General features: G+C 42.1%; 1 protein-coding gene across 6 annotated transcripts; it reads left to right on the top strand.

Moving 5' to 3' along the window:
- The first annotated feature begins 32430 nt into the window (after positions 1 to 32430).
- Positions 32431 to 127461, top strand: AGPAT3 (1-acylglycerol-3-phosphate O-acyltransferase 3). Of its 6 annotated transcripts, XM_061453460.1 has the most exons (12): positions 32431 to 32928; positions 70681 to 70745; positions 74556 to 74672; positions 77448 to 77570; positions 110987 to 111214; positions 115607 to 115776; positions 115965 to 116126; positions 118491 to 118644; positions 119103 to 119205; positions 121395 to 121470; positions 123518 to 123716; positions 124425 to 127461. In XM_061453460.1, the coding sequence occupies exons 5-12, from the start codon at positions 111037 to 111039 to the stop codon at positions 124511 to 124513; spliced, it is 1131 nt and encodes a 376-aa protein (XP_061309444.1). In that variant the 5' UTR covers positions 32431 to 32928; positions 70681 to 70745; positions 74556 to 74672; positions 77448 to 77570; positions 110987 to 111036; the 3' UTR covers positions 124514 to 127461. The 6 variants fall into 6 exon arrangements, with proteins under 6 accessions (XP_061309444.1, XP_061309445.1, XP_061309440.1 ...); XM_061453461.1 differs by lacking the exon at positions 74556 to 74672; XM_061453456.1 differs by lacking the exons at positions 70681 to 70745; positions 74556 to 74672.
- The last annotated feature ends 16718 nt before the right edge of the window (positions 127462 to 144179 follow it).

The raw sequence follows: 144179 nt of genomic DNA, 5'->3' as shown, positions 1-144179 counted from the left end.
GGGCTGATCCAAGGGGAATGTGTGGGAGGAAGTGAAAATGGAAATGGGGAGGCAAGGAGATTTCTAGAGCAGCTGCCTTGGCATGGCTTCCCATCAGCTGCACTTGGCAGCCTTCACATGGACTTAGCTATGGACAGCAAGGGCTGGAGAGCAGGGTTGGGACCAAAACAAGTGGACAGATCTTCTCCTTTGCATTGCAGGTTTTGGACAATGCATCCTTTATCTCAGAAAAGTACTGGTATGAAATATACCTGCCACTAAAGAGGCCAAGCAAAACAAAAGATGCAGGATTTGTGACACTCTGTTTTGGCCAGCTTTCCTTCTTCAGGGTTTTGCTGCAGTATGAAGCCCATGGCAGAGCCTGTAACTGGTGCACTCTTGAAAACAGAGGTGCTAGAAATAGCCAGAGTTTGAAGTGGAGGGGATGTCGGAGTTGTTTGGGTTTTTTTTTAGTGCTACTTGAGGTGAACAGAATACTAATTAGTCTGGGGTAAACGATATTATTTGGTCAGATAGTTTGATAATTGCAGCATGCTGCTTTATTTTTTGTTTTCCTCTACAAGTCTCTTTTTCCCTCTTTTCCCTGATTCCAGCTTTGGAATCCAGTGTAGATTAGCTGCCTAGGCTTCCAGGTGGAGGAAGGTGTCTATTTTAATTGTTCCAGGTTTGTCTCCTTTGTCCTAAATGGAATGGACAGATCTTTGTGTGACATGGTGTAGTATGAGGTGTCCCTGCCCATGGCAGGGGGGTTGGAACTAGATGATCTTAAGGTCCTTTCCAGTCCAAGCCATTCCATGATTCTAAGATTCTATGCCCCCTTGTCTTTTCCCTTGTCTTTGTTCTGCGTGGAACAAGAGCTGTGTGGTGTTTGGGATGATTTTAATGAAGAAAAAAAAATAGAACTGAGAATTAATTTGTAGACTGACCACGTGCTCAGTGCCAGGTTTGCATGGTAAAGGACTTCATTAAACAACAGGAGATGGTTATATGGCATCTCACAGATAAACAGCTTGGTAGCCCACCTCTCCTCAGGCACATATGCTAGGTTACCTTGTACCTTGGTGCCGGCAGTGTTGACTCACCCAGCTATTAAAACATTTTTGTTTTGCACTCCCTCCACAAGCACACCTATCATACAAAGCTCTGAGATTTTAAAACGTATATACATTTTGGAGTTGTTTTTAATCAGCCTCCTGATTTTTGTATATCTCTGAAGGCTTGTAACATTTTTCCAGGCTTTCATAATTCCTTTGGGTGAAATGAAGCTTTGACCAGGCCTTGCCTTCTCTCTTTAACTCTTTTGTTTTTTATCCTTTTCCAAGCTTTGTGGTGTCTCCCATCTGTCATTGATGGAGTCCCAAAAGTGAATGTTGATAGCCATAAGGGTGCCTTAACCAGCTCATTCGGTGGCTGTAGAATGGCTTTGTTGACTTCTAGCCTGGCTTTTCTTGCCTCTGTTAGCACATTAATTGTGTTAGCCACTGGATTGCAGTTGATCTTTTTGCTATTGTATTAGAGTAATATAATAAAAGGGAAAAGGGAAATCAATAAGAAAGTCTTCACAACCCATCAGTAAATCAGATGAGCGTCTCAGCAAGGCAGTGAGTAAAGCATTTATCAGACTGTAAGCTTCATGTATTAAAAACTAATGAGAAATAATAACTGGAAGATTCTAAATTAGCTGTATAAAAAGGAAGATGCAGAGGAGTCTCTTTACAAGGCTTTTGGGAGGAGGATGATTTAGGAAGTGAAGTTAAATACCTTCCTACCATTAAACAACCCCTTCAGCACTGAACCTGGCAAAGCCCCTCTTTGGTGTTAAAATTTCACCATGGAGGAGAGGGCAGCCCAAAAGCCTGGATCACTTGCTGCTTCTCAAGGTCTCCAGAAGGTCCCTTAGCAGTTCCTTCTGTGCTGACAGAAAGATCCAGCCTGTACTTCCATACCTGAAACTGTGACTGTGCTGTGGCAACACAACTCCTGAAGAGCTCTGTGACAGGATCCTCCCAGAGAGTGCTTTTTCTTCACAGAGGTATTTCTATCATGGGATGGGTGGGATGAGAAGACATCAGCTAAGCTCCTTTATTTCTTCCTCCTCCTCCCTCTTCCTTCTCTGTCTTTTTTTACTCTATAGAAGACAGTAATTTTACAAGCTGTGGAGCTCACACAAGTGTCTGGGCCTGGAGGAGGAGTTGCTTCATTATGGGAGGGAAAAAAAGTGTTTGACTCTGCTTCTCTCTTCACAGAAAACTGTCTTATCGACACCTTCTGAAGTTTTTAATGGAATTTTTTGAGTCATGATACTTGCTGATAGACTTTATCTCATCTCAATGGTTTATAAAAACACATCCTTTCATGTGTTCCCTGCACCATACCTTTCTTCACAGTGAGGAATTGTTCCCAGCAAACACATCATGAATTTATTCTGTGAAGTCTCTTTTGCAAAAATTAACTTGGTAACAAGCGGATCGTTGGTCTACCAAGGTGACTGTCAGTCACGTTTGCCGACCTTCCCTCATAACTTCCTCTCTGTATGTCAAGCATGACCTGGCTGGAGAGTACATGTGTATTTGGCTGGGTGCAACGTAACCACAACAAGGCCAGTTGTGAGCAAGCTGCTACTGCTCCTACAGAACAGAGAAACCACAGCAGCGCTCATGTGGTCCAGCCACCCTGAGCACTCGATATGTTTCGCAGGGCCTTTTGCATCCCACGCTGAATTTGCTCAAGGCTAGCTAGCAAGCTAGAGAATTTAAAGACACTGACCCATAAAACATCCTGCACTCTACAGCTATCAAACTTCAGGGGGCCGAAGGGGCTAGCATTATCATTTTATGTTTAGACAGCCCCCATTGCAGCAGGCTTCTGGTCAGTGGGATGGTCATCGCTGCTGCTGTTACATGGAAGGTGAATAATGGTAACGCATTAATGATGGCTTGCAGCAGGCTGACACACAGGCAGAGATGCGACAGATGGTGCACAAAACTAGTTCCTGCTGCCGGAGCGAAAGTAATCTGTTAAAATCTGTAGGTTTTGTCATGTAAGGGTAAATTTATTTATTTATTTTATTTATTTTTCGGTGACCCAACTTCCAGGAGATTTTCTGACAGCAAACTGCGGCTTCTGTTCAGGATGATGACCTGTCAGACCATCAGCTCTCTGGCTCATTTGTGTTCCTGTAATGCAGCTGCAGGTTTTCTTAGGCTCTGCTGCTGGGGGCCAAGACATTAGGGATATGTCTATACTTTGTTAGGTGTTTTTCATAGTAGTTTATTTTGAGGATTTTAAAAGCTATCCTGCTTGGTCTGCTTCTTGATGTGGCTGATTATGCCCAGTTCTGTGCTACCAATTAATAAGTAATTGCACAATACTGTAACAGTTCATGCTGCAGGAGCCAGGGACTGGCAGAGTGCTCTCCAGCTTTTTTTAGACATCAGTGAACAAACATCCTGTAGCTCTCTCAATTTACTTGAAGATCTTTCCTGACCATATACAGTGCTCAACTGAATCCCTACTTGTAAAAAATAACAATAGCAACAAAAAAAGATAAAGCTGAAGCTGATTAATTTAAGGAGGCAGACAGCAAGGAGCAGTCATGAATTAAAATAAGCAAACCTTGATCATCAAAGCCAAGAACAGATATGTGCTGGCTCTTCTATAAAAGCTGGAAGTCTGAAATTTAAATGGGTAGAGTCTAAAAATGAAATTGGGTGGAGTTTTAAATGATGATATTGATGCAATGGACATACTAGAAACTCAGAAAATAAGCTGAGCAATTGGATAGCATAGTTATGGGCTGTGCCATATAAAGGAATTGCAGATTATGTTGTCCTACTCTGAGTTTAAAAAGAGCTTGGAGTCAAACCAGGTAAATAAGTCATCTGTGGCATACAGGTAACAGAGAATCCCTGTGGTCTGAAATACTGTGCCTAAAAGGGAAGAATATTGAACAGAGGGATGCTTTCAGCCACCTGACCAGGCTGGTGACCTTGACTGAGAAATGGGAAGAGTAATGAGAAAGCATGAAATGGCAGAAAACGAAGGAGATTGGAAGTCTGGGTGATGTCCTGCAGCCTGGGTAAATGTTATGAGAAAGTATGAGGCAGAGATTGTTTGCAGATGCCATAAATAACTCTGCTACAGCAGCTAGGCAGAGAACACAACTGGGAAAAGACAGAGCCTGCCTTTGACTTGAGCCATGAGAATACAATTGCTGTGGCTGGAAGTATCACCCAAGCATTTTAGTACAGTGACCACAGCATGCTCAAATTCAGCAAAGCCACAGGAACAAAAAACCTGCAGTGTAGACCTTCAGAAAGGACAAAAATGTACAAATGAGAAAACTTCTTAAAAATTAATCACAGTTAAAAAAGTGCTTGTAGATGTCATGGACACATTTAAAGATACGTTGAAAATTCAGAGTAGGGTATATTATGTGTCAAAAAAAGACTTTCAAAGTTGGCACAGGTAAAGAGCAAAGTAAAGGAAGAAGAGTATATCTTGCAGAATAGAGGGCAAGGTACAAATGAGAAAGATAAAGGAAAGTACACATTCTGGGAGGAAATGTAAACCCATAACAATAGGTAATAAGAAGGTTCTTGGTAGCAGCACACTAAAGGCATGTAACTAATAATAAGAAAATTTTCAAATATGTCAGAAACAGAAGGTCGCTGGCAGAAACTCGATATAGCTGATAAATGTTCAAAGTATAAAAGAAAGGTAAAGCAATAGCAGGAAAGCCAAACAGATTATTTGCATTGGTGTTCACTACAGTGTAGGAGTTTAGCAGAGTTGTCATACTGAAAACTTTAATTGGGCAAGTCTGTTGAAAGGTCTCAAACTGAATGACATTAAAAGCCTTTTTAAAACAAACCAATGAAACAGACCAACAGGACCAGATGGCACTCATGCAGGAGTTTCAGAGAAGCTCTGATATGAAATTGCCAAACTATTAACTGTGGCAAATAACCCACCTCTTAGATTAGTTTTGCTTAAATTAGGTTCAAGGCTAGAGGAAGTGAGACATGTGATGCCCATTTCTGAAAAGGTTCCTAGAAGAGCTCAAGGAACTACATAGTCAAAAATCTGATTTTCATTCGAGGGGCATTTGTGAGAAGCATTATGAAGAAAAGAATGAGCAGACATATGGAGAAATATAAAATAATGGAGAAGAGTCAGCACAGCTTGTAAACCATGGCTCATAAATCTGTTGTTAGGCTTTTTTTTTTGCAAGAATCAGCATGCACATAGATGAATCTGATCCAGTAGACACAGTGTACTTCCTCAAAGCTTCTGGTAAAGTCTCTTCCTTAAATAAACCAAGTTGTCATAAGGGTGAAGGTTGTCTTACAGATTAGGAACTAGTTTAAAGACAAGAAATGAAGGGCAGGAATATCTGTCAATGTGTATGGCAGGGTAGGGTCCCCACTCAAGGTCATACAGGGATGTGTGGCCACAGGGCAGCTCAATACACTCATGAGGTGGCAAAATTTGCCCACGACATGCAGTGACTTGAAACAATCAAAATCAGAACTGGTTGTGAAGAGTTACAGAAAGATCTTGAGGTTCTAAATAGCTTAAGAGTAAAATAGCGGATGACAGTCAATGATATCAGGTGCGGAGAAGTAGACTTAATTTTAGTGCACATAACTTTACATGCATAGTGGTGGGACCTGAAGAATTACCACTGAGGAAAACTATCTATCTTGGTGTTCAAGAAAGTTTCAGCTAAACCCACAGCAGTTGTTGAAAACATAAATGGGTAATTAAAAGACAGCAGGAAAGAAAAGAGGGAATAAAGTGGGTTGCTTTGCCATTCTGTAGAACCATGGTGTGCTGTCATCTTGAAAGGTTCATGTTGCTCTGCTCATGTCATCACAGGAAAGATGTAGGAAGAACCTGGAAAGACAGAGAAAAAGGTGGCAAAGCTGGCAGGAGTTGTGGAGCAATTGCTAGATGAGTAGAAATGAAAAAGACAGAGACAGTTCAGTCTGATAGAGACAGCTAGTGAGAGAAGATATGACAGGGGTATGTAAAATCAAACACACCACAGAGGAAGTGAATAAGGAGTAATTACTTGCTCTAATCATATTCAGCAGCTGCCAAATCACTCAGATGCTGCTGGCCCTTCACAGAGACATAAGAGGTTGAGACACAGCCTTGTTCAAGACCACACAGTGCAACTGTGGCAGAAACAGCCACTTAATCTGTCTGTATGTCATTTCCCACATCCCTAAATTAGGAATTTTGTGTGAAGTACTGAGACTTTTGAGATAATATTGTGACATGCATGCAGATTGTTCAGGAATCCTGAATGATGGTGAGGTTGGACTGGCTTGCAAGTTGGATGAGGAGAAGAGCAATAATCAAAGTGCCTCTTACGCCTCGGCCAGAGTCAAATGCAGTTCTGTATCCTGAATTCAGGGATTGAGTTCTTCCTCTTGCCACTGAATCTGTAGGAAAAATTTTGAATTTGAACTGGCAATTTTGATCTGAAGCTAAACTTTGTGCTTCTCTGATTGCGTGGACATGCACAAATTCAAAACTGCGCAGAAGCAAATGGGTCAGGGGTCATATGCTGCAGAGGGAACCATACTGAACAGGTGACTAAGATGCTTATCAACTTTGTAACAACATTTATTCATAACACTTTTGCTTTGTTACATACATACATAACAAAACTGTTGCTTTAAGTATTTTAGAGTGGATGTTCCAGCTGATGCTGGGAGCCCTGTGCTTACAAAGTCTGTTCCTCTGCAAAGGACTGTGTGTTGTGTGTCACTTCTCATTGATAGTTCACAGAAAGGGACAGAGAGAGAAAAAAAGAGAAGAAAATAAGGTTCAACTAGTGAGTCTTCACTTCCCACTGCAGTGTCATTTTTGCTGTTTACATTCGACATCATGCTAGCTTAGGGGTTGTGTACTGAAGGAAATCTTGTATTTCCTGTCAGAAAGAAGTACCTGCAAGGAGTGTGATAGACTTAAGGTATATGGATAACTATTCAACTGTATGAAAATCAGTGATGGGAGGGTATCATCAGTATTGAAGTATGATTGATCAAACAGTACTGGAAGAGAAAGGCCTCTGACATCCATACACTCTATGTCCTTTTCTCTCTTACTCTAAAAAAAGCACTTTGCTCTTCAGTACTCTGCTCATTTCAGCATGACTCTGTGAGGAGTGAGACACTCTTCAGCTCATGGAAAGGCGGACTTGAGCCATTCAGTACTGAAAGCATCATTCCTTTGATATGTCCAGGTCCAAACATAAGTTTTCAGGCATTGACTGGTGCTCATGCTTCCTAATGAGGGTAATCTTGGGCATGTAACATGCCAGCATGATGAGAGGAGTAAAGAACAGTCAGAAACAAGAAATCAGTTCCCAAGCTACACTGCAGGTTGTAATTTTAACCAAGTTTGGTTTGAATTCCTACATTTCAGTGCTGCCTCTTAAGAGGTCTGTGACTCCCAGTGTTTCCAGGGTGAAGTTGGCTGTTGAAGTGTGCTTAAAAACTTAATTTGAGAGTGGGCTTTGAAAGATTTGCATCTTTCATTTCATAACAATGCAGAGTTTGGCTCTGAGCAAATAGGGAAAGATGTCTGGGAGAAGGCTAAGGTCATAAGAAGAGGATAACAGCCCCAGGATAGTCATTAAGAGTAAACATACAGCCTATAGCAAGACTGATGGCTTCAGATTAATACAATGCAGAAAGAATAAAAATTGCCAAGAATCAAGCTGGGATAAATGTTGCAAAGGATATTAAAAGAAATTGTAAAAAAACCTAAACAACCAAAACCCATCAAAAACAATGTAAAAAACGTCAGATATCAGGAAAGAAGTGGGACTGTCACATGGTGAGGGCAGGATGGAAATTTATACAGTCAGTTTGTCACCAAAATGAAATGGATATTTTCTTTCGTTCTCAGCAAAACCAGTGAGGAATACAAATAAGGAAAAAGCAGAGTGACTAGTGGGAATGGGAGCAGAAGACTATCATTTCTCAGATGAAAGCTGATTAGAAGCTGCTCAGCATGCGTGTTTGCACAAAACGTTGGGAACAGTGGTGTCTGAGGCTGGTGAAGAAATGGCACACAAACTCTGAACATCCTGCCTTAGGGCAAAGGCAAAACAAAAAGAAAGGACCCATTGAGCTGATCTTACAGTGCACAAGACTTTAGATGGTTTGTTTTGTTGTAATGGTAAGTATGATGAGAGATATAACAGTATTATAGCAAAGCTAAACTCTCCATCACATTTACATGATAGCACACTATCCTGACAGCTGTCTTGGGAAGATGGCTGTTTTCCCCAGCCAAGAGAAATACCCAATTGGAGTGCTGCAGAGTATGATACTGTATTAGATGGAAAACTGTACCTTTGGAGCTGAGTGAGAGTTGCCAGGGCAGCCAGTGACCAGCTGGGAGGAGGAAATGGGCTGGATTGAAAGGGGAACAGGGATGCTTTCCTCATTCCTAGTAATTCCTAGGTGTCCATCCTAAGAATACCAACAAATCTACCCAGGACTGATCTCTGTGATGTTGGTACACACAGAAAAGAGAGAAGTGCTGTGCCTTGCAAGTGAACAAAAGCAAGATGGGACTGTGGAAGTCAAGTCCTGCAGTCACAGGTGACTCCCACATTTAGGCACCTAAGTCTCACCAGCATCTCATTCACATGGTTTTGTTCTTGGACTCTTAGCTGAGGGTTGGCAGAATTTCCATTCAAGGATATTTTAAATCTGCCTTTCTTCCTTTTTCCCATAGAAGTGATTTTAGAAGGCTTTCTTCCAAGTGATAGGTTTTGAGGGCATTGTTCTTCAGGAATCCCTTAAGCAAGAGTCTTAAAACTTTGCAGAAACATTTTACCATTGTTTCACCTTTGACTTCTTTTCATCAGTTTTGAGACAGCTTTGAAGAATAAATAGCTGTCAGAACAGAGTGCACACCACAAAGGCCATCAACAATCCGTAAGAACACTTATAGTGTGGAGCTCTATGGTTTTCATTCACATGTTGGCAAATGTGCTAATACAGTATTTTTCCTTTCCAGAAGGGAGGAAAGCAGTCCTTGCGTTTCGCCCACCTGAATATATAGGACAGCAGAGTGGTTGATCCTGCTGGATCTGAAAGTTCCTGTCTGGTTGTCTCTGTTGCTCAACATTATGCTGCTCAGCAGGATCATGAGGCTTGCAGAAATAGCTCTGGTTTTCCATCATAGGCAGCAATATCGTATAAGATTTGCCTCTGCTCTGTTGTGGTTTTGTGTTTGGTTTTGTGGTTTCTTTTAATCTAAATGATAAGACTAGTCTCCCTGCCCCATGACAAAGATACTTATTTTCTAGGCTTTAATTAATTCCTGATGCAGTTTAAAGACAAAATTATCTTTAATGGAGAAAACACTCTGAGATTATATAATGATTCTGTTCTTTATTTTTCTTACCTGACAACACACTTATCTTCTCTGTGGAGAATATAATTATGCAAAGAATAATTATTTTTCTCTGTTAAGAGAAGACTGAGGTGCCAGTTCTACTGATCACAAATGGAACCCATCTGGTCTAAGGGAAAGTCTCCTGTCTATTGATGGGAGCTGGGGCAGCCAAGTATTTGTTTTCTTCAGAGAAGTGTGAGAGGTCTTGCAGAGATTCTTTCTGGGCAATATTCTAATGTCTTAATGTCCAAACTGTGAACTGGCCAAACTGTATAAGCCAGTGGCTTCAGACCAGCCCACTGGTTGGTCTTAAAACGTGTCAGAGTGGTACAAAAAATAATTGAAAGGGTTGAGTTAAACTAAAATAAACCATGCACACATGAATGCGTTCTAGTAAAAATGGGGAAAAGAGAAATAGGTGCATTTTGGTTTTGCTGGAAATGAAAGTCCTTGTAGTAGTGATCCTGTGCAGGTGCTTGCTGGTTTTGGCTTTTCTTCCCAAAGAGGGAAGAAGTCTATTAATTAAAAAATACTGAGCAACACTGCTATGAGTGTCCAATGAGAAAAAATATATGGGTTGCAAAGTTTTGTGGCACAGCCTGTTGTTTGTTGAAGCACATTCATTTTCTGATTCTTCCAAGTCCCTTACCCTCTGCTACATATATTTGCTGTGGACCAGCTGTGATTCCTACAACAGCAAAGCTATCAGCAACTCAGGTGCAGAAAACACTCTGTCCAGACCTCTCCCATTTAGCATCCAAATGTTACTCAGTAGTTAAAAAAATGAAATGGCAATCCTTCACACATAGAAGACATGTCTCTCGCTGTATCAGCAAGCCTACATCATTTCTCTGATATTTTGAATAAGCAACTTCCTCTTGCATGGGTTTGCTACCACATGGTGTAAAGCAGTTGCAAGAAATAATATATCCATCCTATTATTCCAGAATGAGACTGCTGAAAAGATGTTTCTGTCTTTTGTGGCTCAGGAGTTCTCACCTTCTGAAAATCATTGGGGAAGTGCATAGTTATTTTTTTCCTTCCATATAGCATGAATAATATGGGAGGGAGAAAGATCTCAATTTAGCCAGAAGTACAATAGCTACCACAGATGACTGTGTGGTCCAGAGTGCTAATATGGATAATGAGAACTCAGTAACACTACTGCATAGCTGAACTACTCCATAATTTCACAAGCTCAGATAAAAGTAGGTAGAACTGCCTTCAGCTTGTGAAAGCATTAGCTTTAATGCCTTGGCCAAGCTGAGCCCTGGCTGTACTTCTATTTGATATGTATCAACATTTTCGTCTGAGGTGATGCACCATCATGCATACATAAATATTTAAGATGAATTGTGAAATTTGCCATTCCTTCTGGAAGGCCTATCATTATTCTGATAAAAATACTCCACTTTTACTGAGCAGAGAAAGCGATTTTCAAAGCCAGAACTTGTTTCTACAAATGCCCTGGCAAGTAGAACCATAAAGCAATTCTTCTTGCTGACTACTGGGAGCCATAAGTTTGCATTTACACAGCCTGTTCCTTAACCAGACTGCTCACATTTCTGCAAGCCCATGCTGGTTGCAAACCAAGTAGCACGGGTATTATTTGTCTCTTCTTGCCAGTAGGTAAAGGGAGCAGTGATGGGTTCAAATATACACAGTCACAAAGCAAGTCTTGGAAGAAGGTGGGTTCAAATGGGGAGGCTTTTCACCTGCTACAAGAAGCTGCAGCAGAGATATAAAGCTTAAAATCCCCCAGCAGGCATACAAATAAGGATTAACGTGGGTCATTTTCTGCTTAGAATTTGGCTCAGCTTCTTGCTATAGTACTCCACTGGGCAGCAAGAAAAACCTTTAGCTTAGGTTTACAGGTAAGAGGGCAGGAAACCGTGCAGGGTCTCAAGATGGTTGTGGAGGTCTTCAAAAGGACCAGGAGGAATGGGGAGTCAGTGCACTTCTCTCAACAACAGGAGAGAGGTGGTTAATCCTGGATCACACTAAGGGAGGAAGGGAGAAGCCCTGGAGATCCTGCGTAGCTCTGGGTCACTCTGGTGAGCAGCTGGGCACAGTACGGTAGGTCCTCCATGGGGAGATCTACCGCTTTGTCTCATTCAATGAGCTCAGCTAAATGCCTTTTTCCTGCTCCAGTTCTGACATGTCTCTGCTTTAACTGCTTTGTCATAAAAGCCCTTTCATGCCTCACATTAAAAGATGGGAAGATGCCCAACAAGATGGTAGTTGCTCTCGAATTACCCTGAATCTCAACTTCCAAAAGAACAGGGAAGAGCCATTGAATCTAGGATTACTCTGTACCTCAAGTGGAGAAAAATGACTGATAACACAAGAAATGGGGTTTGTGTCTTGTATATAACTATCATGCGATATTGGAAATTATATTAAGCATTAGGAAGACCTAAGTCAAAACAGAGGAGGCACCGAGCATAAGAGGAGACTCTGCAGGAAGTATCTGTTCCAAAGGACAATTAAAAGATTTCAGAGGGGTTTGGCAGGTCACAGCCTGATGCTTCAGTCATCTTGATGGAAATCTGGCTTCTTGCAGCTCTGTTTTTGCTGCTGTCATCAGATGAAGGCAGAAATGGGAAATGCCTAGGAGAAAAGGATCATTTATCTTGTTGCTGTGACAGTTCCCAAACACAGTGGTCTACAGATGAGATCAGGGTGGGAGAATCAGGATCAGGGGACACAGCCCAGCCCTTCCATTAAAGCAGCAGAAGGAAGAAAAGACCTGGGAAATGGAAGAGATGGACTTGGAAAGCTGTCAACTTTTAAATCCTTTTCATTGCTTCAGATACTCCAGATATAGATATAAATACAGAAATAGATATAGATAAGTGCTAATATAAAAATCAGCTGATAGGTGTAATCATTTAGGAGAGTATAAAGCTATGAGTGAGGGGACTAGCTGGTGAATAGATTGGGTCTCAAGAGTTGTGAACCATTTTATTTGTCTTTATGCTTTCCTTCATGTAGGAAACCAATGCAGCAGAACGCAAAGTGAGGTCTTAGAGAAATGTAAGGGATTTTATATTAAGCAAAACTGATTTCATTCACACTCATTTTTGGCCAGATTTCACCCTCTATGCTCATACCCTGTTACAGTCATGCACAGTGAGGTAGATGTGCATGCGTGCTCAAGTGGTCTGGCTGAGGACCACATGTATGAAATGTGGAGAACAAGAAACACAGGCTTGCAGACCTGGTTCATTAGTGACGCCAAATTGGGTTTGGACAGGCCTTTATACCCATTAGGAGTCAACTGAATCACCCTTTTGCCTCAGAATTTTGCTTACTTCATCTTTCATGAACATTAGCAAAATCTGCTGTGCTTTGCCTGTGCTTCCACTATTGGGGTATCTGAGAAGTACCACCAGGAAGAATGGCCTCTGCAATATCCTGTAGTTTTGTTGCCTTCCTCCTGTGGGATCTGCTGTTGACAAACGGAATCACCTGTAGTTGTGCCTGAGCACAGGCCTTCTGGTGTTGGCATAAACACCTTCACTAGTGCATCATTGCTGTCAGTCTGTCCTTGAGTACTAGCAGAGGCTGTTTTTTAAACCCTAGTTTTGGTGGTTTTGGGTTGTTTTTTTGTTTTTTTTTCTGGTGTTTTCACATACATATTTCCATTTATGCTTCATTCAAATTAGACATCCACAGATGAGTAACTTTTGCTTGGTGGTGGACATGCTGTGTACATTTGGCTTCCCTATCACCTCCTAGTAGATGTTTTAAGAAGTCCCTGGGCTTTTTGTGGGTTTTTTTTGTGGGTTTATTGATTGATTTTTTTCACCTGGTTGAGGATAATCACCTCAGTTTTAAGCAGTGATTGCAGTGGCTCTGTAAGTCAGGTTCTCAATTCTGACTGTGTCTATGTGGTTGTTTTGCTGGCTTATATAAGGTGAGTTTGTTTATACTCTGACCTCAGCAATAAGCCTTAAGGTTAAACTCAGTTTCTCAGTTAGGCTTACTTATGTTGGGTGTAACACAATGATGATGAAGGCTCTGCAGCATCTTGTTGTTTGTTTGCCTGTGTACAAAGCGCTGAGTGGAAACAGCCTTTGAAAACAGGCAGGCATGCAGCTGCTTTTCTTTTTCCCTAAGGGATAGTACAGGGTTTGCATTAGGGCCGCTAATGTGCTGAGTTGTCATGTCTTTTCAGTCACTGGGATAAGTTGTTGTTCCTTTGCCTTTGTTAAAGAGAGCTTTGCTATCGTTGCATGTGGAGGGGGCAGATGAGGTATGCCAGCTGCTTCTTGCAGCTAAGGGACTTGTAGGAGTACGGGGATGCCTGCAGCTCAGGGACACTTTCATTATCCTGTCTTATTTGGAGCAAATGACCAATGCCAGTATTTGGTTGGCTTTTACCTCCCTGATCTTGAGGACTGGGCCCCTGCATTTGGGGCATATTTAATAAATGGCTCCATAGCAGTGGGGCTGGCTGCTTAAGTGATTACTGCCACATACTCTGTTGCTCTTGGGCCACTTATGCCTACCCCATTTTGCCTTTCTTTTTAACTTTTTTCTGCAGTCAGATCAGATTCCAGGTTTGGTTCCTCACAGGACTGCACAGACAACTTCTGTCAGCCCTGCCTGAGGGGCTATTACAGGAGGACTGGATTGGTGTTGCCAAAATTCCTATTTGCAAGCTTCTCAGTGATTTAAGCTACATGTTCCGAGGAGAAACACTCCTGTTTAGGGGCTGCAGGGAAGGTTAAGCAAAGTAGGCAGCTGGGTTCTGCTCCCTTTGCTTGTGGGCTGGGACTGTCCAGCAGTAGCCAGAGAAAAGTTGGTTCCACTTGTCAAAGCTCTGCTGAGATACAAGATGGTAAAGGTGGTACGACCATTTTTATATTCAGAGCAGGGGGTGTGAAGCAGGAGGATTTGTCACTCCCCAGGTATCAAATAGCTGTCTGGGATGGCTAATGGTGTTGATGGGCTCTTCTCCAGGTGGTCTACTGGACTTGGAGGGCTGTTACCAGCCTCCTGCCCCCTTTCCCTCTACAGACAACGAACTTTCTCTCAAAGCTCCTCTTGCATAAAGCCACCAGCCTCTACCAAGCCTTGTCCTGGTGATCAGTGCACAGTGTGGTTTCTGAGGGCTGCCCAGGAGTTCTGTTTTTAGGCTGCTTGCTTAGTTGCCAGTTATGGCAACTGCCCCAGTGGGCTGCTGCTCAGCCTGGCATCCAAGTGCATTTGTGCCTGCACCACTGGCTTGGCTCCTGCTATGGTTCTGCCTTGGTTCCCTGGCCTCCCCCTGACACTGCCCACTTCATAGCCCTGTGGCTTTGGCTTCTGACTCACACTGACTCCACTTTTATTCACCCACCATGCATGCATAACCTCTTGGCATTATTCTGCTTGGCTTCTGGTCTGCTTTGTACCTTGTCAAGCTCCTTGACGTCCTGCTCGTTGTTGACTGTAAGCTCCTGGTCTAGTTGCCCTCTTCCTGGGTAGGAAAACCTCTTGAAAGAGTTTTCTAACCACGGTTAACTGTTTACTCCATCAAAGGTCTATATGCGTGGGGGAGTGAGGGCTAGTGCATGTGGAAGGCTTGTAAAGAAGGTGGGAAGAGAGTGAGGGAGTGCAAGTGGGAAGCAGAGGGGCATGGTGTGTGTATCTTTGGAGCTTGTGCCGCCTTCTTGGGGTTTTTTGATGCAAGATTTTTTTTTATTTTATTTTTTAATTAACAAAGTCAAGGGCAGTTTTCATGCTCGATAGCTTACAAGCCTCCTTCTTAACATAGCAGTGTGACAGATACCAGATGAGCTTGTGGGAAGAGTCCACTGGTTTTAGAAGTAGGTCCACATGTACATTAAACAAAACTCAGACTTGTGACCTTCAAGTGAAAGACCAAAAGCCAAGCAAAGGTTTGTTTAAGATTTTGTTCAGTGTGGGATTTGTTGAAATAGTATCTCTGGAAAAGAGGATGCACAAACAATATCGTGCCACTGGATTGCTTTCCCTCCACTCAGCCCCACAGGGTCAGCAGAGGATTATTACAGACTGCTGCGAGGTTGAGGTTTCATGTGGGAAATTTATCCAACTGGTAAGCTCTCTGCAGTAACTAGTAACCCTTAATAAAAAGATACATTCTCTGCCCTTTTTAGAACGTGTATTTTAAAGGTACTTTACGAAGGAGAAAACCAGTGTGCAGCTGTAGCAAAATGGAAGAAAAAATACTCCCAGAAGTGACAACAGTTACATTTTCCAGATTCATTTTCCCTTTTCTCTTGTGTCTGTATTTAAAACACAAAGCAGGGAAATTCTCTGAGGAACCTTGAATAATAGCCAATTTTAATGCAGAATCCTCCATGTGGATCTACTGGGTTGTAGACAGTGCAACCCCTATTATCCTCAGAGGAAATATCAGACCAGCTTCATAGCTGTCTAGCCCTCCAAATTAAGCCCTCTGCAAGAGTATGCATAAGCAGCCTTACACTAGGAATGTTAAATGGTAGTATGTGACTCTGCAATCCAACAACAGACTTACATTAATATTATGAAATTATTGTTTACATTGCAGTAATTCCCAGATACTCCCGTTGAGAGCAGAGCCCCTGTAGTGCAGCTCAGTTGTAAATTAAAGTTCAATTTAGGCCCTGGGAAGCATACTTGCTAAAGCAAAAGAAAAGGGTCCCTGCTGGTGTATAGAAGAAAGTTTAATTGCCTTCTGCATGGATGTGCTGCATTACCTCAGCTGAGGGTACAACCCAAAGGAGCTGAGACAGAAGGGGCAGAAATGCCAAGGGCTTGGGCTGGTTGCACACACAAGCAGTGTGTGCTTTGCCCTCCCTCTTTATATGTCACAGCTAACGTCATCCCACCTCATCCACCATTTCCTTTGAACTTCTCTTCTCCAGCTATCCCACGTAAGTTCATTGATTGGCCTTTCTTTCTCTTGATGCATATGCTCAGCTCCCAAAGGAATGCTTCCCTACCAATGACTTCTCCAAACAAGACTGTCCTTTGCCCACAGTGGGAACCCTCTTCAGCTGACCCCTTTCCCACCAGAGCTCCTTCCAGCAGGGATTTTGTGGCAGCCAGGGTGGGGGTTCCCATATTTGACACACTTGAGAGGTGGGCCAGTGCCAGCCTCCTAAAGCTCAACAAAGAGGAGTGCAAGGTCCTACATGTGGGTTGGGACAATCCCAGGCACAGTTACAGGTTGGGCAGAGAAGGACTTGGGGGTGTTGGCTGATGAGAAACTGAACATGAGCTGGCTTCAGTGTGTGCTTGCAGCCCAGAAAGCCAAATGAATCCTGGGCTGCATCAAGAGGAGCGTGACCAGCAGGGTGAAGAAGGTGATCCTGCCCCTCTGCTCTGCTCTCGTGAGACCTCACCTGGAGTATTGTGTGCAGTTCTGGTGTCCTCAACATAAAAAGGACATGGAACTGTTGGAACAAGTCCAGAGGAGGGCCACAAGGATGATCAGGGGACTGGAGCACCTCCTGTATGAAGACAGGCTGAGAAAGTTGGGGCTGTTCAGCCTGGAGAAGAGAAGGCTGCGTGGAGACCTCCTAGCAGCCTTCCAGTATCTGAAGGGGGACTACAGGGATGCTGGGGAGGGACTCTTCATTAGAGACTGTAGTGATAGGACAAGGGGTAACAGGTTAAAACTTAAACAGGGGAAGTTTAGATTGGATATAAGGAAGAAGTTCTTTACTATAAGGGTGGTGAGGCACTGGAATGGGTTGCCCAGGGAGGTTGTGAATGCTCCATCCCTGGCACTGTTCAAGGCCTTGGGCAGTATGGTCTAGGGTGAGCTGTTCCTGCTCATGGCAGGGGTGTTGGAACTAAATGATCTTAAGATCCTTTCTAACAGAAACCATTCTGTGATTCTATATCCCCAGGGAAGTACTGCTCTGAGCCTAACACCAGCATGCTTTAAGGGCTCAGGACCCACGCTCTGCCCCAAGAGACAGGGTTGCTGCTTGGAGAAAGGTTTTGGGCAGTGAGCAGGGAGGAACTCACCCACACCACCACGGATTGCTGCAAATCTTCTATTAATTATGCTGAATGAAAAGCAAATACAATGAAGTATTGTTCAGCAGGCTCTCACCCTGCGAATCATAGCCTTTCTCACTGAGACAGAATAAGGGAAATAAAAGGGGAGTCTGGCTTAATTTTTTTTCCCTATATTACAGAGAGCTCAGACATGACCGCTACACAAGCAGTACCCCACTGTTTAAATGACAAGTTAAAGCCCCAGGGTTCAGGAGCCATGCCTGCTTTAAAGTACCACAGTGCTTGATTTTGATTTATGTAAGTTTTGCAAACGGAGCTTGTAGAAATGTCTTATTCCCTTTTCTCTCTTTGGCTGCTGATATGTAATGCTGTAAGATGACTGGTTTCTCATAGTCCTATGAGGGGAGAAAAAAGATTAGTAAGAAAATATTCCAAAATATATCTGACTGTACTAGGGTGGAAATGTTCTTTCTCCGAGTCTGACTGCTATCACATTTTTTGTTGGAATTTGTAAAAAGTACATTATTTTTATCTTCCTAGGTGACACAACATCACCTTTGCTACCATCTCAGCAACCTAGCAAAATCCAAGCTATGTTTTTAGCTCTGCTTCTTACATGCTGTTACTCACGAGAGCTGTTCCACTGCTATTCTTCATTATCAAAGCTAAAAGTAGGTCCCTCTAAAGAAAAAAGATGCTGTCAGATAGGAATTTTTATTAAGCAACGGGAGTTTGGGGTTTTTTGTTTGTTTGCTTGGTTTTATTGTTTAGGAGACTCAGGAACGCAGCTGCTTCTTTTGCACACAGTTTTCCTGGGAGCAGATCACTGCATTTAATTTAGTTTTGAACCTTGCTGCACAATTAATACTGCCTCAAGACTAGAAGCAAATCCCATGGAAAATCAGGATCCCTAAAATTCAAATGTGAAATCCCTTTCCCCAAAAATACTGCTTTTGACCAAATCCATATTAAAAAGAGGGCTGTACATGTTTGTTAGAAGAGGCTAAACTCTGGTACTGTTCTGAAAAGCTGCAATAATAAGGTGTAGAAATAACCTACGGAGTGCACTCCATGTGTTGGTAGTCCTGTGAGGTAGTCTGTTCTCATGTGGATGTACACTTCTTCTGCCAGTGATGATCGTGCCTGTTTGCCCAAATCCTTGGGCTCTAGACTCTAGCAATGTGTTTCCACATTCTCTTTTTATTGGGTCTTTGCCCTGATTTTTTACAAATCAAGGCAGACCCCAGACACATTTGCACTTTGCAAGTCTGGGTAGTGCTATTATTTCATCTTACCTTGTGACATCATCATTTGCATTACTCACTGCAGGAGGCTAAGGATGCATTCACTTATATTGGGATAAGCTACTGGCCAGTCTCTACTAGAATGCTGCTTCTTTTTCTAAGCACCAGTTGCCAGGTTTTCAGCCCTCCTTTTACCCTTTGTCCAATTTCATCTATTCTCTCCTTATATTATGATCTGTTTTAGCCCAGCCTATTTGTGACAGGTGGGAATTTGGGTGCAATTTTTGGTTAAACTACCAGGTTTACATCTATAGATTTGATGATGTGACAGTTAATTTCAACTACAGACCTCCCGTTTGTCTTCTGAATTATTTACGTTTCTTTCTGTTTAGATATATGTGAGAAAAATCTCTACAGAACATTGTAATTTTACCAGTGATCGTCTGCATATTTCAGTGTCTCTCACACATTTGTGATTTCAAAGAGACCTGTATTTAATGATGATGCCTCAGTAAGGGGCTGCCAATATTTTGACAAGCAGTTCCCACAAACATTTACCCCTTTAACCTGTGACAGATCCTGCAAAGCACCTTGAGCAGATGAGTTAGCACAAAAAAGGGATTTGCAGATTACAAACTGCATGGCGTTTTGATTAATGATGGGTAAGCATCTCTACAATACAATCTGTCTTCCCAAAACTCTTGCTAGAATCATGCCTGTTGGGTGAAAAGCCACTCAAAAAAAAAAAACCAAAACCAAACCAAACACAAAACCCCAACACAGCTTTTGTGTTTTGTTTTTGGTTTTTGGGGTTTTAATTTTAAGATTGTCAGAAGTAGGAAATCTACCATTACTATTGCTACAGCAATATTTCTAACAGCCAGAAATGGGAAATCCAACATTAGGAAGCTTGGTAGTGGTTATCTATCCTCACATTTCAGATTTCACTTGTCATTTGTAGTCTGTATTTATAGCTTCAGCTAATCAATTGGACTTTTTGTCTGGTGGATGGAAAAGCCCTCATTTACCAGATTTCTGTTCCTGTGTAAATAGGTATTTAGAGCCTATGATCTAATTACCATTCCCTCCTTATTAAGCTAAACAGGCTGAGCTACTTGAGAAATCCCAAATCTTATTTCTTGCCCAGTCATCAAGAGCTGATGTATAGCACACTAAAGACATTCTTCCTGTCATGTCTTTGATGCCTTGATTAAATTCGTATTCCAGCATGATTTTGTGCTAAACCAATGTTTATTTGGTGGTTCTTCTTTCCCATTACTTGTTACCATGTTGCTCTCTTGAATAATTCAGCCAAGTTTACTTTCTTTGAGGATAGGTTCTCATTCTGCTGCAATAAGGCAACCCTGAATGTACAGGTTTCTGTGTACATAGAAGTTGGAGCATAAAAACTGAATCCCTCAGTCCGCATCACACTTGCTAGCTGTGTGGTGCTTCCAGAGCCATTGGCTGTCCACCCTCCTTCTAGTAATTCAAAAATTGGTTTCATTCAGTAGCCTCCAAATTCCCAAAAAGTCCTAACATTTCTTCAGTGTCATGTGAGGCTGTGATCCTGATGCTGGTGTGCACCATTACAAATGAAAGGCCTGTTAAGTTTGGAAGGCTCTAGGACCTGGGTTACTCCATGACGCTCAGCCCCAGAAGAGGAAGAGCACTACTTCTGGTCTCTGCGTATGCCTTGGGCAGGATACTGGTTTCCTTTTCTTAGAACGAACTTCCCAACAGGCATCACCTCTCTTTCATGGGTAGTCAGATCACTGTTTTGAAAGCGGACTTGACTATTCCTTAGTTTCTGTTGGGCAATCACCAACAATTTTACCCCATACCACTCTCCACTGTCTTTGACCAAGTGTCTCATCAGTTATTATTTGCTTCCTAATGACTTCTAGCTGTGCAGAGCTCCCCAGACCATCTTCCTGCAGCCTGTGGGTCTCTGTTCACCCCCCACCACACAAAATACTGCCTTGTCAAAATACATGGCTGGCAAGTTTCACTTAATTCTGTTTCTTGATTTAGGGGAAGAGAAAAAAACATGAACATGACATTCGCTTATTCTTTCTGACAAGGCAATTAGACTGAATTAATCTTTCTTAAGACCTGTCTTAACTGTTTCTGGTTTGCTGCAGTACATTTGTCCGTATTGCTGGATTTGTTTTGTTATTTGGTTTGGTTCTTTTTCTCTGAAAGAAGTTGCCCTTAAACTCCTGACTTAATAATTTCAGACTACTTTGAATGGCAGCTTTTCTAAAACAACAGCTATAAAATTTAATGCTGTAAGGGAACAGTTAGGTATACTATATATTATGATCATAGTAAGCATATATTCTTCAGATAGTGAACACAGAAAACTTTTAATTCAAGACTGTAGATATTTCCTCTTATCTCCATGACATTTCAAAGCATAACTTAAGCAAAACTCCTCTCTTCTGTGTTATCCCATGCTGATGGCCAGAATCTCCCAACACAGGTACAGCACTTGATAGTCCAGCAGTGCTGGTGAAGCTTTGAAAACTTATTAACAACCCAAACCCAAGCAGCCCAAACCTGCTGCACCTCCTAATAACGGTCAATGCAAAGGTTCCTATTGTTTTAATAGGTGATGAATTGAGCTCACAGGAGCAAGTTTGAGTTAAGGAAACAGCAAGGTAAAAAACATCTCTACAGACATCCACTGTGAGAAGGTGTCTGTATCCCCACTACCCAATAAGCAAGGACTGTCTATATGGGCCAGCAAGTGGGCCAGGGCGATGGAGCACTGCTTGGTGAGACAAGCCAGTCACCAGCAGCTAGAAACACAGCAGGGAAGGGTAGGCTCACGACATCAACAATCCTTGAGTGAATCTACGATTGCACCTCCATTTAACTAGTGAGAGTGCTGCACAGGGGAGGCTTGGGAGAATTTCCTTAGAAGCAGTCAAATGGCAGAGGAGGCATTTTTCAGGCACAGGTATCCCACTTTACTTTATAATCAAATAATTAACACCCACTAAAAACTAGGAAGACCATTCCAATTTAGAGGTAGGTAAATAAACATTGAGATGTTGGTGTGCAACATCCACTGATTTAATAACTGCTATCACAGCAGAACCAAGGAGCAGTTAAACCCAAAGAAAAATTATAGAAAGAAGAGTAGATTTATTTTTAAAGTCTCCAAAGAGTAACTGAAAGCATCCCCTTTGTTAAATATGTCTTAAATTTAAAGCAAGGAAAATAATCCATGCTAGTAACAAACTACCTTGGGATCTTTTTGCCTTATTGTTTCTCCCTCCTGGCAGAATTTGAGCTGATCTCATGCCTTTTAATGAGCCGTCTCTCAGTTGGAAATGACAATTTCTACTGTTTTTCAAAAAAACCCCATGTTCAGACTGTGTAATGAAAGTCTAATCATCAGTACTTGCTCAGTAAACTGCATGGTGGAATATATTGGAAGGAAGTAATGCCTTGTTGATCAGAGAAAAAAAAAATCGGAATACACTCTACCTTCTTTGTACTTTCAACTGGAAAGCTGGTCTGTACACATGTGAAATAAAAACAGGTTGATATAACCTGTTAGGACAACAATTTGTTTTGTTTCAGGACCCAAACCAGAAGGTTTGTTTCTAGAGCATATTTTATTGCCACTTGGGTAAGTTGTGAGAAACCAACGGCATGCCAGCACTGGACTTCTAAGATGACCTTGCAGTGTGCTCCTGGCACACTGCACAGAGAACATTGCTCTGCTTTACTTCAGATTTCTCATCCAGGTGGAAGGCAGAAGAGGTTGTGATCGATGGCTTGTTTTGACTGACTTCTCTCTTGCTTTGTCACCCCTCTTTTTTGCAGGTGTATGGTGCAAACCCAACCACAGCAGGCAGTCCTGGGTGAGACCATGGCTCTGTGCAGCCTGGGCTGCCTGTGAGGTGGGAGATGCAGTTTGCTCATCCCCAGCCTACGTAAGTTTTCTGTCTCGAAGAGTAACTGGGGAGCGGGGAGCCAGGAAAATGTATCTGCATATGTTCAGGTACGTGTGTATGCGCAACCTTTAGCATTTCAACAGTTAGCATTTTAAAAGCTTTGCTGCAAGAAATACTGCCGTGTCAAATTCTGTATGAGGGAAAATCCCATTTTTGTAGGTAAAAGTTTTTCATAGGTTAGAAGTTCTGCTACACAATAATTCTAATTTTGATTCCATAGTAATTTCAATCATGATTTAAGGCATCGTTTGATGTTCACTGATTTGTATAATCAATCTTAAGCTTTTTTTGTCCTTCATCTTTACGCTATTTTCATTTTTCATTTGGAAAATTTATTATTGCATTAAAACCATTAGAATAGGTAATTTTGCAATCATATATAGTCTTACAGCACTTCATACTTCTTCCTTGCAAGCAGAATCTGTATATATACTTACTAAAATAATTAACTACTTTAACATACATTTATCCAAATGCTTTTTTTCTGCATTCCTAACGTACTGATTAATACGTCAGTAAGAAAAAGAAAATTAATGTGAACTAATTTGTGCCAAGCACTTTTTAATGAGTTCCACTCTTCCTTAAAAATGGGATAAGTCAGTATTTTATATTTGTGATGTATGTGCTGTAGAACCTTCTCTGGTACCTGTCTGCATTTAAATTATTAAACAAAGGAAGGACTACCCGCTCCTTTCCTCTAACTTAGAAACTTCAGAAAGTATTTTTCTTAAGTAATTGGACTTCTTCACATTTTAAGAATCTGCCAAGAGCTTGTTCAGTCACTGATAAAAAGAATGTTTCAATTACACATATTCCAGTACTGAACAGCTGCTGATGTCAGTATCTTGCATGTATTCCTTTTTTTTTTGTTTCATGTTTTGAGGATACTGTCTTTTTATGAAATTCTGTTGAGATGGCAATGCAATAGCAGCAAAGCCAGAGCATGCTGCTGCTTTTATTCTTTAAGGGTCAGGTAGTCAGTGAGACCAGTTTGGAGATTTTGGCTCTTGGTATCACTGAAGGCAGCAAATTCTAAAGATGCTTTGTTAGAGACTTCTATGCTTTTAGGCTAGGTTTAAATATGATGAATTTCTTGTTAGTTGTTTATCAGTAATTAATGTTCAGGGCTGGAAGGGACCTTTCAAAGATCATCTAGTTCCAATCCCCCTGCCATGGGCAGGGACACCTCACCCTAGACCATGTCTAGGGTCAAATTATCAAGTGATAATTTGATGAATCCTGATTTATAAGTAGGGCTATACAAAAAAGCGCTCTGTTCTTAGACCTTTGTGTGCCCTGTGGGTGTGTTATGGAAGAGAAATATCATTTGCTTCTTGCAGTGCCTTTATTGTTCTTACCTGGCAAATGCCAAATGCCATGTCACATCTACAGCTTCCAGCTTCTCTTCTGGAGTGTTAACAAGGAGAGATCTTCTGGAAGATCTGCAAATATCCACTCATCCTTTTTATTAGGTTTACTCTGTAATGTCGAGCTGTTTCCTGGGATGGTTTCAGCTGGCCTTCTGTTCTCTTCTGCTTGTCCTCTTTCTCTCACAGTGATTCACATGGTGTTAGCAGTGAAGTCAACTCTTGGCCATAGTTCTACTCTACCCAAAAATTTTTGGCCCGTATATTGCTTTGGATTTTATTGTTTTGAGCTCTGCAAGGTATTTACCACCAGATTATAGATAACAATCATATTAGAAACAAATTATCTGAATGTTGTTGTGGTTTGGTTTTTTTTTTTCCATCTCAACAGGGTAGTTCCCCAAAATCAGACTTTAGTTTACAACAGGAAGTGCTTCTTCCATTAAGCCTGTTATATGATTTCATAGAGGTAGAAGTCTTACTGTGAAGTCAGTCATGGTTCTTGCATTTGGATTAATAGATATCCTATTTTTAATCAGAAAATGTTTGCATCAAGGAGTGCTTTCTAGTCTAGTCTCCAGATTCAGTCCCATGCTTATTTTGGTACAATGACATCTTAATTCTCAGTGTATATATGGGAGCAAGCACAATCATAATGGGCTTTTGCAGCTCCAGTGTCCCCACTGAAAGTTGGGAAGTACCTGTTGTCCATTTTCTTTGCAGATTTTCTTCTCTGACATTTGATTACTGTACATTACACTTAGCTGGCACTTCATGAATCCCTGGTTCTTTCAAGCACATTTTGTTTTTTTTCATCTGACAGCAGAGACAGTCTGCTTCATATGATGATCCACTTGGATCTGTCTCAGAGGCTCCATATCAGTCATTGCTGCTTTCCTGTTCTGACACAAATGCATCCAAACATTTCTTCCCATCTGCATATATGCTAAAGCACTGCTGATAACGCTGGATCTGCTCTACTTTACTCTCGTTTCCATTTCTGGCAAATCCATTCTGTAACATGCCTGAGGAACTGGTGTTTCTCAGAACTTCTGGTTTTTGAATGTAGGTTTTGAAGCAACCATGCACGAGCCATGGGATTTCTAAGACTGTGTGAATTATAAATGCCCTTATGCTCTCAGAGGGAGGAGAGGGATGTTCACTGGCTTCTTTCTCTTCTCTATTTAGCTTCAGAAATGTGACAATTACATTGAAATCTGCAATAAAAAATTTTATGTATTTGTCCTGGTTTCAGCAGTAGCAGTCATATTTCTCCTTCGTGGTAGCTGGTGCAGCGCTGTGTTTTGACTTCCAGCCTGGGAACAGTGCTGGTGATACCGATGTTTTCGGTTGTTGCTAAGTGATGTTTACCCTGACCAAGGACTTTGTGAGGCTCATGCTTTGCCAGGGAGGAGGGGAAGCCGGGAGGAAGCAGAGACGGGGCGCCTGACCCAGGCTAGCCAAGGAGGTATTCCATACCACAGCACGTCATGCCCGGGGTGGGGGGTAACTGGGAGTTACCCGGAAGGACACGGGCTTCCGGGTGGGACTCGTTTCTTGGCCGGTGGTATCGTATTCTCTTCCCTTGTTATTTTCTCTTATCATTGTTGTAGTTGGTGGTAGCGGTGGTGACTTGTGTTGTACATTGGTTGCTGGACTGTTCTTGTCTCAACCCGTGGGAGTTGCACTCTTTTGATCCTCCTCCCTGTTCCTCTGGGAGCGGGGAAGGGGGGAGCCCCGGGGGGGGGGGGGGGGGGGGGGCTCTATTGCTCTCAGCCCGGCACCACTCACTGGGAGTGAGTGAACAAGCTGTCTGGCTAGGGTTTAAACCAGGACAGTATTCTATGCTGCACAACAATTCACCAGTATTATGTAAACCAGAGCGTCAGTAACAGATGTACAGACCAAACAGATACTGTGACATTTAATTTAATTTTGGTGATGTCTCGGGAAAATTACTCATGTGGAAAGATTAACACATACAGAAAGACTACAAAACCATGCAAATAAGCTTAATGGAAACGTTTCCACAACCTTGCATAGTAGTTCCCACCTGGGTTTGTGGGCTTAATTATATCCTTAGCCTATGGCATTAATTAATGGCACAAATGGGGTTTTATTTTCCTCTTGGATATATTGTTGTAATGCCAGTCTGACCCCACTTGTGTCACCAAACCACACCTGAGAAACCAAGGAGTCACACCTATAGAGCAGAGATTGTATATGATGATGACAGATAATATTGGACAATCTCCTGTGGCTTCATTCATACATTAAAAAATCAACAGAGATTTATTTTATGATACATAGAGTGGTACCACTAAATCTTTGTCCTTTTAGATACATGTTTATTTGTTTCAGGATGGCAAACCCGCAGATTACTCCAGAATAGCATTTTGAAGTATATCGAAATCATAGTGGGAAAGCATTTCCCCTTCCATAGAGCAGCAGCTTACTGAATTGTAAATGCTTTGAAAACCAGGAAAAGCAGGAAAAAGCAACTTCTTCCACACAGAGGTAGGATATCAAGTTTTCATCCGTATTAGTGATCTGGCACATTGCAGTCTTTTATCTTTTTGTGTTTTACATGTTTATATGTAACAGGGCAACTTGCCAGCTGCTCCAGCCAAAACCAGCAGCAATGGCTTAGTTCCGAGTGGGCAGGTTTTTACTGGAGCAGCTCACAAAATAGGTACATTGGTCTGTCAATTTTGGTTCTGAATACTGAGGCACTGCATACAGTGCTGACCGCCACTGGAAACAACAAAACTGAGCGGTATGCCAGTGCCACTAGAGCTAGAAAGCCAGGTACTGCAGTTGACAGAAGCAATCCTAATGCAGGGCCAAAGCTGAGGAATCTCATTTGCCTTCACATTTTGGTCCTCATCCACCATTCTGGCAATGCAAAGGAAAATCAACTGACTAAGCTTCCAGAATTTCTTTAAAAACTCATATAATACCAAATCTGTTTCCTACGTCTATGGCAAAAATCAGAAAATTCAGAATTAAGAAACTCAGCTCTGTCTCCTTGATCCTATGTGTTTAGTAGGGTTTCATTTCCCAATCCTATTTCTTTGTACAGGAGTCTTTTTCACACTGTAGTCTGGGAGCCATGCACAATTCATAACCTTTCAGAAGGTGGAATGGGCCTCTAAAACTCAGTATCAGATATACTTGCATCTTTGTATACATGCAAGCAAGAAAATATGCAAGCTCATTAAAGGAAAGCTAATACTTTCTCTTTGTAAATGAAAACCAGAGTGGGTGCATTACAAGGTCCTTTAGTTTTAAGTGAGGTGGCTATGTAGCCCTTGGACCAGATAAAAAAGCACCAGGGTAGGTGATGTCCAGCCAACACTTATGCAGCCACACAACACAGCATGTGCTGGATTCATTTCACCTGACACTCACGATGTTCACACTGAGCTGGACTCCCTGCATTAGCAGTGGGCAACAGGCCTTGCTAGGAGACCAAGGCTTGCTCAGGCTTTTGAGGTTGAAAATACATCACTAAGAGAGAGATTAAGTATATGCTGCTAAGAGGTGTTAACTCGAAGTAGTGTTTATCTAACACTTCCTCAGATTCAGTTACATGTATGACTGTGATCCTGCTTTTCTTGTACAGAAAAATTGGTATTTTTTCCTTAAGCAGATGTACAAGATACAGCTCTCAGATTACAGGAAAAAGTATGCAATTTCAGTGTAAGTCAAGTTTGGTTCAGCTTTAAGTGCCTTGCAATAAGAAGAGAACTAAAATTCACCTCAAAGCATCCAAAGGTAACAAACGCATTTTCAAGAGAAAGTATAGAAATTTGTAGTTGCAGCAAAAAGTGTACTGTGTCATTGTGTTGTGCAAGGTTTTGGTCTTTGCTGAGCAGCATGACCTGTTTCCCAGCATCGTGATTTTTGCATTGGAAGACTCTTCTCTAAAGAAGTATAATTAATTTTCCAGTGGAAAAGATACAAATCTGATTTTCCTTAATTCTGCAAGATAAAATAGTATTATGTGGTATTTCTTTCCTTTTATTTATTTAAACTTCATAACCCTTTGAAAGATACGTATGTGTAAAGCATATGCACACACTTGTGTCTTGCTGGCAGTAGGTAGTTTCATTAAAGCTTTTATTCAAAAACAATGTACAAGGCATCAGGAAAATCCAAATTAAATTACACTTGGATCTAATATGATGTAAAATCCATCTCCCACCATAATGACAGTTAAGCAGTTAGGAGTCTAAAGTGCATGAAGGGAATTTAAGCTGCTTTCTACACCTCCCAAGTTGTGCCTAAGTTTTCTGCCTAGATTTTGCTTAGCTGCCTGACATGTTTTCAGCTAAGCACATGGAGATGGAAACCTAGGGGTGTCATCTCTGCCTGAAATGATCTGGCATCCCTGAAGTAGGAATTCCAGTGTCCCAGTCTCATAAGCAACCCTGTCTATTAGACTTCCTCAGTTCACTCCTAATGGCCAACACTAGAGCGGAGAGAAGAGAGAAAATAAAATAATCAAGCTGTACCGGAGACATCTGGAAGGGAACTGTTTACACAAACTCAACGACTTTTGAAAAGCTGGCCCCTTAAAGCATGCACAGTTAGGCACTCCAGATCAGCAGTCCCTTCTGAAATAACTGCTATATATGTATTTTTAGCTTGTGCTTCTTTATTTCTAGGCATATTTCTTCTAACGTACTGGAAGTATTTGTAATTATGGTGATAGAACTTTTTTTAATGCTTATGTAATTCAAAACTGACCAAATGAAAGCTGACTATGCTTTCTGAAAGGGGGGGAAAAATATATTTTATGCATCAGTAAATTTCAGCTCTAACAGTAAATAATTTTCAGGTAACTGTTAGAAAGCTGTGTTCATAGGACAGGTTCATTTGTCAGTATCAACAGCACAATCCTACCGAGAACACAACAAAACAGAGAATACGGTAGTAATGATTATAAAGGCAATGTTGAACATTTGGTAAGATAAGCGGATATTCAGTTAGGTTGGATTTAAAGTATTAACCTCTTCAGGAGATGAATTCTGCTTTTCTCTATCTTCTATATTCCATGCATGTTAATGCATTGTGTCGGCATGTGGTTTTGATTAAGACCTCAAGCTAATTAGAGCTTAAATTTAGGATAGTGTGTGTTAACACAAGCATATAAGTGTTGTTTCTATATCATGCTTTCACTTAGATAACCAATGCTCTGTATCTGCACTTGCCAGAGCACCCCTGAATTTTCAAGTACAGATGAGATTTTCAAGTTCAGGGTTATCTTCAAGTGTCTTTGACCTGCCAGTGGCTGGTGCAGTTCCTGCTGTACAAACCTGCAAACGGTTCCTTGGCTTCTGCTCACTTCAAAAGTTAATCAGGGCTTCACTGCAGCTGACGAGAAGTGAGGAGGAGCTGCCTTTGGACCAAGGTGTTGAACAGAACTCAGACACAGCTCAGTATTGAAAACTAATGTGGAAATGTCCTCTGGTGATTTCAAACTAATGGTTTGAGAAAACAGAATGAGATTTGGGGTGGGAGGGGCTACAGCAGGTACAAAAGGGATGATACATCTAAAAAACTAAGAGACTCTTCAGGTAGAGAGAAAATCTGCTTCTTCTACTTGTATTCATGTTTTCAGAAAAATTGACAAATGATGATCATTGTAAGATTCTTTCCAGCAGACCCTGCAGACCTGTTTGGGTGACTTGAAACAGCTGCTTCCTTGATGCTCTTACATACATTTCAACTGCGTTAATATGTTAAGTGGTTTTTGCTCAACAGAAAAGGCTAATAGTGCTTTATTTGAAATCTTGCTTCATGCACATGGCAAACACTGCTTCTGTGGAAGATTTCATTTTAAGCCTGGGGATGATAATGGATAAATACCAGGACAGCTGATCTCATTCACTCCAGACGTAATGGTCAGCATTTCACAGAGCTCCCTTAGCAGCTGAGAAAGGGAGAATGCAATTTGCCAGTAAGGTGTTAGAACACAGCTGGGCAGGAAAAGTGGAAATTAATTTCTTGGCAAATTTTACAGGTGTTACCTTTTGGGATTTCTTTTTTTCACACTGTTTCCATATTCACCACTTTTATTCCCAAACTTCACATGTATTTTCTCTTTTTCTTCTTTATCTGTCTCACGCTAAAATACCCTGTGCACGAATCATCCTTTCAGATTTTAGTTTTCATCATTTGGTTGTCATATGCATAACACTCTGAGCATTATAAGCACTGTGAAGCAGAACTACCAGTATATTAGAAAAATAGAAAAACCAGGTAATTTATACTTTGCTGTAGTTAAAATTCATGTAGAGCAGAGACACGCCAGGCAAGCTTAACTGTCTTCACATTAGTGATACAATCTGAAAAAACTTCTGACTTAAGATAGTATGTCTTCTCTGTTTCTGCAGTCAAACTGTCAGAAGCTATTTCTATTAGATAATTTCCTTGAAAGAATTATGTCTTATTTAGAAACAGACTTGTATGCTTAAAGTTCATACAGATAAAAAAACACAATTATTTGTGTATTACAGTGTGGAAAATGAAGACAAATGGGAGACACGGCACCAGGCCCCTTAGAGGGATGCCAGTTGCCTTTATTCTGTCACAGTTCTGAGCTACACAAGGGACTGAAATCACCTGTGATGTTCTCCAGGAAGCCACAGAGGCTCCTGTCATTTACAGCAGCCTACTACAAAGCTCTGCCAGCATAGGAAACCAGCCAAAGATTTTGTGATTGGCCAAATCAGTATGGGCTGAGCAGCACTAGATAAGGCTAGTCAGAACTGCTGGCAAGAGGCTGTGTGGAGGAGATAGAAGAAAAAACAGCATATGCACTTGACCTAAGGGCAGAATCTCTGCCTCATACTGGAACTTATGTAAAACTGGAAACCCGTAGTGAGTTCTGTGATGGCAGAAAAAGCCAGCAATTAAGGATTTTACACCACTTCAAGCAAACACAGAATATAAATATTTAGATATTACTTGTGTGTACTTTCCTAAAGCAGGTCAAGTTATGATGTTCTGAATGCTACATAACACAGGTGAAAGATGAGAACATTTAGAATCTAAATAACTAATAAAAACATTTTACAAGTCTTCCACAACTGCCAAGGGTAGTATTTGCTTTACTGTGATGATCCGGAGAGCACTTGTAACCATTGTCTTTTCATGTTATTGCCTAACAGTGGTCTCCTCGAGATCTCTGTTCTGGAACCGAATTAAACAGACTTTCAGAGGTAATGAACACATGCAGTCTTAAACAAAAAGATTCGAGAGTTGCAGGCACTCCCCATTGTGAAATGTAAGCCCAGTTACTTAGTGGCACCAGTAAGGTGTTTGAAAGATAACGCTAGATACCGGTATTTTAAAATGTTGCTCCAATTTTAAAGATTTTTTTTTTTCCTAATAAAAGATTTGTAACTTCCAAACTTTGGCATTCCCACATACTGCACCCAAGAAAGGAGCAGACCTTTCCACCCCTACTCATTATCACCTGTAAAAGCCTCACCAAGTTGGATTTCTCTGGCAAGAAAACGCAGTTGCAACAGCCTTGGCACTCAGTCCCGTCACACCCTGAGAACGAGCAAGATTCCAAACCAACCCCAATATACTTCAACACTTATTGTGAAAAACAGACTAAACTCGTACTCCTTTTGGTATGTTTTGACCTGCTTCTTTAGGATGCACACAACACAAGGATATTGACAGCTTTCTATTGGGTCGAAATCAAATAACCTCGGTGATATCCTGCTCCTTTTGTAAAGGACTTCCACCAGTACAGTCCTTGGCAGGGCACCCGATTTACCGCATGTGGAGCATCACCCCTACAGCTGAGGGCGCTCCCCGACTTTACCATTGCTCCTCACTCGGAGCCGGGATGGAGTCGTTATTTATTAACGCAGTTACACAGCGGTTTCCTGCCCTACTGTTATTGATTCCTCGCGGTGCCACCTTCGCGTTCCTTCCACACAGATCGCCCCGTTCCCCTGCGCGCGCCCGGAGCTCCGCTTGCACCACCCAGCTCCCAGCCCAGCGGGACAGCAGCGCCGGTCTCTACGTGGCAAGGGCAGGCCCCGCACATCCCTGCCGCTGCGGCAGCCGGACGGAGGAGAACACCCCTCTCCTTGAGGGCAGCCGGCGGGGAAAGCGAGCCATGGTTCCGGTGAGCGGCTGTGCACCAGCAAAGCGGCTCTCGCTCCGCATGGAGGGACCGGGAGCAGGCACCGCTCCTGAGATGGAGAGTGGGCTTTCACCGACGGGGCTCAGTGTTTCGGCACTCCCCTCCCCGAGCCTTGCGCTCGCCGCGCACCCTCCAGCGGGGAACACCGGCTCCGAGCCTCACACCCGCTCGCCGCCAACGGTGGCCGGAGGAGAGGGGCCTCGGTGAGGGGTTCCTCGAGCGGGAGCGGCGGCGCCTCCTGGCGGCCGCCCAGCAGTGGGGGGCGCTAGGGGCGGCTCCGCGGCATCGCGTCCCTCCGCGGTGCGGCCAGAGCGGTCGGCTGGGGTCCTGCTGCGCTGACCGGGGGTGGAGCAGGTCTGGCCCGTGCGGGAGGAACTGCAAGAGCGGCCCGCTGCTGCCAGCGGTATCTGACCCGACCTCCCGCCTCTTCTTCTCCTCCGCCCCACGGCTCCTGCCCCCAGCGGCCCGGGAGGAACTGAACCATCGCCGCACAGGAAGTAGCGGCTGCGGGGAGCAGCGGCGGCGACAGCTGGGGCTGCCGCACTCAATGAGCGAGGCTCCCGCAGCCGCCCGCCCTGCGCGCCCCTTCCCCGCCTCCCGAGGGCAGCGGCGCCGAGCGAGCCCGCCGCCGCCGCCGGGGGGGCACCGCGGGCAGCAGCAGGCGGAGGCGGCGCAAGGCCGCCCGCCCCGGGGCTGGAGGCTGAGGCGGGCAGAGGCAGCTCCGGCTGTTCCCGAGGAGGCGGCGGCGAGGACTGCAGGTTGGTGCCGCTCCGCCGAGGAGGCGCGGGTGCCGGGCTGCGGGCGGAAGGCGGGCGGCCGAGCCTGACCGTGCCGTGCCGGCCCCTCTGTGGCCGGGGTAGCGCCCCCCGCCTCGGCGCTCCCCTTTGCTGACGGCGGTGGCAGCTCCGCCGGGCATCCCCCTCAGAAGGCCCCAGAGCACCGTCCCCGCTGCGGCGGCACTGGAGGAGCTGGGCCCGGCTCGGCTCGGTCCGTTCCGTTGGCCGCGGTGCCGGTGCCACCGGCACTACAGCCCTTTGTGCGCCGGCTGGGCCCGGCGGCGGCGGGTACCGGGGTGGGGGGGGGCGTGAGGGGGGTGGTGGTGGTGGTGGCGGTGCTGGGATGGGCACAATGGTCCCGCCGGCGCGGCTGGGCCCCGGCTGGAATGTAGCCTACACTGCCGGGGGGAGATGGACAGCCTTCTCGGGGTGCGGAGGGACGGAGGCGCTGGCTGGCTGCTCGCCGCTGGGAGGATGGCAGCTTGGCTCTGCGCCGAGCGTGAGGGGAGGGTGGGAGGGAGGATAGGAGGAAAGTGGGAGAGTGGTTTGAAACGAAAAAGAAAGAAACAAAAATAATAGACGGAAAGCCTGTTTCCGAAGGGCCGGGCTGTACCCGCGTGCGCGGCTTGTGAGCGCAAAATGGAGAAGAGCGATTGATCGGAGAGCAGCAGCCGAGTAGGATGCTGTTGTGAGTGTATTCTGTTCAGATGATGCTGATGGGTTTAATAAGCTGCTAACCTAATGTGTAGGCATCTATATCGATGAACACATTGATTATCCTCTTATATTAAACAGACTGTATACTACGGGGAGTTTTGTGTTGAGACTGTTACTTTTTGATGGCATATATGTACGTGTTTCTTGCTCTTTGTGTTTTGCTCTTTGAATCTTCATCTGCCCCCCTCAATCAGGGAGAGAGCAGGTGTGAAACAGGAAAGCAGAGTTTGCAGTAATACTGCAGCTCCTTTTTCAAAGCAATAATAATCTCATTAGTTCATCATGTCATCAAACTCATTAATTTCAAGTCCAAAATAAACATCATGGCCTTTCCCCCACTTTCCTGCTCTAAGGGAGGTAGGCTGGAGTACAGTAATGCATGTTTGCCATTAGTGAATTGCTGATACGTACAAGCATGTTTGGGAGTGAAGTGGTGAACTCTCCACTTGTCTTGGCAGTGTTTCTTTTGTGGTGATGGTGTTCACTCAAGGCTCTTTGCTTGAACTGCTGCTCCTTTGAGTGAAGTTCAACATAATCACAGATAGGGACATTAATTTATTTTTTCCCTATGCAAACCCAGGTGGATCCCATTCATTTTTCTGTCAAGACCACAGAGTTGTTTTTTTTTCTGTTGTAACCTGCAGTGAACTTACTTTGCTGCGGTGAGTGTTGGACTGTTAGAGTTCCTTGTTCTGGCCCTTAGAGCTAAATGTAAATGTTCTCATCTTTTTTAACTTTCAGAACAGCCTTGGCTTTTGGTTCCCTTCTGTGTGCTCTGGTCTTCTTCCCCTTCACATCTGTTGTTACTGAATCTTTGCAATTAAAACTATGTGCATTACATTTCAGAATCTTTTAAGGACAGCCTTATGTACTCCAAGAAAGTCTCACTATCTCTTTCTCTCTTAATTCCCACCTTCACCTCTCCACTCTTACGCACACGCTTAATTGGAGAAAGCAGGGTAGAGAACAGTTGGTCTCCAAATATAGCTTGAATTCAACAAGCACAGGAGAAACACCTGACCAGCTTGTCTCTGTTGAGCATGATTGAAATGGCAGGACTGCTTATCAAAACTTTGTGCTGCAGTTCAACAACACGTAGCAGATAGCTCAGGTGAGGGTGCGTGCATTGTGCCTAACAAGGACTGAAATCAGAAGGGGCATGAGTTGAGTAATGCTGGGCAGAAGTAAGGATGCTGTTTCTTCTTCCCTGATTTATCGCTGCAGAGATGCATTAACAAACAGGACAAATTCCACTTTACAGGGAACTCTGTTCCAGCACAAGTGTATGTTTTTTTTCCCAGCCTGAGCCAAAGGTTTCTGCTCTGTGTTAATCTTCTTACAAAATGAAACTATTGCATAGCCCTGTGCTAGCTTCTTGGGCTGTTTTTTTTTCTGTTTTTTTTTTTTCTGCCTCTGTTTGCAGAAAGATGCATTGTTTTCAAATCCTAAATGGTGTTTTGTTTACTTAGAAAACTATTATGGAATAATTGGATTTGGGGCTTATGTTTTGTGGGTGACTGGTGTGAACAAAGTGTTGCTGCTTAATGTAGTAAGTTCATCTATACTAAATTTATGATAGCCATAAATTGTGGTAGGCTGCTTCTAGGCTTTCTGCAAATACAAAAAACCACAAGAATGTTTGCATTCGTAGAATCACGGAATGGTTTGGATTGGAAGGGACCTTAAAAATCATCTAGTTCCAGCCCCCTGCCATGGGCAGGGGCACCTTCCACGAAACCAGGTTGCTCAAAGTGCCATCCAGTTTGGCCTTGAAGACTTCCAGGGATGGGGCAGCAACAGCTTCTCTGGGCAACCTGTGCCAGTGCCTCTTAACCCTCACAGTAAAGAATTTCTTCATTGTATCTAACCTAAATCTGCCCTCCTGTCAGCTTGAAGCCATTCCCTCTTGTTCTGTCTCTACATGCCCTTGTAAAAAGTCCTTGTCTGGATTTCCTATAGGCCCCTTTTAGGTACTGGAAGCTGCTGTAAGATCTCCCTGGAGCCTTCTCTTCTCCAGGCTGAACAACCCCAGCTCTGTCAGCCTGTCTCCATAGCAGAGGTGCTCCAGCCCTCTGAGAATCTTTGTGGCGTTCTCTGGACTTGCTCCAACATATCCTTGTTGTGGGATATGTTGTGCTGGGAGTCCCAGAGCTGAATGCAGTATTGCAGGTGTGGTCTTGCAAAAGCAGAGTAGAGGGGCAGAATCACATCCTTTGACCTGCTGGTCACACTTCTTTTGAAGAAAGAAGTTGCCCAGCATCAGTCTTGCTCCTCTACCTTATGAGAACATAATTATTGATAGGAGTGGCCAAGATACTGACAAAGAAATGTAGCTGTCATCTGTAAAGGCTAAAAATGTTCTGTTCTTTCAGTTTTCTTTATTTTTAGTTTTAATACTGAGTGTTGGTGCATGCGTGTTACTCTGTTTGTAGTAAGCGTCCAAACAAAGAACAGGTGACTAGGTAATCACTATCTTGAGTATTGTGAGATATAGAACAGAAGAAATGACGAAAAGCAAAGTGAAACCAGAAAGTACCTGTATCTCGGACTGTTCCATTACCTTCTGGTGATGAGCCACTAGTAATAAAGAGTGTCTGTCTATGCTTGTGTTTCAGGCTAATACCAGGGAACTTTTGCTTGTGGGTAGCTCTTAAGAAGGAATTGATACCATCTTTGTAAGCAAGGCTGAATGGAAGGGAATAGAGAGGCATTAGAAGGCATTATCCAAAGTTTTTATTTACCTGTGATACTAACCAACATAAAACGAAAAAAAAAAAAGAAACACTAATCCCAAGGCCTCTGCTGTGTGCTTGGTGAAAATACTCTTAAATGTGTTAAATGTGTTATGTGAAAATCAGTTTGCCATCTGATGCATGATCATGTTAGGATTCGAGGAGCGAGTTACCACCTAAATTAGGGACCAGTTATCACTAGGACACAGGGTCTTACAGGTATAACCAATATATTCTAGGGAGTGTTTAATTTGCTGGAGCACCAAACTACTAATCTCTGTTTCCTGTTTTGTTTTATTGTAGGAGTCCAAATTTCAAATGGTTAAAAAGGAAGCAAACCCCTGCTTGCTTTTTTTTCTCTTTTTTTTAAATTTTTTTTTATTGATGCTGCTAAAATCAGTGGATGCTTACTGTTCATGTGTAAAGTTTCCTTGTGCCTCTGAGCTTTGGCACATTTAGGAGGGTGCAAGACATGATGGTGATGAGAAGCTGGGCATTTAGAACTATTACACACATGTCATAGCAAAAATGAAATAAATGCTTGTCTCTTTTGTAGAGATCAGTCTAGGAGTGTTACTTTTGGATCTGGTTCTTCACAACAATACCTCCTTCTGCTGTGTCTTTATCTGTGCCTGTCTAACCTTCCATGGAACAGACAGCACAACTGAAGTTTAGTAGATGGGACATCTGTCTTGGGAAGCAGGAGGCTTGGGTTCTTGTCCTCTGCCAAATAGGTATTCAGTATTGTAAAAAGGAACCAAGTACCACAGCAGCTTTTCTTTTGTCTGTAAACCCATGCATGCAAAACCAAACAGTTTTAGGAGGAGAGCGTGGTGATTGGCTGTGCCAGGGTACCCTCTTGCTTTACCAAGGAAGTCCTGGGTGGAGGTTATGATACCTGCCAGGGAAAAGACAAGGTAAGCTGTATAGAAACTATGCACAGGTCAAACTATGAGAGGATGCTGCCTGTCAGGCTAATGTTGAAGGGATTCAATCAGTCTTGCCTTTCTGCTTCATGCTGGTGTTTTATGAGGGGGTCGATATAGTCTTGGCATGTTGAACTTTCCCCTAAAGTTGTTGATCTCTGTGAGACATAAACTGAGGAAAAGCTGGGATCTATGGTACATCTTCTTGCTGTGTGCTATTGGCCAAATAGCCTAGGTGCTCATGTTGCTTTTTTGTGCCCCCCCCCCCTCCCCACTCCCTTTGCTTATTCTCAGGCATGCAACATGTTGTATTTTGTAGGGAGAGCAGGACCAAAATTTTGGGCTGCTGCTTCCCCTGGGATTTGGGGAACTTGGGACCTACTCTTTGTGAGGCATGGTACTGCTAAGCTGCATTTTTTGTGCACCCATTGGTTCTAGTTTCTTGGTGGAGACCTAGAGTGAAATAAAGAGAAGAAACTTCCTGTCATGTCTTGGGGAATAAAAGCTGGTGTACTGACTAGTCCTAGTGCTGTTGTTTATCTTGCAGTAGTATCAGTAATGTGGTGTTTGCTTTCCAAACAAAAATGTGGTTTGTGTCCCAAAGACTTTAAAGAGCCTTTGAAGCTTTGTGTAGGGGAAATGTTAGTTCTCTCAGCCAGATCCATCTTCACTCGGGGCATATCCTTGTTGCCTAATTGTGACTACTGCTGTAGTTTGAGACTGCTCAGAAAAAAAGAAAATGCTTATCCTTGGAGTAGATGTTGAGCTATTTATGTTTTATGAGAATGAAAAGGCATGTAGATGCCTTATACATTTGGAGTGAAGCGGTTGAAGTTTTCCTTTCAGAAGAGGTAGATCTGAGTGTATAGCAGAACTCCTAGAATCCAGCATCTCCTGTGTACTTGTATATTCATGGGGAAAAAGTAAAAGCAAACCTAATTAAAATCTTTACAATGTTTATGCATCAGTGTTAAGAGCTCTTTAATAGGCAGGCATAAGCAGTATGACATTGGCCTCTTTCTGTGTGTAGCACCTCTTCTCCATGCAGACAGACTTTCTCATTTGCTGTAAAGGAAATGGGATTTCAGTGAAATTTTAGTTGCTTTTTTTCCCCCCTGTTGTTGTTCTTGTGTGTTAGCATTACTTAGGTAATTACAGTGTGCTGGTTGGGAGCCCTGACAGCTTAAACTGAGTTCTTTGTCAAAAAGGCAATGTTTCCCATAATTAAGAGAGACTAGAAACAACACCTGAATCTATTAATTAAATAGTCAAAGTTGATGGCAATTTAGGATATATTAACAAGCAAAATAAAAGACTTTTCTGAATAAAGTGTTGCCCAGAGCAAATGAGCTATTGGGAGGCTTTTTTTGTGAGGGAAAATAATCTGTTGGTGCTGAAGCTGTCACACATGCACGGTTGTGCAGAATTCATGTGAGAGCCTTCCAAATTCTGTGGTACTCAGAATAACAGCCATTGTTTATTCTTCAAATTTCTTCGGAGATGTTAAATCATACTTGTGACAACCCTATGAAGTGGGTATTGTAATGTTTTACGGATGGCAAAACAATTATTCGGCATTATTTCCAGCTGTACTGTGAAAGCTGGATTTTCAAAGTACCTGCAGTGTGGCCCGCCGCTAGAACTCGGGGCTGTGTGAGTGAGCGGTGGGTGAGTGTGTCCTTCCACCTCTTCTGCTAGCTGTGGTTTGCTGATGAAAACATTTGGCAGATGCACTGGTTGTCACTATGTAAGTGAGTACATCAGGCTGGACCCTATGCATCCTCATAAAGGATGAACTTAGCTTGTTTGAATTGTTCTGCCCATGTTACAGGCATCCCTTCTTGGAGAAGAGAGATGCAGAGCTATTGGCTGTGCTGGTGTCTTCAAAGTCTGTCCACATGTGAAAGTTGGGTTGCTTACACTGACTTCAGAGCACAAGTTTGTTCATTTTTGGGATGAAGTCCTGGTCGAGCTCTTCCAGCTGAGCTCTTTCCCCGCTGGTCTTGCTCAGGGTTACAAGTTGCCTTGAGATTGGGCTCCTAACTCCCTTTGATCTGACAAATCTGCAGACCCAGCTGTTTCCTTCTAACATCAGCACTATCTGCAAGCTGAAGGAGGTCTGGATAACCAGGATGTAAGTTCCTGTTAGGGTCAGACCAGCATCACAGCTTTTCTGAGAAGCCTGGCTTGGGTTTCTGAGGTATGTGTGTCTCTTCTCCTCCACCAGCTCTGCTGGCTGCCCTTCCAGAAGTTATAAATGCCACAGCAGATGGCTTGGGGAGGCAGTGTCTGTAATTACTGTTGCAAGACTTGCCTAAGCTTGACTCTGTACAAAGAAAGCTTTTTTCCCCTAAAGATTTGAAGCTGTCGGTACTTCAAATGCAGATTTGGTCTTTTCAGGAGAATGTGATGGTGGAAATGTGTGCATTATGTACTGGTTCAAAATCAGCCTTTCTTTCCTTTTAACATAATTCATATGATGGTTTAGTGTTACCAGTTTTCAGTCTTCTGCTAGGCTGCTAAAGTAAAGGCTGGTAAAGGCTAGACTGCTTATGGACCCAGATTTTGAGAGCGGCTGCCACGCCATTAAATAACACAGCTATAATCAGCTTATTTGATAAAGGTGGGTTTTTAAATCCGTTAGTCTGACTGGTAGCCTTCCATCGGGTTTCAGTACGAACATTGTTTCTTCTCCCAACTGAGCAGAGATGTGCGGCTATATGGTTGATATATGCAAATTTAATGCCTAATGCAAGCAGTCATCTCCCAGATGCAGTTGTGATTGATTGATCCAATGTTATGTTGTACGCTGTATGCTTTTATGTGGGCATTCTTGCTCCAAATGCCTTGCTGCAGTCTTGGGTTCCCTACCAGTGTGTCTGAGCTAAACTTCTCTTGCCTTCCATTGATGCCTGTGGCCTTTGCGTTATTAATGATATAGCCAGCCTGTGCTTTAAGTTTGAGTTGTGAGAGGGCTGAAACCAAAGGGAAAAGAAGGTTTTCATTTCTTGAGGTCAGAGAAGATGCCATGACCCAAACCACCCAGGCCTGCTGAGCAGTGGGCTTCTGGTGGTCACAGCAGAGAGAGACACCTTCAAACAGCTTCCTGGGGTTGCTCAGAGGGTTGGAGCCCTTCTCTTCCCAGGCAGGATGAGTCTGCCGTCTGTATTTCAAGGCGCTATTTTTTTTCTAAATTAACTTTTCCTGTAATGTACCTTTAGTTAAAATTACAAGCAGCTGTGGGAATTTGGCCGAGATTCCAGATCCTTACTGATTACTGGCACTCCCTATTTTCAGTGAAATATTCCCATCACTTGGATCATAGGATTGAGTTGGTTCTCTGTATTTTGTGTTTTGAAGTTTTCATCTTGTCTTTTGCTTTACTGACCAACCCGTGGCAGTGGGACAGTGCCATGCCTTTCAGCAGCCTCTGCTCATAACTAACTCTCTGAAACTTGTAAATGTTTTTCATGTTGAGTTTGTGTGTGGTGTCACTGTTATCTGTGGAGAAGACAACTACTTGAATACAGATCTAGCACTGTGGCAAGGATAGTTACATGCCCTCTCTTAAGAATTGAGATGGACTAATCTGAAGTATGATGTACTTTGAGTAGTGCAATTTGCTTTTTGTCCTTTCAAGGTGTACTGGTTTTGATGGTGGAAACTAACCTGGCTAGCTTAACTCTCCAGTAGTGTTTTTTTCCCAGTATTTTTCTGTGATGATATGAGACCTATCACTGCTGAATGCTGCTTTATTCCTTTCAGGCTTTCCTGTCCAAATACTCACCAGAAAACACTCAACAAGCCCCCTCCCTCTGCCTGCTCTGAAAGGATTGAATTTGCATTCATTTTCTAACATTACGGCAGTGTGTCTTAAGCCGAACTCTAAAGATAGCTGTGCGTCTTGTACCTAGAGAAGTGCCTTGGCTGCAAATTACTAGACGCTGGGAGGTTAGGCACAGTACGCTTGGCCTGGTTCTCTGTTCTTCCCTGGCCATTGTCTCCTTGCTGCTGCCAGGGACGTGTAGTGAGATGGGGGTGGACCTCCTTTCTGACCTGGTACAGATGTGCTTGCTTGCAGCCTGGGTCCTGCTCAGCCCTGAAAAGGCATTCAGTGTTGCACTTGAAATGAAAACTGGTTACAAATGGCATTGCTTCAGCTTGCCTGTTGCAGCTGTAGCTGTGACTGGGAATTGAGGGCCATAGATTAACTAATGGGAAAGGCCTTTGCAGCATATATTCTTAGAATGAAGATGTGTCCATTAAACACATATGTATGCTTATGCTGTTAGATGTATACTGCTAGCAAGCTCTCCTGTGTGCATCTGTGCATATAGCAAAGCCCGCTTGATGATACTTTTCTATTTCTTAATTTATAAGCTTTTGCTAGCAACTTACCAATAAGGAAAACCTTTTCTGGCTGAAAACTTTCATTCCAATTTGTGTACTACAGGTTTTTTATGGTATACTCCGATACACTGCTGGAGTAGTATATTGGCTTTTCAGTAGCAATATCATACTAGAGAAAGAGAGCTGACCAAAGTAGTGGTGATATGAAGGGAATTTTATGTAATAGCTTGGAAAGCAGGTTTTGTAGCTTTCCAGGATCCAAAAGTATCATTAGCTTTACTGGCAAAAAAAGAAGGTTTTTGCTGTTTACCTGAAGAACTGCCATTGACAGTGTCATCTTGGTTATATTTCACAGTAAAAAACAGTCAGTGTTCATCATCACTCACCTGCCGCATGCAACCCACTATGAGCCTTACCTCATTCAGGTAATGTATTTTCTATACCTTTCTCTACAGCAAAAGAACGTAACATCCTTTTATTTCCTTTTCTTTGTGTGTTCAGGTTTCTTCCTGAACAGCGTGGGAATTAGTGGAATAGTGGAGTACTCCTCAGTGAGAGCATTTTGTCACAGGGCAGATAAAACTGGCTGCTTACCTCCTATCTAGTTGGCTCCTTGCTCCTCCCCAGTGCAATAGGAATACCAACACTGATAAATGTTGGCAGCATCTTTTCTAGTGGGACTGCAGTTTAGTCTGGAAGGGAGGAGTCTGCTTGCCGGTACTCTTAATCCCTCTCTTTGAGTAAGATTAACCAGATTTTACAGACCAGCCTCAGTTTTTGGTGGTATCATTGCCTACATTAATTTGTACCTCTGGATTTATGATGGAGTGTCTTCTTTAATACTACTCATTAGCACAGCTAGTTTGGCAAAACATCTAAAGGAAAAGTTAGCCTTAGGTTTGACTGTATTCCTGCCGAATACCTGTTTTGATAATAACCAAAAATGTAATGCTTCCACTCAGCAGTTTCCAGACTTCAATGTGAGTCAGTCTTAAGTGGTTGCAAAAAAAAAAAAAAACCCGAACCAACCAACCAAACTCCCCCAAAACCCCAACCCCAAACCTTTCTCCTCTCTGACCCCTAAAGTAAAAAGCAAGCTCACTAGGTGGGGATGCACGCACACTAGGCTGGGGTGCATACACACTCCTGCAGAATGGTTCTACTGGGCATGAGCTGGGCTATGGCATGCTACTGAAAGCATCACCTTTTCAGAAACACCTTTTTCTGGGGACAAATCTGTAAGAAAACTTGAGTGAAAAAATTCACATGTACGTCAAGAAAACATTACCAAAAGGAAGGTTTACAGAATGGAAGTTGGTTTACATAGAGGATACCTGAAAGCTTGCTGCAGGAGAAGGGAATCAACTGCTCTCTGTGCGGCTGTAGAGAGGACAAGAAGTTATGGATTTTAAGATGCAGAAGGAAGAGCTGGAAAGCTGGAAAAAGCTTTCTGTTGCCAAATGGGAGTTGTGAAATTTCTGTTGCTGGAAAGAATTCAAAAAGAAAAGATCCTGGCAGATGCATATGAGAAGGGTTGGGTTTTGGTGCTCCTGCACTGGGAACCAGAGTGCTGGGCTCCTGGTGGGAAATGCACCCTTACAAGATGTGGACAAGGGGCAGGGAGGGTCCAGAGAACAGAAGTTCTGGCTGTCCTGCTCATTCCTTCTGTTGCTGTGTAAAAACTGTGTAGGAAGTGGTTGCGGGGGCAAGTGGTCAAGATGAAAATAAGTTAAAGGTTTTGGAGAAGCTTGGCTGTCAAATGTTGGAGACAGCTGGGTTAGGTGTCCTCTTGAAACGCTCTTCAGCTGCACACACTGCAATTTTATTTTGGTAGAGACTCATGCTCCAAGCCTGCTCCGCTCTGGAAGCCTTGCGTGCTGTGAATTCGAGCACAGGGCAATGCCACTTAATCTGTGTGTCAGACTGACTCCAGCAAGGATATATTGGTATTTTTGCTTTTCTGACAAAGGGTCCTTTTATTTAGTGGCTGCTTCATATCTTCCTCTTTTAAGTGTGTGAAATAACTTGCTTGTGATGAATTCATTTCCATGTGCGTTCCATGCAGAAGGTGGAGCAAAGCCTTGAAGGTGTGTTTACCTTAGAGATCAGGCCCAAAACTGAAGCCTGAACCCAACAACCGGAAAGAGCATGGTGCCAATTTCCTTTGGTTTGCTATTTTTTCATCCATTTGGCTCTTGGTGAATTTCTGTGGCAGAGAACTAATTCCTGATGACGAGCCAAAGTACCTTAGAGTTGCCCTGGCCAGCAGCAGTAACTACCAGCAATGTGTGGAGGGCACTAAACAAAAGCTGAAAGGCTGGCTAAACCCCATTCAGAGGCTAGTTGATGTGTGCCCACAGAATTTAAATGCAAGTGCTGTTTCTTTCTCCAGCAGAGGACCGCTTGCCTTTTTGGTATTGCAGCCATTGCACGAAGCTGGTGGGTGCTGAAGTAGTTTTGCAGAATGATAAGGAATGAATTAAAATCTGAGTCAAGTTCCTGGCTCCCTGTACTGGCGAACACATCGCTAGCAAGTATTAGAGGCGAAGTACCAGAAAATTTACGGGCTGTGGTGGTCTGTCACTCTGTATGAACAGAAAAGAAATACCATTCAGCTTCCTGAAATGTTTTCTTTTGTGCGCAGTATGCCTAAAATGGTTTGGCAGGGCATACGGGTTTTGCATGTCGGTAAAGCACAGGCGATCTAGGATGCTCCACACAAGGAACTTCTTGTTCTTTGAGTTTTCCCCCCAGCAGTGGACAGTGAGTAAACTTGGCAGTGCTGAGCTGTCATTGTCTTTGTCTGAAAAACTCATCAAAAGTGTGAATAATATAAACGAGATGTAACTTGTTTCCATATGACCACAGGGAACTTTGGTCTTCCTCTTGCTGTGGTGCGTGTGCCTAGGTAGGAGAGACAGAGCTAAGATAACTTGAGCCTCTATTGAATGACTCAGTAGCTGTTGGTGGAATTTGTAATGCTCTGCTTTTTAAAATGCCATATGCTCTTATGAAAGGGGAGCCCTACCGCGTTTCTTCCTTAGTTCCAGAACAGTGTTAAAGTAGGATTCTTTGTGTTGAAATTATTTTGGATGCTATTGTTTGGTAAATGGCCCTCGTATCTTGGAAGACTCCATCTTTTGTAGTTAATGTGATGTCTGGAGTTCACAGATCTGGTGGAATTACATATACAACAGAGGGTATAAACAGCAGAAAGCCAGTACCTGCGCTTTCAATATGTGTTTGCTCTGGGTAGCCAGTGATTCCTCATGAGCTACGTGCTTCTAAACCAGAGAATAATTGTTATACAAATTAAAAACACACTGCAGTGATACAGATTCTCTCCGCAAGGGTGTCTGACAGCAGCTTTGTTTAACAAGTTCTAGTGGTGCCAAGCACATGCAACTTGGTTACAAAGCAGGAATTTTTTTTCTCCACCGTGTTTTTTGCGTTAAACTTCAGCTTGCGGATACTCTCTAGAACAGGGTGGATCTTCTCAGGCAGGTGAATTTGTGCGTCTCCAACTTAATCTTGATCTCTTGGTGCAATTTTCTTTTTCACATCCTCCTCCTCTTCCTCGTTTAATCCCACTCATCGTGTGGTTTGTCAGGGCTCTTTTTAAGCATTTGATTCAGTTGCCAAATTACAGTAACGAGCAGGTAAATTTAATGCTGCGTTGGATGAGAGATGAAGTAATTGTACTAGCAGCACTTAGTCTTCGTGTATTCCGTTTTTGTACTTCCAGTGTAATTAGATCAGGTTTTCTTTATTGTACATCTAACCTTTTTTTTTCTATACTAGATGTACTGGGGAAGGTAGGGGAAAGAGGGGAGGCATGAAGGGCATAAAAAGGGCCTTTAACTGTTCCTAGGTTTCCTTGGATTTACGTTTATGTAAGCACATCTGCCTTGGGTGGGGCCTGTGGGTCTTTACTCCTGAGTGCATTGTGTAGATAGCCAACAGACCTGAATGTAATTGGGTAGATGCTGACATTATTTCAGCTATAAACTAAGCCAGCAGTTTTTTGAAAGGGTTTGGGCTCAAATAGAGGAGTGTGGGGGTGTGCAGGTTCATCTCTTCAACCCACTGATTTTCAGACTCCCTGTTGCCTTCTTGCTCCAAATTCCTGCAGCACATCTCTGCTGGCCTTGCTTACTGCTTCCTGGGATCTGTCTTTCACGTCTTGAATATGCAGTTTGTCAAATTTCTTTATTTCTTCCACCATGATCTTGTGGGGTTATTTTTGCTGCTGACTTCCCCCCATACCCCACCAAGTCACTCTGTTGCTTTGTCAGAGGGTGAGAGGCTAGGACTGCTCTCTGGAGTGGTCTCTCAGGCATTTAAGAGCTGCTGCCCAATTTTTAGGAGGGTAACAGCTCTTCTTTTTCTCTGGAGTCCTAGTTTCCAGCTTCAGGTCTGGATGCAATCCTAAATTATGTAGGGATCCTATCTGCAGGCTTGTTCAGATGTTAACTCGGCACAGACAGCTTTGCAGTTCTTGAGATGGAAGTGATAGTTTCTGTGTGTGGAGGCAGCTGTGTAAGCTTGCTAAAGACCCTGGTTATATTGGGCAGTTCTTGATGCAGCCTTTCTAGCTGATGAGAGGTTGTTTTGGGAAGAAGAATGTAATCAGGTCAAAAGCCAAACTCTAGCCAAGGCTTATTTATTTTGTATTGAGTGTGTTTTGGTTGCTGGGCATCACTCAGTAGAAGTTGGAAGAATCGAAGTATTTAAACTACTTTACACTTGTGGTCTTTTCTGTTGGCAATGATTGGCTTTCCTGACATGGTTTTATTTCAGATTCCTGAATACTAAATTCTGTTTTGTATTAAATGTACTTTTGACTGTCTAACAGAAATACTGTGGTGAAAATAATAAAGGCCAATGGAGAACAATTTCCTTTTGGCTTAGTGTTTATTTCTGTAGATCAGCTGTGGCTATATTTTGGGTTGACCTATTTCATTCCTAATAATCTGAAATTTGAAGTACTGCCAGTGGGCAGAGTAGACTTAATAAACATTCAAATTCAGTAAGGTGGAGTACTTTTAGAGTCTTAATGCATGCTTACTTTACCTTTGTGCATGGTGTCATGGTGATCCCCATCAGTAATGGCAGCAGTCGTGGAGAAAAGGGTACTAGCTCTGTGCAGGTAGGAAACGCTTTCCAGAAGTGTGTGTATCAGGTAGTTAATGTATTTGATACCTAAAATCTTGGGTTTTGAGTTTGTAATGTGTGCTCTTCCGTACTGGGGCCTGACTTCGCTTTTTTTTTTATATTTTATTTTATAAATAAAGAAATTGCCATCACAGAGAGATAGTGGGACACAGCGATGTAAATTCCTTGATGCATTGTGGAGGCCTAGTCCTTTCATGCTGCTATCTTCTATCTGCCTTCTGTGCAGCTCAGTTTTTAGTATGCCTCCTTCTCTCATGGTCTCTAGTCCTAGAAGTTTCTTCAGTTATTTGTTGGACCAATACCATGCAAAGTATTCCAGATATTTACTCTGAGAAAGCCGCTTTCTTTTCTTCACATTGAAATCATGTGGCCATCCACCATATGAACTGGCTGGTAGGATGGAGGGACTAAGCTGGTACTAATCCCAGCTGTAGTCTTCTCTGCTTTAATTAAATGCTGTAGACTAGTGGGGCTACTCAGGTATCTGAACATCTAATGTCACTTTAGGCACCCTAGGGTATTTCTCTTAGTCTGGAGCCACCACTCTCAAAAGGTATAGATTTCCCAGTGTTCTGGTGTCAAATCTGTCAGTCCCATGTGGATTATGTGGATCTTAGAAGAGTTTAAAAATGATACTTGGCACCTGTGCTTAGAAACCTACATCTCTTCCTTAAGCCTTGGTAAGAATTTCAAGAACTTTTCTTTGCCTGTTAACCTAAAAACTTTCATAAGAGATAGACATTTCTTCAAACCTCAGTTGTCTTTTCAGCTCCCTGCCTCAGTGTTCGTCTTTGTGTTTGAAGTCTAAACCTTTAAGTGCTAATACAAAAATACACCCATAGGTCAGTGTTAATTCAGTTTGAGATTATTTGACTGTCATGCAGATGTTATTTCAGTGGTGTAAAGCTCTTTAAAATCTCTCTGAAATGAAGATCTTGGAATAATCTATAATTAAGGAATGTTCCATGAATTCAACACTCCAAAAATGCAGGTGTGCCAGTGTATGAGTAGTGTGCCTTCACAGATAGCTACTTATGGGGAGTAAGTGCTGTAAACCTTAATATTTTGTTAGTAGTGGTGATCAAGACTTTTATTATGTATTAAATAGTTTCTGAGCAAAGTAGTGTCTGATTGCTTGCTTTCTTCCCTATTCCTGACCTACACTGTCATATTCGGTTTAATGAAGTAGCATGCCTCTACTATGGTGAAGACAAAACTGTTAAGGTAGTGATTGGTCTGGTGAGAGTTTATTTTTTGTTTCCTTGGTTTCCCACTGGCCTTTAACACAGTACTTCCAAACTAATGAATGCATTGGAACACTATGTGGTAACTTTGTAATAAATTTGATGTTCTGAAGAGACAAAAGAAAACACCTCCAGAGGTTTCCAGCTTTGGAAAAATATTTGTCCTGTGAAGAGCAAAATCATTCCCTAGCAAAAATTACCTCTGTCTCAGTGCTTTCTAACCCTCTGTTATTCACTCAAACACTCAGATTTATGTGTAAGTCCTCTTGATTTCAAGATTCCCATGTGTGCTGAATGAAGCTGCTTTATTATTATCATCAATCATCATCATCGATCATCATCCATGAAGAGCATTTTGGACTTTCATAAAAGGACCATAGTTGCAGAACCGCCTCAGAAATAGTGCTGTGGAAAGAATGGTTAGTGTGGAAAAGAATGGTTAGTTAGGGAAAGTCCAGCCTCTGAAAAGAGTCACATCGATGGTGCAAAGTTGGGTATGATTCAAGGAGTCTCTGAATGTTGTTCTTGGTGTCTGAATGCCTATCAGAAATCTAAAGTGAAGCAAACTACTTGGTCAGTAAGCAGTCTTTAGTAAGACTTCTAGTATGTAGATGCCTGTAAAGGATCTATATACATTCAGCTGTTTAGTATTTGGGGTAAATATTTCATGTTGTAGGAGGAAAGGCATTCAATGAAAGGAGAAAAGGGTGGGGTGTTTTTAAGTGTATATTCCTTTTCTGTTGGTTTTGTGGGGTTTTTTGTTTGGTGGGGGTTTTTTTTGTTTTTTTGTTTTTCCATGTCCAAAAGAGAGACACGAGCATAGTTGGCTGTTTTTAAGAATCAAACAATTGGCAGAGCTTTAAGTCTAGTAATTAAGAGTTCCCTCCACCTCAGTAGCTCATGCCCATCTTTGTAGTAACTAGCATTTCAAGTCATGATCCAGGTTATTGCACTGCTGAGAGCAAACATCCTTTCCTTTGGAAGGCATCAAGTGCTGGTTGCAGTTATAGTTAATGCCTTTAATTTCAGAAAGTGTTAACAGTGTGCTTGGTTTTACCTATTTTTCTTTATCTAAAAATCAGCCAGTGCTTTGTATATGGGTGAAAATATATTCTATTCACCAGTATGTACACTGAAAAGCAAAACCTCTTTTGACAGCATGTTATAACATAATAATGGAATGGCTAAATACTACTATAATTCGTGTTTTCTAAATAGTTCAAATTGTGTTTGAGGATTGTAATCAAATGCTGCTTTATGATGTGACAAACCCCTGGCTGTGTTTGCAGGGGTGGATGTAGCTCGGGTAGGAGGCAAGCAGAGCCTACAGTGCTGTGGTTGGGGCTGGGCAGTGGGGCAGGACACTGGACTGAAAAGCCAAGCCTGGCAGCTGGGAAAAATGCCTCCTGAGAAATCGTAACCGTTCCTCCTGACTGTAAAAAGCACGCCAAAAGAGAAACCTGCTCATACTGACTTGTGCTGATTGGTAAAATTAGTTGAAGGCTCTGACAGTATTTCTCAGTGCCAGGGTAGGCCACAGAGATCCAGAGTGCATTTGTATGTTTGCTTTACCTGTGTACTTTACCCTGATTATGTGGCTTTTCCAAATGGTATTTATATTTTAAGCAACATGAGGTTGTGGCTCGACCTTTGGAAGAGGTCAGTGGTGATGTGCACATAAGGGTCAGTATATACTTGCCGTTCTTCTCCAGACATGCTCTGCATATCTCTGCAGGCCCAGGTGGGCTGGGATTTAATATTTTAAGGTGATGATTGTGCTGGGGGGCAATGTTGAAACTGGGAATTCATAAAAGAAAAGCTGTAATGCCCTTAGATGTGTCTTCTGAAGTGTGTGTGAGGTCTTAATCCATTTACCATGGAATGTGCTGTACTTAGGTTATTTTGTCAATGTGGAATTCGATTTTCCATATGCCAGTAAATATTGTGACCTTTACTTATTGTTTTATGGGTTCTGTATTCTTCAAACAGCAATCCTTTCTGTAAAATCATCCACTTAGGAAAAGTTGTTCCCTGTGAGGGTAATGAGACAGTTTTTGCCTCCCATGAATGTGAAAATAGATGAATGTGTTAATGTGGAAAGGCATCTCACCTTTTTTTTAATTAAACTTTTGGTTTCTTAGTAGGGTAGGAAATGCTCTACTGTTCCATTTCAGCCTTTTGTGGCATCTAAGAAATGAGAATGAGAGAAAACATAACCCTATGTTTAGGCTTAAAATGAGGTGTGAAAACAGGCTTCTGACATGTAGGTGCCATTGACTCACTCTTGAAACGTGAAGGCAGACAGTCTGACTGCAGGATCCAGATCTGTCACTTAGAAATAAAATTAAAAGTCTGGTTTCTCAGGATTTGACTGTTAATTTCTTTTTCCTTTGCCCTTCCTTGTGTTTAGAAAAACTCGTACAGAGGAAAAAACAAAACAAAACTGGATTATTTGGTCAATGGTAGTTTCATACAGTCAAATGTTGTGGATTTTTTCCCTTTTAAAATTTTAAAAATCATGCTGTGAAATGAATCTGAAAAGCAGTAGGTAGATGAAAAAAGAATACTCTTTAACATGACTAATGGAGCTCCCAGGAGGAGAGCGACTGGAAGCTGGGCGAAGCACACTCATGAGAAGGAAAAAATCTATGACTATGCTGTTTAAGACTTAGAAGCCTTTCTGTGGGGGGTGTGAGTACACTACCAGCTGTCTGCAGTGTTCAGGAAGAATTACTCTCCTTTCTTTGAGTCATTCTGGAGTCATTCAGCTATATCTAAACATTAGCAGGTTTTTTTTCTGCTTCCTTCTGATACCTCCAGACGAATACTGCTTGGGACCACATAATGCAGTGTGGGGATCACTGAGCTGATCCACAGTTGTACACAGTTACTCAAGTTGTAAAAAGACTATTTGGGATTGATTGGCGGGGTGGGACAGACCTGTCTTTGAATGTCTGTGTTTACTGTGGGGGTTTTTTTTGTCTTTGTCTTTGTTTTTTTGTGTTTTGTTTTTTAAATTTCCAGTGGAAGAAGCCGTGTGGATGAAATATAAATGTAAGTGGAAGTGAAAGGGGACGTACCAACCCCCCCTGTTCCGCAAGACTTTCAGGAGGCTTATTTTCCCAGAGTTCGAGTTTTGCCCATGACTCTTTATGTACTTGTATGATGCTGTGTTTTTCTGCTTGCAGTAGTGCTCAGTTGCAGAAAATGCAAGCTTTTGTGCAGTGTTTATCCACTTAAAAGTTTCTGTGTGTGTGTTTTGCTGAATGTGATTTTTAGAGCAAAGACAAGAGTGAACTTGGATCTGATGAGGGAGTTGATCCACCCCACCACCCCACCCCCCCAGCAAATTACCATCCCATGCCTAGCAGAGGTGAGAGAAGCCTGTGATGCTGCCCTAAATAAACTTTCTTGCTGTGTTCAGAGCTGATTACTTTCATTGATAGAGCTGTAAGCGAGACAAACCAGCCTGCTTTAAAACCTCCATGGCTAACAAATTAGTCAGTATGTTTTGATCTGTCCTTTATAGTTTGCCACCTCAGCTACTCTTAACTATAAAAATGTGAACTATTATATGGAAAACCCTTTTAATTTGGTTATTGTTATTCAATCCTATACTTGTTTAAAGCCAACAAAAAGAGCCGAGCTAGGTAGTCCTTTCCTTCCTGTGCTTTTGTGTATCCGTACCTGGTGTCTTGGTGTCTCCTTTCTTTTTGCATAGATCACAATGCCTGCACACATCTGATCCCCCATAGAACTGGTATCCAGGTAAAGTTTCACTGCTGTACCTTGTCGTGGACCTTGAAACAAGTAGTAAATGAACACAGCTGTATTGATCAAGGCAGCATGCGGGAATACAGTGACTTTAAAGAGCATCTGCTTCCACATTTCACTTGGACAGGGGATCACTAAGTGTAAGGATTTGTCACCTGGAAGAAGGCTGGCTGTGAGTGTGACTGGGGGCATGTTTTAGCTGTAGCATTTTTCTGGCTTACTGTCATGTGGCACTGTGTACTGCCTACACAATGTGAGAACAGTCAGAGTACTGCATACCAAGCTGGACCTGGGTTTTGCGGTGCAGGGAATTTTGCACTTGGAAGACTCATACTTGAAATACTCGGTGACCTGCGGAAATAAACAAAAAAAGATCTTTTCCCTCCTCTCTAGCCACAGCCTCCTGTTCAGAATTGTTTTTTCTTGTTCTGTTTCTTTCCTTCCTCACACGCATCTTCAATTAAAATAAATGAAATCATTATGTACATCCTTTGTCTAAGTGCTTTTATTCATTCTACATCATTATCAGTATGATTTGTTTCCCTCTATGTCTTTTTTTGTACTTTCTCCTCTTTTCCTGCTCCTTTTTCATTCCTCAACCCCTTCATACACCTACCCCTTGGCTTTTTAGGCCATGAGACAAAGGTTGAGGGTGTAGGAATTATATCAGGGTTAACTGTGTATCTCGTAAATATGTATTCAAACTGTAACTTGCCTCCATGGAAAACTTCCAGGCTTGATTTAGAAACCGATCAGTCATGAAGACTATCCTGGCCCTTGGTAAGTTGTTACAGTGGCTGGTGATCTTTGCTGAAATACGTGGCTTGTGACCTGAATTTTTTGTTTCATTCAGAAGCTGATGGCTTCTGTTTAGCAGGCTTTGGTTCCAGCAGCTGAGGCATAATCTGCTGTAAACCCTGTTTCCATGCAGGGACCTAGACTGTGATTAAGTGTGTGGTGTTTTGTTGTTTATTTGTTTGGTTTTTTGTTCATTTGTTTTATTTTTATTTTTTCCTGAAACTTGAAACAGCTTCTCCTTGTTCAGTCTCCTGCTTGAAGGCTTGTTTTCTGGTGGTTGAAGTTTGTTTGTGAAGCTCTGTCATGCACGCTTATCAGTCTGTAAACATAATCCTTGAACTACTGAAGGCAGAACTAGACATAGCGATGTGAGATGCATGACAACCCCATCTCCTGTTTGTATGAGCTACAGCAAGGCCCTGGGTTGTTTTTTTTTAATTTTCTCTCCTTTTCCATCCTGCTTCCTGACCTCCACCCTGCATCTTCACCATCTTTGTACACTCTTTGTTTCTTCTCTTGCCTTTCCTATGGAATTTCCTTTACCCGCTCTGATTCCCCTTGATCGAGGACTGTCTCGACTTCTGATGATGTGTGATTTTCCTCTTCATCATTTCATTGAATCATAGGATGCTTTGGTTTGGAGGGGACCCTAAAGATCATCTAGTTCCAACTTGCTGCCATAGGCAGGGACATCTTCCACTAGACCAGGCTGCGCCAAGCCCCATCCAACATGGCTTTGAATGCTGCCAGGGATGGGGCAGCCACAGCTTTTCTGGGCAACCTGTGCAGGGGTGAGGACCCCTTGGGACCTAATTTGTGTACATTTTGGATAAAGGAACTGACTGTTTTGAAAGCCGTTGAGCCAATATTGGGAAGACTTACGATGATTCTACTCTTCAGGCTGGCTTCTAGCTTTGGAGGAAGCAATGACCTCAAGTCGTGAGGCTCACCAGGCTCAGGAATGAGCCACAGTGTTTTCAGTGGCTCAGTACCTCTTTGCTTTTCCAAGTGCCTGTCAAGGCTTCTGTGGGAAAACCAGTCCTTTTGGTCACCTGGGAGAAAAAATCGACAGGGCTCATACACAGGACTCTGTATTATTAAAATCTTTATAGGTAGGCAAAATGTAATAATTTTATTTGTACTACAACAGTAAGGCTTCAATTGCTTTAAGCTTTGTAATTTGCAGGGACTGAAACAAATCTTGAAGGCTGCTGATTTCTCAGTTCTCAAAGGTAGCGCTGAAAGGTAATTGAGGAGAGTGAGTGCATTTTTACCAGCCTTCAATTTGACAGTCAGATCAAGCCTGTTCTGAAGAAAACCATTGCTTGCCTTGGAAAGGTCATTCATGTATTCAAATAACAGCACGCAGGAACAGAAGACTCTTTCAGAGCAGGTGTCCAGAGATGCCACAGAAGATAACTTCTTGTCTTTTCTCATACCTGTCACCATGGAAATCTGGTGAAGGAGTCTCCAGTTGCCAGCAGGAGAAAAAAGAAAGTTACAGTGAGCAATAAATAAGAGGCCCACTGGGAGCATCATCTTTCACACAGACTGGAAGCTCTTTTATGCCATGTGGAAAAAGAACAAATAAGTAAACCTTTTGTATGCCGCTGAGGGGACACATGTGAAACATTAGGGAAAATTAAAAGGTCAGGTTACTTGCAGTTCTTGCTGAAGTTAGATCTTTATCTCTGTGCTGCAGAATCGCAAGTAGTATTTCTTTACTTTTCAAAGGAGAGGGTCAGTCAATCTGGTGTAGGAATACAAAACCCACTTTTGTTCCTCAAAGTCTAAAAATTGCTTGGTGGAGTAGTATTGTGTGAAAAGTCCATGAAGCATATGGACATTTGAGGCTGTAATTTTTCATTACATGGTTCTTTGCCTTTGCATGGAGTGTACAACAGTCCTGTAGGTGGGCTGTTATTTGTCACTGAAAATGTTGCAGGTAGGGAGTCTGTAGTAGTCCAGTGGTAAACTAGTGTTTGCTTGAACAAAAATATGAAATACAGTTTTGTTCCATAATATTTATCTGTCCCATTGAGGCAGCTTAATAAAGCTCCTTTCATAAAGGTCTCCAAAGCTGAAGCTAGCTTTTGCTTTTGATTATTGGTCTAATTTAACTGATCTGTGACTCAGCTGGAGTGCGGTAGGATGATGCCAATCAAATCTTTGTAACTGAAAAAACCCATTTAAAGAACAGTGCTTATTTGTCAGACTTTCTCTTACAGGTAATAGTACCTGGGAGCTTTATCTTGTGTGTTGAGAAAAGTTCAAGTTGTGCAGGGTATTTTTTAGTATGGATGGCAGAATTTCATATGAAGTACTGATAATATGTTTAGATAAAGATTGTTCCATATAAGTACTCCTGTGCAGACATGTATTTGCATGAAGTTTTCCATAAAAGTGAAATAATCCAGAGCATGTCCACCCAATGGCTTTGACCTACCTCTTTCTCTTATCAGCAAGCTTGCATGGCAGCTTGATTTTGCAGGATTAGCAAGACATGGGCTCTTCACTTACCTGTTGTTTGGTCTCTGGTGTTCACTTCCAGTGTGTCATAGGAAGGTCTTCTGAGGACATAGGCTTCTGCAAGTGCAAGCTCAAATACCAGTTCCCGCAATTCTTCTATCCTTTGGAGTTTCCATCTTTGTTTCCTGACAGACAGCAAGGCAGGCCCATTGCTTCGTGGCTCAATGCTTTTGCATACGGAAATGAGCATGGCCTGGTTGTGGGAGATCTTTGTGTGGGACAAAGGTAGCTCCTGATGGAGCACAGCCTCTGTGTGCTGAAGCTCAGCTTGGCAGTGCTGGTGCTGGTCCAGGGGAGCTCTGCACAGGAATTTACGGATGTGATAGTCTGTGGCTGCCTGGCTCTCTGCATAGCTATCCCGCCTTGGAGATTATTCATCTACCACTGCTCCTGATCTGTTGCTTCCCAGTGCAGTGTCTACTTCTGATGGAAAGAGCTGCTTGGCAGTATGCTGAAGTGCATTAATACAGCAGTGGCTCCAAGAGTGTCTTGGGGTCACTGATAAAACCATTAGCCTCGAGCATTTCCTTTCCCAACCAAGCTTTCTGATGTGTCAATACAGAATTGGTGCTAAACTTTTTGGAAATTTGCTAACCAGCCATGGCCCATGATGTTAGGATCCTTAAACTCATTCCAGCGTCTTTGTCAATGAGAACTGTAGAGACTTTTCCTATGGTTGCTGTGGGCAGTGGGTTGCTTGCCATTCCCCTGATTCAGTGTTCATTCCCCAAGCAGTGTTTTTTCTAAGGCGGATGGCAATCTCGAGGACTGCAGGGAGAGTGTTCATGGCAAGGCTTGGTGCTGCAGTCTTGAGGGCTGCTTTACAGGTGCTTGAACTGGTCTGTGAGGAGAATGAGAAGGGGGAAAGGTGGAAGCCTCTTTAGCAGAAAAGGTGCAGTAACCTCTGCAATACACTGAAGAGGCAAGAGAACTGCTTCTGAAAATTGCAGCAAGTCCTTTGTACTCCATGGTGGCCCTACCTGGGGCTTTGCGCTTCTGTTTTGTTCTGAAGGCTTTTACAGGTTTTTTATAAAAGAAGTTTATAGAAAACACTTAAGTCCATTTTGCATTTAGTCTTACAAAAGGTTACAGAGTGAAGTTAACAGTGCAGACTAAGCCAGTGGACCTCAAGTTGCTGCAAAAACTATTCTCAAACTAGTATGGGTTTCCTGAAATAAAGAGGTAGATCTGTCACAGACTCATCACTTTTGGATACACGTGATTGATACCATCCTTGAAAGGACAGTATTGATACAGGTTTCCCCTGATGTTTGCCATGTGGTAGACGATGTTTTCTGTCTTGCTGTTACTTCCATGTACAGTAGGAAAAGCCTTGGGTTTTGCTGTTTCAGCATTTTGGAGTTAGAAATCCTGTGGATTTCCAAAGGGAATGTACTTGTTTTTACGTGCTGTAGGATATGCTTGGCTGGGGATGATGATTTTGGCCAAGAACACTGCACCAAAATGTTTTCCACATGACAGACTTCTCCTGCATCAAACTCGGCAGCTGTTTCCTCCTATTGCTGTCTTCTGCAGTACTGTCCTCTGCCAATTCTGTCTTCTCTCTCTAAGGAGAATGCACACTGCTGAGCTGATTCATCCCAGTGATTAGCTGTGCTCAAATTAGTCCTTTCCCCAGGCTTCAGAGTATTGTCCAACCGTGAGCAGAAATGGATGGTACTAAGGTATTAATGTACAACTCTAGTCAGGATTTATCCTTTGCATTTTTGAGCATCCTGTTATCCCATTTGGAGCCATTTCTGTCCCCCTTTGCAGGCAGCTGCCAAATCTGCTTAGTCTGTTACATACATTGACCTTTTTGATTCCTTTTGCTGCTGTCCCTCAATTTGTCTCTTCCCTGTTGTCTGCTACGCAGACCCGTAGAAGAGAAACGAGCTGCCTGATAAAGGGATTTTGTTGGGTTTGTTGTTTGTTTTTTTCCCTTTTGTTCAGGAGCTGTTTCTTCCCTCTTTGGGAAGAAAAAACTGAGGTCCACCAGAAGATTTACATCTAGGTGGTGAGAATGTGACTGTGAGATGTGGTATCTCTTGGATTTCAGTGGCTGAGAAATGCTTTTTGTTGGGAGGATAGGTCAGCACTTCTAGTTTAGGAGCTGGGAAAGCACAGAAATGGAACAAGAAATTATGAAAAAAGTATTTCAGTCTTTAGAAATAATGGTAAAGATTTGGGGTTTCTTCACCTCCCCCTTGGTTAAAATATTTCTCCTCATGTCCCTCAGTTTTGGAGAGCCCTTATAATCACCTTGTGTCACAGTAAGCCCAGATGAGAGGAAACATTCCCTCCATCTCTCAGTATCTCCTTTATGGAGGATATAGGTACCTGTTCAGAATTGCGGAGGATGGGAAAGGTCAAGGCAGTGGACATCTTCCATGCATGTTTGTAGTGGAGCCCTTGGAGGGAGGCTAGTGATAGTTCATGGCAAGCTGGAAAAGGGGTCACGTTTGGGAAGTAGTGGATGCATCAGTAAAGCACTTGGTGGTGTTACTTGCGGGAGTGCTCTGACTTCTGTGGAGTCCGAGAGGGGAATTCTGTAAAAACAGTCCACAAAATCATCCTAAGGACCACAGCCCTTGTCATCCACCCTCCTTAGCTGTTGGCTTGCCCCCTGACTCGTTTTGGACCAGACTTGGCCTTTCTTTTAGCAGCATTGGTCTAGCTGTAGACTAGTGCCTCAGGTAGCAGTGGCTGCATTACCTGGCAGGGTGCATGCCAAAATGGAGTCCTGCCCTTGCCTTAAACTCTTCTTGTGGCTTGTGAATTGGTACAAAATCCACCAAAGAAGAAATAGGCTTCTATAGCAATTTGCCCAGGGACCATTTGGCTCCTGAGAGGCTAATTAATGCTAGCTCTGTGTTTTATAACTTCTGGGGTTCTGCATGTCATGTTTGGAGGAGGAAGGGGACAAATACACCCATGTGAAATGTTCAGACTCAGGATATTGCTCAAACTGGAAATCAAAGGACTATATGGTATGCTTTTCTGTCCTTATCAGTTGTTCAAATAAACACGCTGCTCCCTGTTTTTTCTAGTAGCTAACAAAGGTACACATTTAAGGAAAGGATGATTGAAAAGGTACCTGTCCATCAGATACCTGACGCAGAAGTTTATTAAGACAAACCCCCTAAGCAACAGAGCTCTACTCTGCAGTATGGCACGTAATACTCATAATGCTTTTTAGCGAAAGTTGTCTCTTCCCCACAGTGCTGGTGCTGGTCTTTGGCTGGGATTTTGGAGCTGCTTTCTCTGGATTCTTCTCAATGGTGGAGAGAATCTTTTTACCAGAGGAGTGATGGCTAGCCATGTCTGTGTTAACTGCACGTGCAGGGCAGTCGGAGCAGGCCAGGAGATCACATTTCAGTTTTACTTGCTTTTTCCACTTACTGTTCCTTGAATTTGAGTGAGCCTATTCCCTAGACCAGCCGTCCTCCCTGTGTTTGTGCTGCAGAGTGCTCTGAAGGAAAGCTGTCCCACTAACCTCTGCTCTTTGGACTCTTGCTCCAGGAAGTGTAAAATTGTCCTGTTCCCTGTTTCACAAGGAAGATGCCAGCATGTCATTGCCCTGTTAGCAGTGTCTGTGTAAGCTTCTTGTGGGAACAGACAATCTCTCTTCCTGCTCATCTAAGTGACCTTTGTAACCTGCTGCCTGCATCCCCTCTTGGCTCTTGAGATCAGTGCTGGAGACGGGTGTTTTTCACTATCAGCTGCTCCGGGAACGCACCTAAAAGACCAGACTCTCACCTTCCAACACATCCTGTTGTTTGGGAAAGAAGAACGTTCTCAGAAATTTTGCAGCTACTTTTTCTCTGGTTCTGGTGGAGAAGATTGGTGCAATAGGATGCCGTAGGATGATGACACCAACGTATGTGGTGGAGTCAACATGCTGGAGGGAAGGGGTGCCATCCAGAGGGACCTTGACATGCTAGAGAGGTGACTGCCAACATCATGCAACATCATGAAGTTCAACAAGGACAAGTGTAAGGTCGTGCACCTGGGTCGTGGCAATCTTGGGCACAGCTACAGGTTGGGTAGAAAAGTGATTCAGAGCAGCTCTGCAGAGAAGGGCTTGGGGGTTTTGGTCAATGAGAAAATGAACATGAGCCGGCTTCAGTGTGCGCTTGCAGCCCAGAAAGCCAACCGTATCCTGGTGCGTGACCAGCAGGTCGAAGGAGGTGATCCTGCCCTTCTACTCTGCTCTTGCGAGACCTCACCTGGAGTATTGTGTGCAGTTCTGGTGTCCTCAACATAAAAAGGACATGGAACCGTTGGAACAAGTCCAGAGGAGGGCCATGAGGATGATCAGGGCTGGAGCACCTCCCATATGAAGATAGGCTGAGAAAGTTGGAGCTGTTCAGCCTGGAGAAGGCTGAAGATGGACTCTTCATTAGGGCCTGTAGTGATGTAGGACAAGGGGTAATGGCTTCAAACTTAAACAGGGGAGATTTAGATTAGACATATGGAAGAAATTCTCTAAAATGAGGATGGTGAGGCACTGGAGCAGGTTGCCCAGAGAAGCTGTGGCTGCCCCATCCCTGGCAGTGTTCAAAGCTAGGTTGGACAGAGCCTTGGGTGACATGGTTTAGTGTGAGGTGTCCCTGCCCATGGCAGGGGGGTTGGAACTAGATGATCTTAAGGCCCTTTCCAACCTGAAGCATTCTATGATTTTATGATTCTATGCCATTGCTCTCTAGACATGAAACGACCAGCAGTGTGCACAAAGCTTTCTTGTGTGATGAGGCAGTCAAGGACTTCTGTCAGAGGGAGCAGCATCTCTGCTGTCACCAAATTAAATTTTAGCAGCCCAGACCTTGGACGAAAGAGTGACTGTCATCTGTAAAGCCTCAGGACCCTCAGTTCCCACCCCTAGTGGTGAGCTGATGTGGGGTGAGCAAGTTTGGTCTTGGTGTAGTTGTCGTCAAGGTTTCCAAGGTCATCTTCCTAACCTTTTACCTCCATGTAGTGGAGCTATCGGCAAGATAACCTGGATGTTTGCCTTCTGTGGATCCCCAGGCAGTGTGAGCAGTATTGATTCCAGCCTGGTTTGTGACTCGGCACCGCTGTTAAATAAACAGTAGGGGCAGCCCTTTGTTAGTCCTGCTGGCTACAGACCACGGTAAGGAATTTCCAGGCCATGGCCTTGTATCTTGCTTTACTGAGGTAAAACAGGCTCCCTGGTTCTGCCTACACAGAAGGTGAGACATAAATAAATTCAGTACCCTGCAAGTCACGCAGGTGACTGCTGTGGACACTGAGGATGTGGGTGAACCTTTTCTGAGGCTGTAATTTCAGTTTCCCATATCTGCTTCAAAAAGTTGGAGCACTTCATGTTACAAAGAGGAAACCCACCGTGATCAGTGGCTGGGAGCAGAGTGGAATGAAGGAATGAAACAATATGCCATGACATTATTAGTGTGTGAAAACGTCTGTGCTGAATAAATGGAGATTCCCAATGGACCCTGGATCTGCTTGACCTGCCCTCCTCATGTTTGCATCTCTGTTCTTGGTGGCACATCACTTTTTGTGTCTTTTTTAATTAGTCTTTTTGCTGGGCTTCCAAGTGTTTGGGTGCCTGCTACAGAAACTTTGGGATAAGATGCCTGGTGTTGGTGAATATGGGCTGTCTTTGAGATCTCTATGTGAGAGGACCTTAAAGGGGAGAGAAAAACAAACTGCAAGAGGAAGGCAGAGAAGCACAGGGGAGCAGTGCAAAAGGGAGAAGCAGAAAAAGGACGGAAAAGGGCTTCCTCAAAAAAGTTGATCTCTTGGGGTCTTTGTTGCTGGTCAGCACTGAAGGGAGAACCAGTTGGGAGTATCTGGTGGCCTTCGAGGGCATCCCGTTGGTAACTGTTGTTACTCTGCTTTATGCCATACAACAGTCCGCCTGGATCAAGGGGTCACTTAGACTCATGTGCTTTGGGGTTGTGCCCCTACACTGAGGAAGGAGGGCACAATAGTCAGGGCCTTTGCAGGCTGAGTTAGCAGAATACGCTTTATGCACGTGTGTGCTTGGTTATCAGGACTGAGTAGGGCTTTTGTACAGGGCACAGAGTGGAGAGATGCTATCTAGTCTAGCTGCTTGCTATGAGCAACAGCGATCTTCTGCCCTTGTGGAGTTGCCTTTAAATCCATGGCAGCCCTCCCAGTCAGACTGCCAATTTGGCTCTCTGCAGACCCAGGAACAGTGCGCTGTAATTCAGCCTCAAGATTTGTGCGTACATCCTTCTTCCCTAGCAACAGCTACAGAAAAGCAATCAACCTAACTAGGTTGGAATCAGAGGTGTTAAACGCAGGAAGTTGCCGATGTTGTCCATCTGCGAATGCGCAAAGGGAAGGGTCCATTCCCTGAACATCAGTGTTCCCTCATAGGAGCTACCTGCAGAGTCTGGGAACAGGAAGCATAGTGACCGTGTTGTCTTAGAGCATATGCTATGCGATGACCCTGGCCCCAGCACAAGCACATCCTGTGGTAGTAGGGGCTAGGGTTGATGATGTGCTGTTTGAAGGTTTCTATTGCAAGGGTTGCCTGCCATGTTGCTCGCATGTTCTGTGGCCTGTAAGAAGGCAACCTTCGCCCCCTTGATCTTTGTGACGTCAACCACCAGTCCTCTTGCACTTGCAAGTAAATGGTCTTTCTCCTTGGCCGGTTATCCTCCTCTTGCTGCTAGAGAAACCTTCTTCCCCTTTCAGCATTGTTTGATGATTGGTGGTGTGCCCATGTGGCTCCAGCTGCTACTGTGCTTCTGTGAGCATGAAAGGGATTGATTTTTTTGCCATGGGAAGGGACATTTTGAAGGAGTACAATACAAAATAAAGCTGAAAGTAGTAGTGGCATTCAGCAATGTTGAGGAAAGCAACAGAAAGCAGGGCAGGTATTGGGGAAAGAGAAATGGCACAGGAGCAAGAGAGGCCTCAGCACAAGGTAAAGGGTTCACAAAGAACTGGGAACTGATGGTTAATGTCAGACACAAAAGTACTTTATGTAACAAAAGCACAAAGGGTACTACTTAGTCCTTTGTTTAGCATGAGGTACTCCAAGTATTCCATAAATTTGTGTCAGTTGAGTCTCCTCATGCTTAGGACATGCTGGAGAACTTTGCGGAGATGCAGTCTGCCTATTGCTTTGGGTGCTTGTGTGTTTAGAGCGATATTCTGAAGTGGATTTTCCTATATGGTTTCGTCAAATGGAAACTGGCTTGTACACACCAAACCCATCTTCTGATCCATGTCACAGAAGCAATAGGGTATTCCCTTCAAAAGTAGACTGGTGCTGTGGATTAATGTGCTATTTTAGATCAACTGGGCCTGTATCTTCCCTTGTGACTTTGATGCTGGCTGTGACTATGGCTCACTGGTGTCCCTTGCTGCTTTTTCTAGCGTCTCATGATAGGGCAGGTGCTGGAGGTCTTGATGTCTTAATTTCTCTGAAAGAAGCTATTTTTGTGGCTCATGTGCCCGTGATTACAGAAATACTGTCCCGAGAGTGACCCCCTCAGTTATTTGGATGTGTCCTTGTGAGTTTTGTTTTCCTGGCTCATATTAAGGAGCCAGCTTGTATCTGCAGGATGTCTGCATGGATCTGCTCAGAGAAGCACATCAGACAGCTCTAGTGCTGAGGAGGGTATGTGTGCAACTCTGTGTCTGTAATTACAAATGGGTTATACCTAGCTGCATGCTGTCTTATCAGCACACAGGTTGTATATGGTCAGTTTGACACCCAGGTACTAACACAAGCCATAAACCAGCCTAATTTGGGCATTGAGTAATGTAACAGAAGGGAAGATTGCCAGAGACAAAACTGATTTCATTCACAGTGCATGTTTCGGACAAACTTTTACTGACATGCTTATTCTGGAATTTAATCCATTTTAAAAGGGGGATTATCTAATTCACAAAAGGTAGATAAATTGTCTAACAAAGAATTGTCATATGAACTCAATGGCTTTTAAACTAGGATATAAGAATAAATTTGATATGCTGTCACTTCTTTGACAGATGCACTTCTTTTAAGCAAACCCAAACTTGATTTTAGTTAGTGTATGCATTTTCTATTATGTTTTTCATAATCAGAGAGGATATATAGCATTTGATTTCTCTCTAAGGTTTTGGATGCTTCTGTTGTCTTGCTTTGGGGTAGTTTACAATGATAAAGAAACTATTGTTTGGTAGTAGAGGAGGAGCTGGCAACAGTGAAAGAATTTCCTCTTTTTTGTGAATTTGACGTGGCAACGAGGAGAGGATTCTTGAGTTCAAACTAGCTATTTCCTTGTCTTTAGTTTTCTACTGAAGACCGAAATGAAATCACAGCTGCATGGGAAACATTTTAATCAGTAGGGACAAAAGTATTTCAGGACGGGATAGAAGACATGGGTGGGTTTCCTCAGTTGAAAGCCACCTAGCAGCTTGTTTTAAAATTGTGTAAGATTGACCTGAAGTCTTGCTGATTTCCACAGTGCCACAGTGATGTTTCCACAGTGCAACAGTGATGCAGTGCAAGGTCTTCAAAGGGTCAGTCTGTGATTGAGGTAATTGAGGCACATAGATTTTTAGCTTGAAAAGCCTATAATTTTTTTTAAATACTTACTTCCACCTTGTGGCAAGTTGCAGGCTCAGGTGATTTGCACTGTATGAAAGTAGTAATAACCTGCTCACTTGATATCGGTGTGTGCACTGAGATATTTGTGGTGTAGTTTTGTATTGCTGAGTCCCCCAACTATCTGTTATTTACCCTGTGAATAGAGGTGTCAAAGTGTAGGTAATGCCAGTTGGAAAAATACTTGGAGGGTATGGCTGAGTGATGAGTAGTCTTGTAGTAGGGAATACCTGGAAGGAAGACAGAGTCCTTCCAAGTCGGAGGAGAGAGAAGTTTCAAGTTTATATACAGAGATATGTATTCTCTTTCTCCACCCCTACCCCAACTTCTGCTGTTTTGATGAGTATGTTAAGAAGTCGAGCTTAACACAAAATCTAAAATAACTGGGGGTAGATAACAGGTATCTTTCTAGAGCAGGAAACTGAAATACTGTTAGCTTCAGAATACAAGTTTTCTTCCCAGTTTTGTGGATATAAACCCTGTCTTAAACTGCTTTGTTTTCTCTTTATTTTTTAATGAAAGTTTATGACAATTAGAAGAAACTTCCTTGACGCAGTTCTGCTTTTCTTGTCTATCAGACCCATCTCTTTCCACACAAATAACCTACACCTTTGATAAGCTGTATCCTGTCCTTGAAAATAAATCTTCAGATGATTTGCATAAGATCAGGGGCATGAGGTTGTTGGAGTAGAATAAATAAGTTAGCAGTTATAGGGCCTGAGTCTTCAGGGCAAGGGGGTGATGGTTATTAGGAAAGAGAATAAGGAAGAGATAAGTAGTTTCTTGTTGCCTGAGGGGTTTATATGGCCTGAGCTGCTGCTATGGCTGCTGACTTAAGTTTTTGTTGAGCTATGGTGTATCCTGCAGTTGGGGTGGTGGATTTGCTTTGTTTTTAAGAGCTAGCCTACAAGGTGTCTTGAGGAGTTTTGGAGGGCTAGCCTATTAGAAATACTTAAAGGGGGCAGGTTTTAAGTATGAGTCTGAAATGTTGCATTTAAGCAGAATGATAAAAAGATGATGCTGAGGAGTTTGCTTTCTGGGTTGGTTGTTTTTTGGTTTTTTTTTAAGCACCTTTTTGAAACTGAGGAAATATTCTTCAGCATACGTGTGTAACTCTTAGGTTTGTATGGTTGAATGAGTGGCATGATGTACTTGTTGCAGTGCTCATGGAGCTAGGACTCATAAAGCAGACTTTCCAGTAGAACATATTTTCTGGTAATGCTTCCTCAGAGATCATGCTGCTTATTTTTTTTTTTTAGATATAAAGGAATAAATATAGCACAACTCAGGTGCTAAGAATAACCACTTGCATGACGTCTACATTTTTTTCTTTAAAAGAGACCTTTGGATATTTATCAAGATGCTTCATATCTGCTCAGAATCATTTTGGCTGCAATCATTTTGAGAGAGAGACGAGTCAGCTGATCTTAGAAAATAGCTTCTTGCTTTAAGAGTGCAGTGTGGGAATAGAGCAGATGCCGAGGAAGAGACTTGACGTGGATAATGGAATGAGAAGTTGGTTTAATTACTGCAGCTGTAGAAGCTGGGCATTTACAATCTCAGAGACTAGAAGACTGCTCAGCTCTTATCTTTATGGGGAAAAAAAGATATGAAATACCTCAGTCAAAACCTAAGATATATAATGAATCTCACTGAAAAGATGGTCCTTTGATAGGAAAGCTGCTTGTGCTGAATGGCTTCAGTTACAGTCCAGGATATAGTAATTCTGGCATCCTTTCAAGTGTGAGATGAGGGAATGAATAATCTTCCAAAGGTCTCTAATCATAGAAGCTGATATTTTCGTAGCAGGAAAATAATTTACTTGAAAAGGATTTTGAAGTAATTCTCAAATTGCAGATGATCTGCTGTGGACACGATTCCCTGTACATAGTTGGCCACTTGGTTACATTCCAAATAGTCCTTTGAGATCTGTGATGTGAGGATGAACTGCTGAATCAGTTAGACTACTGCTTCAGTGCTCTGTCATGCAGAACTTCACAATTTATTAATTCAGTGCCACACTCATAGAAACATAGAATGGTTAGGTTGGAAAGGACCTTTAGATTATTTAGTTCCAACCCCCCTGCCATGGGCAGCTGTATCACACAAGGCTTTGTCCAACCAGGTCTTGAACACTGCAACCTATTCCAGTGCCTCACCACCCTAACAGGAAAGAACTTCCTCCTTATATCCAATCTAAACTTCCCCTGTTTAAGTTTTAACCCATTACCCCTTGTCCTATCACTACAGTCCCTAATGAAGAGTCCCTCCCCAGCATCCCTATAGGCCCCCTTCAGATACTGGAAGGCTGCTATGAGGTCTCCACGCAGCCTTCTCTTCTCCAGGCTGAACAGCTCCAACTTTCTCAGCCTGTCTTCATACGGGAGGTGCTCCAGTCCCCTGATCATCCTCATGGCCCTCCTCTGGACTTGTTCCAACAGTTCCATGTCCTTTTTTATGTTGAGGACACCAGAACTGCACACAATACTCCAGGTGAGGTCTCAGAAGAGCAGCGTAAAGGGGCAGGATCACCTCCTTCAACCATCTGGTCATGCTCCTTTTGATGCAGCCCTGGATATGGTTGGCTTTCTGGGCGGTGAGCACACGCTGAAGCCGGCTCATGTTCATTTTCTCATCAACCAACACCCCCAAGTCCTTCTCCGCAGGGCTGCTCTGAATCTCTTCTTTGCCCAACCTGTAGCTGTGCCTGGGATTGCTCCGACCCAGGTGTAGGACCTGGCACTTGGCATGGTTAAACTTCATGATGTTGGCATCAGCCCACCTCACAAGCGTGTCAAGGTCCCTCTAGATGGCATTCCTTCCCTCCAGGGTATCAACCAAACCACACAGCTTGGTGTCATCAGCAAACTTGCTGAGGGCGCACTCAATCCCACTGTCCATGTCAGCGACGAAGATGTTAAACAAGAGCGGTCCCAACACCGATCCCTGAGGGACACCACTCGTTACTGGTCTCCAGCCGGACATTGAGCCATTGACCACAACTCTTTGTGCCAGTTCTTTATCTACCAAGTGGTCCATCCGTCAAATTGATGTCTCTCCAATTTAGAGACAAGGATGTTGTGTGGGACAGTGTCGAATGCTTTGCACAAGTCCAGGTAGATGACATCAGCTGCTCTACCCCTGTCCATCAGTTCCGTAGCCCCATCATAGAAGGCCACCAAATTGGTCAGGCAGGATTTCCCCTTAGTGAAGCCATGCTGGCTGTCACCAAGCACCTTGTTGTTTTTCATGTGCCTTAGCATGCCTTCCAGGAGAATCTGCTCCAAGATTTTGCCAGGCACAGAGGTGAGACTGACTGGTCTGTAATTCCCTGGGTCATCCATTTTCCCCTTCTTGAAAATGGGGGTTATATTTCCCTTTTTCCAGTCATCAGGAACTTCACCTGACTGCCATGATTCCTCAAATATGATGGCCTGCGGCTTCGCAACTTCATTTGCCAGCTCCTTCAGGACCCGCAGATGGATCTCATCAGGTCCCATGGACCTGCGCACGTTCAGGTTCTTAAGGTGGTCTCGAACCAGATCCTCTCCTACAGTGGTCCAAGGTCTTCATTCTCACAGCCCCTGTGTCTGCCTTCCAAGACTTGGGTGGTGCAGTCAGAGCCTTTGGCAGTGAAGACCGAAGCAAAGAAGTCATTCAGAACCTCAGCCTTCTCCAAATCCTGTGTAGTTAGTTCTCTCGAGAGCTTCCTGAGGGGACCTACGTTGTCCCTAGTCTGTTTCTTTATTTGCTATGTACCTGTAGAATCCCTTCCTGTTATCCTTAGCATCCCTAGCCAAGTTTAATTCTACCTGGTCCCTAGCTTCCCAGACAACATCCCTGTACTCTTCCCAGGCCGCCTGTCCTTGCTTCCACATTTTAGTAGCCTCTTTTTTCAGCTGAATTTTCCTCAGTAGCTCTTTATTCATCCAAGGAGGTCTCCTGGCCCTCCTGCTGCAGTTACTTCTGGTTGGGATGCAACACTCCTGAGCTTGCAGCAGGTGATCCTTGAATATCAACCAACAGTCTTGGGCCCCCCTGCCCTCTAGGGCTATATCACATGGAACCTTCCAAAGCAGGTTCCTGAAGAGGCCAAAGTCTGCTCTTTTGAAGTCCAGAGCAGTGAGCTTGCTGCACGCTCTTCTCACTGTCCTGAGGATCTCAAATTCGAGCATCTCATGATCGCTGCATCCAAGGCTGCCCTGGAGCATCACATTTCCAACGAGCCCTTCCCTGTTGGTGAGCACGAGGTCAAGCATGGCACCTCTCCTTGTCGGCTCCTCTATTACTTGCAGAAGGAAGTTGTCTTCCACACAGTCAAGGAACCTCCTGGATTGCTTGTGCCGGGCCGTACCGTCCTTCCAACAGATGTCAGGGTGGTTGAAGTCACCCATGAGAACAAGGACCTGTGAGTGTGAGGCTTTTCCTATCTGTCTATGGAGTGCTTCATCCGCAGGTTCTCCTTGATCTGTAACAGATCCCTACAGTAATGTCTCCCATAGCTGTTCTCCCTTTAACCCTGACCCACAAACTCTCTGTGGACTGCTCACCTGTCCCCAGACAGAGTTCCATACTCTCCAGCCTATCCCTAACATAATGGGCAACTCCCCCTCCCCACCTGCCAGGCCTGTCTTTTCTAAAGAGCCTGTAACCTTCCATTCCAACACTCCAGTCATAGGAGCCATCCCACCATGTGTCTGCGATGCCTATTATATCATACCCCCGTAGACGTGCACACATCTCATAATTCCTCTTGTTTGTTCCCCATGCTACGGGCATTTGTATAGAGGCATCTGAGCTGAGCTCCAACTGAAGCCGGCTCATTGGCTGGAGCAGCTGGAATACATCTACATTGCTCCGAGCAACTGACAGATTCTGGCAACTGACTGGGTGTGTTGGGATGGAATGATGCCCCCCTTCCCCAGCACATCTAGTTTAAAGCCTCCTTGACCAGTCTGGCAAGCCTCCTATCAGAACTGCTCTTTCCCTTCCTTATCATCAGAAGAATCTCCTTTATATACATTTATGCACACCTTACAGTATTCCGAAACATTAAATTAGCCTAAACAAGCGTGTGCTACCCGCAGTCTGGTGCTGTCAGAAGTGGGTTGTGTAATGCAGGGGGGAAAAAAGGGTCAGGATTCTTGGTATCTCACAGGTTGTGCAGCTGATTTATGACAGTTGGAGTGTTCCTGCAGACTCTTTTTGCAGGCCACCAAGCATTTGAGGGCCGTGACTGCATTTCCCCGCTCAGCTGTAGCCTGCCCTTCTCCACCGATGAGACGGGAGCACATTGCTTTTCCTGCCCAGTGGTGTTGCTGCAGCGGCTTCTCCCTTTGAACTTAGTAACAGGTCAGATGTAAATTGCAGTTTAGACATAAAAATAGCCAGCACCTGCTGCAGTCATGCTGGGCTGGAGAGAGCCTGTGCCAGCCCTGGGCTGGCATGACCCAGAGTGGTCTGGTGAGGTTTTCTCTCCTTGGTACACATGGAGCAGCCTCTGGGAGGAGTATGGACAGCACCTTGTCAGGATTGTTGGCTGGACTGCTGCAAAATTAATAAAACTCTAGTGCTGTATTACCCTTTGATCACAAGTATATTTTGTCTCAGCCTGTGCTCTTCTATTTGACTTTTTTTCTCTGCTTTTAATCTCTAACATAGCAATTTCCTCTCTTGCTATGTTTGACCAAGACCAAGTTAGGACAGTGTAAAGATAATTCATCTTCTTAGGAATTACATCATTATTTTAGATTAGAACTAGCTCAAGCTTCATCAGGCTTCTGGAAATCTGTTATTCATGTATATTTCTGATTAAAAAATGCTGTTAAGGTGGTATTAAACTTTTCTTGAAGAAAGACATTAGTTCAAAGGTTCAGTGCACAGGTGCTCCTGGAGAAGATAAACTGGGCCTTTCTGCCTCGGCTGTTAGCTCTGTTGAAGATTGTATTTTATTTCTATGATTTTACTGTTAGCCATTTTACCTTTGAAAGGAGTATGCATATCTAGGGTATGAGTATGCATATTTATGGTGTTTGTTTTGAGATCCTGCAGAGCTGGTGCATCCAAAATTATTGCTTCATTCACCATGAAATGGTTTCACCAATAACAAAGAATTATTTTTTTTCTCGAGATATAGGCGTATTTAACTGTCCTTCCCTTGTTTGCGTTACTCAATGAGCTGTGATAGCAAACGGGGCTAGTTTCACTGTTGTCCAGATTTTATCTGCAGCTGTTCAGAATTTTAAAGCTTTCTTTAAAAGGCTTTTACTTTCTTAATGCAGAATGCTGAGGGTTTTGGACAGGAAGTAAACTTAATTAGTTCAAGTGCTTTATGATACTTTATTTCTAAATTGCTATTCATGTTCATTAAAGTTCTTAACTAGATTGCTAGATCCTTTTAATTTCATTTGTATTTGAATTATGAATAGTGAATAAACAGAAGTGTGTGTAGTTAGTTTAGTCTAACCAGGGGCAGTAAGTTAACTAGTGAGGAGGAGGATCACATGTTTGTGCCCAGTGCCAGCAAGTGGCTGTCTCCCGGGATTTGCTGGTGCTAGCACTGACAGCAGTAGGTGCTTTGCGAACAGTTTAGAAGCTTGAAGGATATCCAGCATCAAGGCAAAGGATGTAGTAGACAACAGTGAGGCACATGAGGGACAGCGTTGGAGAATATTTTTAGCCAAGCCTGTTTGCTCATGACGCTGTTGGCAGTCTCATGCTAAAAAAGGCTTAATGTGGATAGGGAAGCAGTGTGGAAGGAAGTGGGGGAGCTCAGGGGGAAGACATAGGTCTGGTGTGCTGGACACATACAGGTTGCAGGGAATTTGAATCCTGATGTGACTAACACTTCACCTACAAGTTTTCGGTTTGGAACTTTGCAGATTCAAGACCGGTAAAGGAAAGGTACTTCTGCCAAAGACTAGCTGCAGTTCTCAAATCCCTTGAGGTAACTCCTTCCGGTTAACTTTATCTGTGAATTCCTAGGAAAATTGTTAATTTGAAGTAACTGTAAAGCCTGCTTGTGGAAGATCAGAGCATGACAATTAATGATCAATTGTCTCTCATTAGTGGGTAACTAAGAAGAATTGTGTTTGGGGATTATTTTTCTTTGCCCCTGAGTGAAGGCCGTTTAAAAACCTACAGCTCTAAAAACTGTCTATAAATCTGTTGTACACCAAAGAAAACACCAGAGCAATGGGAGAAAAACTCGTGAAGCCCCGGCTGTGCAGTGGAGGCTTCCCCAGAGTGTAGTTCAGGGACCCTCAGCCACAGGGTTTGGAGCTTAGCACAAGGTGGCAGAGGGTCACTGTAGTGAAAGGAATGTGCCTTTATGAAGGTCAGCCGGAGGATATCAGTGGAGGGTGTTTGCAACTGTTTTGTCTGCAAGTGAAGGAAGGGGGGAAATGAGGAAAGTAATCTTATCCCTTACCCTGCAGATTATTCCTGTGTATGTTTTCCACACTAACTCCACAGCAGGTCTCTCTATAGTATTGTGGTGCTAGATACAGCAGCTGGCTATCCTTATTTTGGTGAAGGCAGTCCTTTATGTAGCTCTGTGGTAGGCAAAACTGTGTTCTGTTATTGCCATAAACATTTTATACTGGGCATATTCTAAGCAAAAGAATATTACAGTGTTTAAAAGAAAAGAAATATCCCTGGGATTACTCTGAACACGGCAGGCTTACGTTATGTATTGTGCTAGGAACAAAACAGGTTTATAAGTAATAGCCATTTAGAAAAATAATTTAGGCCCTTTTTTCAGAGCCTGCTCCTTCCCAGAAGCCAATTTATGCAATTTTTTATAAAGCACATTTAAGATTTATTCACAATTCAAATTTCATTAATAAACCCAAGTGAAACCCAAGCATTCTTAAACATGAAGAAATACAGAACCCTTGTCTGAGCCTACTCAACTTCCCCTCTTACTCATTTATGCTGGTTTTTTTTTTTTTTTATTTAGGCATTTAATCAGGGATAAGTCATGGCACAACCTTAGAGATAACTGCTCTCTAAGAAATTGCAGGTAAATTACTAATTTGCTTGGGTATAAACCTGTCTGGACTGTAACCGGGGTAACATATCCCAGGACAGTGCACACTTGGTTCAAAGATGTTCTGCCTTAGTTGTTTTGGGCAGCTCTGGCTTTCACAGCTTATGTCATTTTAACTGGCCATGGTTTCCTTTTCTATAAGTCACATTTGAAGCTAGAAGTGAGATGAAAGCTTTCCGACTAAGCACCATAGTGCTACACAGACACCTGAATTAACTTGCTGAGGTCTTACGCTTTTTCTGGTCTCAAGTATGAGGAGAGTTATAGCCTCTTTAACCAAGAATAATTCAGTCTCCTTAACTAGGATCAGGATTGTTTAGCAGATCTTGCTGCAGTGATCTCAGAATTTGGTTGTTCCTTCAGATGTTAGCAACCACTGGCACCACAGAAAGGGCCATGTGCAGGTGCTTCAGCCACCAGAGTACACAGCTGGAAAATTCTGGTGGAGTTTGCTGTCTTTACTTAAAAACAAAATAAAAATAGAGAGTCATGGCAAGAACCCACCTTCATCAGGGGTATAAACCAACACACTGAGTTCTGAATTAAGGCAGCTAAGGTGCAGGCTATGAAGATGTTCCAGCTATGAAGCAGTGGTCCTTAGCAGAAGGCTGGGATGGACAAGAGGGGGCAGTAATGTTTTAGGCTGCCACAGCTGAACCTGATGGAGGATGTTTATCCTTCAGAGCCCTGGCTCCGCAGAAGGCTGTGTGCAGGGTTAGGTGTAACTGGTCTTCTGCCGTGCTCAAGCTCTCTTCTGATAAATAAACAGAAAATTTTACAGAGTCATGAGGTCACAGGTACATTCTTGCTCTTCATTCTTGCTTATTTGCTCCCCACCTTACAGAGGGAAGCTCAAAACTGAAGGGTTTGGTTGCAAAAGTGCTTTGTTGCTGCAGAAGTCTTGAAAAGGGAGAGAGACTGTCATTGGTCCATCTAGGTCAGCAGTCTGGCTTACAATGGATGTCTTACAAAAGGATTTGCAGTCAGCACAATGACTTGTATTTCCTCCGTCATATCCTCCTAATTTCCATTTCATTAATAATTCCAGTTCCTCTCTTTACAGTCTACTTATGCCACCTTTAATAGCCACAACAAGAAGGTTCACACTTCAGGCATGCATTATGGGGGTGTGGGGAAATGCTTCTGATTGTTTGTTGTGTACTCTTTATAATTTATTGGCATTCTTCTAGTTTTTCCTGCTATGAGTGAAGACTTATTTTTCTCAGTCAATCATTTCCAATTATCATTAGGGAAGCATTTAGTTTTTAGGGTCTCTAAGAGACAATAGCCACAGTAGTTGGGGGATGGTAGGAAGTAATTTCCTGAAGCTGTTATATTAATATCTCTTTGATTCCATAAAACATTGACAGAGGTTTATAATGAAATCAGTTTTACCATCTAAGGAGTAAGTTAACTTGTGATTAAAAACATATTATCAAGCTTTTTCCCTGAGTGCATTCCTTTATCAACATTGGGATATTATAATATGCAAGATGGTCTTTACAGAATGGACTGAGCTGTGGTTCAAGGAAATAATCAGAAGATTCAAAGATACTGATATTTTCTCTGGTGAGGAAGAAAACTGGCCAGAAAATGGTTTCAGTAATTTTAATAAATTATTTTTAAAAGGGGGGTGAAGGGGTGGAGAGAGGATTAAAAAACAGAATGAAGTGTTCCCCTTGTGAGATGATGCTGAAGGCAGAGTTGTATGTATCCACTTCTGAGTCTTGTGTGTCCTAAATGTTGGAGCACTGAGAATATTTTCAAAGCTGTGCTATCAAAGTAGCTAATGGAAACATGGGTTTGAAGGTTATCATATTGAGTTCAATGCAAGGCACTTACGCAAGAAAGAAACCACTTAAGTGTTCAAGTGTGTGCATATGCATTTATATTTAATTGACTTTTTTAATGGAAAAGTATGTCTGTATTTAAATGTGACTCCTTTTCCTCAGTGTACTGCCTAAATCTGTTTGTTCAGTCTTAGAAGACATCAGAAAGCAGTTTGATACAATTTGAAGTTTCTAGTTCATGTTTATAAATATATTTGCATGTGTATATATATATATATATAAATTTTATTTTTTTTTTTTAAATGAGGAAGATGAGGATCTTAAATGGAAAGAGCTTCTCTCTCTTTAGGGCTCAAGTACCTTTTATGCAGGCACCGGTGCAAAACCAGTGTCAGATCAAAACTTGCTCTTTTGGGTTAACACTGCTGTGCTTCAGTATTGAACTAGTATTTATTCTACCAGCTGTAGTCTTTCTGGAAACTTTGGCCTCACTTTTATCAGTTTTAGTAAAATGTTACAGGCAATGAAAAGGCAGACATCCCTTTGATAGTCCATAAAGGCAGTATTCCAGAATCCCTTCAAGACCAGTGAAAGTTCTTGTTCCTGGGAGCAGCTCAGTTTGAGTGATACAGTTTATTGAACGGTGGCATGCTCTGTTGCATCGGTTCTACGGACCTCTTTCTTGTGGGAAGTGGGAAGCGAGATGAGATACTGGTCATGCCTTGCTGATCTTTTTTAATGGACGGTTTTTGTTGCCATAGTTGTATGTGAGGATTTTAATGTAAAAAGAATGCCTAACATTATTATTTTAAATTAGGAGATACATATTTGCCTTTTAGGTATGCAGGAATGTTATGGTAACTATTTACACTTTCCTCTATAACTTACCTTCCATCCCTTGCCCTTTAACTCACAGACCTTCCTCCACCAGCACTGAGAACTGAATCAGCTGCTTTTGGTGATAGTTCAACAGACCCTTAAATGAATGTTTAGATGGGGCAGCTACAAAAATGGTGGGAGCTATAGGAAATGGGTAATGTGTCATAATGTCCTTTTCATAACAAGGGCCTTCTTAAGCATGTAGGTTTATTGTTACCAAAAGCCTATCCCAGAGCCTTGTTCTGATAGTCTCCAACCTAAACTTAGTTCTGGCCAGTTGATACCTGTTTGTTCTGGTAACAGCAACCTTTTTTTGGCTTAAATGGTTTATTTCCCTTCCTAGCAGTTAACTTTGCTGTCTTACAGTGAGCAATTACAACCCCTGTAAATCCCCCTGCATCCCTCTGCTGAGTGTGCCCATCACTGTGCATGCTGTCAGTGCTGGAAATTCTCATTCAGCCTCCTGTGTTTCTAATGCTTCATTTTTGGACATGGGCAGCCTCTCTTGCACAGTATTCCAGATGAGATCTGAGGAGTGCTTCTTACGTACTTCCCTGTACTTCCTGTCTCTGTTGGAAAGGTTTCTGTGGATACATCCCAGGATTGCATGTGTGCTTTTCGCAGCTGCATCTCAACAGTGACACACAGCTACTTTATGCTAGGATGGGCTAGTGCATCCAGGCCCTTCTGCTCCAGGCACTGGTCAGCCTCCCTCTACCTGGGGCTTGTTTATTTTATTTATGTGATTGTGCATTGAATGTTAGTGACTTTCATCCCACTCTTACGGCTCCAGTCTTGAAGGCTGTGGTGCCTGTTGTAGAATGACTCAATACACCCTTATGTTCAAATTGCTTCCCAGCTTTGCCATCGGCTGCCATAATTACTTTTTTCTATGCAAGCCATTAAGCAGTGAAAAATGAAGCAGAAGGCAGATCATTTGGTTTTGTTTAGTGTTTTCATTACGGATGTCCAAGATGTCTAGTTTTTCCTTCCTATGTTGTCTGCCATGGTTTCTTTTGGGCAGGATCTTTGCTGCTATGAGTTCCTCTGCTAGTTTCCAACTTCACATTTTCAGTGTGATACTACATGGAAAAGTATTAAATAATGTTTGTTGAAAAGCCAGGTAACCGAGACTTACTTATATTTATTTTGAGTAAACTCCCTGAAGCAAACATGTTGTGTCCTGATCTCTTTGTAGCTTCATGTTCTTATTTTTCTTTGTCAGTCTTTGGTGGAATTTTATGCACTTCAGGTGAGTTCTGTAGCCTTTCTTCTGTGCTAAATCAAACTGGCTCATAAAAATACTGGCACTAAATTCTTGAAATGAATCTACATCTTCCACATTTATAGAGGTAGTTCTGTATTTGTTTGAATGCAGTTGGCTTTTGAGTGTTGAGCAGTTGCATGTGTTTGGCTTTGCTGGACAATTTTGAAGACAGTTGCAAAAAGTGGTGTGTGTTTCTGAAATGCTTCCCAGTCATGTTTGCCTTCTCTCTAATGGCAGCAGTGGAAGATGGTACCCTTTGTTCCAAAAACCAGCAAATATGGTTGGACATAAAACTGGCCTTGGGCAGTGTGCCAGCCCAGATGGACTGGCTGCCAGTGTTGCCATTAACTGTATACAGACCTAAGGCTGAGCTAAATGGATAGCTAAATAGCTAGCTGAATAACTAACTAGCATTCCCTAGCATGGTTTGGTTTCAACAACATGTTTACACAAATTTGTCTGAAGTAGATTGGAATTGAGCAGTTTTGGAATGGTATGATAATCAGGGTAAATATGTACAGTATAAACATACCTAGTCTTTTTCTCTGTTCCTCTGATAGCACTGTCACAGATGTGTTTAACTGAATGATTCAGTACTGGTTACATCCCATGGCAGACACCTGCTGGGCATCCTGACAGACACATACATTTTCCTGTAGACCTGCTTGGCATCCTAATAAGCACATACATTTTCCTGTAGACCTTACATCCTGGTTAAAATAAGTTGTAAATGAAGTGATTTGTTGTGAGAAAAGCATTTATTTTTTTTTTTGTTCTTATGGCTTTAAACTTTACTAAAGGTAGTGGTGGATTAAAGAAATGCTTTATATTAGCTTTTGTGATACATTTGACTTGTTGAGCAGATGTTTAAAGACTGTTTTTCTTCAGTTTTTTATTTTTATGGATAAACAGGTTTGCAGCCTGGTAAATCTGAGTTTCTTTGTAGGTTTTCGTTTTTTGAAGTTTGGTTTGTAGATTTCATGGCATAAGGCTTGTGAAATTAGATAACATGCTTTAAACAAGCCACCTCTGGGTAAAGTACATTTCTAATTACTGACACTAAATTATGTGGAGAGAGAGCTTGTGTCTGAAGTAAATCTCCAGTTCAGCAATCTAAAATTAAATAATGATTAACTTAATTGCGTCAGGATCATTAAAAAACACTCTTAATATAAGGATTAATTGTGTGTGTTGAGAGTGAATAATTGCTTCTGCTTCATTTTCAAGAACTTACATAGAGACAAGGTTTGTAGGTAAAAGAAATACCTTTTGTTATGCTGATTAGTAAAGCTAGGAAAAGTAGGCTAGTTCTTGAGTATGGAAGCTCTTTCTCTCTTCTGAATAGAAGCTGCAATTTTACTGCTAAATATAAGTTGAGAACAGTTGCTTTTAATTTCATAGGTATGTGCCAGTTAGACCCTCTAAAAGCAATACTGGTTGGTACCTGTGGAGCAGAGTGTAGTATTAGTACATGGGAAGGACAATTAAACAGGGTTGGTTTTTTTTTTCCCCAAAGAAAAGTGAGAAATGGATAAATTTAATAAGAATTTTAGTTACTGATTTTGACCTGGGTTAGCAGCTGCATGTTGCTTGCATTGTGGTTTGCTTCTAAACAAAATACTTTTACCTTCATTCATTCAAGAATGTCTTTTTTGCTTCTAGGCAAATGAGAAAGCGAATCTCTTGAAACATAAACAGTAGTACTTCCCTGGAGGGAGGAGATAGGGATTCTCCTGTTGCTCTGAGTGTTTCCAGGTGCCAGAAGTGGTCCCCAGTGGTGGTGGTAAGAAAGAAATCTTCCCCCACATTTCTGTATTTGCGTTTTGTCTGTAGCAATAAGCTGCTTTTAGAAAAAAATGGGGGTGCAAATCCTGTTCTTTTCATAGAATTTAGGAGTTGCTGGGGGAGGCGTCAAAAGTCTCCCACTCTGAGAATTTTAATCTGGGGACAGAATCAGCACTTTAGCTTGTTGCTTCCTCTAGTGTTTGCTCCTGCTCTCTCGTGTATGCTGTATCTGTTGGTAATCATTGCACCAAAGATTTAACCACAAAAAACCCTGCAGATGACTCTAGAAATACTTAACTATCGTCTCCTGCCTTAAATGTAGAAGGAGAACTGTGGCCTTACAGCACTTTGAGGATTATCATTTAAAGAATTCTTAGAAATCTCTTGAATGCTGACTCTGGGATCATCTTAGGCTGTAGCCCAAAACACCCTTTAATTTTGTCCAGCAATCAGGCATGGAAATGTTAAGCTACAGGAGCAAAGTTCCTTTTTCTTTTCCTTTTTTTTTTTTTTTCTGTAGTTTGTCCTGCAGTGACAGCAAAAGTGGAAAGCTGATGAGACCCCATCAACACAGCATTAGGACAAGGTTTTTCCAGGACAGGATCTTAAAATCCCAGAGTGGTTAATGTCAGATGTAGATATTTTAATGATCTCTGATACCCTGCCCCTTCTTGGGCTGTTAGTAGCTTTTTTTAATAGGAAAGTCATCCGATCTTGATGCTTTTGCAAAGACCCAGAGTTTTGATTTAGTATTCAATAGCGTTTCAAGGTCTATTATAGGGCAAGTAGACTCCAAGAAACTTTCATTTCTGTGAAATGTTTCTCAAAGCTCTGATTCACAGGGTAGTACACCCACCATCTGTGATCAGAGCACGTATTCTGACCTCATGCAAAGTTACATCCCTTTTGAAGTCATACATTTTCCTGCTACAGGGGAAGTTAAAGCATTTATCCCAGATCGCATTAGGTGGGCAAATAACCACTCTGTGAACCCCATATATTCTTGGATCAAAGAGGGGTCTCCTCCTGGGTGTCCCTCAACCCCGAAAATTAGTTACTGCAGCAGAATCTGGGTAATGCTGACCAACTGCAGCTTTATTGGGTAGAGGGAGACCCAGCAGGCTGATTGCTGAATGTAGCCTTGTTACAGTGTCATGGTGATCAGCCACTTTCAAAACCAGTTCTGCCAAATGCTTGTGCCTGGGCTCATTGCCATTGGTGTGAGAGCAATGCCCCAGAATACACAAAAGCCTGTTTTTATGCGTTTGTTGGTTTGTGGCATATTTTGCAGTTTACACGGCTGCAATTTTTTGCCTTTTTTTGCATGTGAGGCCTGAAAAGGCCATCAGTGTGAGTGTTACTGAGAAGCTAAGATATGCTTGGGGGGCAGGTTTTTATGAATTATGTACAGCTCTTGAATTTTTAAGCTCTGCTTCTGTTTGGAGAAGAGAGAACTTGGGCTTCTCAGATCCAGCCCTGCAGGCTGCCAAGGCTGGTGCCTGTGCTCCTTTTGTAGTGGGTGGCTGCGTGTCTTGTCTCAGATTGCTAGAACCCGCAAAGAGGAATAATCTGGATATTAAATATTCTGAATGTGAAGTGGATGGCCATGCTGGAAGCTGCATGGGTTGAATAATCCCGTGACTAATTCTTTCAGTCTTTACCTTCTTGATTGCTCAGATAAATCCTGAGATAGGTATTAATATGGATTACAGAAATTGCATAGAGAGCTTTTCAGTGTCCCAGTGCATGCTTCTTTTTGTGGAACAAATCCCCACTTGACGATCCAAAGCACAGCTGGTACCAGCAGGCACACAGGGGAAGGAGGTGAGGGACTGAATTACGGGAAAGCCAAATTATGGTAACATTTGCCATAGCAGCCGTCCCCTCCCGCTGGGGTTTACACATAGGCAGAGGACCTATGGGTATCATCTGCTGCTCCTGTCCTCATTGTGTGTCTTTGTGAGGGGATTTCTCTTACAAAATTTCTCAGACTTGCCGGTGTTACAATTTTTAACAATTTGGATGAAGATTTGGTTTTCATATAAACTTAGTTGAGGACCACAGAGAGATTAAAAGAAAACACCAACTAAACCCCAGAAAAACAAACCAAACAACAAAAAAACCCTAACCCAACAAAAAAACACTGATCTTTGCAAGGCGTCTGTGAACGTAAAGGTGCAGCAGGCAGGACCACAAAGCAGCTCACAAAAGCAGTCACAGCAGCCACAATTTAAAGTTTTCCATAGTTCAAGCAAGGAGAAATGTGAAGTACATTGGAAGCAGAATTACATTCTGCTTTCATAGTCGATTTACCAATGTGGAGTCTACAGTAACAGGCTGTTTCAAAGCCTGTAAAAGAGAGGTCTCTTCTCTGGCAGACAGGTGTTCTGAAAAGCTGCTACCGGAGATAAAATCCCTGATGTTATTCTGGTGTGGTACAGTCTTTAAACTTGGTCAGGTTTGCACAACATGCAAAGGTAATGTTCTCTCCTATTTTGTTTTGTTTTGTTTTTTCAATAGATAGCATGCTGAGTTGAGAGACTATGAAAATCAGAAAGGAGTAGTTTTCCTTGGCAGTCTTAGGGAGCACTCAAGAAGATCTGGGTGTGTTAAGTGCATTATATCACGAAGCACTCTTTTGCAGAGCGGAAAAGTTTGTTCTAAATTCTTTCAGGACAGGGCAAATACTGTGTGTATGTCCTTCACTTGAGTATGTCTCTTCTAACTACTGAGTGTGTGGTAAGAGGCAGGCACCAGAAGACCAGCTCCTTGTGGCATTTATTTGGAAGAACCAAGCATGTCATCTGTATTTTGTGAAACACTGTTCTCTCACTCTTTGAAAGCACTCGGACTGCTTCACACTAAGCTTTACTCCCCAGAAAGCTTAGGGAAAGAGCAGCCTTGTTGGACAGTGCTGGCTGTGCTTCTGTCCAGGACCCAGTGCTGTTCAGCCCTGCAAGGGTGGTCTGTGCTCTGGGCCAGCAAAGGGACCACTTCTAACTTGGGAAACCAGCTGGTGAAAATCAAAGGCCAAGTACCTCTACGCTGGATATTCTAGTGATGTTTATTTTGAGAAGAAAAAATAAAACTAAAAGCTTCTTTATAAGAAGCTAGAATCATAGAATGGGCTGGGCTGGGCTGGACCTTGAAGATCATCTAGTTCCAACCCCCCTGCCATGGGCAGGGACACCTTCTACTGGACCAGGTTTCTCAAAGCCTCATGCAGCCTGAGGCACCCACTTTTCTGGGCGACCTGTTCCAGTGTCTCACCACCTTCATAGTGAAGAATTTCTTCCTAATATCTAATCTAAATCTCCCCTCTTCCAATTTAAAATCATTCCTCTCTTGTCCCTTTACCACATGGAAGTCCCCCTCAGCTTTCCTGTAGGTCCCCTTTAGGTACTGGAAGGCTTCTCTAAGGTCTTCCTGGAACCTTCCCTAGGCTGAACAGCCCCAGCCCTCTCAGCTCTTACTCTTTTCTAATTGTTTTGGAAATGTCACTGGTGCTGTGGAATAGTTGTTTTTACGTCATTTTTTAAGTTGTGAAGGCCACGAGTAGATGCTCTTTGTACTGGCTTTGTCAGCTTTAGCCTTGCTCAGTAAGAAATCATCTGGGTACTTGTGGTCTCTATTGCAAGATGGGAGCAAAAGACCTAAGCATCTCCTTGTGTGGTTCTTTTTCCTTAACTGAAGGTATATCAATGCCACTTGTTATTGTCATGTGTACGTCAGAAGGAAAACGTCTTCATTGTTTATGACCATGGGCCAGCGTGGTGTCCCAATGGTGGGACATTTGGTAACATAAACTTATAGCCCAGTTGTGTGTGCTGCTCTGCTAAGGCTGATCTTTGTGTCTACCACTACCGATTTCTCAGCTTTACTAGGTTAACTTCAGTAATGTCTAGCAGAATTATCTATTTGCTGAAAATGGTAAACAGATATTAAAAAACCCAACCAAACATAAATCCCCAAACAACCCCAAAAACCACTGCCAACCCGTGCAAAAGAAAATTTTGCATAAGATATATCTTATTACCACAGACCTGGAATGAGTAATAACTGTAAAAACAGTTACACAGACAAACCCCAGGGTAACACTGACCTTAAGCGTAAGTTAAGACCGAGCCCATAGCAGTGACTTGTGAGCAGTCAGTCAAACCAGGCATAGGATAAGCTCCCAGTTGCCTGAAAGTAATGAACTTAGTTAGAGAAAAATACTTCTTATTAATGGAGTGAAGTTTCAATTATTACAGGTGTTTACAAAATCTGGTTTATTATAATAAAGGTAAAAGGAATTTAAATAGAATGAATCAGGTGAAGTAGTTCATGTTAATGGGCTTGAAAGTGAACAGCACAAAGCACAGACAGCAGACTGAAGAGGCAGTTATACATTCCTGAGTAAATAGCACAAAGGTTCTTGTTATATGTCTTGACTGGAGAAATACTGATTCTTCTAGATTAGTTCTGGCAATTACACCAGTGTCCTTGTTTGTTTATTTTAAACGAAGGTAGCCTGGTTTGCTAGAATCATTGTCTAGAAGTGTGTCCTGTATTAACGCATTGTGTGGAACTGCAGGCACTTTTTAATATCCTTGAATATCTGATGTTTTTGGCATACTGGCAGATAAGAATGAATCATAACAACATAAATGGTGCTTCTCAAACCAATACTCTGCCTGACTGAGGAGCTTGTGAAGAGCAGTGACAAGCTAGAAGTGGTGACATCCAGAATTGGAGTATGGCACACAGGCTTTATTCAGCATGAGGCTTTGATACAATAAACACCTCTGTTTACTAATTAGATTCTGATTTTTCAGATGATGGGGAGCAGTTTTTGACTTGGCATTCAAACTGTTCTGAAATGCTGCAAGCTCCAAGAAAAATGGGTGCTCACTTTTATACTAGTAATTTCACATCTCTTTCAGTGCTTTATAACTGTGCCAGGTAGCAGAAAACATCTTTCCTGTGATGTTGTACATATTTGACAGAAGTGGGAATGATATAGTGGAATGTACAGAGATGTAGAAATTTCCATGCAGGCAGCTGGGAAATGTCCTTTGGTTGGGTTAGTATCAGTACTGTGGCACTTGTAGGACTGAAAAAGTACTCGCAACATCCGAACTTTTTAATGTCCTTTTTTCCAGTTCAGTCATAGCTAGCTTACATGAGACAATGATAAAAAGAGCAGAGAGCATCTGTGAAGACTCCTGTGCTTTTGCTGTTGGTTGTGGAGCAGCCCTCATGCAAAGTAGATGTCTGAATTTTGCTGGTGCAGGGCAGGCACACATTTCCAGTGGGGTAGTCATTTGAAGGAGCCCTGCAGCCTTCACTAAAAGGATATTTAGGTCACCTCCCTCTCAAACACTGTGTTAAAAGGCTAGTGTCCAGAAGAAGCTGAACAAGTGAAACTGAATCATGACAATACTACCCTGTGCTGGTTTTCTAACCTTTGCTGGCGGCATCTTTCAGAGACCAAAGACTATGTGTTAACCACAGAAGGGTCCCCTGCACTGCAGAATTCATAATGGTTTGAATTAACCATATGTGCTACAAGAGGCCTGTTTAGCAGTAGGATGCCAAACTACCAGGAGATGGAAGATCTTAATGAACAGGGAAAGATGTAGATGTTTCTTTTCATGTTTTCCTCTTGCATGGATTTTAAGATAGGTGAGCTGTTTGCAGAGTGGCTGCTGCTCAGTTTCCCAGGTGAATGGCCAACAACATTTTAACCGAGTACAGACTTTCCACTTCTACATTAATGTTTTTGGATGAAAAAGTGTTCTGGTTGTAATTCATAAAGATTTCACCATATCTGTAAGTGCACATTCCTGTGCAGGCAGTTCAGCTTTATGCTCAAAATGTGGTCTTCGGATTTGAATTTGAGTTGGGGAGAACTTTTTTTTTTTTATTTCTCATGCTGTTTTGTTTTGTTGTTTTTGTTTGGTTGGTTGGTTGGTTTTGGTTTTGTGTTTTTTTTGTGGGATTTTTTGGTTGGTTGGTTTGCTGGGGAGAGCGTGTGTGTTAATGTTCCATTTACACTGAAGAGATTGTGTGGCATGTGGCTGCTGCCGGTACTGGTATTCAGACCAGAAGGGGCTGGTTGTGTGATCTTGTCTGACAAAGAAGATTAAAAAACTTTGTCCAGCATGTATTTGTTTTTACTATCAGTCTGCTTGATAGTCTGTGCTTACCTTTTTAGAAAGATACCTGCTTTTGCGTACATGCAGAAAGAGATCTGACCACAAGGATAATACGAATCTAGACTGGTAACAGCTTCGTGAAACATTTGTCAGTGAAATAATCCAAAAGGAGTGTAGCCATTGTGTTCAGGTAGAAACATGCTGCTGATGGCAGCACAGGTGAAGGAGAAGAGGATGCAAGTTGGAACCCATACAAGGAAGAAGGGGGATGATGTGGGCTTCTGCCCAGATACAGCTCTACCTTTCTTGCTTTCTTCCCCTTTGGGTTGTGAATAGCAGGCTGCACACAGCACTGTATGAAGCAGTATTGCACCAAACATCCTCTTCTTCCTCTGCAGGATCAAGCTCCCTGGTGCAATTCAGTCAACTTACATGAGCTGACTGAGAAACCGTTTGGGTTGTGTACCTGTTGGTTTTCCAAACCACATTTTTCACCTATTAGTCCTTCCTGATTGCAAAACAATAGGGTTCTATTATAAGCTGTTGTAAACTCAGTAACAGCTAGTCACCTAGCACTTATTGCTTCTGGTTTTAGTATTTTTACGTCTCTCCCTGTCTCCCCCGTGTTGGAAATCTTCCACATCCAGATACTTCAGAACAGTGGCTTCCACCTTCCCTCCCTCGTCATGTGGCCCCCACCTCCTTCTTCTGTCGACCTACAGAAAATCTGATGGTGGAAGCATAGACTTCCTATAAAGAAATGTCTAGAGGAGGCATCCTTGTCCATGTGAGAAATGTCAGTCTGGTGATAGAAGGCTGGTTGGTCTTTCTCGCTTGGCACAAATCTGTCAGGAAGTATAGGGACCATAAAGTTACAATTGTGTGACATATTCTGCTTCTCGGCTATCTTCTAGAGTATCCTTTCTCCTTGCTGGTATGCTGTGAGAAGTTACCAGCTTGGAGGTACATTGGTAGGGTGAAATAATGCAAATGCTCTTATGGGAAATTTGTGGATTTAGTATGGCACAGGGGAAAACATTCCTGCTGTCTCTCCTCAGTTTTGCAGCTGTGATTCTTACAGCATATGGGTAGCTCTAATGTTATCTGGGCGCTTTGCTTTACTGGGTTATTCATTTACTTATTTAATAATCATGATAATAAATTAATTGTATTTCTTTAAGCTTTTCCATCTTTGCAGTTACAGATTGTGGTAGAAAATACTGGAGCAGAAGCATGAGGCATAAGTGAACAAAGCAGACAGGCTGAGTCTTGTGTCTGTCTCCTAGCCCTGCTCTCGGGAGAGGGTAGTAAGGGGAGGTGATGGATTTGCTGCTGGCCAGCCCCTGCCTGCTCCTGATGGTTCACTTGCACCAGTGATCATGTGTTATTGTGGATGCAGTCATAGGATAAATCATATTGCTCCGCTAGTATTTTATACCTAAAATTTAAAGCAGCTCAGCACATCTTGAAAGACACACTTCCAGTTTCTTCCCAATTAGTATGCAGTAATTCAAAGAAAAGCTTTGAACTTGGGTAGAGGCTTGTAGGCCCACACATGGTGTTTGCTGAAACTCCATTTAGCAGCAATCAGAAGCTTCTCCTTGTTCAGCCACAGCACATTTGCATGTTGACAGATATGTCGTGGTTGGCTGTTTCTTATGTTTGAAGGTTGATTTTTTTGTTTTTGCATAATTTTCCATCCAGAAAGCAAAGTGTATCGTTCATCTTATAACACTTATCTCAGATGATTGCAGATGAGATGGCTTTTGTTTATCCTTTATTTTGCATCCCTGCTTTAACAAGTAAGGAAACTGTGTCACAAAGCAATTTTCAGATTGACACAATCTCTCTAGAAGGAAATGGGTCCCTAGGTTTCACAGCTTGGTGTGCAGATGCACTTACACTGCTGAAATTTCTCCTGTAGTTTATTTTTGTCTGAATACAAAGGATGAATTCCCACTTGCCTCAAAAATTCAACCACTTGGAGTGAAGAGGAGCATTTTGCATAGTTGTAGGGATGAGTAGACACTACTGAGGTTTTTCTTAATCATCACAGATTAAGATTGGCAACATTATATAATTACATAACATTGATCTATTTTATATGATACAAGACACCTATTACTGAAATCATTTTGCACTAATAAGACTTCTGTTAGATAACTCCTTTTCTGTTTGTTATATAAGGGCTTGTATTACAGAGTCACTGTTTGAATGGCAGCACTATAATTTTAGAATTGCTTTTATAATAGAAATACCAAGTAAGCCTTGCTCCCAAATATAGGCAATTATTGCACTATCCTAATTATTATTGTTTTTTTTCTTTTTTCTTTTCTTTTCCCAAATGAGGCCTCTTGATAACTGCTACTTTGGGTTTGTTTCTTATTTATAAAATTCTAAGTCTGTCCTTTGCCCAGTCATATTCCATTATATGCATTTTCTGTAATGAAAAAGTATTGATCAGCTATCTTGGAAACTGATGATTGAGCTTCACCTACAAAAACATTGCAAGTGCTACTTTACAGACTCTGCATGCCTGGAACCCTACTGTCACTTTGAACTACGTGTGTGTTTCTCTTGTGGTTTTGGCATTTCTTTTAATGTAATTTTATTTCTGTAATTGAGAAAGAAAACAGTGTGAGAAGTCTCAAAGGGAGATTGGGGAACCCAGTCGGTAAAAGTTCGTTTGGAGCCCACAGAAACTGACTGTTCCTAAGCAAGGGGTTTAGTTGCAAGCTATCTCCTTCACTCACAAATATATAGATAGTAGTAAGACTTTTATCTGTGCAGTCACTTGAGAAGTGTGGTTGAGCTATAGGTGAGGTTGAAAAAGATCTTACAATAGACCTGGACTTTGCACAGGGTTTAAGAGGGCAGGAGGACCTGTAGACAGTGCATAGAGACCACCCAAATTTTTCCTTTAATTCATGAATACTTGTGATCCTTCTGTCCTGATTGAGAAATTGTTTTCCACTGGACCCTGTTCACCATATTTTCTGGAGTATGTCGTATTTTTTTGGTGTGTGCTTTTAAACTCAGAGGTGGCAGCTTATATTCTTTTTTGGTTTTGGCCAAATAATTTCAGGTATTGTATGTTTCTCTTATTGTTAAAACTTTCCGTTTGTTGTATCTTAAGTGGTTTTGTACTCTTTTCTCTTTATTGAAACCTCCCAAAATCTCTCTGACTCCAGTTACAAGGCAGCCAAGGGTTAAAGAGGGGCTGACAGCATATTGTAGCCTTCTTTGGTGCTGCTGCTACAGTTTGATTAGAAATGGGAGCATCAGGGTGCTGCAACTACCACTTTAATCTTTCTTTAGCACTTAAGGTAGATTTCGTTTGGATTTTGTTTCTTATAGAGGCTTAACTCCTCAGGTGAGGATCAGTTACACCAGCGAAAACCGTATCTGCACAAAGGGCTGTGTTGGTGCAGTGTTAGGTGAATAGGAATCACACTCTTGTGTCCAACTGTTGGTATCCCGGTGTGGACATTGCATCAAGTCTCTCTTTATCGGGACTGTTCAGATTGTGATGCAGAACAGCCAGACAGGCCCTATAGCCTTAATGGCACCAGTGGTACTGTGTTCCTGCCACCTGGGTAGGGTATAGCTGCTACCACCTTATTTCTTTGCTCTCTAGGCTCTTGTATCTCCTTTTTGCTAACCGGGCTCCTGGAGTGTGCCTGCTGTGGCTCAGGTCTCCCAAAAGCCCTGAATTTGGAGCAGGGAGAAGAAAGAGAAAATACTGTTATTTAGTTGGGTAGAGGTCTCCTCAGAGACCTGCAGAGAAAGGCGAAGAAAGGGCAGTGGTGTCCCAGGTCCCCCTTCAAACAAAGCACCCCACAAGCCTGCTCCCCTGGTGGCTGCAGGGTCCCTTTCTTTAGTCTGTGCAGTTCAAAGATGTCCCTTCATCATGCCACAAAGGCAAGTGGTCCTTCTGCCCTGCAAGGACTGTACTGTGGATGCAGACCAAATTCTTTCTTTGCCGTGGTGTTCTCTCAAGCCCGGTGTTAGCTCTTCATGGAGAAAAGACAGGTTTTGGTTGGGGGGAAGGAGGTTTCTTTGTGTTAAAATCTAGATTTTGTTCAAGTCGTTTTGTCAGCTGTTAATAAAAGAAGTGTCAAGCAGCAGTGCTGAGAATACATACCTCACCACACGAGCGAATCCAGTTGATTGTAGCCTGGTAATTTGCTGTAAGAAGATTATTGGATTACCGTAAAAGCTTGGTTTGTCAGCAACGCCACCTGACAGTAATATTTATTGAGGAGTATTACCTATTCTAAATATTAGTCCACTTATGCCTCAGTCATACCTTCGTTCTTGAGGTAAGAGGGGCTTTTTTACTAGGTTATTCTATGAAGCCGTGTAGCAGAGAGGGCACCCAGCTTTTCTTTGCCTGCTGCTGAGCAGGCTGTTTTAGTAGCTGCAGCGCTTCCAGATTTACCTCAATGTGCTTTTGTCATCATAATCCCTCCTACATGTCAAGACTGATTTGCGTTCCTAGGCAAGATTCACGTCGTCCATTTTTGCCGTTCCATTTCTCCTCTTCCTTTTTTTTTTTTTTTGTTGTTTTATTAAGCAATAACAAATTGGGAAGATGTTGGTAAGCCAGTCAGGTATATGCTTGCTAGCCGGAATCTGCGCTACGCTCATCGCCCTGGCTTTAGCCTATTACTTGTATTGGTAAGTTGGGTTTTTGTGTTGCGACGGTAAGTTGGGTTTTTGTGTTGCGACTGCAGTGGTGGCTTGTTCTTTAAAATGCTTTCTTGGAGTAGGCTTAGAGAGTGGTGGTGCTTTTGAAGTGCTCTAGAAGGCTGATGTAATGTGGGATACCTTCCCTGATTTGTGCTGGTTTTGTCATGGTACTTGGTTTTGCTGTTGTTTGAGGATTTTATGTTTTTATTCAGCTGAGAGTGTAGTAGCTAAGGATGCAATAGCACACATTAGGTAAGATGACGATTTTGCCTTCCCAGTTTGTTTTGAGAGCCTTTTTAAACTACTTTTGCACTTACATTATGTTCGTGCTTTGCGTTCGCATGACTGTTTCTCTGGGCATGCAACTTCGGAATTAGGCTGCAATAGGCTCACAATGCATTAGGGTGTTTGCGGGGCAACCTGTGTCCTTAGTACTTTATAATAAACGTTTCAGGCAGGTGCAAATTAAGGACTGCCATAGGTTTTCCCACCACCAGGAGCTCAGCAGGTTGCTTCCCCTTGAGAGTGAGCTGGGGCCCAGAAAAGTGGTGGTATGGAGTGATGGGAGTATTCACCATGGTTGAGGAGCGTGTGGTGATGGACCTTTGTGGGTTTGGGGAAGGTAAGAGCAGTGCAGGGCTGCCCTAGATTTCTCAGCTGGGTCTGTTTATATGCACCTCTGTGTATGTCCAAGACTTTCAACCTAAAGAAACCTCAGAACTTCTTAGAACTCCATCTGGAGCAAATAGCAACTTACAGAAGAAATCTGAGTGCAATCTGTGGATTAGTTTTAATGAAAGAAATACATGTTGCTTCAATTGTAAAAAGAAAAGCCTGCTGGAGTTGTAATTAGTATGCTTACAATTGGAAACCTTTGCATGGGGTGTGATGTTGCTAAGAACAAGTCTCCAGTGTAATATGTGGGTTCTTTTACTTGTTTTGTAAGTCAATGAAGAGGCAAATAAATGAAAATGGTGGTGTGATCTAGGCTTTGTTTTTGCCAGGCGGTTATGCTATTTACAAGCCTCCAATCCTCTCTGTGTGTATGCACACACTTCTAATATTCATTAGTTTATTTCCATTTAAGCTTTACAGTGAATCTCTGCAGGTATGTAGGCTTTCAGCTATATAGTGTAGCAGCTCAAATTAAAATGTGTGTGATTACTGGCCTCTAGTCCTCAAAATGTCCAAGAAAACAGGATGTATATAAGGGATGTAGTAGCTTTAATGTCAAAAACCAGGAAGAGCAGAGATTAAGGATGTTAAGGGTTGTCCTGCTAAATGTTTGTTGTTTTTTTTATGGTTTGGTTTTGTTTTTTTTTTACTGAAGAAAGTACATGTGGTAGGTGTGTGTATATATATATGCGAACACTGTAGTTTTTAATTAATTCTGCATGTCTTGACTCAATATTGGCATGTAGTATATGCATCACATACCTGATATATTATGCTTTTGTATTGACACAAATATAAATTTGAGTGCATGTTCACATAGGCATAGTGTATACATTTCTTATAATTTTTTTTTTGTCTTTTCCCCTATTTTGCTCACTCTTCAAATTCCTGACTTGAATCCAGGTCAGATCTGGTTTGTAGGAGAGATTACAACTCTGCACACAGCAGGAATTAACCGCTATTAGGTCAGATCCTCTTCTTCAACAGCCTCAAGGTTCAGGGAGATAATTAATGACATCATCTATTTGTCTGTGAACAGAAAGCTCATTCAGACCTCTCTGATTAGATATGGATGAGACCTAATGCGAGTACCTTAGAATGCTTTTTTGGCTATGTTGGTTTGGGTATTTTTAACTCTTGAATTTGATGCTTGAAGAAAGCTAATTTTGATAAGTATTTTAGTTTATTAATATTTTAACATAAGTCTGCTCTGTAGGAAGTAACTAGAAAGAGTATTTTTTAATTATTTTTTTTTCCTTCGTCTTAAATGTGTTAGTTTGGCTGCTGCAATTTTCTTAGAATATCTTCAGACAGAGCTAGGGTGTTAAGATCAGAGATCACCAGTTCAGCAGGGATCAGTTTTGCATATTGAGAGATTAACCCATTTTTTCTGTAATTCCATCTGTGATCTTTGGCTTCTCCTGGATTGGATCACCCTTATTAGCGTGCTGGACAGGATGGATTTTGGTCACTTTCTGGGGTAGATCTAGTTTGTACGTTCTAAGGAACTTGGCTTTGTTCTTCTGCAATTTATGTGGCACCCATATGCAGGCCTGGGGTTGGCTCCCGTGCTGTGTGTCTGATGTAAGAACACCAACAACCTCAGAAACAACCTAGGAAATCCAGCATAACATCTTTCCATCACCCCCCCACCCCCCTCCCAAAGAAAAAAAAGGAAAAAGAAGTATTTTTTGAGAAAAGAAAATTAAAAAATGCACTGCTCAGATCCGTGAAGGCTGGTGTTCAGGCAGCAATGAAAGATGTGCAAGGGGCCACCACAGTAATGCTCTCCTGAAGTTACAGGAAATAGTGCAGAGGGCTCATATTTGTATACTCTGTATGTGTCTCTTTACGTAGGCTTGTTCTGATATCAGGCATGAATGTTTCACAAGATACACTGCAGCAACCCATTGTATAACCCACAGTGCAAACTGAAGTCCACAGAAATTACAAGAGTATGAGACATCACATTTTCTTTGGTCAGTCATCACTTCCTCAGGAGTTTGTTTGGTTAAAGTGTCCCCACAACATGAGACCCTAAAAGAATTGTCCTTTTTCACCAGTCAACAAGTTGCTTATGCATAAATAATGGATTTATCATTCTGTGTGTGCTTGTCATCGCTTAATAAATAGGGTAAGCTGACAGGAATCTTCTGCTCTCATTTTTTGTGGCTTTTCATTGTCCCATTTGAAGGTACAAAATGTTTGGAACAAATGGCTTTTTCCTCTGTTGCAAAATCCGCCCTCTAAGTTTCATCTTCTGGCCACCACAGGAGCCCAAAATACCAGGGTTTAATTTGATTAATTGGTGTACTTTCCATTAGAACTTAAGGCAATTTAACTCTATCTCACCATGTTCCTAGCCCTGCCTTGTAGCTTGAGTGATCTGTTGAAACACCTGAACTTGCATAAATGTTTTGATGTCATTAATGCACTTTGAGTTAAGAGCAAATTAATTCAGATCACACTTTCGGCTACTGTTGTATTTTGTACTGCAATGGTTTATCATTTTTTGAGACAGATTGAGAGAGGGGAGCCCTGTGCTAGGCTTTCGCTTATATTCAGGCAGTTTTAATGAGCTGTTTAATTTCACTGCCATTTATTTTATTTGCTTATTGACTGTAATTGTGCTTTGTTATCTCAATTTCAAGTGTTTGAAGCAATAGTTTAGCACATGATCTCCATCTTCACTTGGATGTTATTAATATTCCCTATCATTGTATTTTTGGAGTGAATGTGTTGTCTGTTACTTTAGGCAGAATAACCTGGTGGTTCCTCATTTGTATGTACTGGTGGGGGTGACTTGCGCACATGGGGGTTGGGGGGGGCAGGTCGTTTCCACGTTGATGGGCAGCCCAGTGCTGCTGGCCCTGGGGATGGTTAAGCACTGTAGGAAGTGTTGCTGTGTAAATGGTAAACTGGTGAAACAGGTGAGCTTTGAGCCCTGCTCCTGTTAAGGTTGGTGCTTGGTTTGTGTTTTAATCCAGAGTAGCACAGCAAAAGACTGCACAGTGACTGCCTGTTAAAATTCTGTGTTAAAGGAAGATTAACTTCTGAAGGAGATAAATAAGCAAAAACTTGTAGCCAGGTCATTTGTTAGTGTGGCTGCACCAGTTCCCCAGCCTTGAGGGGAGGACCAGAGCAATGAAGAGCACTGGTCTGCTGTGGGCCCTGCCGTCCACATTGGCTGAAGGGAGAGCACCCTCATGGATGGGGAACTCTTGGGACGGAGATTTAAAAGATACGTCCCATCTATCCTTAGTTTATTATTCCCGTATCTAAATGTTAGTCTACTTCACTGATGGTTTCTTGTAATGGTGGGGCAGAGGATTATTATGCATTGGCTAGCACACCCTTTATCAAGCCTGTCTGCACCACCATTAAGGGAGGCTGAGGAAGAAGGAGCCTGAGCCTGGTAGAGGAGCAGTTAGTTTTTTCCAGGTGCACCTGTACCGATTATCACTTGACACACAAAATGCAGCATGATCTATTTCTATATAATGTCTGTTAGCTGTGGGCAGTGTGCCCATTATCTATGGCTGCTGTGCTTGAAATACCACCATGTTTGTGTAAAAGTCACTGTATACTCTCCTGCTTTGTTTAGGCAGCTTAAACTGAAGCACTGAGAAGATAGGTGTCCTACACTGACTGGGTAGTTGTCTGTGAGGTAAGTGGCTAGAGATTAAAGTAGCCAATATCTTTCTAATACACCCATAGCACCAAACTATGGAATTTTAAGAGCTTAGATTATTCAAATAAACCAGGAGTTTGCGGAGAAGTTGAAGCTTTAAGCACTGTTATCAATGTGGATTTTGGGGATTTGTTTCTGTGCTGTAGCTGCTGCTCGTGGATCTGCAAACCAGTAAAGATCAACAGCCTGTAGAGGTTCAGCTTGACAGATTTTCAGCCAGCTTCAGCTGTGGAAATCAAACTTCGTATCATGCCCTTGAAATATATTTATCTGTGTCCCTCTCCTTGGCAATATGTTTTGAACCCACTGAGGGGTTTCCAGACATGCTTGGCTGGCAGGGGGCAACAAGTTATCCCGAAAATAACTGGAATACTGCAAGTTTCATGGAAGTAGCTAGGGAGAGGAGAAAGGAGCTGCTAAGAGCCTTAGGGACCTTAGGGAAATGTCATGACATAGGGTTGGGTGTTCTTTGATACCCAGGTCTCCACATGGATATGAGTTTGTAAAAGTGTCAGTCAACATTAAAATACAATTTTGTAGGGAACCAGGCTCCTGGAACTTCTTGTTAAATTCCCTTCGTCAGCAGGCTGCTGTCTCATGATGTGTAGCTGGCTACTCAAGCTCTTCTCAGCAAACAGAGCAATTGTTACACGTGAACAAAACAGAGACTCCTATATATTGGTCAGAGTTGAAGCATAAGAGGAAGGTGAGATAGTAAAGACTGGGGGAGCAGCTGTCAACACTTTTTTTTACTCTTGAACACAAACCAAGTCGACCTTGGGCACTTTGACGATCACACCCCTTGTGGTTGCTCTACCACAGACTCTAGCCCGGAGAGGCAGGCACTGTTCCCATTTCACTGGGGATGTTGCAACAGTGCGGTTCCCCAGGCACTTCGTCCCCAGTGGGCAATTTGGATGCCCTTTGTAAACAAATTATATCAGACTGTGGGATGAATGTGATGTGACTTAACACATGGGAATTTGGAAGGTAGTGAGGGAGACCCATCATTTTAATGCTAGCAAAGAGATTAAGAGTAGCAAAACAAATGCTTTAAGTAATACTTAAACTTGCATCTGCCTTAAGAAGGATGAACTTGCTTTAAATCCAATCTTAGATTTGCAGAGCTGGTACAGGGAAAAAAATGAATCTGCAGCTGAGTTACCTGATAGGGCATGTCTGTACTGCAGCTGTGATGTGATTAGTTTTAAAGGAGAGGTAAAATGCTTGCAAGAGTAGCCATGGTAACATAAAGCTCACTGCAGGCTGCAAAAAACACCTGGGAAGTGGAGTGAAAACTCAGGCAGTTTGGACTAATTATTGTTGCTCAAAGTGCATTGCTTGCCTTCCTGTAGAGCTCACTTGGTGACATTTCGTGGAGGAAAAGAGGTCTCAGAATGGTTTCCCATGGTCAAATATGAGGTCTCGGCATCCTTTCTTTCTATGGAGATTGCAATTGCAGGCTTGTAATTTTACAAGTATTCATTATGCTGTTGGAACAAGTCCAGAGGAGGGCCACAAGGATGATCAGGGGACTGGAGCACCTCCAGTATGAAGACAGGCTTAGAAAGTTGGGGCTGCTCAGCCTGGAGAAGAGAAGGCTGTGTGGAGACCTCATAGCAGCCTTCCAGTATCTGAAAGGGGCCTATAGGGATGCTGGGGAGGGACTCTTCATTAGAGACTGTAGTGACAGGACAAGGGGTAACAGGTTAAAACTTAAAAAGGGGAAGTTTAGATTGGATATAAGGAAGAAGTTCTTTACTGTAAGGGTGGTGAGGCACTGGAATGGGTTGCCCAAAGAAGCCGTGAATGCTCCAACCCTGGCGATGTTCAAGATCAGGTTGGACAGAGCCTTGGGTGACATGGTTTAGTGTGAGGTGTCCCTGCCCATGGCAGGGGGGTTGGAACTAGATGATCTTAAGGTCCTTTCCAACCCAAACCATTCAATGATTCTAAAAAATAATAAAAATATAGAAGAATATAGGTGGGTGGGAACTCTGGAGTGTGCCATTTGAGATTGATGTGGCTTTCAGCAGGGCTTATTTGACAAATAGGTTGGGTTGCTCAGGGCTTTGTCCTGTTCAGTTTTGAAAATGTCCAAGGATGGAGTTTCCTCAGCCTCTCTGGACAACTTGTTCCAGCACTGAACCACTGTTTGTTTGTATGTTGCTAATACACCTAGCAGTAGCACAAATTGGTGTCATCTTTTAATGGCTGCAGAGAGAGAAAGGAAGCCGTGGTGAGGACTGGACTTTGCTGTTAATTCCTTTTGGAAGAAGTTCTGGGAATGTGAAGGGCTATTGTAAGCAAGAAGTTTTTGATGTTCCCAATGTTTGTGTTTGGGCTTTTTGAGTTAGACCCTTGTGAGCTGTCACAGGGGGAGTGTCAGGGCTTGGGCCCCTAATACAGAGTTGTGGCTGTCACCCCAACATGATGACTGCAGGGTGGATCCAGTACTGTCTCTCTTTGCACTGGCCATGTTTGTTTAGTGCAGACAGACAGATGGTGAATGGGAAAGCATTGTCAGCTTGAGAATGGGAACCTGTGTCAGTGGTTGGGCTTTGTGACTTGGCATCCCAAGATGACTTCATACGTATCCAGAATTTTGGCAACTGAGATGTCTTCTTATTAGTGTATGTCCAAAAGTAAATGATAGTTCCCATTTTCTGGAGGCTGCTTCTTGAGAGATGCCTGTTCCCAAGACAAAGCAAACATCTGAAGTTTGGTGGCCTTGAAACCAAAGCAGACCTGGAAGCATGCTGTGGGTATTCTTTATTGGCAGCCTTTGTGCCTGGAAGGAGAGGATCAAACCCAATGCAGGTATCCACAGTTTGGCCTTGTCTATGTGTAGAGCTGATCTGTCATCCTGCATTAGGAGTCTGAGGGAAATGGATGCTATCAGTAGCTGGGGTTGTTCTCTTTCTCCTGCTTCTCCTATAGGCTGAAATACGCGTTCATCGGTCATTGTTCAAGGGTGGTTTCCCCTGCATCACTGTCATGCATGTATTCTGTATGCTTTCACGTGGTCTAATTTGTTTATAAAGCTAGAAGCTGAAAGCAGAATTTTGAGATGTGCAGGAAAGACCAGAAAGTGCTCATAGGAACTGTCATCCAGGGCAAGGTAGAGGAGACTAATTGGCTGTATATATGGGAGTAGGTAAGATAACAAAGAAGTGTGGATGTCAAGAATTCGTTAACACAGAGAAGAGGATGAAGCTTTGCAAAGAAAATTAGCTAGAAATTATAGTATGAACCAAAATGTCAGAAAAAAAAAGTTGCTCTTGAAATACAGTAACCCTTGTTCAAAAATTTTTTGGCAGAAAACACAACTGAGGAAGTGGCTTGTAATGACAGAAAATTGGTGGGGACTTGAGTTCTTGGGAAATGACCATAAAAATAAAACTTGCAAACCATTGGGGTATTGTTTTGTATCTTGTGTACAGAAATAGCATCAAATGCACTGTACTAAATAGACAGTCTTGCTACTTGGTACATGTATTGCCGTGGCAAGGGGAGAATTAGAAAACCTTTGTTGTTCTCAAGAGATCAATAATAGAAGCTACACTTCTGAAAATAGATGTTTACATGGAGAAGGAGACAAGATAAGTAAGGAATATTTTAGGTTTACTATCCTCTTGACACGTCTGAGAACTTTTTTGATTGACCAGCGATTGCTTTGCTTGTCCCCTGGGAATGGATCTGGTGGAAGGAAGCTGATGCATGGGGCAGAGCTGAAGCAAGCTGCAATGGTGTGATGTGTGAGCATGCAGATGCAGCTTCCTTTAAATGCCCAGTGAGTTAGGAAAAAAATAGCCCCAGTTTATAGTATTTTCTGGCAACTGGTAAGCTCCTCCTGCCTGACTAAATCAGAGTGTCATAGTGGTGACATTAACTATGTCTCTGTGCCATGGCAGTAGCTAGCTATCAAATTGATATCAGAATACCAGATTGTTATTTTACTCTGGATTCAGCAAGTAGGGGGAAAGTGAAAGTAATGAGTATTTCTTCTGACATATAAATAACTCCTGTAGTTGCATGTAGTGAGAGAAGGGAAATAACATACTAAATATACTGGCATGGAGGTGGAGAGTGATGGATGGAAGACTTGATCACATTCTGAATTTAGACATACAAGTTGCAGGGGGGAGCATGGTCTGGTAGCGATGTCTGCTACCCTGTGCTGCTTTGTTCCTGTATTCCACCTTCGTTTCTCAGCTCTTCCACCATTGGCATTTCAAGGCTGCTATCTTACCCTTCCTCTTAGCTGCCTGAGCACTTGCAAATCATGTTTGGACATCCTCCCTGACCTTAGCTCCATCAGGATGTGGGAGAGATGCTGTTCAGAGGGAGGTGTGTGCTGTCCCTGTGCATTTTTTGACTGAACTTACTGTTGAACTCAGTAGTGTTGGTCCCATGTGTCAGGTTTTCTGTTTTGCAGTTCTGTGGCTCACTTTAGGAAATGTCCCTCCATCCAGGGGAAGATGGCTAACTACTTTGTTTGCCACTTCAGCTAGCACCTAGCTGGCTAGGGCTCTGACCCCTTGCTGCTTTCTCTTCCACAAGGGTGGGGGCACTCTGGATTTTTTAGCAATTTAGGAATTGCACACATTAGAGCAGGTAGTTAAGGAAAGGGTGCTCCAACAAGTCTTCTGTCAAATTGTAAATCCCTACATCGAAATACAGAAATACTAAAGTTTCTTATTCAAATAGTTGTATATTAACCTGCTTTTAAAAAACAAACAAAACACAAACTTTTTAAAACTTATTAAACTTCAGAATTAAGGACCTAATTCTTCATTACCAGATATGAAGCAAATCTTAATCTCAAGTTAAAAGATAGGGGACAAGGTGATGACAAACTACCTAAGTCTTATTACTCTTTAAATACCTGTTAGTGTTTTCCCCATAGCATTTATTTAATGCTTTAAAAGTGCTGCAGTCGGCATCTAGACATAAATCTGACCAAATCCTATTTTATGGTACCAGCTGTAATTGTAGTAGCTTCAGATTTTTTGTATTCATAAAATTACATTTTCATCTGTGCAGGCAAGCTGTCGTCTTAATAACTTCAGAAAGAATGAAGGGCTTTGGAGGGGTATTGAATTACTCTGAAAATCCATTCTGGACAGTATTCTTCTCCTCACTAAAGAGAGAAGCCAGAGCCAGAACATGTTCACTTTGAGAAGAACAGAAGCCTACTATAAGTGAAAAAAGCAAGGTATAAGTACTAAGGACACTCTGGCCCCATTTAAAATAGAGACCTCATATTCTCCCACCTATTTCTTCTTCAGGGATTGCAAGAGGCGCTTTCCTTTTCCAGCTCCCCGTTGGGTTTTCAGCTTGGAATGAACTAGCTGCAATGAAGAAAATAGTCTCACTACACCTTCTATCTCTGTTGAAACCAGAAGTAATTAAGGCAAGAAGTCCTTTCTTTGCAAGAGAAATTGAAAGTGCTTACATTTGAGAGGAAAATGTTGGTATTAGCATTTGCCCCATAGGAAAGGCTGAAAATAATAGAGCTGCTAGATGCAGAATGTGATTTCCTGGTGGTGAAATCCTGACTTGACCTCCAGTTAGGTGGGACAAAAGTCCTGAGCTCTTCAGAATAATAAAAAATGCCCATTTTCAGCTCTGTTGAAAAGAACTCACTGAAGCAACTTAAAGCTTCAACTATTTCTGTGGTTAATTACATGTTTGTAATAGATTATATAGTAAGTTTTGGCCTCAGTCCTCTTTCATCATGGTGAGCAACTGGAGTGGTTTGGTTTTTTTTTTTCTTTTTTAAATCAAACTAAAAAAAAAACAGGATTGTGTTTGTGTCTTCCAATAGTTGTTGATTTTGCCCACCTTCACATAAAGAGGAGAAAGAGTTTGTAAGAATGAGTCTGAGGCCAGCTCAGGTGCACCGTGTGTTACTGTGCTTCAACCCCTGCTCTTTTTGCTTTTCCTGGCCCGTCACAGACTTGAGAATTGCATCATTCCTTGGGCTGATGAGTGCAACAGTGCCCCCTGATATTCGATGTGTTTGTAAAGCAACAACACTAACCTTCAGAGAGAACAAGAAGTAGAAGAAACCAAAGATCTACCACATAAAGAATTTCTTTAGCATTTGTGAAGTTACTATACGCAAAACAAGAATCTGTTCCAAGCCAGTTAAGAACTGGGAAGAATTACTTCTTTTTGTGTGTCCTATTTGAGAAGAGTATATCTAAAATGTTCATTTTAGCTTTCTTATTACTGAGTATTGAATAATCTGTGTGTTGATGCAACAGAAAAAATTCAACTGGCATCAGTTACTTTGTGGAGAGGGAAGAGATTTTATATTCTTGCCACATTGCCTGAATAAAAGCAAGATTCCTGCTTGTCAAAATGCAAATTTTATCTCAGTTTTGTGGGATTGCAGTTACTGTGTAACAGTTGCATAGGTGTGTAAACTACAGTGGGATGGAATAAATAATGAGCTGGTTTGAGAACGCTGATTATGGCCAGCCAGCCTCGTGGCATTACTTGTAAGTCTTGAAGTCTGTGCTCTTCTGGCTTCCACTTCCTACTTTTTCTCTGAATACAATGCTAATTTTCTGCGGACCATTACTTCCCAAATACTAGTACAACTACTGGGTTAAAATCAGTTCCTTTAGGCCTACAACTGCTATCCTGGAAATACCTCATGCATGTTATATATATGTATAGATATGTTTGTGTTTATAAATATATGTGCATATGTCTAAATAAGCAAACTGATTTTCAAAAACATGTCTATGTGGAATTCTGCCCTACTGTACTGAGACCTGCTGTTGGCTGAGGGGTGTTGTTTGGGGGTGAATGTATGGTGCTACCCACCAAATCTACAAGACTGCCAGAGTATCCACATTGTTGTACTAAACCTGACTGAAATGGGTCATCCCTTCCAGAATTCTTCTAGGGAGAAGCATGTTGCTTCCTGCTCCCTTCGCTAGAGATCTAGAGTTCTCTATCACGGGCAAAATAGGGATGTTCCCAGTCCTGGGCACAGGAGTGGGCAAGCATGTTTTCATGGCAATGTTTGTTGTTTTTTTTTCTCCAGGCACCTGTGAGACAAGGAGGCACAAAAGCACAAAATGTAATCAGGTCTAAGCAATGTTAAGTGTGATGGCTTTGTAATGGAAAATAACTGTGGTGCGTGGAGGTAGCTGACACAGTTTCAGGTCCTCAGACCTTAGTACAAAAGGTGTAAGAAAAGCAGAATAAAAAACCAGGACCTGGGGATGGGGAGTATCTGGGACTAACAGATGTCCAGGGTGGGCACAGTTAAACTAACTGATAAGTAGAAGGACAGGATGATTGCTATGTCTGTAATGTTAATTAAGCTGGTTATGAAAATTGTTGGGAAAAATAAATGACCCTTAAAGACCACCAAATTTTTGTATGCATGGCGGAAACTTTATGGAAAATGATGTAATATGCCCAGTAACCCTATAAGGGTGGCCTGCATGGCAATACGGTGACACACGTTGGGAGGAGCTATCCCCCGTGTCTCCTGGCGCCGCAATAAAGAATACCTGCTTGTCAACTTGAAACTCTGTTGGCGAGTTTGTTCTGGAGTTTTCTCCGAATCACCTGCTGCTGCATAGTGGAGAAGTATTTTGTATCTTTTTCTTTCTGTGATAGAGGGAGGTCCCTCAGCAAGCTCTTTCTGAGGCTTAAGGAAGATATGGGAGATATTGGAGCAGATCTGTGTGGACACTTGCAGGCTGTTGCCCCACTGTCCTTTCCCCAGCTTTGACCAGCTGAGACCCAAAAACCTTAAAGCCACATCATTGTGGTGCTACACACAAACTGGTAATTCATGGCTTAGCAGCAGAGAGTATGCGCAACACGAGTGGGCAATCGACAGGTGCCTATGGGGATGTATGCACTTTACATCTGCAGTATCCTAAAGCTGTGTGTTGTCATTAAAGAAGAGATCTCCCATGCCTGCAGTGCAACTTTGGGAGTAAGAAGTATGCAGATGCTGTGGTTATTAGAGGTTTTTTGGCTTATTTTTCATGATAAGCATTCAAAACTGTTTAAAAGTCTTGTGGTGCTGGTGGCGATTTCATTCATTACGAGTGCAGTGGTTAAATGATGCGTGAGCTGCTGCTGGGCTATGCAGTAAGCTCCATCAAGTTGTTGGCTCACACATGTATCCATTCCCTTGTGTAGAAAAAGATGCGCGATGTTTACAGAAGGCTAACCTGGCTGGGAGAAAACAAAAGGTAGTATTTAGCACTAAGAGCATCCCAGTACTGCTTGGCAGATATTGCATCCAGTATTGTCCATCATCTGCCACACTTGAAATTTCAAAGGGCACCCTGCTGTTGCACTTAGGGTGAAATTGCAGAGCAGTGAGTAGGACAGAAAAAACTGACTCTTCTTCAGAGGCCTGGAGTGGACCTGTTAGATATGTTGGAGTGTGTAGAGTTCTCCAAGAGCTTCTCCCAGTCTGCTTTGCTCTCAAAGCCTGTGCAAGCCAGAAGCTTCTTTTCAGAGCTTGGGGTTGATGTGCAAACTGAATACCAAATGGGTAGGCAATGCCTGTAATGCTGTGCGCAATGACAGACATACATAACCCTAAACCTGATGTGGCAGGCAGCAGGCTTCTTGCACCAGCCTGTGAGAAGAAGGGGAGAGTATAACATGAGGGAAGGAATAGGGAGCTGGGGAGCTAGTAAAGATTAGGATCCTGTTTCTCCCTTGAAGGAGTTCTATTTAAAGGGGTAGAGGAGGAGAATAGCTGCCCCCAAACAAACAAAAAGGGCCAGAGGGGGGGTTAAAAGCTCCCAAGAGAAGGAGCAGGACATGCAGAAGGTGTGTGGGCACATTTCTGAGTGGGGCACACTTAATTGTCTGTCTGGACCTGTAAAGAATTTGCAAAACTGGGTAATTGTTCCTATTTATTTCTTAAAATATACAGAACATGACAGTGTTCTAGCTCATGCATTTCAGCGTGGGCTGTGGGTTGGTATTTTCCCCTGGGCTTATCCCCTTTTTCTTCTAAATTGCAGCCTCTCTGTCTTCACCCCTCTGTGTAGGAGCCAGATCTGTTTCTGCTGTGTCTTGCTATGCCAAGAGGCTGTTGGGAGCAAGGCGAGAATCCCCTCACCCTAGATCAATGGCTTATGTCCCTGTGTGTTGCTGTTACAGGGAAGCTGGCTTCTGTAGTGCTGCAAAGAAAGGCAAACGCGCAGTCCTATGCAGCCCCCAGAAGAGCAGTCAGCTCTGGGGAGTGTCTGGGACCCTTACTGTGCTCTTGGATGGCTTGTATTCTTTTATTGGGGAAGCTGGTGCATTACAACATGCATGTTAGCTTACAGTTTAGCTTAGCCCTGCTGCAGTAAGGCTTCCCTCAAGTAAAATTTCTTTTAGGTTCAGGAGACGGGCATTGAAAAGCTCTTATTTATTTGCTGCAACTGTTGAATTTTCCATTAAAGATGAAACCAGGAGTAAAGCGTGTCTACCAGCCATTGGGTTTAAAAATGAGGCTAATTCTGTAAATATGCAATATACAAAAACCCTATCCATATCTTATGAGATGAGGCAAACTTGTGAAATTATTATCTAATCTAAATTTAATATGCAATTAAGGTTTTGTAATTATAACTTTAGGAAGAATTAACTTTGTAGTGTTTATACTGAAGCAAAAGTGCCAGACTGGAGACTGAACCATGACAAATGGGGGGAAAAACAGCATGCAAACACCTGCAAGCAGTTGCAAATGGCATACTATGATAGAAACTATCCTCAGATTCCTAAACCAGAAGGCAGTGTTTGTCTTCCTGAAACAAAATCAAGTTACATGCGTGTACAACCAGGTTTTGAAGTAGTGGGACACCTTCACTGGAAAAATCAATGAAGAATCCTGCGGTGTCTTACAAGTACAGTGAGACTGTTCTATGGAAAACATGGTATCAGCCCAGTTCAGTGATACTCAGCCGTGACACTGAAGTTATCTGGGCTGGTTTTACTCAGAAAACTCATGACAGCATCTCTCTGGTTTCCGTCTTGTAAACAGAAAATCCATTGTTTTCTTCAGCAATAGAGATGCTTCCAATGAGAGAAGTTTCTTAAGCAGTTCTCCTACTTCCTTTTGTTGGTTGTCTTGCAGCCAGAAGATTTCTAAGCAAGTCAGGATTCATGTCAGTTATTTGATCCACTTGTTTAAATAGGGGCTGAGTTAACTGAATTTATATGCTGAGGAGAAATTGATATTGTGCACACTTGCTCTGGAGTTATTTTGTATGTTCTTAGTATGCCAACAAGAAATAGTTGAAATTAAATTTAGAAAATAGCTATTTAAATATTGCTTTTGGTTTTATCTGTAACATTGTAGCAACGAGTTAGAAAAACACAGTTTCATCTCTAGCAGAGGCATAAGCACAGTGCTCTCCACAGCTGGGGAGGAGTCTTAATCATGTCAGTAACACTTTCTGTAGGGTGGGGAAGTGGGAAAACTGCCTCTCAAGTGCAGTGATGTGTGGTATCCAGAGCTGATTTATCCCCTTCTGGTTCCATTGAGTTGTTTGAATGTTTTTCTTTGCTTTGTTTACACATTCTGTGGTCTTTATCTACAAAATGTAAGTTAAACAACTCGTTATCTTGACCTTTTTTTTTTTATATATATATCTATTATTATTATTTTAGAGCAACCCATATCTTGTTAAGAAGCTGCCCCTCATTTTAGAAGCAGGAATGAGTGCTGGGGCTAAAGTCCCAGTAGGGTGTGGACCTCTTCAGGGTGTTCTCTGTGGGGTGGGCAGCTGTTCTGTGGGAGGAGGTTCTCCAAGCACATAAAGGCCTTCCCACAGGGGGGCCGTGCCCCAATGTGGCATTTGTGGAGTGATGGGGTTGCTCGTTGTGGTCACTCCCCAATGTAGTTCGCTGGTACGCAGAAACTATTCATGTATGCATTGCATTTTAATGTTCCATTTTATTTAATTGCTCCTAAAGTTTAATTGGTAAACTTATAGTCTTTTAATGGTAAAATTAAAGGTTTAGAGTGAAGGAATCATGAAGAGGGACTAATGTTTCTGTTGAGGGTGTGTGCTCCTCACGTGGTTGGCATTGTTCTAAGTGGCCATCACATAATGCCTCCTGGAGTTAATGCCTACGCTTTACCTACAGCAGAATTCCTTATGCCTATTACATGATGGTGAATGTCAGCAATGTGCACAGCTTTTTTTTAACCTTAAAGTGTTAGCATCTCACTAAGAGAACAAGTCAAGCAAGCCATGTAGTGACAGGACGAGGGGGAATGGTTTTAAGTTGAAAGAGTATAGATTTAGATTAGATACAAGGAAGAAATTCTTTACCGTGAGGATACTGAGGCACTGGAACAGGCTGTCCAGGCAAGTCATGGCTGCCCCATCCCTGGCAGTGTTCAAGGCCAAGTTGCACAGGGCTTTGAACAACCTGGTCTAATGGAAGATGTTCCTGCCCATGACAGGGGGGTTGGAACTAAATGATCTTTAAGGTCCCTTCCAGCCCAAACCATTCCATGATTCTAAAAAACTATTTGATGAAAATAGACTAACCTCATCAAAAATCTCTACAGATATGGAGCCAAATCTGTTGACACTAGTGGAAGTTTCTTTGATCTGGTGGACTTCAAAGTAAGACCAAAGTAATGAATATATTTTGGTCAGATGATGGGGAGAATCTTTTACTTTTGACCTTTCCTAGAAACCGGCTGTGGTGCTGTGTCAAAGACAAGTTTAACAACATTTTAGGTGTAAATTCTCATCTAATTTCATGACAGTAACTCAGTAACATTTTTTTCCTTTTGAGATCTTATTCCTTGTTCTCACTACTCGAAAGCAAAGTTGCATTGTTGTGACCTGAGTTTGGCTTAAGGTCCTCTTCCATACACTTTAACTAAATTCATGAGAAGCAGGATTTTTTATGAACCCTGAATCAGCCTTGCTTTTCACTGAGGGATGTGCAGGGTAATTAGACCAATATATTATGCGAGAAACTAAGATAATCTTCCTGTCATGCTTGGGCTTAAAAGGCTAGATCTGTAGTAGACAGTTTGTAACACTGCGTAGGATGTGATCAAATAGTTGTCTATTTTTACAGCATATCTGGAGAATCCCTACCACAGGCTGTTCAAATGTATACCAAAACTGTTGTTGCACCTTATTTCCTTTAATTTGCTTTACTGACTCACTGCTGTTGTTCTAAGCCATGTTTTCTAGACTACTTAGCTGTGGTTGACGGTGTTTCTTCTAAAACTGTGCTTCTAAAATAAATCAGGCCTGACCGGAGACTGCTTTTATTTGTGCAGTGACAGAGTGGAAAGGAGCCTTGGGTTGCTTTTTTGAAGTCTGGGGCAAAACCCTGGGTAAATACTCCATCTGTTGGTTTTGTATGGCTTCTGCATCTCGTGGGTCAGGTTCCCAAATTCCTCATCTCAGAAAGAGATGTGACACAGTGAAGGAAGTGGAAGACTATCAGATACCTGCTTTCTTCCTGAATATTTTCCTATATCGGGGTATTTGCTATGAATACATATATCATTACATTTTCAAAAGCTGGTAGCCACTGCTCTTTTGTATTTTATCTAAAAAAGTATTGCATATTCTGCAAGAAAAAAAAGTATTTTAGAGATAACTGAGGTAATCACTTCTAAGCATTGAATGCATCTCATAAGATGATCAACACATTTTTGTGTGATATGTTTCAGAAATGTCCAGGAAAATAATCTGTTGCCCCTGTGACAATGTAATACTTCTGAGGGATGCTAGAATAACCAAACTGGGACCTGTACTTTTATTTATCAACCAAACAGGTATAAGCAGTGGCATTGAAAGCTCTCGTTTACATCTCTGCCTCAACTGTTGGGTAGCTGGTTAGTATTTTGGAGTTTTCTGATCTTGTAAGGAGAGGTGAGGGGAAAGATGCTGATGCCAGTGATTTTCATAGCTGGTTTTAAAAGAGGAGTAGGCTGAGACAGGTCATGAGAGAAATCTGGAGGGTAGAAAGTATACTGAGAGGAGTTTTCATCAGCTCCTAGCTACCGCTATTAGTGCCTGTCCTCCTTATACACATGAAGCAGCTCGTAGAACAAATGGTTCTCATTTTGAATAAAAAATAGGTTTTAATTTTCCATGTGTGTTTTCAGTGAGCAGAGTTTGTAGAATTCTAAAAAATGGTGAGGAAATTCTTGATGAGGACACGGCCAACTAAATGCCTTTGTGTACTGCTTTTGACTTCCAACATTATTAGCCTTTCTTCATAGGCAGAGCTTGACAAGTTTATACAGACTTCAAGGAGACTTACAAAGCTCAGTCTGAAAAATACAGTATTTTAAAATACGATGGTAAAAGGTAGAATTCAGTATTGTAAGGGTTTCACTCAATTCCTCAACTAGCAAAAACAAGGTAAGTAAAATACCAGAATTCAGGGTAAGAGCAACACATTCAGAATAAAAGATGTCTGTAATTAGTTTCATAAATGGAGATGAATATGGCATGGTAGGGTGGAAACAGCTGGAAAATGGCAGCAGCATGCTCAGAACAACTGAAGGCAAAAGGCTAGAGATGTAAGTATTGGCTACCACAGTTTTTGTCAGACACATTAGTTCTCACTGAGTTGGAATGTGAGGATCAGTGGACAAATTTCTAATTTCATGCTCATATTCCTGCAAACCTCATGAACTTCAGAGGAACTGTACACCCATGGCAGCAATAAATTAATTAAAACCTGGAGTTCAAGCTGTAAATACTGTATTATAGAATGATTAATGGCTTAATTTTTAATTTTGAGTTCATAAATACCTACGTGTTTCATGAAGTGGATGATGTTTCATCAGTGCTTCGTGCACGTTGTGCATCTGAGTTTTTTTAACCTGTTTTTTTTAATGAAATGTGACTGATGCAGTCATGCTGTCTGTATCATTCTCACTTATAGTGGCTTTTGAACTTGGTGGCACATTTTAGCAACATTTAACAGAGAGATAGAAATCTCAAAGCAGCTTAATCATTAGAACTTTCATGTATGTAGAAAGCTGGGTAAAGGAAAAAGATTGTATTCCTCCTTCTACTGAGAGGCACATAGTGTCTTTTGCATACCAAAGAATCCATATGAACACGGAGCCTTAAGACACAAGTCTGTACCTGACTGTGTTGGGTTTGCATGGTAAGGTTTTGGTAGTGGGCGATGCTACAGGGGTGGCTTTTGTGAGAAGCTGCCCGAAGCTTCCCCCATGTCCAATAAAGCCAATGCCAGCCGTCTCCAAGAGGGGCCTGCTGCTGGCCAAGGCCAAGTAAGGCACTAAAAGGCAATGGAAGTGTGCTGTTTGGTTTGAGCTGGGGTTTACACTAGTGCTGTTCTACAGCATGGCTGTGAAATGCAAGCATTGGGCAAGGATGTGAAAGCAGGGAAGAGTACTAAAATTGCCTGCAGTTCTCAGTGTGGCTGCACAAGAGGAATTGGAGGTTTTGTGGTGAAAGTTCAATACTGTGAAGTTACAATGCCTTTCAGGAAAAGAAGGGAGAAACAAAAGATTTTATCACCAGGTCCTTGAATATGCACAAGATATGGGTATACTTTAAAAAAAGAAAAAAAGAATAATGTTGAGACTTGCTGTCTTCAACTAAGGCAGATGTTTACTTCCTAGACACTTCCCTTAACTGATCTTAATATATGTGTTAGATGCAGAAAAGTTGCTTCTCCTCTTTCCAGCAAATACGGATTTCCCCATCCTCTCTCCAGCCTGACCATGGGATTCAACAAAACAGCTGCTGACTACCCTTTGCCTGTTGGCCTGCCCCTGAATTGCCTGGCTGCCCTACATGGGCAGGAATGCAGAAAAGTAAAGAATTCCTGGTTTAAGGTTAACTTCTAATTATCTTAAAAGTCAAATACAATTAAGTGAGGGATTGGCAAAAGGGAGACTGTCAGGTTCTGTATCCAGCATTGAAGCTGGAGGGGTCAGACAGCAAGACTAACCCATTTTTCAGTTGATCCCTGTCTGTTTTAAGAGGAAGTACAAGTAAAGCAGCTGTGCTTTAGGAAGCAATTGGGCAAATGCTGTCCTTGGAAGGTGCTGGAGAGGAGCCAGCTATGCTTTAGCTGCTGTTTCCTTTACCCTGTAGCAGTACTGGTAAGACCTGCAGTGCCTGGATGCAGAGGGGTGCAGTGAGCCCAGGTGCAGGCGTATGAGGCGACTGAATCACAGCTCTGGAGTCCCATCAGGGTGAGGTGGTGCCCAGCCTGTGGGGCAGGACACGGGCACGAGAGTGAGAAGTCCTGTTTTTCCACATGTAATGAAGCTGGAGAAGCACCATGCTGCAGTGTCTCCAGCTTTCTGTCTGGTAAAAAGGTATGTATCCTTTTGTATCTGTAATACAGCAATGTCCTGATTGTAAGGGACAAATACTAGAGTGCTCCAGACTTCACTTAAAGCGAATAGGCTATGGAAGTGGAGCTATTTTGTCTGAGGATAATACTTGACATTTCTCTTTTTCCTCATGGCATTTGTGTGTGCTCTGGGCCCTTGTCTGGGAGGGGCTAAACTGTGCGTTAAAAGGCAGTAAGTACTGGTCTAACAACCGAGATAGAGGCAAGTAGATTAAAAAAAAAGGAAGGGGGGAATTTGTTCTTTTCTGGTTTGTTTGAAAACAAACTTTGAGAGAGACCAGATGAAGAGAATAACTGATCTTGGAAGAAGAACATGTTGTTGAATGTTTGGCAGTACTTAATAGAATGTGCCAGTGGAACAGATAAATGAGCCCATTGCTGTGTTAGGGACTCAAGCACCGAATACCATGGCTGCCTCCCCATACGGTACATGTGAATGATGGCACAGTGTTTTGGCTGTATGACACAGCTATAACCTCCAAGCTTTTGGGAGGGGAGAGGAAGGAGGGCTCCACTTGTTTATTTTTAAACACAAGTCTCTGCTTCCCAACAGTTGTTCTTAAAATAATTTATTAGTGGAAGAAATGTTTCTTCCATTATTAATTATAGAATCATAGAATAGTTACAGTTGGAAAGGACCTTAAGATCATCAAGTTCCAACCCCTCTGCCATGGGCAGGGACACCTCACACTAAACCATGTCGCCCAAGGCTTTGTCCAGCCTGGCCTTGAACACCACCAGAGATGGAGCATTCACAACTTCCTTGGGTAACCCATTCCAGTGCCTCACCACCCTCACAGTTAAAGAACTTCCTCCTTATATCCAATCTCAACTTCTCCTGTTTAAGTTTTAACCACTACAGTCCCTAATGAAGTCCCTCCACGGCATCCTTATAGGCTCCCTTCAGATACTGGAAGGCTGCTATGAGGTCTCCACGCAGCCTTCTCTTCTCCAGGCTGAACAGCCCCAACTTCCTCAGCCTGTCTTCATACAGGAGGTGCTCCAGTCCCGTGATCATCCTCGTGGCCCTCCTCTGGACTTGTTCCAACAGTTCCATGTCCTTCATATATTGAGGTACACCAGAACTGTACCCAGTACTCCAAGTGAGGTCTCATAAGAGCAAAAGGGCAGGATCACCTCTTACAGGAAAACATTTGCAGAATTCAGACTATTAATCACAAACTCCAATATTGGCTTATTCAACTTGCTTTGCTTTCTGTGGTAGGCATAGTACTGGCTATATTGAAACAGACCTTTTCTTTCCCCTCCATAATGTGCTTCTGAAGAGGGTAGATTACTAATGATACAAATAGATTTTAATTGTGCAAAAGTGAGACACTCTGTGCCTTGAAAGGCAATATCTGATTTGTAGACAAGACAGTAGAAAATAAGCTTTCACAAGTAAAATTGTTGTTGAGTTTTATAAATAATACCATACTGCAAGCAGGTGGCAAATGGAAATGGTTTGGTTTCTCACTTCTGGCAGGTGCTTTATTTTCGGGCATTGGGAACTTCTGTATCACCTTCAAATGTCTGGCTTGTCAAAAGTATTTGTTACTACCATCTACTGGTTGGTCTGGTCTTTTGCAACGCTTGTAAAAGCTGAGCCTAAACACTTGTTAGCAAACTTTTGCTTTGGCAGAAAATCGGGGTCATACTTTTATTTTTGGGATGAGGCATTGAGTCTGTGGTTTGGGTGAGACATTGAGGTTATGGTTTGGCAGCCTGGTTGGCCTAGTTGCAGGGATTCTTGTACCCAGAAGGTCAAAATGACCAATGCCAGATAACATGAGGTTTGTAATGAACTCAGTCTGGTGGTTTGGTAAATAGACTTTATTGGGCTGACTTTGTACTGGCAGGATTTATATTGGATGTGGCTTGTCTGTCTAAACGACTGTCACTTTCTGCTGGTTCAGACATTGCCTGTCTTTCTGCACCTGGTATAAATATGACACATGCTCAGAGCTGATATGGGGGAATCAAGTTTCTGCACATAAGCTCTTTACAGATCAAATTTGTACTGCTACATAGCCTAAGGTTTTTCTATTACTTTACTTTTCCCCCCATGCTATCTGGTATATTTGATCATGGAACTGTGGCTTGACAAAATGAGAAGTTACTAAACTTGCTTCATCATGGTTTTGGATGTAGGAATACCGAATTTCCATTTCCATGCCTAAGTGTTTGCCAGAGTGACACTCTTTGTGAGCAGCCGTGTTCTTTTCATCCCCAAATTCACTTTAGGATGAAAAGCCTGCTCCCCAGATGGACTGTTGTACTCTTCTAGTCAAAGCAAAGTCTCTGTAGCCCTCAGCAGCAGTCTCTCGGTGCTTATTTGAGAGAAGTATTTACAAAGTGGTTGCTTTGAAGGCAGGTCAGGAAAGCTTTTGTCAGTTTATGCTGCTCCAGAGGCTCAGCATGCCATTTACTGGGAAAGGGGGCAGCAACCTCAGAAAGCACAGCAATCACTGTGTGTAGCTTGTTCACCCATCGCAGCTCAACTCCTTCACTGCAAGTGCAGGGCTCTGTGTTCCTCCCAGCATTAAGTCCAATTATATGACCTTTGTTTGAAGAGTGGTGTGAGATTCATCTTCAGCAAAAAATAATCTTCTTAGTGGGCTGTAAATTGAAAATAATGATTCCTTCCTATTTTTGGAAGTGACTTGCACAATCAACAGTTTATTGTGTGAAGACCTGAATGAGGCAGGCTTGGAGAGCAGAGTGCTTATTGGGTTGGGTTCCTGTTGTTGAAGTTGCACGGACTGTTTCGGGGCTCTCTCTTTGCCCTTTCTTAGGGTTTGTAAATCCAGTCTCCATTTGATTCTTCTCTTTCTCTTTTAGGACAATTATTCTGAGTGACGGCCCTTGCAAACGCTTCTGAGTGGTTATCATGGGCTTCATTGCCTTTCTGAAGACCCAGTTCATAGTTCACCTCCTCATTGGGTTCGTCTTTGTTGTGAGTGGACTGATCATTAACTTCATTCAACTATGCACACTAGTCCTCTGGCCCATAAACAAGCAGTTTTATCGACGAGTAAACTGTCGCCTTGCTTATTCACTTTGGAGCCGTGAGTATGCTTGAAAGGGATGTGAACACTGGGGGTGGAGAGGGGAGTGGGTTTTGTTTCTATTTTTGTAAAGAAAAATGTGTGTATACATATGTATATGTATATACACAATGACACAGGGGAGAAAGAAGTGGTAAGTAGACTCTTTCAGAGCAGTTCAAAGCAGCCACCTTTTCTGAAATAGTGGGAAAACATACAGAAGTCAAGGGACTGGTGCATATTGTCACTCTTATTAAAAAAAGTGGGAGATAAAACTCTTCCCCAACACTGTCTTGACTGATAGGAATTGCTGTCTCAATATCATCTTCATCCAGCATCAGACCCTTTGCTAAGTGATGGGGAAGGGGGAATTCACAGAGACTGCTTCAGGAATTAAGCATACGTGCCATATTGACCACTTACTTATGAGCCCAAATCAGCTGTATGGTCTGCAGATTGAGATGTCTGTCTTAAAGTATCTAGTGAGTCGCCTCTATAGCTGAACTGCGTGACAACTTCAGAGTCCTCTTATACCCTACAGTGTCCTCCTCTGATGCCAGTATCTTCTCTTGTGAGCAATTTGTCACTCTTCCCCATTTGCCTGTGGGATGGCTCTACAGTGAGTGCAGCTGCTTTGCTCTTTTTTTTTTTCAGGCCTTTGCAAAACTTCCCTGTGGATGCCCTTTTTTCTTACACAACTTAACAGGGGATTGGTTTTCTGAAATGGATGTTTAGAAGGCTCCGTAGTCCAAATGTCACCTCCTGTTTCAGCAGTGAATCATCTAATCCATTTCCGTTCTCCATCTCCTCCCAGTATGCATGGCTACTTAGTGGTCAGCATCCAACTCCCACTTTGGGTAAATGAGTCACCTAAATGAGTATTTAAATTACAGTTGAGCAGTCCACTGACAGGCACCCACATTTCTTAAATCATGGATGTGAAGCACTATCAATGCAAACTCTCCAAATACCTAGTTCAGTTTATTTTTAAGCTTGTTCTCCTTGTCCTTTCTGTTCTTTTTGTCTTACCTATTGAGAATGTTGTGAGAAGCACAGGAGAAAGGAAATTAAATAGAGAGTGACAGGCAAACAGTCAGGAGAAGGAAGTATTGTGATGGAAGAACTTATAGGTATGGGATTTACTTTTTATTTGCTTGTAAAAATTTCTTAATGTGATTTTAAATAACCTAGAATCTGATCTCATTTTGAAAACTATTGTCGCATTGATAGTTCGGCTTTTCTGAGAAACTGAGCTGCTTGTGCCTGTAAGGTTTATAGGTTCATACACTTGATTTCTGCAAGTTAGAATTGTGCATGGAAAAAAAACATGTTTTAAATGCTGTTGTATCTTCTACACACAGGAAGTAACTTATACCACTGTTCAAAAAGGTTTGGAGAAGCTGAGTAGATTACTGGGTTGTACCTAGGGTAACCCCTCGTGTATAGCCTATTATAAATTAAATTATTGAGAAATTAAACTGTGAAAATTGCTGTAATAAATGTAATAGGGGATTGTAGAGTGCTGATGCTCTGTAATGGAAGAACTGACAGAATATGTGCTTCAATTGTGATTTATAATGAATTAAGCTGTGTAAATGCAGCAGTTCAAATGTTGCCATTCATAATGAAATATATTTCACTATGTGGAAGCCTTTTGGCAACGAACCTGTAGATTGGTGTTCTGTTCTAGATGCTGTGTTTTGCTCGTTTACCCCAAGCTGTCTAGTTTTCAGCTGAAGGTGTTCACGTCAGAGCTGTCTGTAATGGAAGCTGCTCTGCCTGTCCACCATGGGATTGATGTGCAGGGGTAGATATGCAGGTAATCGTCTATGTGGCTGTGTACTATAGCCAGCTGAAAACCAGGTTTTATTCTTACTGTCTCTCTTCTCAGATACATGAAGCACATCTTCAGAAGGAGGAGGAGATACTCTAGCCAGTGTTAGTGGCAGATGTTTGTGGAGAAAAGTGTCAGGCTCTGGCCTCAGTGTCAATAAACCCTTTGCAGCACATGTAGTTCGTAATGGGTAGTCTGTACTTCAAGCTCCCCTAGATCAGCTCTTTAAAGGTGACTCATACCTTTGGAGAGTGCAATGCATTGGGTTTTGTCTGATTGCAAAAATAATCTCGCAAATGTTAGTTAGTACTTTAAACCGCAAGGTGCACTGTGCCTCTTTGCTTTATTTCTGGGTGGCATGTGGGATCCCTGGATGAAGGACAAGGTTAGCTGTAGCAAGGTGTTGTTTGTCTCCTACAGGAGGTATCCCAAGCAATGCAAGTGTTCCCTTTGTTCAGAAGGATGGGCTTGCTGTAGCAAGGATTGCTGCCACACAAAATAGCTGTAACTCACACACTAAAAAAAAAGGAAATAAGCCTGCTCCTGGTTATAATTACATCATTTATCAGTACACTTGTAAAGGACAATCTGTTTCCTCTTATTAATTCTCTGGCTTATCAAGTCTCCTCTCTCAGTATGGACTCTGGCAAATCTCTCAGCAAAGCTTCCTCTGTTATTTTAAAGTGAATGGTACTAGAAATGCTCTGCAGAAAATCATCCACACCTGCAGGTTTTTTTTCTGATTTTGAAGAAACACACCCATTTTATTTTATTTAATATAAGAAAATGCAGCAACTGTAGTAGGTACTGGAGATGTTTCTCCTTAGTACATGGACAGCAATGGAAAGGGAAAATTGCTGAGTACGACACCGTGTTTGGTACCACTATTCCATTCTTCTGGCCACCAACTTGGTGGAAGAGCATACCTCTCAACTGAGGACACTCTTACTGTCCTGTTTCCCTTTTTATTGAGCCAGGATAACCAGAGCAAGGAAAGGTAAGTGATGACGTCATTTGCAAAGGAGTCAAAGCTGGAAAGCAATGATAGAAACCTCTAGTTTGGTATAAACCGTGATACTGTCTTTCCTCAGCTGTATTCCCAGTTGACTGGAGTTACACTCTCTTGATCATCAAGTTGCATAACTCTGTCATGCCCCCAAAAGAGTGAGTTGTGAAAATGATACAGGGGCTAACCTGGTAAATAAGTGGCCACACAGGGAATACAAGTGAAAAAAAGTAATGCTAGAGAAGCTATGTATCTTTGTCAGACCAGGATTTGTTTTCCCTATCGTTCACCTAAATATTGCGTTTGCCTTCTCCCTGATGTGGTGCAAAATTGGACCTGCTCTTGTTTAGTAGTATGGCTAGATTACCCTGCTGTGATCCTGCTCATCAGAAGCTCAGAAGCTGTTGTGTAGGGAGGCACTTCCTTATTTTGCAAAACCAGGGCCTCCCAACACGAAGTTGATATACCGCATGGCAGAACCTGACATAGAAAACGGAGCAGCGTTTTCCCTGCAAGTTTGTCGTAGTAATGAGACAAGATTTGGAACTTTTTAGCTGCCATAATTGTGCAGCCAAATCTTGATTGCATCCATATATCACTGTAATGAGAAAATGCCAATGACTACAGTTTGCATGGAAGCAAATCTTCCTACTGGAAGAATGAACTATTCTCATACTTTTTATAGTTGTCCCATGATAAAAGCAATGCCTTCCATCTGCCTCGTTGTGCTGAAATGAGAGAAATAGGCTAACCATAGCAACTACATTCAGTAGTGCTTGCTGAATTTAAGTGAAGGAGTTTTTAAGATGAAAAAGGGGAGATGGAAAATTAGAAGAGTGGGTAACAAGGGAAATATTCAGGGTAGAGTAAGAGAGATGCTGGGGTATTGAAAAGCTGGAGAAGACAGAGATGAAAGGGCTAATTCTTTCTCTGCAGTAAAAGAAAGACACAATTTACCATTCCTGTCTTTGCCCAGGTATTTTGATAAATTAGCTCACTTCTCTGGTGCTTCTGACTCTGTGTTGATGACCATAGTACAGAATGATTAGAATCCTCTGTTCTAATGTTAAAATCTGTTGCAGAAGATCTGTGGCACTGTATCCCTTTAAAAGGCCTTTATTAGTCTGTTTACCTCCATAGAACTTGTTTCATGTTGAGTAAAAGCATTAGGCTGCATCTATGCATAGTTTATATTCCACCTGGGAGAAACTGTACTCATTTAGTGGAGCAATCGACAGCTCAGCTGTCAGTTTTCAGGCACAAAGTTCAGGGTTTTTTTCCAATGATGATGAAATTTCACATTCATAATGCCCAAACTTGTCCCTGTTAAAAACTTGCTAAATTATCCGTAATGTATATATCTAGTGCCCTAAATACTGCTTAAGGATGGTGATGTGATTTGGTCTATACCTATCCAAGCTTTCACTTTGTGTCTGCTGGGTTGGATTGAAAAGGTGATAGTGTTGTTGGGAATTAGAGACTAGGCACTGAATGGGGCTGGAGAGGAAACACTGAATAGGTTTTTGTAAGCAGCACCCCTAACTCCTCTCTCCATCTTTGTCATGTTTGTTAGAGTTGGTAATGCTGCTAGAATGGTGGTCGGGCACAGAGTGCACCCTGTTCTCAGACGAGGCCACGGTGAACACCTTTGGGAAGGAACATGTCATCATTATCTTGAATCACAACTTTGAAATTGACTTCTTGTGCGGCTGGACTATGACAGAGCGCTTTGGAGTGCTAGGGGTATGTTGGGCCCTGAGCTTTCTCTTCATCTGGAATCAATTTAAAACTCCTCTCTATACAGTTTCTTTGCATTTGAATTTCCAGATATAATTCCATCAACTCTTTATCATCTTAACTTTAATGTCCTTGATCTCATTGTACAAATCAGCAAATGACATTTTTGGATTGTTGTTTTCTTTCTTTCCAAGAGTTCTAAAGTCCTTGCTAAGAGAGAGCTACTATATGTGCCCCTAATTGGCTGGACATGGTACTTCCTTGAGATTGTTTTCTGCAAAAGGAAATGGGAAGAAGACAGAGATACAGTTATTGAAGGATTAAAACGCTTGGCTGATTATCCTGAATATATGTGGGTAAGTGTTGAGTTCCTCCTCTAGTATCAATTGCTAGAAGTGAAACGGTGATGGAGGTACTCAGTGGTACTGTAGCCAGATGTATCAGGAGAAGATCTGCTCACTGCTTTCTTCAAGTGTTGCCAAGGAAAACCCATGCTCTGAGGTCTTTTGGATGTGCTGGTAAAGTGTTACTCCTTTTTCCTGTTGGTAAGGGAAGTCATTTGGGAAACAGTTCAGAAGATTGCATAGATGTTTAGAAATTTGATGATAACTTATAAATCAGGCCTGTGTAATACTTGTTAATTTTATCTGAATTTATTTTTATGTTTAAAACAAAATAACAGTCCATATTTGACTAGTAAATCTATATGGCTTTAAGCTACATTTTCTGAGGTAGGCTAAAAAAACACGAAAATGAAACCATCTTTCCTGGAGAAGTGGGGGTGATGCGCAGACCATGGATTTTGATAGGAGTTTTGTTAGCATGTTCATTGATCTGTGAAATTACAGGTTTCCCAAAACGTCTTTATGAGAACACATGGCAAGGTTACATCTGCTTTTGCAGTGATGCTTTTCCTTTTTATTTTGACTTATTTGAGTTAAGGATGAAACATCTATGTTTCATTATATGCGATGTTAGCTTTTACTGCAGCTACACAGTGGTATAATCAACCTATTAACTTTTATTTTTGCTTTGAATGAAAACATGTTGATAAATTTACTGGTTTGCTTTTATAGTAGTGCTTGTACAGTTATTTGGCTCATAAAACATTTTAAGATGCTTTTTCTGTTCATTTTAAGTGATTTTTCAATATCCAGTACAGCTTGTTAAAATGAATAGTGAAATAGTAAGCCTAACTAGCACGTTGTGAATGTGTCATTTGTGATCTTTTTCTATCATTACAAAGATATAAAAAAGATACAAAAAAATAACAATCTGGAGGATGTATTTTAAACTACTTAATTGCTTGAATATACAGATATGAACTACATTTAATGTATCCTTCTGATTAGGGCTGAAAAAAGAAGTAAGAACCCAGCCAATTGAAAAATCTTAAGACTGAACTTTAGTTGCAAACCTATACATTTTAATGATTCTGTGATTGAAAACCATGGACAAGTCTCTAGGGAAAGCAACTAGAAAATGTAAATGCAAAATGTTAGTTAGCATTGATTATTTAAATCAAGACTTCCTGCTTGGCAATTTAAATAATGAATAAAATTGGCTTGAGTGGATCAATTTCATCATTTTTGTGCATTCTAAATGCCATAATTAGGGCTGTCTGTGCAGCCTGCATTGGGGAGGTCTTTCTCACACATGCATTGCCGTGCATAATTCTGGACTTCTCTTGCTTATTTGGTCCAAAAGGATCACTGCACTATTGAGTAGAAGAGGGTGAGAACTCGGTATAGAGGAAAGAGCTTGCACTGCAGACTGCAGTTGAGATTGTGGTGTTGCTACCTTGTGCTGTCCTCACCACTTGGTGGTTATTGGTCAGGTTTTCATGAGGAACATGGCCTGAAGGGCCACATGAAGATTGCAGGGCCAGTTCTTGTTCTCTCACTGTGCTTCAGCAGGTCTAGCTCTTTTGTCTATGGCTTCATGGTTCTAATGGTGCAATGGGGGCGATGTCCACTTTTCAGAAAGACCAGGGATAAACAGAAATTCACGCTAGGGCCCTCAGAAGAGCTTTGTTTGACTGCTCTTGGCTTTGCCTTGCTTCTGGTCTCACTCTCAACTAGAGCAGAGGCCATATAAAGGCTGGAGGACAGATGGATATATTCTGCTACTTGAAGTCCGTATGGGAGAGTTTAAGTCTTTAGTAGTTACTCAGGGTACTGCAATCAGAATAGTGTCCCATAAGATGAACAAGGTAAAGATTTTGGAGAAAAGCACCATTTTTCATGAACACAACTAGTACAAATGAAAAAAAAGAAGAGAAAAGCTTTCAAACAAGTCTTGTTTTCAGGTGAGTAATTCTGGTTGTACAGTACAAATTTTAAATGAGGTAGCTAGTGATTAATATGTTTTTTCCTAAAGTGGTCGTGTACTGATATTTGGATTGCTTTTTCTGATTTGTAGAGTAGTCCATCACCAGCCAGCCAAAGCCTTCAGGGATTTTTCTTTTTTTAAGTAAAAGTTTCAGGTATAGCCATATTAAGACTTTTTGTCGCCTTAAATTTGGTACCAGTGTTGTTAAATAAAGTTGTAAATGAGTTGCGAGGTGGTGCTTATGCCTAATAATTGGTGATCAGATGAGACAACTGAAGTGTGTGTGCGTGCATGGGTGTATGTTTATCTTACACAGATTTTCAGTATTCTGCTCAGTTTCTTTTGATCTCAAGATGTCCTTGCTTTTGCCTTTTGTCTCCTTGTACTAGTTTCTCCTGTACTGTGAAGGAACCCGTTTTACAGAGACCAAGCATCGGATCAGTATGGAGGTAGCTGAATCCAAGGGGTTGCCTAAACTGAAATACCACCTGTTGCCCAGAACCAAAGGTTTCACCACTGCTGTCCAGTGTCTCAGGGGAACAGGTACTGGCAAGCTACTACTTGGTCTTTGCAGTAATTGTAACGTGTTGCTTAGTATGTTCTGTGTAGCACAGTGTAGTATACTCTTACTGTTCATTAGATCCATTGCAATTAGTGAGTTGGCAGTGATAAGCATTCAGCATATCAACCATTAATTTCTGATTTGCCACATAACTCTCAGATACCAGTCATAAAAAAAATTTAATCCTTTCATGTATGTCATTGTTGCTTAGTTTGTCAAGTCTGTCTTGTGTTTTGATAACTTACGTGCTAAGGAGATGGGAATGTCAAGTGTGTGATACACATAAATATGACATGAAAACACGAAGTAGCGAAGGGCATTGCTACCTTACATCATTAGTGCAAGGCTTGCACAAGGCTCTTTTGCTTTCTCATGCAAGGATACCAGCAGCGTGGTTGCTAGAATTGCTATAACAGCCATGTTTTCTTTTTTACAACAGTTTCAGCAGTATATGATGTAACACTAAATTTCAGAGGAAACAAGAACCCATCTTTATTAGGAATTCTTTATGGGAAGAAATATGAAGCAGACATGTGTGTAAGGTGAGCATGTAATGATGGAGGTGAGCCCTAAGATGCATGCTTTATCATGTTGATGTGCATTCAGGTTTACAAGAAATGTCCTTTCCTGTTTTAGCGGTGAAAGACTTTGTAGAAAATGGCACTGATTATCCATTGTGCTGAGGTACAGCAGGAACAGTTTTCTCCCTCAGGGGAGGCAGAGTGCTGCAGCCCTAATGGGGAAGGAAGGAAATGTGTTCCAGTTACCAAATACTGCAACGTTTTAACCTTTCAGTTGGGAAGAAGGCTGCAGAGGTGATGGGCAGAGCTGGGATCACTCATTTGAAAATGATCTAATTTTAACTATTTACATTTGCCAGACATATTCCTGATGAGGAAAGTGAGCAGACGGCTTAGCAGCTAGCAAAACGGCTGGTCTCGCCATTGCCACCTGTAATCCTGTACTGATGGCAGATGCGTGTAGCATGTCTAGCTAGATCTGGGGCGCACATGCATGCATCTACCTTTCTGTAATCAGACATAGAAGAGCAGCTGCATTCAATTAAGTATTTTATGGCTTGCTAATAGAGATGCGAGTTGGTTTTATTTATTGGTGAGGTAGTGGGAGGAAAGAAGAGAAATGCAGTTTTCAGTAGTTATCTAGAAGAGGTTTGGATTCAAGATGAGGATGATACTGCCAGGTACAATTACTAATTGTACACCACCAAAGAAACAAACTGCTATGTTCATATAACTTTGAATTAAAATATATTTGTATACTGAGTCAACATGCTCAAAGTCATTTTCTACACTTGAAGTTTTTCTCCATTTTGGAGAGGAAGCAGTGAGAATAAGGAAATTATTTTTATAGTCTTTTTGCTGAAAATTGGATTTGTCCATAATGTGCCAATAGACTCAGTTTATCTCAGACAGAGGAAGCGTGTAAGCTCTGGTTCTTGGCGTATGTGTGCGCAGTTACCTGTGCAGAGATAAGAAACTTAGCTGGCTGCAGAGGATCCGGTCTTTCTCCTGACTGGCTGTAGAGAAAATCAGCTGAATTACCAGATGATATTGCTGTGAGTACCCTCTAGTGGTGATAGCGATACAGTGACAACTTTACTGCAGAGCTTTCAGCGAATTACTTTCTACTGAGTTTTCACTAAGCATTATTTATATGAATTGAGCAGCTCCTCCTGTTAGAGCTAATGAAAGAAAATCTGTAAAATCTGGTGTCTGATTGGTTTATGGGATACAGAAATGATGAGAAATGTATTAGAATATCTTCCCTCAGTGCTGGAGACTTCAAGGCTTTAGTACATACTATGAAAATATATTCCCTGATTGAACAGCAGCAAGTAAGTGGTATCTGGGATCACTGTGTCTAGAGCCCTCCTAGATGTCAGCCTGCTATAAAAGGGCCTTGATACAGTCCAGGTACTGCCAAAATACGCTTGAGCTGTGAGTGAGATGTGTGGCTGCCCTCTAAAAAACAAGCAACCTCTTTCTGAATTGATCCAGGACTAAGATGTATGCCACTGAGAAAGGAGACAATACATTTCTGTGTGTTAGTGGCTTATCTTTGAAAATAAAAGAATGCAGGAAAATGGTTGGCTTTTCACCACTGGAAAGAGGCTCTTACAAGATGCTTGTTTTCACTGAGGTCAGGTAATTTTTGTATGCACCCAGAAGTGCATGCCTCAATCTGTAGGGCTGGAGATGTGAGGAAAGCCAAGTGCAGCAGCTGTAGAAGATGTTTTCCATAGAGTGGTACAGAGTGAATTTTTAACCACCCCTCCATCCATCCAAAATGTGGTTTCACTAACAAAATGTAACAAACAATTATCCTGGGGTTTGCCACTCTTTTGTCTTTTTCCAAGCTCTGGGTGCCTCAGTCTAAGCTCATTGGGAATCAGCTGGTGGCAGCTCCAGTGAAAGAAGAACACTGAATGAGAAAGGGTTGTTTCACTTTGCTCTGAAGTTGGTAGGAACTTACACAGTTTCTTTTGTCTTAGGAACCTGAGGTTTTAGGATGGAGAATCAGGTGTTAAAAAATTTAAGTCTCAGTTCTTTTCTGCTTTTAAGACCCCTGCCATCAGTGACAATACCTGTAGCTTATCCCCATCATTGAATAGAAGATCTTCCCTAGTAGAGATGAAAAGTCAAATACCTAGATTTTCCCTTAATTCCTTTTTTCTTTTTTTTTTTCTTTTTTAATCTCTCTACTAAACTAGGAGGTTTCCTCTAGAAGATATCCCTCAAGATGAAAAGGAAGCTGCAAACTGGCTTCATAAGCTTTACCAGGAAAAGGTAAACAGCTTTGCTTTTTCTTCTCTTTTGGGAGTTTCATGAGGTAGTGTATTAAGGCACTGAGTAATGCACACTGTTGCACTGTATGGAGAGAAGAGATGGAAATACTCTGTGTAATTAGGCAGCCATCCCTCAAACTGCTGGAAGGAGCAGTACAGACGAGTCCCTTGGCCACAGAAGGCTGGCTGGTGAGTAGGTATCAAATTGCCAGGAAGCACAATGGGATTCAGAGATATGCCTGAGTTGCAGAAGACTAATAGCAATCCACTGTCTTTTTATATTCTCCAGCTCTTGGGTCTCTGTCATACATTTGTAAAAGCTTCATTCTCCCTGTGGGTGTTTTTAGATACTTAAGAAGAGTGATAGCTGTCTATCAGGGACAGGCGGTCTCGGCTCTTAGTTGCAATTGTCCTTTGCTTTCATGTTTTTTCCGTTGTTTCTTTCCTTCTGCCTCCTGTTAACGCCTCTGTAGTGGTGTGTGACATGGTATGGACAGTCCCTGGCTTCTGCTGACAGGGACTGGTGTAGCACATAGCCAGCATGCGTTCAAACAGCCAAAAGCTTTTCTTCATCCCTTTCCTTTCCCTTGTAGTTAATTTCTTGACAGATTTAACAGTTCTGTGGGGAGGAGGAGTGAACTGTAATTCATGTTGCCCAGCCCTGATTGGTGGATTGTTGAACTTGAAATGTGTATCTTGATTTTTGTGTTGCCTGTCTTTGTGGAAAAAAAAGAGGAGCACGGAAGCTTTAACTATCTTGGGCTTCCTTCTGCTGTGATGACCTGTGCTGCAGCATTTCCAAGCTCATATTTAGTGTGTAGGTAGGCAGCAGATTGTTCTGAGTTTCACTTTGTTCATTTCAACCTAATTTGTTTAAATATCTATGCTTTAATTAAGAGGAGAGAAATTATCTCACAAAGAGTAGCTATCATCTCACCACCTCCCATTAGCAGGCATATCAAACTAGTTTGTAGGTTTCTGATGTTGCTGGGCTGGAACATTAAGGTGTATGTTACAGAGGTGGCCTTCCTCTGCCTGGCTCCTGCTTTGTAATCAGTAAATGCAGAGCACTAAATGCAGATGTGGCACAGAGCATTCACTCCTCTTGGTGCTATTGCTTAGGCAGAATGCTCTGCTTTGCTTCCAGATGGAGGGCTTTGTGTTCTTGCTGGTGTTGACTGTACTTCTGCTCAACTTTGGTGTGAGCTGTTGCTGTGGAGATGTTACTTATATATGTGGATATTTATATGTTGATCTTACGGTGGTACCAACATGTTGTAACTGGAATTCTTGAAATACTCTTCCTGCACAGAGGGTCTGTCCTCAAAACAGATGTGTTATTGGCAAGGAACACCTTGTGCTTCTTAGGCCTTTTAAGGGATGCTAAAAAGTAGAACAGCTTAAGTGGGAAAAAAAGAGAAATAGTCAAACTCGAGCCACCCTTAATAACGGCTTGGAAACTTTACCGAACATTCTTACAAACTGAGGGAAGACTGTGGGCACTCTGCTCCTCTGAGTGATGCATTTCATGATTGCATCTCTCCGCAGGCTCAGCTCAGTATGCAGCTGCTCTGTTGAAGACTTCGGGTTATGGCTAGCACAGTGTTGTCTCTGCTGGTTAGCTTGTGCTTTGTCTCCTGCTGTACATACAGCACTTTGCTGTGCTTTGCTAACCTTTCTGGAAGTAAAAACAGGAAGAAAAAGCACTCAGCAAATAGGCAGGTAGTGTCTGAATTAGCCTCTGGCCTGACACTGCCCTAAATTCCCCTGCAATTAAGAGAAGAGATGAAGGTTTTGTAATGGAGAGGCTGATACAATGTCAGTTTCTGATGGTGGCTAAGATTGCCTTCAGAGAGCTTATACAGTGGCCTCAGCGATCAGCGGAAATGCCCAAATAAATGACAGCAGATGGAAATGGATGCTGTGTACTCTGTATGGGTATTTACCACAGATACTGTCCTTGATGTTGTCCTACAGTGGACTAGTCTTGGATCACTTGGTGTGCAAACATTACAAACCTGTTTTCTCCTATCTTCTCTTTGTTCCAGGATGCTTTGCAAGAGATGTATAATCAGGAAGGCATATTTCCTGGCCAGCAGTTTAAACCTCGTAGGAGACCATGGACGCTCCTAAACTTTCTTTTTTGGGCCACAGTTCTTCTCTCTCCTCTCTTCACATTTGGCTTCGGAGTTTTTGCAAGTGGATCACCTCTCCTCATCCTTGCATTCCTGGGATTTGTTGGAGCAGGTAATAAAAGCAGAGACAAAACTAAGCCCAGAGTGACACGTAACAGGATCCATTACCTCCAATAAGTTCTGTGTATTAATTAATCTGGATGGGGCTTGCAGATGAGTATTTGGCACTCACTCTGTAGTCTTTATATTGTATAGCATTTTTATTATTTCGAACGCTTTAATCCAGGCAGGCTTGCCTTCATATCTTGGGCAATATCTACAGCAATCAATAGCAAGTGAGTCTTACAGCCCATTATTACGGTTCCTGAAGGAGGAAATACTTTTAATGGATACCTTGCCTGTGAATGAAAAACCCCCACAACCAACCAACAAAACAAACAAACAAACAAAAGCAAGAAACAGAAAAAAAAAAACAAACTCTCCCCAACAAAAAACCCTAAGGAAAAAAAAACAAGCCCATAACCAAATACCAAAACCAAATGGGGGCTGGGGAAGGGAATATACCTCAGTGTTCACACTACATGTTCTGTTAATCAACATAGAAGCATTAATTATATTTTTAAATATAGATTGTCCTCCTCTTCTAGTGATGCCTGACCTGTGATCCATATGCAGCCTCATACAACGCACTGTTGGTCTGTAGTCAGCTACTGTCTTCAGGATTAGGTTAACTCATGTTGGTTATGCCTGTGTGTTTGTTACTTCCTGAATCCTTGAACTGGTTTTAATACGCTCCCTATTTCTCTGTTATATTTTAAAGCTTCCTTTGGAGTTCGTAGACTGATAGGAGTAACCGAAATAGAAAAAGGCTCCAGCTATGGCAACCAGGAATTCAAGAAAAAGAAATAACTGACAGCTGCAGTTCAGCACATATAACCAGACTATGGTGTCCAATTAACTTCAGTTAAAAAAAACAATGAACACTTAGAAACTGTATTTTCTTAATAACTGATGACTAATATTAATGAATAAAACTTGAGCCAAGAATGAAGAAGTTGGAGGCATCAACTGAAGAGAACGCATCAACTTTCTGCCTGTTTAAGGATTACTGTAGTCAAACTGTGGGAGAAAATCTGGGGTGGGATGAAAGAAGCAGCTAATTTTTCTTGCTTTGTTAGGGGACTTGGGAGTGGGGGAAGAAAAGAGGGCATTGGCCGTGGCCACATGCATCTTCAGATGACTGAATACACTCGTTTCTGTCAAGAGCACTACACTTACTTTTACAACAGGAGCCATTGAATGTTTCCTCTTGCTAAAGCCAACATGTTTGTTGATTTCCAACTTTTTTTTATTAATGAGCCAGGAAAATCAACCCTTCTTAAATTAATTGCAGATGTTTATTTGGTTAGAGTAATTCTGGAAAGGCTGTGTTGTCATGGCTGCAGATGAAATCCTATTTGTCTGTTACAATGATACTTTTTATTTTTAGGCAACATCTTAAAACTTCTTTAATGTGAGGGAATGGGTAGTGGAGTTTGGAAGCAGTGCGTTATTGATCAGCACATCCCGTAAAACAGATCCACTAGTATTAAAACAGTTTAAAATTCTCATCATACCTCCTGCTAATTGCTCAAGGCTGTTTAATTTCAAAGTATTACTTCAGTCTCGAGTGTTGTTTCCCTGTTTCACATCCTACATGTATGATGATCTTGTTTCTCTTTAAGGGCTTGTTATGTTTTCTGAATTAATGGTGACTGAGGAATTTAGAGTTGTGTGAAGAAGGAAATTAATTCGGTTTTTCTGATGTTTTCTCCTATTATTTCTATTTGAATCTCTTATTGCCAAAGTCCATTTCAGCCAACCTCTCTCAGTAAACTGGGAAGCAGCAGCAGAAATCAGCACAATAGTTTTCAAAATGTCGTCTTTTACAAAAATCTGAAAAGGAGAGAGGTCTATAGCAATCAGATTTCAAATACTGTCATTTCTTGAACTTTTAATGAGAGTTTTGACATTGATTCAGATGGGGCCAGGTTCTTACTGGCCTTGTGTACTGCAGTGATAGGGTGTGCTGCATTTTCTACTTGGACATGCTTTAGATGTTAGTCTGAAGTATATTGCAAGGTGAGCTGTGCTGTTTAGAAAGAGTATAGGGTCTCTTCAGGGATTTTAAATATCTTTAGTTTTGCTTGTTGACTTTTGACACTGAAAATTAGAGATTAGAATCATGCTGTACCTGTGCTTTTTTCCGGACACACATTCTGAGATTTTTGTAGATTGCTGCTGTATGGGTAGCAAACAGATGTGTTATCTAACCGGTGTACCTGTATACTCAAGTCTGAAGGCCACAATCTGCATTTGGCTATGCTCAGAAGTTGGTGAAGTGGGTTGCAGATCTAAAGCTGAGGGCAGAAGCTGACTCTCGGGGTCTGTATTTTTAACCCAGCTGCCACTACTTATCTGACTTTTGTAAAGAGCAGATCTTATCAAAGCAGTGGTCATTATTTTCATCTTTGCTCTAGTAGCCAAGATAAGAGAGTAATAATTTACCTTCTTTTCATATTTACTGTAACTGTTGGAATGTAACCTCTTACCCCACAGGTTTTTCTGTTTTCAAACACTGGAAAAGCAATTTTGTAACTTAGAAAAATATTTTACTTGGGGTCATTAATCAGTGTTCTGTCAGGCACTTGATTTTTATTTGTGGTCTTTTCAACAAGAGGTTTTGAAAGATGACCTACTTTGTCTGTATCCTATTAGACTCATCCTCACTGAATCACTGTACCTGTAGCCCCAGCATTCATATGTCATCTTTGTCCCCTCAATAAATCTTTACTAAGATAGGGATGCAAAACTGTTGTTAATCTTAGTGGAATTTGGAATATGCTTTTGAAATTGAGGAGAACAGAGCTTAGCCAGGACTCTGTTTTCCTTGCTGAATGTTTGTGTAATTTGTCTTTAAATACGGTTAGACTTCCAAATGCTGATGAAGATAACTCTGATTTTTCCCCTGTGTTTTAACCAGAGGACTAAAAGCAGTGGGCTTTTTGTTCTTTTCTTTAGTCTTTCATTTCTTTTTCCTTAAGTAATTCAGTAATGGATATAATTCCTGCTGCTTAGAGAGGTTACAAATGCTGTACACTTGCTTCCTGAAGATGATACTGAGTTTATATAAATTGTACTGGCTTAGCAGAGTGAGTCTTGCAAAGCAGTCTGACCACTGACATGTTTTATACTTACATTTTGAGCAGTATATTAATGGGCATGAAAAGAATTTCACAAAATAAATCCCCTCTTAATACTGAGAAGAGGGGAGATGGTTAAAGGAGAGGGGAATTAATAACCTTTCTCTTTACGGGATTCTTTTCTCCTCTTAGTGCATGTAGCTCCCTATTCTGAATCATGGGATTAGTGCATGTACATCAAGGGGAGAATAATCAAGATTTCATATTTTCTTATGATAACTTATTGGTCATGCTTTCTTTTTGAAAATATAATACATCATCACTTACTTAACTTTTGCTCTTCTAAACAGACATATCAGTACTCATTTTGAAAACTGAAATATATAGCAATGCACAAAACAGTACAAAACCAACACAAGTCTCTTCATTTTGAATTTTATCTCTTCAATAGGGGTTTTTTATACACATGCACGTGCACATGTACACAGAGTATGTATAAATTAAAATGACTGGAAATAGCTGAAATTAATGTCACTAATGAAGATTAGCAGGTGGCTTGGATTGGAAAAATGAGCATAGATTTTATATCTTATTTTCTTCTGGTTTAATAGAACATAGCTTGTATATTTGACTACCAAGCCCTTTAAGAGCAATAATAAACAAAAATATATCATGTTTTTCGTCTTTTGCTTTTCAACCACACTAGGTTTAATAAACTTAAAGCTATGGGAGCATTTTCTCTCTCCACTCTTGAAAACTTTCACTTACTTTTTCATTGTTTAGACTAAATACCATATTCTCCAGTATGGACTTGCAAGCTGACTGCCATGGAGTTCAGCATTGACTCCGAAGATGAATGGTTCTCCGACTGATATGGACAGATGCTAAACTCTATGCCTTGACAGCATTTGACATTGTCATAAAGAACGATCATGTTGCTCTCGTCAGCAGTTCCAAGGTAGCATCACGTTGACCTACATCTAACCTGGTGGGAGAGCTTGGAGACTGCTGGAGTAGTGGCATCTCTCACTTTGGAAGGCACGAAAAGCTGATGCTGAAGAAGGACTGGATAATTGTTATCCAGAGGTCTTGGCTCAGTAGGAATTACAGTTCTCTGTTGCCCGTTGTGGGCTGAATGTGATCTTGCAAATGACTTCGGCACAAAAAGCATGGGCAACATTCCTTCGTTCTGCTTTAAGTTATCTTGAAGGGCTCTACACTTGCTTGTTGACCAATGAATATAGCTACTACCTTTGTCCTAATTGCCTAGTATTCACAGAAAAAGTCAGCGTGTCTGCTCACTTCCACATGATACCACTTGTCTCAGTCATGGATGTCTGTATTTGCTCACCTGTGTTTTCTGCAGATGGTACGGTTACAACCTCTTAGCTGGAACTTTGAGCTTTCCAGTTCAGCCAACCCTGTAGAAACTGTCTCACATAGCTGGGGTTTTGTCTTCCTGCATTTTGCCCTGGTTGACGTGCTCAGTAGGTCTGTAGTGACACAGTTTGTGTTAAGCGATAATGCAACTTTGCTGCTTCAGAGCCAAACTTTCATTAGGGAAGGTAAGGCCTTCCCAGGCCTGCTCACATAGGCCATCACTACCCGGTAACAGGTCCCTCTGGCATTGATGAAACCAACAGAAGGGAGCTGGAACAAGGTCTTTACTAACACTTGGAGTAATTAGCAAGGAGGGCTCACTGTACATCTGATAATTTCTAAAGGTGGTGTTCCTGTCTGGGACTACCCCAAAAAACTGGTTTTGCTTTGTGTACATTTTGATTAAAGAAATGTGGGGTTGGAGGCTTTTAATTGAAGGCAGATAATATTCACATATTTTGGCATCTTGGAGAAGTATGTGCTAAGAAGTCTATGGCCAAAATTGGACAGATCTCACCCAAGTGTTTCATTCAGATGCTGGAGACCAATGCAGATAAAAGTGAAAAATCCATTCCTAGATTTCCTTTGAAAATTGGATGTGGTGGTGTAGCTCACAGCGTCTCCTGGATACACTTTAAGTCACTTGGTGTGAAGTCATCTGCTGCAAGCCAGGAACTACTACACATTCTGATTTATTCCTGGGGAAAGAAGCCCATCCCCATAATGGCAATGCTGAATTTATACATTGGCCAGGTTCTTCACAGCTACTTGTTTCCACAACTCTGAATGTTCTGGTCCATAATGGGCTGCCAGCACTGAGTGAAGCCAGGATTTGAAGCAGGTGGCAGCAGGTGAGAGCTGCAAGGCTCATTGCTGAAGGCAGCAGGGACACCAACAGGTCTGGCCAAATTCTTGCCCTGAGAAAATGGAGCCATTGCCAAGAGTTTTGCAAACCAGAGAGAAGCATGTATGTGGGCAGCAAACTGACTCCAATATGAATGTGAAACTTCCCTGTGACAACTTAAAAGGTAACCCTTAAAATACTCATGTGATCAGGGTTGGAATTTGTTTCAAGGGCTTGTTACAGATGGCAACTCTTGTTCTTGCCACACTTCCCCCTATTTAGCTTGAAGACTAGCTTGATTGTTTCCGCAATCTCTGCATCAAGGTCCTTGCAGATTGTTGGTTGTGTATTTTTTACCTGCTGTGGTTTTGAGGGAGAACTTTCTGGAAGTCAGTGTTAGAGAGTCCGCACCCCATTTGGTGGCCACCAGCAAATGTCATCAAAATATTTCATACTTTGCAATTGGGAAGACAGTGGATTGGCATCTGTAAGACAAACATGTCACGTCTCTTATCCTGTGCCCCTCTGGGTCTATGGAAAGCTGCCTGTATTTCTTAAAATGTTCTACCTGTAGTTACAAGCCAGTCTTGGGACTTTGAAACTGTGAAGAAAGTTAATTTGTGCACGCTCACTGTTCAGAGTACTTGAGTGCAACTGATTGTCATTTCTGAAAAGCTTTACATTAGCAGAAGCAGCATTTTATCTTTTTAAAAGGAAATGTATTTTTAAAATAGACACTTTACCAGAAACCAGACTTTAATGGTTCTATAACCTAAATTGGAAGTATTCTTTAGTATGGGGACTACCACTACCAGTGTGTAGTCTTACACATTTTATTTCTTTTTTCATTTTGACCAGTGTGCATTTTCAAGGAAAACACACAGCTTTACCAGTCACACTAAAACCTAATTTACAGAGGGAGGAAGAGTGGGCACTAGAGGCTAATCAGAAATTAATTACTTTTTCCCCAAGGGGTGAACTGGTTCTAGAGGCCTCCTTTGTTTATGTGCATGTGCATCTGTGCAGAGAGCCAAGCAGCGTCCCCTCGTGTTATTTTGCTTCAGCTTTGCCAGAGCTGTACCTTATGACAAGGGAATGCTGCTGCCTGAATGCCAGGCAGCCACCGTCAGCTGACGTGTCGCTTGCTCCTAAAGATCACCAGCAGTAATGTAGCTTTAATGAAAACCTTCTCTCCGAGAAAACTCGCCCTCCTTAACCTGACTGATTTGTTACAAACCTGTCAAACGTAGCCAAATCTAATGCGTAATAACACTGTACACAGGGTATGCATTTACTGGGCATGTGTATATATTTTTGTACGTTTTTACGATTATTTCCTACACTTGATTTTGTGATGTTCAGAAGAGATGCATCTGAATCTGGTTAAAAACAAGAAGCTATTCAGAAAAACCCAAACCTGTCACCTACTGTAGTTTCTACTAAGATCTGTGCCCAAACAAATACGCAGATTTATAGTGCTATGCAAATACTACTTTGTAAGTTGTCTCTTAAATTTTGCTGAAGTAGTTCACGCTGTTTTTACTGGGCTTTCAGAGAACGATTAATGCAAAAGACTCACCTTGTGAAATAAAATAGCTTTGGCTGTGTGAAAGTGCTGTATATTAGAATCTCATTCACGCTTTCAGTTGCTCATTTTAACTGTATTGGATTTTGTATGTAATATGCTGGCATAGAGGGTTTTTTAATGGTGCCTGAATAAGAAAGGGTGACTGCCCAGCATCTGGGTGTTTTGCACTGTTACCAATTATGTGCTGTAACTGGGAGATCTGCATCCTTTTCCTGTTTGACATTCTGGTCTTTGTAACTAAACATGCACTAAGGGCTGTTGTCTTTTTGCTTTTGTTTCCATTTATGCTTTTTGGTCTGTCCTGCAAACTGATCTGTGTGAGGGGCACACCTGCAGCAATAATCTGGATGGGCTGTTCTGTGGGGGCTGCAAGTAAAGAACAAGCTGAACCCCATGTCCATTCCCAGTCATTGAGCCACTTACTGAGAGCTGCAGAGGGATGGTACGTTGCCATACCGTTTGTAGAAGTTTCACATAGCTCCTCCAAATGACCGTGGATGGTGGGGAGGGATGTTCCTTTCTGGAAGAGTCCTCTGAAGTAAACCCAAAGCTGTATGGTCTGAAATGTTGAGACTCCAGCAGGGTAAGCTGGTTGTATGGGTTATTAAACTGTAGATTAAACCACTTTTCAAAATCTGACATCTTTTAAGCTTCTGTTATTCACTGGAAGATGAACACCTTGCCCCTTCCTCAGCTGTATGCCAACATCATGCACTCCTACCTACTAGAGCAAAACAAGACATACTGGAAGTTCATTTAGCATTTTTGCTCCCTTCCCCATACCTTTATGAGAAGGCTGCCCAGCAGAAGTGGATCTCTACAGTTCCTACCCCTAGTATAACCCTGGCCTGCCTCTGTGCCTGCTTGGTCCCCTAAGACATCAGCTCTGCTTTGGGACGTTTGTGCCTGTAACAAGTGACGGACATGTGATAACACTATGTTCCTGTCATCTTTTTGCTAGAGTGCAAGCACTGAGTTCTTAGTTTCTCCTGTAGGTTTTTCTGTGATCCTTTGCTCCTTTGAATATTCCATGTTGTGCTGAAGCACCTTAAAGACCTTTTTGTGGGGAGGGTGGGCTCCAATTTCAAGAGTATGCACGCAGAAGGTTCCTTTCTGTGACTTTGCACAAACACGGCTTTTCTTCTCCCTATGCCACCGCTGAGACTCCTCAGACTCACTTCATTTTTAAAGGATGAAGATTTTGACCTGGAATTTTTAATGCTTTGTTCCAGGACTACTATTTAAGCTTTAAAGTGAGAAATATGAGTCAAAGTTTTTACTAGTACAGAATATGAAGAATTAATTTTATTAAGATGGTATGATCCTTAGTACATGCATGCAGAAGCCAAGCCATGAAAAGCAAAGCCACAGCTGGTGCTGGAGCAATGTGCTGTCTTGCCATGCACTGCTAAAAAAACATCACTGTTGTCAGTTCTTGTCCCCAGAAGTACCTATTTTCTCTCACTGCCTATCCACTCTGCCCTTCTGCAAGTCCTCTTTCCTGAGCTGCTTTGTCTTGGTGAACCAGCCAGTGATAGACATCACAACCCCACATACTGGAGGAGCAGAAGCGGTCATCAGTAGGAGGTAGAGGCAAGGGTAGGTGAACGGGGCAGCATGTCACCACAGTATTTGATGGCCAGCACTGTGAGGTAGCTGTGGAAATGAAAATGCTTGCCAGCTGGATGAAGGTGCAAGGAATGTTGTTGGGTGGTTGGTTTCTGTACAAAGCAATCCATATAGCTGTGACCTTTAAGTTGTGGGAGCTTCTTATACAACTTCTCTTTAAACTGCAGACACAGTAGGAAGTTCACTGTGGTGGTGGTGGCACTTTGTAGGGGTAGCTCTTCTGGATTCCTTAATCTCACTTAGTCCACCCTTTTGCAATAGAAGTTCCAATACTGCATTAATACATTTGGGAAGACAGCCTGTACATCTAAAACTGTAATCTGTTCCCGAGAGGCTTGTTAGACTGAATGCATCTTTGAAACAAAACTTTATGTAAATATAAGATTTTTTTTTATAGGTAAATATAAGCTTAATAACACTGTTACGAGTTAATTAAATACCCTTCTGGATTTTGCTACTCTATGGATTCACATCCATGAACATACACATATATATATGTGTGTGTGTGTCTGTCTATGTCAGAGTCCAATACACTTTGACTGGGTTGTTTTAGATACCCACATGTGGAGGGTGTAATGTTTAATTCCCACTATGGTGGTCTGCCTAACTCTGGAAGATGTTTACACCATGGGTTGATCCACTCAACTGTTGATAGCTCTTCATCTAAAACAAAGGTCACCCTTCAATTCTGTTTCTGTTGAGCTGAAGTCAGCTTGCTTTGCAACAGCTGTGGTCAGTCAGTATTCAATGAGCTCCATAGGCATGCCCCCCTTACCAATCTCCACCCAGCTGCCTTCCCTTCAAAGGGGTTTATTGGTCAGCTACGATAACATCATCTCAATATACAATATATGGTATGATAACAATATATTACATTATCTATATATAAAAATCCCCATAATGCTGAGACAAGGGGAAGCACAAAATTACAAAATGGAATACATAAACCTTTAGAATCAGTTTTAAGTAATGTTAATTTTGATGGCTTTGTAACAGTAGCAATGGAAAATTACTGAGGTGCATAATACACAGAAAAAAAAGTAGAGTACAGCTAGAGAGCATACTGAGAATTCTTGTACAAGATAAACTGTTGTAGTTGACATAGTTTTAAGAAAAACAGTCTAGAAGAACAGGACACAGGGATAAGGAGTTATCTGCGAATGGCAGGTGTCCAGGATGGGCTGCAGTTAAACCAGCTCATAACTAGGAGGACAGGAGGATTATTATGTCTCTGGTGCTAACAAACCAATTAAGCTAGTATGAGCATCTACTGCGTGCTTCAAAGGCTGCCAGAAGTGATGAAGATTGTTGGAAGAAGTCAACGATCCTCAGAGACCACCACCACAATTCTGTACGCATGCGGGGAACCCTCTGGAAAACGATGTAATCCATACGTAGCCTCATGAATATGTATATATGCCCAGTGGCTATATAAGGGCAGCTTGTGTAGCAATACACAGTATTGCTACTGTTACAAACACGTTAGGAGGAGCTATTCCCCGTGTCTCCCGGCGCAGCATTAAAGAATACCTGCTTGTCAGCTTGAAAACTTTGTTGGCAAGTTTGTTCCTGGAGTTTTCTCCGAATCAATGCCAACATTGTTGTGTTCCTGCTGTGATGAAGGCATGTGCCAAAGGGGCAGGATTGGTGAGCTGGCTTGAGCTGCGCCACCTGAGGCAGCATGGCTGGAGCAGACATTCCTGCTCACTGCCTGAAAGGCAAAGCACGTTGCTCCCCAAGGCATTTGCTAGAAAGCAAACTACCAAGAGGAGATACCAGGTTGTTGTCTGTAGTAAATGCCTCTGCACAGACACTGACGCATAACTGGAAGGATATAATGTGCAGGTTTCCAGGGGACTGACTGCGAAGAACACGGTACAGAGCACATTTGACTCTGATGACAGGTTATTTCTTTTTTTTTCTTCACTGGCACTTACGATGTGAATTGCCTTTATTTTCATCTTGCTGATGTAGGTCAACTTTTGCAAAAGCTGAATTCAGCAGTGGCCTAGTTGTGACATCTCTTTTATTTATTTCTCCAATGAATTTATAAGTGGCTATGAACTAGTGGCTGCTTCATTTATGAGGAAAATCAGTGTAACAAAGTAGGGTTTAAGAACATGTATAAATCTTCCACCTTGGCTGCAATGAATTACAAACTACAGGTGTTTTCAGGAAAATGTTATTTCTTCTGTGCTTCCCAACAGCTCAAAGCTCCTTGTCAAAGGTAAGAGAGTGCTACACGCTCCTTTTTTCCTATCTTTTAAATCACCTGTAGCAATATTGTATGTCAAGATTAGGGCTGGAAGATCATCTTTCAATTGTAGACCTTTACCATGTAAAACCACCCAACTACACTGTTGCAGGCTGCTTCTCTCAGTCCATGAAGGCTCTCATGGCAGTGGTTTGGGCTCTCCCCTGGCATTTGTGTTTCCCCATCACTCTGGGAAGTGTGAGCTCTTTCATGGTGGTTTCTAGAAAGAAGAACAATGCTGCACTTTATTCCATCTGACCAAAGCTCTCCACTTTATAATCCAGCCAGGCACTGCTCATGAAGCAGAATGGAGCCCTGCAGCTTGTTTGTCATCGGACATTTTCATTTATGTGGTGACATTTAAGACAATGAGTTTACTTAAGGAGGAAATTCTTTCCTGTTAGGGTGGTGAGGCACTGGAATGGGTTGCCCAGGGAGGTTGTGAATGCTCCATCCCTGGCAGTGTCCAAGGCCAGGTTGGACAAAGCCTTGGGTGAGATGGTTTAGTGTGAGGTGTCCCTGCCCATGGCAGGGGGGTTGGAACTAGATGGTCTTAAGGTCCTTTCCAACCCCAACTATTCTATGATTCTACTTGACCTTAAGCCTGTTCAGACCATTGCGGTGACTGGGGTGCGTATTTGTGCATTGCTTACTCTCGTTGCTAGCAGGGAGGTTCACAGCAAGACTCACTGAGTGAACATGATCCAAGAGTTTGCCTGGCAAATCCTGTATTTCTTATCTGATTAATTTAATGGTTCACTAAAAGACCTTCTCAAACTGCTAAGAAATGCTTCCTTGAAAGGGCTTTTGAATAACCTGCATCTGTGAGGGGCTGACAAGACATAACCATGTGGTGCAGAATGGAACCCGGTATTTTTGAGGAGGGAAATTTGCTCAGACCAGGGTTAGTTCCTTGTCAGATGGGAATGAACAAGTATCATTCTCACCACTGCCCCCAGCCCAGAACCGCAGCAACCTGAAAACTTGTTACTTCCTGAGCCTATGCACTCTTTTGCTGGCAGCCATACAAGAAAGCAGTTGGCCTATCTAAATTAAGTGCCACGCATAATGGCATATCAATCACTGCTGTTAACTCCAAAGCGATAACGTGGTTAGGGAGAACAAATTGCACTGAGGTAATATTTTTTTTTTTTTTTTTTTTTTACTCTCAAAGCAGTCTCTCAGTGCAGCAACCTCTGGAGCTAATATTAGGTCTGGGAATTTCACAGGCACTAATAGGATTAGGTACAACTTCCTTTTCAGTGTGATGGGAGTCAAGTGTTTAATTCCCTTGGGCTTCTCTGAGATTTCAGCAGAGATTCAGAAGTGGCACCCAAACCATCAGTACACCCAGACCTCCTCTTGACTGTCCCCCAGGCAAGAATAGAATTGCTAATCCACCATCAGAAGGGTAAATGGCCTTTCCAAGGAAAAGCACTTGGTGTGCAACCTGTGACAAAACAGTTCATGCTCCAACTCAAAATGTAAAAACAAAATACCATAACTTCATATAGTACCTTTTCAGAATATGAAATAATAGAATTGTGCTCTTTCACTCACAAGAGGAAACCTGTTCTTATTTACCAACAACTCATTTGGGGCATGGGATGGGGGATGTCAAGTTAAGTCCTACTCAGCTTCAGTTTGGTGTTTATGGCAAGGTTCATGGTGCCTTTCCATCTTCAGGAACAGCTGAGAAATACTAATGGAGTGTTAAAAGTAGTGAAGACCTGCTTGCAGTGCTGCTAGAGGTCTCTGGATGTAAGTAGCATCATCTGTTAGAAATATTTACTGTTAATTATTTGAGGGGCAGTGCTGGTCAGAGCAAGAATTGATGAGAGATCTCATTGTCCCTTCTCTCCTATCTGTCAATGGTATCTTTTGTTTTACAGCTGCCTTAGCTTTATTACTAAGAGGGTCAATGTCTAATAGGATCAAATCCTGAAATAGAAACCTGTGACAGAAGAAGCCTGTGCTGCCTGGATGCCTTTATGATAAAACATACTGTTATGTCGCTGGTTGCTTAGTCCTCCTTCTCTGTGAAATCACATATGCACTGAAAGTAAGAGGTGTCAGTTGCCAGTTTAACCCTCTGTGAGGATCACTGCTATCATGGCATTTAGGGTACAAGGCTTTCAAAAATGAAGGCTAGTGCTAACAGAGCATCTTACCATTTGATGGTGGTGTAAGAAAAAAAGTCTCCTCCTAATGGGACTCACTCTCCACACTCCACCCCTGCTACTATGCATAAAAGCATCTGACATCTTCATAACAACATCCCAGTGCATGCATAAAAGCTGTCCTCTCTATCCAAACTCAAGATGATGAGTTTGGTTATACCTGTCATGTCACTGCAGAATGCAAGAAAAGAAATAGGACTCTAAAGTGGAGGATTCTTATCTGAATATTTACTTCTAGGCTTATGATGGCTTTCTGAGCCTCCTCTTCAGATTTCATTATTCCTGTAGTATTTCCATTTGTCACCCAGGGACAACCTGCGTAAGGTAAGCTTGCAAGGGAATCTCATTTCTAATTAATATGGTATTTTACTTAATAACTAATAGCTTTTGACATGGTAATTTTGAAATGAGCTTTCCCTTGATGAATTCAGAGAAGAGTATTTAAATAATGGTTCCCTCCTCTCCTCTTCCCATCAATTTTTAATTAAACCTTGGATGTGTGAGCTCTTCCCCAGGCTGGTACAATGGACAAGCAGAGATCTTTATTGCCTAAAAAATCAAATTATAAACTTTATGGTCTAGCCCTTACCAATTTCACTCATGCTCTTCAGAAGCTAGTCCTAAGCAGGAGCATAAATGAAGAGAAGGAACAGCCCAGAACTACTCTGTTACAATATGTCTGTAAACCTATGCAAAACCATAATTAGCTGGTTAAGTTTATTTTATTAATGTTTCCCACAATGTGTTTTCTAAAGGGACTTCTAGAAATGACCACGCATGTGTACTTCTAAAGTGTATGAAGTGAAAATGAATAGAGTCGTGAATATATGCTGAAGGAAAGGGTTGTCTTTTGCCTGGTCTGTACAGCCTCCAGCTAAGGGTATACAAGTGCATGAACTGCAGTGTGTGGCTGCTAAAGCAACTTAAGTAACAGTGATTTTCCTCCTGAGCTATGAACTCAGTTGGCTGTGATATGGGTTAAATAAATCCTGGTCTATCTATGCACTCATGGCAGGTCAGAACAGGTTGCACATTTCTAGCAATGCAGTCACCTTCCTGGTGGGATGGTATCAATGCCCCTCTACTTGAGTTGATTGTGGAAACATCTCATGATAGTGTCTTACCTCCCCCTTTCCCAGAATACAGGCAGTGTTCAACTTTTCATCTTTCTGTGCTTCTAGCTCCTCTCAGGATAGTATAACCTTCCAGATAAACAAGAAATAAGCCCTTTTCTTCTAAGGTCTTCAGGGTCAAGAAGAAGTTCAAAACTACACTGGACTCTCTCCCACTCAAACTCAGTGTAAATGAGAATGAAACTCCACATACAAGCCTGCTTTCTTTTGAGTTAGGATAAGTGCTTTCAATTTCCATGCAGTAAAAGCTGACTGTCTCGCAGTAGGTACTGTGGCTGCATACTCAGCAGGGCTGGATGCTATGAAAAGGGAGCTGCCAAGGGAGCGGGTTCAGCAGTGGGTGACGCAGAGAAGCAGCATCCATGACCTGCTGGAGAGAGTGCTAGATGCTGTTGGTTTGGATCTTGATGTTGAAGACCAGCTAATCAGACCTAGTGCTTCTCTGCTGGCAGTTGAAGTGGTCCTATTTTACTGTTCTGGTCCACGATTGACATCCTGAGAATACTCCAGAGCTTCAGGAGCTCCAGGAGCCTTCTCTATCTGCTGGAAGTTGTTTGGATTTTTGCAGAGCTGTAAAAGGCTCTAGGATCACTTCATTATTACTAGTTAGTTTCTAAATAGGCTTGAGTGACTCAGGAAATGGATATAAATGACCTGCTAGGGGAGAAGAAAAGGAGGCAAGTACAGTGGTGTTTCAGCTGCAAACATGACGGGGTTGAATTACTCTGGTCTTCAGAACTAGCTTGGAGTTAAGAGCCCTTGTGTCTACTTTTCCCTCTTCCTCCTTGTATTTTGTTCATGTGGCATAGGAGGAGAAAGAAAAGTTGTTTGCACCATTAGATATATAACACTATCATCCTGATAATGATGTTCATACTTTCATACTCAAAGTTCACACTCAAAATTTCATACTTTGAACTTCTTTACCAAGGTGGATAAGAGCACCTGTAACATACCCATCTGTGAATTCAAATGCCTTTTTCCTCAGGCCTGCAAGGTGAAGCTGCCTCTGATAGCTTAAACAAGCTGCCTTTTGGTAGCATTTTCACTGGATTAGTAGGGGTTTTGAGAGCTGTAATACCATAGCATCATGCTTGACAGTAAAAACTAAGGCAGATGGTTTTGGCTCCCAAGATGGCTGCTGTTCAGAGCCTGGCTAGGCACTGGTCTGCTTGCAGAAGGTGCTAGTTCCTTTGCTTCATTTTTCTTTCTTTCCTTTGCCTATTAAACTGTCTTTATCTCAACCCATGTATTTTCTCACTTTAATTCTTCTTCTTTTCTTCCCCTGCTCCACTGGGAATGGAGGAGTGAGAGAGCAGTTGTACGGCTGCTGGCCAGGGCCAGCCCACTATGTGAAACAGAAAAAAATATTATGATAATGATATGTTTATTATGATAATGATACATTTTTTTAATGAAGAATCTTTGTTTGGAGGTCACCAAATAGGAACAGTGGGATATATGGATTAGAGGTGTGAGTTACATCAGAGCGATTTGTGTCAGCAACTCAGGGGTCCTAGTGATCTTTGCACTTTGCGTGGAGATGGAATCCCTTGTGATCATTGTGCAATGTGCAAAGGGTATGGTAAGTGTCCCTGTCAATACGACAGTGAGGAGGAAGAAGAAACAAGGGAATAATTCCCCTGGGTCAACCGCAATATTGTGCAAAGAAATGTTTTGTTCATTGTTTAAATTGCATGAATGTTCTTAGAAAATGGGGGGGTAGGAAACTTAGAGATACGTCCTGTTACAGAACATTGTGAAATCTGTGCGCTGAACAAATAAACACATAAGGAGTGGAATTTATGGGGGCTAAGATGGCGGTCAGACTTGTGATAGACATAATATTTCTTCACCTGGAGACAAGACCCCAGCAACAGGTGAAGAAGGCCGGGAAAAGAAGGCAACAGGATTGGCTGAAACCCAAGAAGCCTGGGAAACCAAAAAGTGTAAGAGACTATCCCCTGAAGTTCCCCGTGTGCGTCTTGGGTGGAGCGGAGACTCCCAGGCGCACCGAGCGCTGCTTGCTTATTGTCTCTCGATATTAATTATAATAAAAATCAATTAAACAGATTGGCTAGATTTTTATAACGGAGGGCACAAGGAATTTTACATAAATGACTGTTACTGCTAGCAAATCCTGGGATCCTAGGATCTACCGTGATACTCTGGGGCCTCCATTATCTTAAGGGCTACCAGGCAGTCAGGCAAAACTGGACAGAAGGAATCAAATTACACTGGTGACACTGCTAGTTTTATCTTTGTCCTGATCAAAATCTGGCATAGGCATTTTTGTTTTCTTCCAATCACACCCTTGCCTAGTGGGAATCATTTCACTTCCTCAACACTATTATCTTTCTGTCTTCTCTCTCTGCCTCCCCAAAAGAGGATGGATGGTTCATACCGTCTTCAGACTCAGCAGGAAGATTTTCAAACGTCAATGTTTCCATTCCAGCAAAACATAAGGCAATTAGGGATACAGTTTAACTGCTTTCCTTCCTTCTTCCTGCTGCTTAAGTATTTGAAAGAATTTCAACACAGGCTGTCCCAGTAGGGACCTGAAGACTGACAGCGTATTTTAGGATATAGTGTTATAACAATGAGCCAGGGTTTAATTAACCTTCCAGCTCTTTGGGAGACCTGAGAGAGAGGATCCAGTGCCTCCCCAAACCACTGCTGCTTCTCTTGCAGTTACTGAACACTTTAATGTCTCTGATCCTGTACTTAGAACTACAGCTATATTTTATTATGGTCAAGTTAAAGTGATAAATATTTTACAGAGATAATGAAATTCTTTATCCTGCCTTGCAGAGAATATAATTTAAACAAACCAGTAATAGAAAAGCTGGGGGAAAAATAAGGAAATTCAGGAGCAAAGATGGGGTATGCTGACTTCCCCTTTTGCTTGATACCTGTGAAATGTGGGTTTGTGCTTCACAACACATAAAATATGACAGAAGGGGACAATAAGAAATTTAACCTTTTGTTTACATTAACCGATATATGTGTACAATATACACATATGGCAGATCTGAAACCGTTTCTTTCTCTGGAACAATTCCCACCTTTCAAGTCAGACTTCATTCCTGGTCTAGGAGGGGGAGTTCCCAAAACCCACAGAAACTGCCCATGAAATTAGCCTAACCCAAAACAAGCCATGTAACATGATTCCTCCAGAGGAGGCCACAGAGGTGATGAGATGGCTGGAGCATCTGTCCAATGGAGACGGGCTGAGACAGCTGGGCTTGTTCAGCCCTGGAGAAGGCTCAGGGGAGACCACAGAGCAGCTTCCAGTGCCTAAAGTGGGTCTACAAGAAAGCTGGAGAGGGACTTCTTACAAGGTCATGTAGCGATAGGACAAGGGGGAATGGTTTATAAATTTAAGGTGGATTTAGATTACATTTGGGAAAAAAATTCTTTACTATGAGGGTTAAGAGGCACTAGCACAGGCTGCTCAGGTAAGTTGTGGCTGCACCATCTCTGGCAGTGTTCAAGGCCAGGCTAGACAGGGCTTGGAGTAACCTGGTCTAGCAGAAGGTGTCCCTGCCCATAGCAGGGAGATTGTAACTAAATGATCTTTAAGGTCTCTTCCAACCCAAACTGCTCCATGATTCTATGATTCATGTTATCCTGACAGGACTGCATGACGACAATGACTATTGGGTGTATAAATCTCTAAGTCATGAGCAAAAAGAAACATCACAGCAGAACAACTGTAACTGCAAAATTTTGATGGTGAAAATCTTAAATTCTCTATGATATCTTTCAAATCCTGTTGCAGAGAGAAGTGGTGAAATGAGCGCAAGTCCTGTGGCTGCAAGATTAGAGTGCATATACAAAGTAAAAGTTGGTAGACATCAGCTGTTGAAACAGTTAGTAAGGTGCAGTTAAAATTAGCCAGAAGAGTTGAGTCTACATTTTCAAGTGTAACAAGAGAATTTGTGCACGTTGTTTCAGATGAGGGACCATTTTTTCTGAGGTTGCTTTTCCTGCTAGTAGTGTGTTCTCACACACCCAGATCCCTGTTCCTGTACGCATCCACTTAAGGAAGTCAACGGCATGTGCTATGGCCATGTTCAGCCAGCATGCCTCTGATGGCTTTGTGCAGAAGCCAGACTGTGCAGTACTGTTGAAAGATTGTTGTGCACTTCTGTCCACATCAACCTGAAATTCAGAGGAAGCTGAGATGCATGCAGACTCGGAATACTCTTCCTGTCTAATAACATCTATGCAGTCTTTCCATCCAGTCACATAGATGCCTCCTACATTAATCAGTTCCTTCCCTTTACTGCACTTCGAAGTCAAGATCTATCCCAGTGGTGATCTACTTGGGCACTGAGCCTACTGCTGTAATAGAAATGACAATGCTGATACTCAGGAGAAGCATTTGTCCAGGCTCTGTCTGGCTATAAACTACCTCCAGTTCAGCTCCTCCTCTCTCATTGATTCATCATTTAAAGTGCAGGTATAATTCTCCTCTGCTAATGTGATTAGGGAAAAGCTTCAGGCACCTGATACCCAACAAAATGAAATGATGAAGACAATTTGCTAATTGCTTTGCTGAAGAGAATGTTGTATGCATGAATGTGATTTTATCTCACTAAGCATGTTGAAAAACTGGAGAGAATGGTAGCACCAAGGTGGCCTTGTGTCTATGATTGGGTCTTGTGGGTAAAAAAATTAAGACATGTTCACTTAAGACATGTATGATTTCAGTAGAGACAAAGAACATTTTAGACGTTGGTGTAAAGAGGAACATTCTAACTGCAATTCAAGTGATCCCTTTTTCCCTTTCCCACAGTTTCCCCAAATTTCCTCCATTCACTGCAAAATGCAAGGTAAAAGTACGAATTGTCAAAGTCCTGATTTCCAAGTGCTTTATTTTTTTTCTGTATAGTTTGCTACAACAGATCTACTTCTCTGCTTCCATCAGAGACCAGTTAGTTTCAGTTCCCAAATCAAATTCACTTTCAAGTGTTTTTGGCAATTAAACACCTGAGAACACAGGGAAAAGTTGTCCTTAGTATTCTAGATCTTCTTGCCTATGTTAATGCTTTTGTTTTTTTTTTTTTTTGTGGTTGTGGGTAAGATGGTTTTGGAATAAACCCCAAATGCAGATGTATTTGCTTCACTTCCTATAAAAACAGCTAGCAAGGCTAGGACTTTATTTAACAAAAGCAGCTATGCTGCAGAGCTACACTGCAATGCTACAGCTATGCTACAACAGCTAGTGAGAGGTGATTAAAACTTTAATCCCAATGAACTACTGACCTTAGCTCTAATCTTTGAGAAAGGGGACAAGAACTCTATAGTAAAGGAAGATCACTGGAAGAGATTCCTGCTTATTTGACTTGGGTTTGCCTGTTTTCCTTCCTTGTGTTGTTTAGGACTTTGCAGGACAGACGCATGACATGAGTTACCTTGGAGCTTACTGGAAGGAATTTATCATTTTCTGCACATGCACACAACAGTGTTTTCTGTTTCAGTAAATCACATATTTGCCACTCAGTTATTACTTATACTGTAAAATGATGTATAATGGTGTCATTTTTTTTTAAACAAAATTGTGCCATGACACAACTTGATTCATAGCACTAAAAAAAAAAAAAGTAATGAAAAAGTCTTAGTGTCCAGCTGCTCACCTAATCCTGAAAAATCAGATACAACATTTTATTGTGCTGTATAAGATTCCTAGTTTTGGCCTTGTAAGCAATTTTGTATTTGTGCCAAAGAAACAAGACTTATTATAACCAAGGTGAGAGAGAAGTTCTGCGTAAATGCTGAAGAAAATATTCAGAGAATTGGAAACAACCATTAATCCCCAAAGCAAAATAGTAGAGATAAAACAGGAATATTCATCTGCAGCACGGAATGAAACATGTTACAAGGATGCTGTAATTATTTTTGAAACATTTTAAGCCCAGCAAATAAAGGAACCAGGTTTCCCTTACCAGGAAAACCCAGGTTAGGTTTTGCTGAAAGAAAAATCTAAACAAACCGAGTTCTTGAAATACTTGAACGCAACACCCAAACCACCTCAGCACAATGTCACTGTGCAATGAACAGTCATGAATGCACAGATTATTTATAGTCCTATCTTAGACTACATTTGGTTTTACACGTGTATGCAGTGTTGTTTTCTTTTACCCATTGCGGTAGACTACTTTCAGTATACTCTTCTGTATCTTCTTTACTTCTATTTGAGATAGTAAATTTAAATCATCTAAGTTTAGGACTCTTGATTGTAAAGAAACCGCAGATTACCAAAGTAAACAGTAGATTTATTAAAACCAATGGAATAGGATCTCAGTGTACAGCAAAACAAGGGTCAATTTTATGAGAACTGAAGCCTAATGCAACTAGTAAGTGCCAACAGAAATGCAGT

This window comes from Pezoporus flaviventris, unplaced genomic scaffold (genome assembly GCF_033815535.1).
Source record: "Pezoporus flaviventris isolate CSIRO_AGI_PZ_B2104156 unplaced genomic scaffold, CSIRO_AGI_Pfla_v1 ptg000015l, whole genome shotgun sequence".
NCBI lineage: Eukaryota > Metazoa > Chordata > Aves > Psittaciformes > Psittacidae > Pezoporus > Pezoporus flaviventris.
The sequence above is the reverse complement of the archived record's forward strand: the minus strand, read 5'-3'. Positions and strand labels throughout refer to the sequence as shown.

Bases quoted from the DNA above. Each gene is read 5' to 3' on its own strand.
- AGPAT3 (XM_061453459.1), top strand. From the start codon at position 111,037: ATGGGCTTCATTGCCTTTCTGAAGACCCAGTTCATAGTTCACCTCCTC. The intron at 116,127-118,490 runs GTAAGTGTTGAG...TCCTTGTACTAG, and splicing joins ATTATCCTGAATATATGTGG to TTTCTCCTGTACTGTGAAGG. The intron at 123,717-124,424 runs GTAATAAAAGCA...TATATTTTAAAG, and splicing joins CCTGGGATTTGTTGGAGCAG to CTTCCTTTGGAGTTCGTAGA.